This window comes from Schistocerca nitens, chromosome 3 (genome assembly GCF_023898315.1).
Source record: "Schistocerca nitens isolate TAMUIC-IGC-003100 chromosome 3, iqSchNite1.1, whole genome shotgun sequence".
Lineage (NCBI taxonomy): Eukaryota > Metazoa > Arthropoda > Insecta > Orthoptera > Acrididae > Schistocerca > Schistocerca nitens.
Genome location: NC_064616.1, coordinates 533,846,570 through 533,990,748, shown reverse-complemented (window position 1 = coordinate 533,990,748; position 144,179 = coordinate 533,846,570).

Genomic DNA, 144,179 nt, shown 5'->3' with positions numbered 1-144,179 from the left:
TGTTACGAGAGATGGACTAACCATTATAAGAGGGGTGGGGTGTCTATTGTTTTCAGTAGGGAAGCGGTAACAGCAGACTGGGTTAGCCACGAGAGGTCAGTGAGTACGAACGTCACTGAATGTCATCTGAGTAACAGGTCAATCAGGGACATTTCAATCCTTCTGAAGCTGCCATAGTCGACTGCTTGTGAAGTGGAAACGCAAAGGAAGAACCACAGTTAAACGAAGATCAGGCTGACGTCATGTACTGAAATACAGAGACTGTCAAGCATTGCGTGGGGTGTTTGCAAATAATCACGTGAAAGCAGCGGAAGGAATAACTCGTGATTTCCAAGGTGCTATAAGCAGTCCATCTAGCACAATGACTGTTCGTATGGAGTTAAGTGAATGGGGTACAATGGCCGAGCAGCTCTACATAAACGCAAAATTTTTGTACTCAGTGCTATGCGACGCTTGAGCTAGTGTAGAAAGGGTCGCCATGGGACAGTGGATGACTGAGAACGTGTGGTTTGGAGCGACAAATCACGCTATAGGACTACCCTGTGGCCATCTAATAGAAGGTGTTTGGTTTGGTGAATGCATGGAGAAGGCTGTCATGTGTAGGGCCAACAGTCAAGTATGACAATGCACCCTGTCACAAAACAGTTTCTGTGAGGCAATGGTGTGTGAACAATAACATTCTTGAAATATACTGGCCTGCCATAGCACCGACCTGAAGCCAATATAGCAGCAATGGGATGAGTTATAACGTCGATTTCGTCCAAGGAGGTCGCTTTTGAGGAATAATGGGCTACTAATTGCACCACAGACGCTCAGACACTCCATAGAAAGTCTCCCCAGCAGAATTCATGGCGTCATCAAGGCGAAGCAGTATTACACCCAATATGAATGCCCAATGATTGGTGTCCGAGCATTTTTGATCAAGCAGTGCATATTCCAGAACCCACTGTATGTTGCGTAGTGGATCTTACATGATACTGAACTTATTTTCTATTTAACTCTCATAGTGATGAAATCAGTCTGTCTGTCTGTTGGCTCTGTAGGTTCCCTATTCGCTTCTGTGTTACTTTAATGCTTTTCCGCTGTTTGCAGCAGAATGGTCCCACAGTCTCCCTCAAATATAGGCTCTCTGAATCTACTCAACTCAATTTCGCGAGAACAACATCCATTTTATTCTTCAAACCTCCTCCCTGCTATACATTCTAAGAGAAAAAGATGCACCATGAAGGATTTATTCCAAAGGGACAGAAATCGATAGATGTGGTGCGTACGTAGACACAAACAAACGAGTGGCATTTCAGAAAAACTGGATGATTTATACAACTAAATGCCATCACTAAATGAGCAAGTCAGTAACGTATTGGTCTACCTCTGTTCCTTAGGCAAGCTGTTATTCGACTTGTCATTGATTGACAGAGTTGTTGGATTCTTCCTGAGGGATAGCGTGCCAGATTGCCTCCAATAGGCCATCTTAGATCGTCAAAATGGATGGACCTGTCCATAACTCTTCGTACATTCACAACTGGGGAGAGATCTGGTGACTGTGCTGGCCAAGGTAGGGCGTGGCAAGCAAGAAGACAAGCATCAGAAATTCTCGACATGTACGGATGAGCATTAACTTGCTGAAATGTACGTCCACGATGGTTTGCCATGAAGGACAACAAAACGGGTCGTAGAACATCGCCGTCGTACCGCATTGCTGCGGGAGTGCCGTGGATGACAACCAAAGAAATCCTGCTATGACATAAATTGGCACCCCAGACGATCACTTCTGACTGTCTGGCCTTTTGGCGGGTGACAATCAAATTGGTATCCAACAGTTGTCCGAGACGTCTCCATACAATTCTTTTCTCGTCATTGGGTCTCTGTTCGAAGCAGGACTCATCATTGAAGACAGTTATACTCTATTCAATGACATTCCAGGCCGGAGACGTGTCTTAAGACGCCCCAGAAAGCGATGGGATACCAATCTGACTGTAGCTCGCCAGATGGCCCGACAACCAGAAATGACTTTCTGAGGTGCCATTTGATTTCATAGTAGGACCCCGTTGGTTGTCATTTGCAGCATTCTTACAGCAATGCGGTACGTCGACAATATTCTACGACCCGTGTTGTTACTCTTCATGGCAAATCATTCTGGGTTTACTATTCAGCAAGAAAATCCCCGCCCGCAGAAGGCGAAAGTTTGTACTTCTTGTCTTCATGCTTGCCAAACCCTACCTTGGCCAGCAAGGTCGCCAGATACCTCCCCAGTTGGGAATGTTTGAAACATTAGGCCATGCCTTCTAACCAGCTCGGGATTCTGACTATATAACGAGCCAGTTAAACAGAATTTGAAATGATTATGGGCTATATATCTACCTGTTTGAAATCAACAGCGAGTCTCTGAATTCTATTTATGCCACCAGCCCTAGTTCATGAGGGTATAAAGCGCTGGAGCAGTACCCCAGAAATGATCGTACTAGAGTTTAGAATTCTATTCCCTTTACAGCTGAACCACAATCCCAAAATTGTTCCAATAAATCTAAGTCTTTCAATTGCCTTTCCCACTCCAGATTTTACAAATGGTTCAAATGGCTCTGAGCACTATGGGACTTAACTTCTGAAGTCATCAGAACCCTAGAACTTAGAACTACTTAAACCTAACTAACCTAAGGACATCACACACATCCATGCCCGAGGCAGGATTCGAACCTGCGACCGTAGCGGTCGCGCGGTTCCAGCCTGTAGCGCCTAGACCCGCTCGGCCACCTCGGCCGGCAGATTTTACAAGTGCGTCAAATTTCATTTCCCTTCTTAGTAGTTTTTGTTGTGGTCTCCCGACCTAGGACTGGTTTGATCCAGCTTTCAAGCTAAGCTAATCTGTGCCAGCTTCTCCATCTCCGAATTACTGCTGCAATATAAATTTGTTTGAACCTGCTTACTGTACTTCTCTCGTGGACTCTTTCTACATTTCTTACCCTCCACACATCCCTACAATACTAAATTGATGATTCCTTGATATCTCACGATGTGTTGCACGAGTCGATCTCTTCATTTAGTTAAGCTATATCACAAATATCCTTTCTTCCCAATTCTGTGCAGTACTCCCTCCTTACTTACACGATACCCATGTAAATTCCAACATTATTCGATAGCATGACATTTCGAAATCTTCTTTCTCTTCTTGTCTGAAATGTTTATCGTCAACATTTCACTTCCCTAAAAGGCTACACCCAAAACAAATACCTTCGGGAAAGACTTCCTAACCCTTTAATGTATACTCGATGTTAACAAACATTATTGTCCAGTGGAATTGTACCTTTTTTTTCACCACCTGACTGAACTATGGTATCTTCTAAAAACTTCCTCTGCCTTCTGCATTGACCTTCTGGAGACTTGATTTCCATCAACAAGGACCCCAGTTCATTGTGGATACCAGGTATATTATAATAATCGTGCTACTGATGACAGGTGGAGTATGCACATGTCTACTGGACACTCCATATAGCAAACTTGTGCCTCTTAAACACCTTTGGAGGCTGCCGCTGTTTGGGTAAAGACATTTCAGTATATTACCATCTGCAATGTTTACCTGCCTCTCGATGACGAAGTATCTCAGAATATATTGTTTGCATTGGTTTCTCAACTCCCCCACCTATCTCAGACTTCGATGATTTCAACGGTCATAACCCTTTGTGGGAAGGAACAATAATCACTGGCCACGGTAAAGACCTCGAACACTTGCTGGCACAATGTGATCTGCCTGTTGAATATTAGTACCCCCACACACTTCAGTGTGGCGCACAGAACTTTCTCGGTAGTTGTGCTTTCTATCTGCAGCCCGTGTATTCTCCCATCCATGCCCTGGAGAGTCCACGATGACCTGTGCGGTAGTATCCACTTCTCGATCTTCCTGTCACTCCCTCAGCCTCACTCCGTTGGATACTTCCCCATATGGGCTCTCAACGGCGCTCGTCGGGGTGCTTTCACCTCTGCTGTTGACGCTGTACCTTGGTGGTCAACTGAAATCGCTGATGCCATAAGAGATCGTAGGCGGTCTCTCCAACGCCATAAGTGGCACCGATCGATGAGGTACATCAACACCTGTAAGCATCTCCATGCCCACGTCCGCTACGTAATAAATCAATAGATGCGAGAATGCTGGGAACGGTATGTTTCAACCGTCGGACCATGTACCTCTCCTTCGCTGGTTTGGGCTAAGATCAGATGTCTCTACAGATATCAGACACCTGAGGGGGATCTAGTATTACATTGGATGGCTTTATCTACTGTGATCCTGATGCTGTGACCCAAAATTTTGCTCTGCGTTATGCTCGAGCGCCAGTGTCGGAAAATTATCAACCTACCTTTCGTGTTCTAAAACAACAGGTGGAACAAAAGCAATTATCTCTTACTATAAGCCACCTGGAGCCAAAAAATACTCCATTCAGCAATCCTGATACAGCCTCACGACTGGACCATATCCGCAAACAGATGATGAAGCACCTACAAGTGGACTGCCAATGTCATATCACTGGCATGTTTAACTACATGTGGAGCGAGGGCGAGTCCCCATCTCAGTGTTTAAAAAGCATAATTTTCGCAGTACTGTAGCTGGGTAAGCACTCCCTAGAGATGGACAGTTATCGCCCAATTAGTATCGCCAATGTTCTCTGTATGTTGCTTGAACGCATGGTGAACTGGCGGCTGTGTTGACTCCTTGGGTCTCAGGGTCTTCTTCCTCCATCCCAGGGTGGTTTTAGCCAAGGCCATACCAGAACTGATAATCTGCTTTACCTAGAGTCTGCCATACCAACAGCTTTTGCCCAACGTCAACATCTTACAGCCGTCTTCTTCGACCTGCAAAAGGCTTATGACATCACACGACGACATCACATCCTTGCTACCTTACACGAATGGAGTCTCTGGGGTCCACTCCCGATTTTTATCCAGAACTTCCTGTCGCACTGTATGTTATGGGTTCGAGTTAGTACTTCCCACAGTATCCCCATACCCAAGAGAATGGGGCCACACAGGCCTCTGTACTGAGTGCCCCTCTCTTTCTAGTAGCCATCAGTGGTCGAACTGTAGCTGTGTGGTCCTCAGTATCAGTCTCCTTGTATGCTGACGACATTTGCCTCTACTATTGCTCCTCTAGTGTGGGTGTCGCTGAACGTTGACTGAAAGGCGCCATACGAAAGGCGTAGGCATGGGAAGTCACCCACGGCTTTCAGTGTTCAGCTGTGAAGACACCCATCATGTACCCCTGTCGATGTCTTACAGTTCAGCCACAATCAGAACTTTACCTCGACGACCGACAAATCAATGTGATGGACGATTATCGCTTTCCAGGATTATGCCTCGATTCTACGTTGACGTTGATTCCTCATCTTCTCCAGCCTACATGAAAGTCCTGGCTGCACCTTAATACACTTTGCTGCCTGAGCAACATCTGGGATGCAGATCGCACTACCCTTCTGCAGCTTTACAAATCTTTGATTAACTCCGCCTTGATTGTGGGAGTCTGGCATATGGTCTTGCATTGCTGCCAGCATTACGAATGCTGGATCTTGTACACCACTATGGGATTTTCCTTGCAACGCGTGTCTCTCGAACTAGCCGTGTAAATAGCTTACTCTGAGAGTCCGCAGTCCCTCCATTGTGGATCAGGTGCCAACAACAGCTCGTTAATTATGCTACCAACATTCACAGTTCCCCTAAGCATCTGAGTTACCTTTCCTTTCCAAACTCAGAAATCCACCTCCCAAAATGGTGCTCAGACCAGGAGTTAATCACAATATGTATATGGTCCCTTCCCTCTGAACTCCAGTTCTTTCCTCTTCCCCCTGTCACTGAGTCCACTCATTTACACCACCATGGTTCATCCCTTTGCCACAGCTACATCTTGACCTACCATAAGGTCCAAATGACTCAGTCTCTCGTGAGGCACTGCGCTATCACCTTTTCTCCATAGTTGATGCATTCAAGGGTTCAAAAGTAGTCTATACCAATGATTCAATGGTTGTTGGTCTAGTGGGCTTTGCTTATAAACCGTGTAGTCTAGGGCGTCTTGTAACGGTTCGCGCGGCTCCCCCTGTCGGAGGTTCGAGTCCTTCTTCAGGCATGGGTATGTGTGTTGTCCTTGGCATAAGTTAGTTTAAGTTAGATTATGTAGTGCGTAAGCCTAGGGATCGATGACCTCAGCAGCTTGGTCCCATAGTCCTAACCACAAATTTCCAAATCTCTTTGCTTATATTCACACAGGACATGATGAACTACGTTCCTTACCAAATGGCTATACTGCTCTTCAGCTTATCTGCTCCTGCACCGGTGGGGTCCTCTCTCATCTCCAGTGATTCCTTGTGCAGTTTTCTAGCTCTCGATCAGTGTTACCCTCACCATCCCTTGGTCATTGTTATCCAGCATTCCCCGCCTTGGTCATTGTTATCCAGCATTCCCTGTATACCCTCGAATAATGTGGATGTTCTGTGACCTTCATCTGGACCTTGGCACATGTTGGGATCCCAGGGAATGAACTCGCTGATAGCCTTACCAAACTGGTTAAAAGTAAACCGACACTTGAAATCGATATTCTAGAAACAGACCTCTGATCGATATTACGCCATAAAGCATTAGGAATCTGGAATATGGAATGAGTCACTCTGACTTCACCAAACGAACTACGAGTGATAAAGGAGATTACAAATCTGTGGAGGTCCTCCATGAAGACCTCTCCATGCAGGCCATTGTCGCGAGTACCCACCTCATTTTTGTTGTGGTTCTCATTTGATGGTGGTCCACATTTTGCCGGACAGTCCCAACCTAGCCATCCTACAGCAGACTCTTAATCTTTGTGACTCCCTATCTGTGGTGTTAGGAGACGATGCCTCATCAGAAGACTTAGTTTTATGTTTTATTTGTGAAGGGGATTTTTACCACTCTCTTTAATGGAGGGCCACTTAACCTTACCGGCCGACTGAGGTGTTGGCAGAACACTCTGTTGCCTCCTCTGCCCTGATGGGGCTTTGGCTGTCTGAGTTTGGTGGTCCAGTCCAATCCTCTCGCTACCGGGCCTTTTACCATTCTTTCCCCTCTTGTGAACTCTGTTCGACTTGCTCATCTTCTGCGTCTCTGTGCCTCTCTTGCTCTGTCCGTGTTGGTAGTCTTTCCTAGCCAACTTCTGAGTGTGTACCTGTGATAGAGAGTGGGGCGGGGCAATGTACGTCCCCTCGTTGCACTCTGCTTTCTGGGGCTATTGTTGCTCCCTAGATGGGGCACCTTGCCTGCCTGTCTTCTTCTGTCTGCCTTTCTTCTTTTTGTCCCTTACCGCACCTTCGTTGATCTTTTGTAGACCTTGGGGTTTTCTTCCGTGTATTTTGAGCGGTAGGCTATCTCAGATATACAGTTATGTAGATCTGTCTGTTAGAAGAAAAGGGACTGATGGTCTAGTAGTTTGGTCCCTTTAATAATCCAGGCAGCCAACAAACCAATCATCTGCTACTTTTATTGTCGCATTCCCTAACCGAATTTCCTCCACATAGCTTGATTTAATTCGACTACTTATCAGGACACTTGCTTTTCTCTTCTTGACGTTCATCTTGGATCCTCCTTGACAGATTCTGTCCATTCCGAACAGCTGCTCCTCCAACTCCTTTGCTGTTTCAGTCAGAATTACAATGTCGTCGGCAAATCTCAAAGTTTTTATTTCTTTTCTCTGAACTTTTACTCCATCTCCAGATATTTCTTGGGTTTACTTTACTGATCGCTCAATGTGGTGATTGAGAAACATCAGGGATACGCTACAACCCAGTCCCACTCACTTCTCAACCACTGCTTCCCTGTCAGGCTCTTCGACTTGTATTATTACCATCTGTTTCCTGTGAAAGTTGTACACTAAATCGCTAAAAGGCATGCATATTCAAATACAAAGATATGTGAGCAAGCAGAATACGGTGCTGCGGTCGGCAATGCCTATATAAGACAACAAGTGTCCGGCGCAGTTCTTAGATGGGTTCCTGCTGCTACAGTGACAAGTTCTCAAGATTATGAAACTTTGTACGTGGTGTTGTAGTCGGCGCAAGAGCGATGGGACACTGCATCTCCGTGGTTGCGATGAAGTGGGGATATTTCCGTCCGACCATTTGACAAGAAGGTGGCAGGGATAAAATACAGGGAGCGAAAGGCTATTTACAATTTGTACAGAATCCAGATGACAGTTATAAGAGTCGATGGGCATGAAAGGGAAGCAGTGGTTGGGGAGGGAGTGAGACAATGATGCAGCCTATCCCCGATGTTATTCAATCTGTATATTGAGCAAGCAGTAAAGGAAACCAAAGGAAATTCGGAGTGGGAATTAAAATCCATGGAGAAGAAATAAAAACTTTGAGGTTCGCCGATGACACTGTGATTCTATCAGAGACAGCAAAGGACCTGGAAGAGCAGCTGAACGGAATGGACACTGTCTTGAAAGGAGGATATAAGATGAACATCAACAAAAGAAAAAGGAGGATAATGGAACGTAGTCGAATTAAAACGGGTGATGCTGCGGGAATTAGATTAGGAAATATGACGGTTAAAGTAGTAAATGAGTTTTGCTATTTGGGAAGCAAAATAACTGATGATGGTCGAAGTAGAGAGGGTATAAAATGTGGACTGGCAATGGCAAGGAAAGCGTTTCTGAAGAAGAGAAATTTGTTAACATCGAATACAGATTTAAGTGTCAGGAAGTCGTTTCTGAAAGTATTTGTATGGAGTATAGCCATGTATGAGAGTGAAACGTGGACGATAAATAGTTTAGAAAGGAATAGAAGCTTTCGAAATGTGGTCTACAGAAGAATGTTGAAGATTAGATGGGTAGATCACATAACTAATGAGGAGGTACTGAACAGAAGTGGAGAGAAGAGAAATTTGTGGCACAACTTCACTAGAAGAAGGGATCGGTTGGTGGGGCATATTCTGAAGCATCAAGGGATACCAATTTAGTATTGGAGGGCAGCGTGGAGGGTAAAAATCATAGAGGGAGACCAAGAGATGAATACACTAAACAGGTTCAAAAGGATTTAGGTTGCAGTACATACTGGGAGATGAAGAAGCTTGCACAGGATAGAGTAGCATGGAGAACTGCATCAAACCATTCTCTGGACTGAAGACTACAACAAGAACTCCGTAAATATCAGGAATCCAGCAAAACATCAAATCTCCGACATCGCTGCGGTCGGTAAAAGGTCCTGCAAGAACGGGAACGACGACGACTGAAAAGAATCGTTCAACGTGACAGAAGTGCAACCCCTCCGCAAATTGCTGCAGATTTCAATGCTGGGCCATCAACAAGTGTCAGCGTGCGAACCTTTCAACGAAAAAGCATCGATATGGGCTTTCGGAGCCGACGGCCCACACGCGTACCCTTTATGATTGCTAGACACAAAGATTTACGGCACGCCCGAGCCCGTCAGCACCGACATTGGACTGTTGATGTCTGGCAAGATGTTGCCTGGTCGGACGAGTCTCGTTTGAAATTATATAGACCGGATGGACGTGTTCAGGTATGGAGACAACCTCGTGAGTCCATGGACCTTTCATGTCAGCAGGGAACTGTTGAAGCTGGTGGAGGCTCTCTAATGTGGGGCGTGTGTAGTTGGAGTGATATGGGACCTCTGTTACGTCTAGATACGACTCTGACAGGTGAATGTCAGAGCAGGACAATGCGACACCCCATACGTCCAGAACTGCTACAGAGTGTCTCCAGGAATACTCTTCTGAGTTTACACACTTCCGTTGGCCACCAAACTCCTCAGAGATGAACATTATTGAGGATATCTGGGATGCCTTGTAACGTGGTGTTCAGAAGAGATATCCATCCCCTCGTACTCTTACGTATTTATGGACAGCCCTGCAGGATTCATGGTGTCATTTCCCTCCAGCACTACTTCAGACATTAGTAGAGTCCATGCCACGTCGTGTTGTGGTACTTCTGCGTGCTCGAGAGAGCCCTACACGATATTAGGCAGGTGTACCAGTTTCTTTGGATCTTCAGCGTATATTATTTTTCGCTCTCTCTATTTTACCGCTACTACCTTCTTAATTCCAAAGAGTGTACTCCAGCCAACTTTGTCAAAAGTTTTCTCTGAGCCTACAATTGATGCAAACGTATATTTGCCTTTCTTCATATTCTACGGTAAGTTGTAGAGTCAGTATTGCCTCGCGTATTTCTCCATTTCTCCAGGACTCAAACTGATCTTAACCGTGATTGGCTTCCGCTCTTCTATAAATGTTTCGTGTCAGTAAGCTGCAGGTATGACTTATGACACTGATAATTCGGTAATATTCATAACTGTGAGCACCTCCTTCCTTTAGAATTGGAATTTCTACACTCTTTTTGAGATCTGATGTTACACCTCCTGTCTCATACATCTTGCATAGCAGGTGGAATAGTGTTGTCATGGCTAGCTGTCCGAAGAATATCTATAGTTCTGCGGGGATGTCGTCCAGGGGCATTGTTTCGACTTAAGTCTTTCAGTGATCTGTCAAATTATTTTGTAGTATCATATCTCCCATCATCTACTCCTTCCTCTCTTTCTATAAATTTTTCTTCGAGTCCTTCCTCTTTCTTAGTCTCTCGGTAGTCTATATATTCCATCCACCTCTCAGTTATCCCTTCTTTGCTTAAAACTGATTTTCTATCTAAGCTATTGATACTTATTCACCTGCTTTTATTTTCTCCAAAGGTCTCTTTAACTTTTTTATAGGCGTTACCCATCGCTCCCGTATTTACGCTTGTCCTCTACTTTCTGTTAATCTCACTTTTTAGACGTATGTATTCCCTTTGGCTTGCATCTTCTGGTGCACTTTTATATTTTCTCCTTTCATCACGTTAACTCAAAATCTCCTGTGACAACCAACTATTTCAACTGGGTCTTTTATTTTTACCTATTTGATCCTCTGCTGCCATCACTGTTTCATCTTGCAAAGCTACCTGTTAGTTTTCTACTTTATTTCTTTCTCCTGCTTAAGTCAAACATCGCCTGCCGGCCGTGGTGGCCGAGCGGTTCTACGAACTACAGTCTGGAACCGTGCGACCACTACGGTCGCAGGTTCGAATCCTGCCTCGGGCATGGATGTGTGTGATGTCCTTAAGTTAGTTAGGTTTAAGTAGTTCTAAGTTCTAGGGGACTGATGACCTCAGAAGTTAAGTCGCATAGTGCCACAGCCATTTGAACCATTTTGAACCAATCATCACCTGATGCTCCTTTGAAACTCTCATCAACTCCTGACAATCTGAATTGATCCATGTTCCGAATCCCTAATTTATTATCTTTTTGCATTATATTCAGTTTTAATCTGCAGATCATAACCAATAAGTTATGGACAGAGTCCACATCTGTTCATGGAGATGTTTTACAGATCAAAATCTGGATCCGAAATCTCTGTCTTACCGTTAGTCAGTCAGTCTGAAAGCTTGCAGTATTTCCAGGCCTCTTCAACGCATGTCACCTGCTTTCGTAATATTGAAGACAAGTTTTGGAGATGATTTCTGTCTTACCGTTAGTCAGTCAGTCTGAAAGCTTGCAGTATTTCCAGGCCTCTTCAACGCATGTCACCTGCTTTCGTAATTTTGAAGACAAGTTTTGGAGATGATTACATTATGCTCTGTGCAAATTCTACTACGTCTTAGTATTACCTCTAAATGAATTTCTTTTCTTGTACCAGTGTTCATTGGCGTAATAAAAGAAATTAATTATACACTTCCTAGATCACAGTTTAGCAGCTTGTGTTTCCTGTAAGCATCTATGTGATGCGATGAGTTCCGTGCTTTTCTCTTACCTTGGAACTGAATATTATCACGTTCTTCCTTTTTGTACTGGGTATTATCTTGCATTTATCCAATTTTTTTAAGAAAAGCATTCATTTCTCCTAGTGGTAGTTTCCTCCACTTTTCGCTGCGTTTTCTACGGCCGTCCAACAACGATACTTACGTGAAGGCAACAGTATCGTCAATGAACGCTATAATAATTACGGTCATAAATCGTTTATTTGTATTGAGAACTTTGTATGACGAAGAGCCTATTTTCTGTAAGGTTTTATGTTCATCATGCATGTTCATCTCCTACATCAAAAGTCTTATGAGGGTGATGCTCTGGTGGTAGGTTTATATCGTGGCATGTTTAAGTAGCAACAACCTAATAATACACATTCCACAAACACGGAATAACCTTCGTGGCTACGGCTTTTTTCCGTGTAAGTAAGTAACATATCTGATATTTTTGATGAGTGGTACATTAGAGTAGTAGGACCACATTTGCCATATGACATCTTCATGATTTTGCCATAAGACTTTTACATGGACGTAGCGCCTACTGTCTACGTAGAGTGGGTCACGACAGCTTAATATACGCATTACATGAACTTTCAAAGTCGTATGGCTGCATCATACAGGAAGTTTAAGTTGTAAGGCATTAGAGCCGAGTCTATCAGAATGAAAAACTTGTCTACGAAACACTTGCAAACTCAGTCACAACAGATTGCATGTTTCAATATTCGATGTCATTTATCGAACAGGGTTTGGGCACATAGTTTCGTGTGAGATTTGGATTTAATAGTGTCTTGTTCCTGTAAACCCAAGCTTTCTTCGTTAAAATATATTTGTACTGGCTTCAGTTGAGCATCTGTCTTTTCTCTATACTCACTGTAACGCTACAAGAAATTTACAGCTAACAGTTCCTACCTCTCTTCATTTGCTTTGATATATCCTAGATGACGCACAGTAACCCGTGTGGTGGCTTCCTGTCGCATTACAGTCAGGTGAAAAAAATGTGTAATCACCTAAAGATATTGCTTTTGAAAATTTCATCACTTATCAAGTGATATTTATCGATTTCTACGTAAAAATTAAGGCATTTTTCCTACTAAAAACCATATTCTATAGTTAAAAGTATCTCTTTCTCAACTATACTAACGAGAACGAATTTTATGTAATCGTTACGATTCGATGTCAGATCGAACACCTTTCAGCCGCCTCTTTTCCAAACTGTCATTTTATTTGGATACCAGGTTCGGCGATTTACTACGTCATCTTCTACATCTACATCTACATCTATACTCCGCGAGCCACCTTACGGTGTGTGGCGGAGGGTACTTATTGTACCACTATCTGATCCCCCCTTCCCTGTTCCATTCACGAATTGTGCGTGGGAAGAACGACTGCTTGTAAGTCTCCGTATTTGCTCTAATTTCTCGGATCTTTTCGTTGTGATCATTACGCGAGATATATGTGGGCGGTAGTAATATGTTCCCATCTCTTCCCGGAATGTGCTCTCTCGTAATTTCGATAATAAACCTCTCTGTATTGCGTAACGCCTTTCTTGAAGTGTCCGCCACTGGAGCTTGTTCAGCATCTCCGTAACGCTCTCGCGCTGACTAAATGTCCCCATGACGAATCGCGCTGCTTTTCGCTGGATCATGTCTATCTCTTCTATTAATCCAACCTGGTAAGGGTCCCATACTGATGAGCAATACTCAAGAATCGGACGAACAAGCGTTTTGTAAGCTACTTCTTTCGTCGATGAGTCACATTTTCTTAGAATTCTTCCTATGAATCTCAACCTGGCGCCTGCTTTTCCCACTATTTGTTTTATGTGATCATTCCACTTCAGATCGCTCCGGATAGTAACTCCTAAGTATTTTACGGTCGTTACCGCTTCCAATGATTTACCACCTATGGCATAATCGTATTGGAATGGATTTCTGCCCCTATGTATGCGCATTATATTACATTTATCTACGTTTAGGGAAAGCTGCCAGCTGTCGCACCATTCATTAATCCTCTGCAGGTCTTCCTGGAGTACGTAAGAGTCTTCTGATGTTGCTACTTTCTTGTAGACAACCGTGTCATCTGCAAATAGCCTCACGGAGCTACCGATGTTGTCAACTAAGTCATTTATGTATATTGTAAACAATAAAGGTCCTATCACGCTTCCTTGCGGTACTCCCGAAATTACCTCTACATCTGCAGATTTTGAACCGTTAAGAATGACATGTTGTGTTCTTTCTTCTAGGAAATCCTGAATCCAATCACAAACCTGGTCCGATATTCCGTAAGCTCGTATTTTTTTCACTAAACGTAAGTGCGGAACCGTATCAAATGCCTTCCTGAAGTCCAGGAATACGGCATCAATCTGCTCGCCAGTGTCTACGGCACTGTGAATTTCTTGGACAAATAGGGCGAGCTGAGTTTCACATGATCTCTGTTTGCGGAATCCATGTTGGTTATGATGAAGGAGATTTGTATTATCTAAGAACGTCATAATACGAGAACATAAAACATGTTCCATTATTCTACAACAGATTGACGTAAGCGAAATAGGCCTATAATTATTCGCATCTGATTTATGACCCTTCTTGAAAATGGGAACGACCTGCGCTTTCTTCCAGTCGCTAGGTACTTTACGTTCTTCCAGAGATCTACGATAAATTGCTGATAGAAAGGGGGCAAGTTCTTTAGCATAATCACTGTAGAATCTTACGGGTATCTCGTCTGGTCCGGATGCTTTTCCGCTACTAAGTGATAGCAGTTGTTTTTCAATTCCGATATCGTTTATTTCAATATTTTCCATTTTGGCGTCCGTGCGACGGCTGAAGTCAGGGACCGTGTTACGATTTTCCGCAGTGAAACAGTTTCGGAACACTGAATTCAGTATTTCTGTCTTTCTTCGGTCGTCCTCTGTTTCGGTGCCATCGTGGTCAACGAGTGACTGAATAGGGGATTTAGATCCGCTTACCGATTTTACATATGACCAAAACATTTTAGGGTTCTTGTTTAGATTGTTTGCCAATGTTTTATGTTCGAATTCGTTGAATGCTTCTCTCATTGCTCTCTTTACGCTCTTTTTCGCTTCGTTCAGCTTTTCCTTATCAGCTATGATTCGACTACTCTTAAACCTATGATGAAGCTTTCTTTGTTTCCGTAGTACCTTTCGTACATGATTGTTATACCACGGTGGATCTTTCCCCTCGCTTTGGACCTTAGTCGGTACGAACTTATCTAAGGCGTACTGGACGATGTTTCTGAATTTTTTCCATTTTTGTTCCACATCCTCTTCCTCAGAAATGAACGTTTGATGGTGGTCACTCAGATATTCTGCGATTTGTGCCCTATCACTCTTGTTAAGCAAATATATTTTCCTTCCTTTCTTGGCATTTCTTATTACACTTGTAGTCATTGATGCAACCACTGACTTATGATCACTGATACCCTCTTCTACATTCACGGAGTCGAAAAGTTCCGGTCTATTTGTTGCTATGAGGTCTAAAACGTTAGCTTCACGAGTTGGTTCTCTAACTATCTGCTCGAAGTAATTCTCGGACAAGGCAGTCAGGATAATGTCACAAGAGTCTCTGTCCCTGGCTCCAGTTCTGATTGTGTGACTATCCCATTCTATACCTGGTAGATTGAAGTCTCCCCCTATTACAATAGTATGATCACGAAACTTCTTCACGACGTTCTGCAGGTTCTCTCTGAGGCGCTCAACTACTACGGTTGCTGATGCAGGTGGTCTATAGAAGCATCCGACTATCATATCTGACCCACCTTTGATACTTAACTTAACCCAGATTATTTCACATTCGCATTCGCTAATAACTTCACTGGATATTATTGAATTCTTTACTGCTATAAATACTCCTCCACCATTGGCGTTTATCCTATCCTTGCGGTATATATTCCATTCTGTGTCTAGGATTTCGTTACTGTTCACTTCCGGTTTTAACCAACTTTCCGTTCCTAATACTATATGCGCACTATTTCCTTCAATAAGCGATACTAATTCAGGAACTTTGCCCTGGATACTCCTGCAGTTTACCAATATTACGTTAACTTTTCCTGTTTTTGGTCTCTGAGGACGGACGTTCTTTATCAACGATGATGATGTTCTCTCTGGTAAGCCGTCAGGTATTTTATCGTTTCGCCCAAGGGGGGGTCCCTCTAACCTAAAAAACCCCCGTGTGCACGCCACACGTACTCTGCTACCCTAGTAGCTGCTTCCGGTGTGTAGTGCACGCCTGACCTGTCTAGGGGGGCCCTACAGTTCTCCACCCAATAACGGAGGTCGATGAATTTGCAACCATTATAGTCGCAGAGTCGTCTGAGCCTCTGGTTTAGACCCTCCACACGGCTCCAAACCAGAGGACCGCGATCGACTCTGGGCACTATGCTGCAGATATTAAGCTCAGCTTGCACTCCGCGTGCGATGCTGGTTGTCTTCACCAAATCAGCCAGCCGCCGGAAGGAACCAAGGATGGCCTCAGAACCCAAGCGGCAGGCGTCATTCGTTCCGACATGTGCTACTATCTGCAGCCGGTCACACCCAGTGCGTTCAATAGCTGCCGGAAGGGCCTCCTCCACATTACGGACGAGACCCCCCGGCAAGCACACCGAGTGCACACTGGCATTCTTCCCCGACCTACCCGCTATTTTCCTGAGGGGCTCCATAACCCGCCTAACGTTGGAGCTCCCTATAACTAATAGGCCCGCCCTCTGTGACTGTCGGGACCTTGCCGGAGAATCGGCCACTGGCCCAACAGGCGAGGCATCCTGTGGTGGCTCGGAAACGATGTCATCACCACTAGGAAGCACCCCGTACCTGTTGGAAAGGGGTAAGGCAGCTGCCACGCGGCCAGATCCCACCTTCGCCTTTCGGCCAGGCACGCGCGAGCCCACCACTGTCCGCCATTCACCCTGGAGTGATGGCTGACCGGTAAGATGCTCACTGCCGGAAGACGCAGCGACATCAGGGGTTCCATGTGATTCCAAGGCCACCGAAGTAGGCATAGGTCTCACCACAGTTGCCCCAACGCCACTACGAGCCGACGCCTGTGCCTCGAGCTCGATGAGCCTATCAGACAAAGCCTCCACCTGCCCCCGAAGAGTGGCCAATTCTCCTTGCGTCCGCTCACAACAACCACAGTCCCTACACATGACTATGTTTACCCTACTCTATACGGTGACAAATTCCCAAGATAATCTTCTGATGAGCTACTCTGATAATCAAGAAACACTCACTGAAATACGAGACGCGAAAACTACGCTAGGTTTTCCCAGAAAAACTATTTAAAAGCTAAGCGCAGCAAATAAGTACAAAATAAATTTCTCTCCTAACGATCATGAACTGTTAGTTTCTATGCAGAGCAGATAAACACAAATAGAATCCCTTCCTTAGTGGAAGGTCGTAAACAAAATGTAAAATAAACGCTTTATACAAACAGTACTCGCTGCTGCTGGTGCTCTCGCTCTGGCTGTCACAAGACAACTGCTGATTCAAGTGACTAGTGGCTAACGGCCGCGAAACAAACAAAAGACGGTTTTTGGGCGCTTTCTGTTCTAAACGATCAAGAAAACACTAAGAAATCTAACACGAAAACTACGTAAAGTTTTATCAAGAACTGTTAGTTACTATGCAGAGCAGATAAACACTAATAGAATCCCTTCCTTAGTGGAAGGTCGTAAACAAAATGCAAAATAAACGCTTTATACAAACAGTACTCGCTGCTGCTGGTGCTCTCGCTCTGGCTGTCACAAGACAACTGCTGATTCAAGTGACTAGTGGCTAACGGCCGCGAAACAAACAAAAGACGGTTTTTGGGCGCTTTCTGTTCTAAACGATCAAGAAAACACTAAGAAATCTAACACGAAAACTACGTAAAGTTTTATCAAGAACTGTTAGTTACTATGCAGAGCAGATAAACACTAATAGAATCCCTTCCTTAGTGGAAGGTCGTAAACAAAATGCAAAATAAACGCTTTATACAAACAGTACTCGCTGCTGCTGGTGCTCTCGCTCTGGCTGTCACAGATCGACGTGCAGAAATATTTCAACCTCGGTACCAGTCAAAATACGGGCCAACATTCAAATACTGGTTTTGTAGATTTCTGCTTGCTACAGCGATCACTTCAATCATTATCTGCCGACTGAGTGGTAAGCATTCAAAACAAATCAGTCAAAAATGAAAAACAAGCGAGGTTGGAAACTTCCTGCACATTGGTCACGGGCCTGAACGTGTCGCAGTAAATCGCCGAAACTGCCAGGCAAATAAAATAACAGTTTGGAAATTAGACGGCTGAAAGGTGCTTGATTTGACATCCTGTACCGAATAGCCGAGTCTCTGAAAAGATGGACCTGTAGATTCCGATACTCTGCGCAAATTTTAGAGTAAGCTATTCCTTCTCTATGACATTAGATAGCAAAATGACGTCTATGATGGTTTGCACCACACCAATCAGAAAACTTCATTTCTATACAGAACAGCGACGATTGCTAGCACCACGTAAAATCAAATACGATGGAGCTCCAAGAGCTGTTGAAACATAGGAGAGAAAGGCGGAAGGAAAGGAACGATGATTTTCGGACATCTTGGTCCTTTTGTGTTCTTTCAATTTAGGGAAAGGAAGAAATTATGCCGCAGAAAGGAAAATTGCTAACCGATAATTAGATTGTCGAGATGAGGAACCCATGTTGACCACTCAGCTGTATGTAAACACAAATCAGATATTTTTCAGAATGCTGAATGTTGAACTTTTATGAGATGTGGATTTTTATGACGACAAGGTATTTGCAGTGATGTAGCAAGGAATTTAAGATGAATACAGCTCTGAAAAAGAAGCAAAACTGTTATTTAACGTAGATGATGTGAAGTGAGTTGATGAGGCAATCAAAGTTGAGTCAGAGCGTAAGTCATACTCTGAGGGAGTACATTGGAATAATAGTAGAACGCTGTGTTATATGTTAAGGGAAAGTTGAGGCGCGAGGTGTATAAATTCATTTTAGTTCTGAAAGAGGTCTGATACTGAAGTATATCATTTCTACAAACGATATAAAAGCCATGGCAAAAATTAATTATGCAAGACAGAAAAATATTAATATCACATCCTGCACCAGATGCTGTCCATACAAAGTTGCGCTCTACCAAAATTACGGTTCGGTAGTTTTGGTACAGTAAATAAATGAGATGGAGTAAATGGAAGGATTACCTGAAATATTGGTAGCCTTGGTAGGGAAAGAAATGTAACTGAATCTGTTGGAGAGAAATTGGGTGTCGACTACTTCTGTTTGCTTTTTCCGTGCTTGTTTGTGTTTTTTTTTTTTTCACATAATTAGAACCGGACATCGTTTACTATTTTACCTTTCTGTATTTTATAACTTTGAAATTTAAATTGCATTTTATGAGTAATAATAATTAGTTGATCCCGTTACTTCTGCTTTCAGGTGGCCACAGCAATTATTTTTGATGCAAGTACAGTTTCCATTCACAAACATAAAAAACTCTGTACAGTTATTGTTGTTATTTTGCACTCAATAGAACAATCATCACGATCAAAGGATCAAAGGCAAGAGTTTCATGTTATTTTTGATAAGTACGAAAGCTGTTTGTGAATAACAGAAACATGTTTTATTTAAGCTCGACAAATTAGTGAGGCGAGGTTTCATACCTCCTTTTGCACTTTCCTAGTTTACTTTTTTGAGGATGTTGCGTTTCCTAGCGCTGTGATAAATATTTATCTCTTTTTTTCTTTTCTGCTACAACACCCCTCTGTTTCACGTTACGAATCAACAATTTTCGGCTAAAACTGAAATTAAACATTAACAATTGCAAATTTACTATAAACAGTGTTTGTTTTTAAGTAAAAGAGAAGAGGATAACTTTGTAGAACAAAAATGTCACGCTGACTACACGATCGTTTACATATAGTCACTCAGTTTCTACGCAGTTCTACAATTTCGGTCTCTAGAGGAATCTAGAAAGATACATATAGAAACAATGCGATGGAAAGGTAACGCTCGATATGTATGCAAGACACCTAACGTGCAGATATCGCTGTTACGTTCTTAACTGACCAAGGCTTCTAACGAAATTACTGTAGTCTACAATTGCTTATGGTAGTCTACGACTGCCTACGGTAGTTTTAAAGTTGTATGTCCATATGATAACGATAGTATCAATGGAAGTTAGTGGAAACGTCACATATCAAATAGAAATGTAAAATCTTGTGAAAAGCTGATAGGATTATCCTAAATTCAAAAGACAGGAAGACGAAAACTTTCAGAGAGAGAAAGAGAGAGAAAGTTTACATTTTTATAAGCACCACAAACTTGTAAACGCAAGAACGGAAGAGAATTTATAATTGTTAGTACTGTGTATACGTCCATGGTTAGTCAAAATGGTTTTGTGCAGAAAGGTTATCTGGAAAAGATACAACACAAGTGAAATCTTCAGTTTGAGAAATATAGGGGAATACATATAAGCATAATGGCATAACTTTATGAAGGGAGCGTGTAGTGATGCAAGATCAGTTTACTTACAGGAATTCGTAATTCAACGTGATGATGTAATATTTTTCGCTGTAATAAAGTGATAGATGAATCAGGTCTGTAACGAGAAGTTCAAAAATGACTCTGAAAGCAAATTATATTGGTGGAAAGCGCAAGTTTTCTGGCAAAAAGTATGAACTGAACAACAGATAAACGGATACAAAGGTGAAATAAGGCAATGTCTACATAAAGACCCTAACTGTTGCGAAATAAGTATTATATTGATTATGGTTTTCCGTACCAGTGAAGAACGATTACATTCTTGATTTCACTTGTCATGTATTAGTTTCTTTCCTTTTCATTTTATTTGTACAATGATATGCTTTCTCCAAGTATATTAAATGCTGTAGCGAAAATATTGCTGAATGAAATCACCGATTGTGTTTCAATTGTGTGGAAAACTGATCCTTGGAGATTTCAGTTTGTCTGCTATCTTACAGAACGTATTTACATTGTACGTTTCATGTTGTTTTCTATCATTGACTTATTAATCTCATGGAAAGTTACCGGCTGATCCTGGCGGAGGTTCGAGTCCTCCCTCGGGCATGGGTGTGTCTGTTTGTCCTTAGGATAATATAGGTTAAGCAGTGTGTAAAGTTAGGGACTGATGATCTTAGCAGTTAAGTCCCATAAGATTTCACACACATTTCAACATTTTTTTTAAACTTACCTGATGTCTGTTTTTCCGGTTGTTGTCTACTCATATATGCGCAATACTGCGTAGGTGCCAGTGTATTCAGTCTCTACAGTATTGCCTGGGTGAAGATATATCTACGTCATACTTGTAAAAACATAACGGGAAACGCGCAATATTAAGTAAATATGGGTCTTTACTTATTTTATACGTAACCCTTAATTAATCTGAGACAGACTATAAGTGAAATTATAAGTGAATAAGGTGTATGTATGTTGAATGACGCTGTAGCATTCTATTTGGGGACCACTGAAACTTAAATGCAACAAAAAGGGTTTGCCACAATTTAGGCAGGATTTAGATGAGAAGCTATGTGGTGTGTGTGTGTGTGTGTGTGTGTCTACGTGTGTGGGTGGGTGTATGCGTGTGTGTTTGAGAGGGGATAGGGGACGTGGAGTAAAGGAGAGAAGTTGGCCTGGCAATGAGACATCAGAAGATGTTTCTGATGAACAGCGCTACTTCAGAAGGGCGCCCAGCTGTCACTGACCATACCGACGAGATGGACAACCGGCGTCAGAGGAAGTAGTGGAAGAGACTGGAAAAATTCACGATTCCAGAGAATACGAATTTTGCAGGTACTAACAACCTAAATATTTCTAAAAATTGCACAATAATGCTTGTTTAGAGGAAACACTGGGCCAATATGTGTGTCTTTCAGCTAAATAAAAGAGACTGCACAACAGAAATGAAAGTTGCTAGGAAATAATTCGAATTGCGAGACAAATATCTGAGCTGGTAAATGAGCATCTACACAACCTTAGCAAATTTTGCGCAACGCAAGGGCACAGTTCCTCCTAGTGTGGGACGCCTCACTCCTGCGCCTGATTTAAGGCCCTTCAATTACTGCTTGGAAGTCATTCGATACCTTGGTTGAGAGAGCCATGACCATCAATTAGAGAGCTACAGCAGGAAAACGCCTGTCAAGGAGTACCTCAGATTGTAAGTAAACACACCTTCACGCCTGATTCTGGGGAATCCTGCCAATGTGGGCACAGTGCCTCCAGTCAAACAACTCACCATTAAAAAGTGACTGGTAAAAGGAAACACATTAAATTAATAGCATTAAATTCTGCCTGCCAGTGCGCATTCTGTCACGGAGTAATAACTAACACTACTGAAAAAGACAATGATTAATTATTAACTAAAACTTTATCAGTACCGAAGTCTTCTGATGCGAACACTTTATTTGCCAAAATCGCAGATATTTGTACAGTGATGACTATTTTCGGCGAAGTGCCTTTTCCAGACCTGAAAATAAAATGGAAGCTACAGGTGATTATTCGACTTTAGCGTGTAACATAAGGTAACAGAGAAACAAGTAAAAGAATTAAACAGCACATTAGTGCAAGCACTAGCGTCTGCAACGACCATGATAGGTACACACTTTGTCATAATTGATAGTAAAGTCAAACGTAACAATGCTCTAAGTTTTCAAAAATGAATAATAGGTGAATAAGTAGAAAAATACCCACAGCCACAAATAAAATACCTCACATTACAAGTAACTATATAACATTCCATGGCGGTTAGCGAAATAAAATCTACATTAAATGTTAAGTCACTGATTGCATGTATATTTAGCCAATATTATGTTAGACAACACGTCCGTGTTAACAGCTGAAGTAATACTGGCTGCCATGCAGCTTGTAAAAATATCTCAGGGTGCTTTAGTCTGGCATAAGGTGGTAGTGTAATTTACTTGAAAACGTTTTAGTATTTAATACAAAACATTACAAAATGTAAAACTATTCAGTGAGAGTACTGCACATTAAGAACACTAGATAGCGAAAAATAACTTTTGGTAGAACGTAGTTTGATAAACCATAGACGTTGCACAAATAATGTGAGATTACAATATTGTTTGTAAGGAGTATTTATTTATCTTTGTTCAATCCGGTTGATTATAGGAATAATACAACGAAAAGTATGTGACAATATTTGACATCATACCAGAAATGTGTGTTACTAATGTTCGCATATTCTAGTTTTGAATCAAAGAAATGGGAAAAACCTATCAACATTAAGAATTGCTTTCATAACGTAAGGTATTAAGAATTACTTTCATAACATATGGTGCTAAACAATCCATTAACTAAAATACGCATATTTAATCTTAGCGACTTTTCACAATGGCTGTCAGGTCCTAGACAAGTACAACCAACCCCAGTAACTTTTACAACATTTTTATGAAGTGCCATAAGGTCAGTGTCACATACCTCTTATGAAATTAGCAATATTCTCTTCATACATTCTAATTATAATGTAGACTTCGAGCAATGTATCACATAGTTCTCATCTTATTATGTCCTAGACACGTGTATCAGATACTTTTCACATGTTCTCATAATAATAATCTAGACCTTGGGTTAGGTTTTATACATTTCCAACTACACCTTACATCTAGTTGTTTCTACACGCTCCAGTTATAGCATAGACCTTGAGATTACTATCACATTTATCTTGTTGTTTTACATCTTCACTTCAAACTACGTACTGAAGTGTCATTTAGAACATCGATAAAAAACTTTATGCTAGTTTTAGGCTACATTTGTGTATTGTAACTTAGAAATGTCAGATGCTTATTCTTTGTACTTTGATAGGTGCCTCTTACGTGAGGAAGACATTTTTACCAGTTTTAATAAATTATTGTCTCTTATTGATGTATTCACGATAGTTAGGAAGTGCTGTAGTCCGTAGCCGGCCGTGAGTCGGAGAGCATTTCTCACGCTGACTGGCTAGGTGACGCAGCGACCATATGTCGCGCGTTGTGGGGTGGGGCTCGGCGCTGGACCGTAGCAACAAGCGCTAGCCTGGGACATATACATGACGGGAAGTACCGCCATCTTGGGGCCAAAGTCACCGATTTTGTTTATTTATATTTAATAATTAAAGTCATTTATGATAACATGAATACTAGAAGGAGCCTCTGGATGTTTAAAACTATTTATCATAATTTTGCCTCGTTAAAATTCACACCCGTTCATTAACAAATGCATAACTTAGTAAGTACGAACTTGATCGGAAATCCACGAACTATGACGAAACTAATAAGAGATACGGATTGCGCTCCAAAGTAGGCAGTCGGCGTTAAGAGCTCTTCCTGTCCTGTTCGATGGTAGCCATGCTCTCAGTTACGAGTAGTTTGTTACATGGGTGTTTCATTATTGATCTAATACGAATAAAAGTGATATTACGGCATTCTGAATGTTAATTTCGAGTAAATAGATACCCCGAAGTTGATCGACAGCAATTTCAGATAATTAGCTTCCACCGACAGAGACGTCCAATGCGCCAATGAAGAATCTGCACGGGACAACATTTACGAGAGCTGCACCTCGCACAGGTAGGAGGAAATCCGACGATACGACCCACTAAGGCGGATCAAGGAAGGTCCGACTTACACTCGCAGATTACGGGTGGAAATGCTGACCAGTCATACTGTACGTCACCACCCTCTACGGACTCGCAGCTAAGCTGAATAATAACAGTATCAGTTTAGAAGCGAGGGGATCTTACAACTTGTAATCTAAATACATCCTTTGATTGTAACCTAGATCTCGGAATAGGTGCCATATGTCACATTCATCCAGCCACGTTAAGATCTTGAAATTGTTTATGCATATGGTTGTCGCTGTGGGTCATAACATATTGAACTACAGAGAAGTAATTTCAGATAATTAACAATGATGACTTCAGCTTTCGCTATTACTCTATGATTAGAACTTGGAAATACAATGTGTATTCTAATTTGGGTGTACACTGGGATATTCTCCGGGAGTTGGTTGTGCTTGGATAGGGGCTGGCAGCCATTGTGAACAGCGTGAACAATGTATGAACATATTTTAAATAATATATTATCTGCACTATATGATATGAAAGGAATTATGAATACCTTATGTCAATGGAACTCAAACTGTTCACCGCGGCGCCTTGATGCGCCGTAAATGACTGCCTGGGGTTTTGTGTCTTTATTTACGTATTTAGTAGCAAAGAAGACAGTTGTGGGAAATTTCATTACTGTTGTCAGCCTGTGTGGACTCAGAGAGATTCCACTTTAGATGTTGGTCAGCCTGTGTAAGCAGCCATAAGCTCGAAGGTGAACTATCGCACGTTGCACTAACAGCAGCAGTGCTTGTGTTTTCACCAAGTTTTTATTGTACTGTGACCTTGTTATCAAACTGATACAGGTGATAAACTGTGGAAAATTTTTTAAACTTGGCAGGTGGAAATAAAAAGTGAGAGCTGGCTGAGAAGAACAAGGAAAGTTGTAATGAAGATAGTAAAAGCGAGGGCAGAAAACACGACTATAGCTACTTCGATTTTGGTTTCATGTGCACTGTTGTGAACACCGAAGAGCGTCCACAGTTCGTTTTGTGTCTGAAACAGGAACGACTTCTGGGGTAGTGCCGCTGTACCGTGGCATAATTTGTATAGAAAAGACTTTTTCATTTTTTCTTTATTGTATTTCAATTCCCCATCGGGGCGAGCTGGCAGCAGCATACGCGCTGCTCTTCAGCCGAAAGACATAGAACAAAACAATAGAAGACATTTAAAAACAGCAAAGGAGAGAATAAGGTGAACATAGATATAAAAAAGGGGGAACATCATGGAAGGCAATAGACAAAAAACGGGGTGACTGTAAAATGGAGATAAAAAACTGTTTAAAAGTAGCACACACAAAAGGCCACACACTGCGACGATTAATAGAACACAAGGCACAGTATGACTGGAGCACAAAGGTATCGACGGATGGCGTAGCACATAGCGTAACACTGACGGCGAATCTCAAGGCAGTACACAATTAAAATCACACCTCTTGACGCACAGGAGAAACAGCACTAAGCACAACACTGATGTGGCACACTGATGATGATCAATACAGAGGATCTGCCAGGCGCAAGGAGATGAGGGAGACCTGAAGAAGGGAGGGAGGGGAAGAGATGGGGAGATGAGCGGGGGGCGCGCTGAAGAGGGCCAGTTAGGGAGGGATGTGGGAAGGAAAGAGGCAAGTATGGGGTGCAGGGTCTCAGGGGAGGGGGGGGATGGAAGAAAATCCGCTCTGGGAGAAGGAGGGAAGAGGAAAAAGGGGGCCCTGGAGAGGGGGGGGGGGACAAGGCCAGATTACAGTTGGAAGGAAGGGTAGATGTCTCAGCGAAGTTCGTCATCTGGGAGGGGGAGGCGTTGGAAATTGCCCTGATGAAGGAGATGGAGGGTGTGGAGGTGGAGAGAGGGAGGGATACAGCGATAGAGGTGCGGCGATGGGTGGGGGGTGGAGAGGAAGGAGGAAACCAGAGGGTGGGGGGGGGATCAAGCCTGCGAAGAATATAAAGGATATGGAGATGTTGGAGGAACAGGAGGAGGCAGGGGAAGGGGATCAGTTCATACAGGAGCCATGTGGGGGAAGGAAGGCGGATACGGAGGGCAAGGTGGAGTGCATGGCATTCAAGGATTTGGAGGGCCTTGTAAAAGCAGGTGGGGGCGGAGATCCAGGCAACGCTGGCATAACAGAGGATAGGACAGATGAGGGATTTGTAGGTGTGGAGGATGGTAGAAGGATGCAATCCCCATGTCTGGCCAGACAGGAGTTTCAGAAGGCGGAGGCGGGAATGGGCTTTCTGCTGGATGGTCTGGAGATGAGGGGTCCAGGTGAGGTGTCGGTCGAGGGTGAGGCCAAGGTATTTCAGGGTGGGGGTGAGCTGGATAGGACGACCATAAAGGGTGAGGTAGAAATCATGGAGGCGAAAGGAGCGAGTGGTGCGGCCTATGATGATTGCCTGGGTTTTGGAGGGATTGAGATGGAGGAACCACTGGTTACACCAAGTGGTGAACTGGTTAAGGTGGGTTTGGAGGGTACGTTGAGACCGTTGAAGGGTAGGATAGAGAGCCAGGAAGGCGGTGTCATCAGCATACTGGGGAAGGTGGACTGGTGGGGGTGGCTTGGGCATATCAGCTGTATACGAGAGATAAAGGAGAGGGGAGAGGACAGAACCCTGGGGGACGCCAGCCGTGGGATAAAAGATACGGGAGTTGGTGTTGTGGAGGGTGACATAGGAAGGACGGTGCGAGAGGAAGGAAGCGACCAGATGGACAAAATTGATAGGCAGGGCGTAGGTTTGGAGTTTAAAGAGGAGACCGGGATGCCATACACGGTCATAGGCATTTTGGAGGTCAAGGGAAACAAAAATGGCGGAGCGACGGGAGTTAAGCTGGAGGGACAGAAGGTGAACAAGGTTGAGGAGTTGGTCTTCAGCAGAGAAGGAGGGTCGGAAGCCACACTGGGTAAGGGGGAGGAGGTGGTGTTGAGCAAGGTGCTGATGGATACGGTGGGAGAGGATGGATTCAGAGACCTTACTGAAGACGGAGGTGAGGCAGATGGGACGATAGGAAGAGGCGGCAGAAGGGGGTTTGTTGGGTTTGAGGAATCAGAGGACGCGGGAGGTCTTCCACAGGTCAGGGTAGAAGCCAGTAGAGAGGACGACATTATAGAGATGGGCGAGGACAGTCAGGAAGGAATAGGGGCTTTCTCGAAGGTGACGGTAGGTGACACAGTCGTGACCAGGGGCTGTGTTGTGTTTGGACCGGACGATAAGTTTAATGTCTTGTGCTGTGATGGGAGTGTTGACGTCAGAGGGGGGCAACTGCCCCAAGTACTGGAGACTAGGAGCAAGTGGAGCGACTGAGGTATCGGCACGTTCCATGACGGTGGGGAAAAGAGAATAATCAAAGTGGGTATCATCGGGGATGGAGAAGACCTCGGAAAGGTGGGAAGCGAAGTGGTTGGCCTTACTGAGGTTGTCAGGAAGGGGGCGATCGTTATGGAGAAGGGGGTAGTGGGGAGCGGAAAGGGAACCAGTAAGACGATGGAAGGCGGACCAGTACTTGGAGGAGTTGATAGGGAGGATGGCGTTGAGTCGTGTGCAGGTCTGGCGCCAGTCTCGGCGTTTCGTTGCTGTAATAAGGTTCCGTACGTGTCGCTGTATTTGCCGGTGGCGTTGGAGTGTATCCCTGTCACGAGTGCACAGGAAGGAGCAATAGAGGCGGCAGGATTCACGGAGGAGGAGGACAGCCCGCGGAGGGAGAGTGGGATGGTGTGGGTGGATGGTTTTAGTAGGAACATGGGCCTCCACAGCGTCAGTAATTACCTTCTGAAGGAAGGACGAGGAGTGGATGATGTCGTCAGGATGGCGATAGGTAAGAGGGTGGCTTTGGACCTGGGTGGAGATGGAGTCCCGGTAGGCACCCCAGTTGGCACGGCGATAGTCATGGACGACCTTGGGAGGGGGTGCAGGGTGCGATGCCGGAGGGGGGTGGTGAGCAGACGTTATGGTGAGAAGGACAAGGAGGTGATCGCTACCTGTGGGGTCAAGGACGGCGACAGCGATACGCCCAAGGAGGTTGGCGGAGGCAATGACAACATCGGGGGTGGTGTCACTTTCGGGTCGGGTGTGCTGGGGAAGGGGAACAAGGTCACCTTGGATTGTGGAGAGGAACTGATGCCACCGCCGAAGGGCAGCTGGAGTGCAGCTATGGATGTTGAGGTCGGCGGCAATCACATAGGTGGAGAAGGTGTGGTCAATGTGTGAGATGAAGTCGTAAGGAAGAGGAGCAGTGGAGCGGACATAGATGGTAGCACAGGTAATGGTGAGGGAGGGGAAGAAGACACTTAGGATAAGGTGTTCAGTGGGGTCATTGAGGAGAGGTTGTGGCCGGACGGGGATATGCTTAAGGTGGCCAATCGCGACTCCACCCTGCGCACGAGGACCAGGAGCGTCGGTGCGGTGGAGGATATAGGGGGAGGTGTGGATAGAATGGTGGGACTGGAGAAGGGTTTCGTTCAAGAGGAAGGTGTCGACCTGGTGGTGGGAGAGGGTGTGCATGAGGAGGTATTTGTCGGAGCTGAAGGAGCGAATATTCTGGAAGAGGATGCGAGACTCGTGCCGCGCCATGACGGGAAGGAGGGGGGGGGGGAAGAGAGGGAAGGGAAGAGACTTAAACTAGGGTGTCGAGGCGGGTGAAGGTGAAGTGGGCTTGGTTCTGGGAGTAAGTGGCGAAGGTGTTCAGGTGGAAAACAGAGCGAGTAGCAAGGGAGATTTGTTGGAAGGTGTGGGGGCGCTGAAAAGGGTGAATGTTTTGGAGTACAACGGTAATGAACCGGATGATGTCCTCGGCCGTGGGGGGTGGACGGATGGAATTGTTGGGATGGACAGGGGGATCGACGGGACGAACTGGGACTGTAAGTTCAGGGCTGGCTGGAGGGGGTTTAGCTTTACACTTGTGGGAGTATGTGGGGTGGGGGCCATTACAGGTATTATAGGAAGGAGGAGCAGCGAGGTTGGGGCAGTTCTTAAGAAAGTGGGAGGCCTTGCAATGGGGACAGGTGGGGGAGTTTTTGCAGTTGGGAGTCAGGTGGTCATTGTACATCAGGCACCGCTGGCAACGGTAGGATTGGGGAGGGGATTTGGAGGATTCAACAGGGTGGCGACGGTGGTATATCAGGGCACCCTGGGTGAGGAGATGGTCTATGGATGGGGCGGACTCAGAGAATACCCGCATGAGGTAGGTGGGACCAGAGGCATTGTGGATACGGCGGGCAGAGCGGATTTCCAAGTCTGGGTGGGAGTTCAGTTCTACCAACACTTCATCCTCTGTGATCATCGGGCTGAGCTTGGTGATCACAGCAGTGTAGGTGGGGGGGCGACGGGGAGGCTGGGGCTGACGAGGAGTGGAAGCGGAAAGGAAGGGTGTCAGAGAGGCGTGGGGGCCGAACATAACTCGTGGGAGTTTTCGCAGGAGGTCTGTGTGAAAGGATGGGGACTGGGACTTGATAAGGACTGAGTCCCTGCGGGGAATGAGTTGGGAGATGGGAGCACCAAGGAAGTACTTTCGTATTTCCTTGGTGAGGGTACGAGCGTCGAGGAACTTAGAATCGGGAGTTGACAGGACAAAGGTGTGGAGGGTGGGGGCCAAGGTATGGGTGGCAGGAGGAGGGGTAGTGTCCATGGTGACGGCAGGGGGAGGGGGAATTGGTGTTGATTTTTTGTGGGAAGTGGTGGGAGCATAGTCGGTAAGGACGCGCTTTTGGGGTTTTTTGGAGACTGGAGGCTGGGAGGAGTGGAGAGGGATGGGGAGGAGAGGGAGGTGGCGGGTGGCAGATCCCTGCGGCATAGTGGAGGCACCAGGAGAAGCAGCTGGTTCAGTGGTGGCGAAGGTGGCTCGGCGCGACGTGATGCGTGCGGGAGATGCAGATGACGAAGCGACGGGGTCGGTGAGAGAGGGGAAGCCAACCACCTGAGGGGCGGCATCAGAGGCGTACGTGAGGGCGGGGGTAGTAGTGGGAGCTGTTGAGGGTGTGGAGGCTGGAGGAAGGGTGTAGAGGTGTGGGTATACAGCAGGGGAGGAGATAGGGGGATGGGTGCGTGGGGGAAGGGAAGGGGAGGTGTAAGGAGGGAGGCCAGGGGCGGCACTCCAGGAAGTGACTGTGGGAGAGGGGGAGGGGGAGGTGTAGATGACGGTGGAGGTGGGAGTACTCATTGCAGACGGACGGCGACGGACAGACGGACGTGCAGCTGCAGGCGGCGGCGGCGGCGATGGTCGGCGGCGAACAGACGGAGGAACAGCAGGCGGCGGCGGCGGCGGCGGCGGTTACGACGACGGCGATGGACAGCGAGCAGGCAGGCGGACGGACGGACGGACGAACAGCGACAGCAGCAAGCGGCGGGCAGACAGACAGACAAACACAATCTTCGAAGACGGAGATTCCACCCTGAGAGTAGCCCAGGCTTTGCAATCTGACGCTTTCGAAAGAGGGGATCCAACCCTCTAGATGATAAGAAAGAAAGAAAGACAAATCTATAAGAATTGCGCATAAAACATTTTTTCCGAGTATGTGTTCTCTGACTTGAATAGGTGCGTGACGCCGCGCGCGCTTTCGTGGTTATTTTATGAAACTTGGAGCCAAGTCCAGATCTGCGCCCATAAGCGCTGCCTAAAAGGCTAGCTAGGCTCTCGATAACTACACGCTCCTTATGGTAGGGGTAGCGCAAATGTTGCTCTGACTGAGCTTTACGTTGGTCCCGTCAGAGAGCAGTAAAGTGCAGAACCTACAGAAGCACGATTCTGCCATATATCGCCAATATGAGAATACACTCGCGGCTCAGATCTCCTCTTAGGCGGTGATAATGATAATGCATTCGTAAGCGCAAATTAATACTGAATTAAATCGAATACAGAAATCGTACACTTTAATATTATTATAAATGGCTCCATTTAATATGAATATGATTATGCTGTTAGATTTTGAATCTAGGAGCCATTATTTCAGTATCTGCATATTTCACAACAGCAGGGATAATGATACGGAACAAAAAAACTAATGCAATCACGACGTGTTGAGCATCTGTTTTTTGTTCTTAACGTTCGTATAATACAGTTCTGTCCAAACATGTTGTAGTTCATTGTGATGTCTGGTAATTAGACGAGTGTAGCCGTGTGCAAAGTGATTTCTTCAAGTGAAATTGACTGTAAAAGTTTAAAACATGTAAAACATGAACCAAGTCAGAATGAAAGTTTCACTCTCCAGCGGAGTGTGCGCTGGTTACTAAAAACGCTACTTAGTGACAGGAGTTTCAGTGAAAACATTCAGATGAAAACTCTGAATCTGCAGCTGCAAATAAGAACTCCACCCCGTAAGTTCAGTACAGAAATTTGCCCAAGAACAAATAGATTTGTGGCCGTGAAGAGAACAGTGCTGGTTTTTTTTTAAGTGGTATTGGCATATGTGGTCCAGATGAAATTACATGTCATGTCACGTCAAAGCGAGTGTCTTTCAGTTCTAGGCAAAACCAACATTCAGCAGAAATCAGGTTCGCAGCATAGACAAACAACTGACAGCCATAATAGACAAGCAGAAAAGAACAGATACTCATTGAATTTAATTGTTAGCTGTATTCGGTTCTGTGGTGCTTTGGAACTGGCTCTAGGGGCCACGATGAATCTGACGCCTCTCAAAATATTGGCGTCTTTTACGAGATAATTCAGTTTAGTGCGGAACTGGACAAAGATCTTCAAGTTTATTTCAGTCAAGCATCAGTGTTAAAGGGCATTTCTAAGACTGTTTAGAACGATGTACTGCCATGCGTGTTGGAAGTGTACCATGAGGAAGTTCATAAAGAAATAACACGTGCCAATTAAGGTGCAATAACCACATATGAAACGCAAGAAGTATTTCATGGATTTCAGTTGGTTATTGTTTTGCGATATATAGTTGAGGGCAAACCCAATCAAAGATTTCGGAGCCGCGCGGGATTAGCCGAACGGTCTTAGGCGCTGCAGTCATGGACTGTGCGGCTGGTCCCGGCGGAGGTTCGAGTCCTCCCTCGGGCATGGGTGTGTGTGTTTGTCCTTAGGATAATTTAGGTTAAGTAGTGTGTAAGCTTAGGGACTGATAACCTTAGCAGTCAAGTCCCATAAGATTTCACACACATTAGAACATTTTTTTAGTTAGGTTTAAGTACTTCTAAGTTCTAGGGGACTGATGACCACAGAGGTTAAGTCCCATAGTGCTCAGAGCCATTTGAACCATTTGGCACTCACGTTGTATCGGACACTGGTAGTCGGCCGCGAACGTAAACAAACGAGAACCTAGCCGGTCGAGGGGAGAAAAGTGGTGCGCGAGGACTAGCCACGCTATTCTCTCACAGGGCTGGCAGCCCACGCCCTTCTTCTGTGCTCCTGCCAAGGCACAACAGAGGCAACTGTCATACGGATCGCTGATCCCATCTGCTATTGTGAGTGTCGTTTTCGAACCCCATGACAGACCAAGATTGGTCTCTGCATTCCTTTCAAAATAAGAAAAGGAAACAAGGAGGAAGCATAACACAAATCAAAGCGAAGTACACAAAGCATCCGGTAATGGCTACAGCGCAACTGGTTGCTGAGGTTAGCGGTGTCGTAAATGTAGTAGTTCATGCGCAGTCTCTACTGGTAAAAGTGTCCGCACATGACGTACGAGCAGTGAAGAATTTCGCCGTTGGTATGTGCACGCTTCCTATCATGTACTCCAGAAATATATGAAGCTATTATAGTGGACAAGAAAACCGCTGTTGTAATAAGGTTTTTTCAGTCAGTGGTATGCCTCAGCGGCCGCTACGGGTTTGAAAGTATAGCCTAGCAAATCAAAGCGTCATTTACAAAGTGTTCATACCAAGGATGTGGTCAAACCAAGAGAATATTTTTCTAGAAACCCGAGACAAATGAAAGAGCAGAAAAAAGCAGGCGAAAACCGAGAATAAACAACCACTTCTAGCGCCATACAATATGGCTTACCGAGTAACAAAGTGTAAGAAAGCCCATACGATTACAGATGAACTAATTTTACGATGTACTGTGGACATTGTGTCCATTATGCTAGATGAGCCAACGAAAAACCAGATTTTTCCCCATTCCTTATCCTGACACTACAATTAGTCGACATATTTACGATGTAGGAGAGAATCTTCATGAAAAAATCATAGAAAAAATTAGAGGGGCGGATCTTGGTTTGCAGCTTGATGAGGCCATGTGTAGCAATAGAGATGCTAGTTTAATTTGCTATGTGCGATTCGTTGATGAAAAAGGAAACGGAATGAAGAAAGACCTTTTGTGTTTGGGAAATAAATGCAGGTACAGCAGGCAAAATTATAATAGAAATAGTGGACAATTTCATGACAGAAAATCAGATTAGCCTGGCTCATTGTGTGGGTGAGTGCACTGATGGCGCACGATCCAAGTTGGGGTTACAGTAGTCTACAAGCACTCATCCGCGGCAAAGCTCCTGGTATTATGGGGGCCCACAGTATCACCCATAGAGAATCATTTGCTTCGCAACATTTGAGTGTTGATCTGAATCAAGTACCACAAATTGTCTTAAATGTGGTCAACGACGTAAAACCCGTCTTCAGGAAGCTAGATTTTTTAGACAAATGTTTCACGATATGGGACTGAACAAACATCGTTTTTTTTTTTTTTTTTTTTTTTTTGCGGCACTCGTCTGATTTCCAGGGGAAATATACTATCGCGCATTCTTTAGTTTGGGCGAGAAGTCTGTTCTCAGCTGGAGAAAGAAAATCATGTAAGTGCAAAGTACTGACTTGCTATTAAAGGTCGCATATTTACATGATATATTTGAGAAGTTAAACTCACAGAATAATTCTCTACAAGGAAGTGAAACTCATTTCATTCAGTTAATTGAAAAAGTTTCGCCCTTCAAAAAGAAGTATCTTTTTTGAAGGGTGAATGAACGACGGAGGAGAAATAGAATACTTTCGATGTTTGCAGCATTTTATAAACAACAATAAGATGGGCCTTATTGCAGATATTTTTTTCAACTATTGAAGGACATTTTCTGAACTTTAGGTTGATTTTGAAAAACTTTGTAGGTTTCAGTGAGTTGAAAATCCCTTTAGGACTAATTATCCTTCTGATTTCAGTACTGCAGAAGAAGAAGAATTGATAGAACTTTCATCACATTCTACACTAACACTGAAGTTGTCATCAATGACATTGCAAACATTTTGGTATTCAGTAAGAAAAGAGTTTCCAAGTTTAAGCAAGAAAGCGCCAAAGGTATTAATTAATTTTGCGTCCTCCTATCTTTGCAGGAGTGGTTTTTCGGCTGTGGCTGTCATTGAAACCAAGTACAGATCAAGAATTTGTGTGGAAAAAGAAATGAGTGTAGAGCTGTACCTCGTTTGCTGCCAAGATGTAACGAGTTCTGTAACAAGAAGCAAGCTGAAGTGTTGCATTTAGGTGAGTACCATGTTATCCATAACTTTTTTAATTAATTATTTCAGTTTCTAGAAGGTTTCCTACAAGGGAGCCACGGGAAGAGCATAGTTGTTCAGGGGAGCTACGAACTCTAAAAGGCTGAAAACTATGGCTTTATGTTATAAAAGCAGTTCTTAATATTCACAGGCTTTCATCACATATTTTATTCTAAACTAGTAGATATAGAAACTATTGACACACATTTCTCACACGATGTCAAATATTGTCACATACTTTTCGGTGTATTATTCCTATAACCTAACAGATTGTACAATGATGTCTAAACACCAACAATATTGTAATCTCATATTATTATTTACGTAACGCTTATGCTTAATCAAACTATGGTCTACCAAAAGTTACATTTTTTCTTTCTAGTGTTCTAAATGTCCAAATCTCTTACATAATGGTTTTACATTTTATAATTTTCTGAGTAAAGTAGTACGTCGTTTATAATTTTGTAAAACTTTTATACTGTTACCTAGCATTTTTATGGTATATACACGTTTGTATGTGCATTACTTTATATAAGATAATTTTTAATGTAAATTACGCTGCCACCTGGGGCCAGACTCAAGCACTTTGAGATATGTGTTTATGCCAGTCAGTCTTCCAACAGCTGTTAACATGGACGTATTATTTAACGCGGTACTGACTAAATGTACTTGCAATCAATGACTTATAGCCTTTGATTTACATTTTTTTCTCTGATTGCCATGAAACGTTATATAGTAATACCTTTATCGAGGTACGTCGGTTATTAATACACCTTGTATTAATTTATTTGTGACTCTGGGAAATGTTCTAAGTATTCATCTGTGTGTTTTTTTTATCTTACAGTAACATTCTCTTCGGTTATAGCAAAGTGTCTACCGATAATGGTAGACGCTACTGCTCGTACTAATGTGGTGTGTAATACTTTTACTTGTTTCCTTAGATCAGGGTTATAAATCGAATTTTCACGTTTAGCTTACATTTTATGCCTTTTCATATTTGAAAATGGTAGTTCAGTTTTGACGAAACTAATCACCACTGCACAAACAATTGTTATCTTGGCAAGTAATCAAATTCAAATAAGAAGAGTCCAACATTTACAATTACAAATGGCCACCTACAAGACTGGCTATATCAGGTAAGCAGAATTTTATTGTTTTACTTTTCATTGTAGTGTACTATGGAAAAATATTAACTGTCTGAATACATTTTATGAATGGTAACTGCAATCAATCATGCTGTGCTCCAAAACAGACCCACAATAGTGTCCGCTAAAACAGCAAAGCCATGAAGGTGAAATGCAACAAAAGTCAAACTGACTCTGAGAACAACGCACTGACGGGAAAAAATCGCAACATCAAAAAACCAGAAATGTACAGTAGTGCAACTTTGGGGATACTTTTGTCCAGGTAACATATTTAAGTGATTAACATTCCAAGATGACAAGTTAATGTAAGCGCGACATAAACCGTTGCAAATGTGAAATGCTGGTACGTTAATAGCCGGTGTAACCGTCAGAATGTCGAATGTAAGCATACAAAGGTGCATGTATTGTGTTGTACAATTGCTAGATTTCAGTTTGTGTTATCGAGCTCCGTGCCTGTGGCACTTGGTCAGTCAATACAGGGGCGAATGAACGTTGTTCGTGGATGACGATGGAGTTGTCATCCGATGGTGTCCCACATGTGCTCGATTTGAGACATATGGTGATCGAGCAAGCCAAGGCAACATGTCGGCGCTGTATAGAGAATGTTCAGTTACAACAGCTGTATGTGGGCGAGCGTTATCCTATTCGAAAACTTCCCCTGAAATGCTGTTCATGAATGGCAGCACAACAGGTCGAATCACCAGACTGACGTACAAACTTGCAGTCTGGGTGCGTGAGATAACCACGAGACTGCTTCTGCTGTCATACGAAATCGCACTCCAGACCATAACTCCAAGTGTGAGTCTAGTGACTCTAGCACGCAGACAAATTGGTTGTAGGCCCTTAAATATCCTCTTTCTAAGCAACACACGGCCATGGCTGGCACCGAAGCAGAACCATTATTCATCGAGCTTACCCTCCAATGGGCTCTAGCCTGATACCACTGAAGTTGCAAATGGTGCTGGTTTGATGACAGTGGAATGCAGGCTACAGGCGTCTGGATCCGAGCTGTTCTTGAAGTAACCGATTTGTAACAGTTTGTTGTGTCGCTGTGGAGCCAACTAACGCTCAGACTGCTGCTGCAGACGCAGTACGATGCTCCAGAGCCATACGCCGACCATGATGGTCCTTCATATCAGTGGTGCCACGTGGCCGTCTGCGGAACATGGATCAATTCAGATTGTCAGGAGTTGTTGAGAGTTTCAAAGGGAGCATCAGGTGATGATTGGTTCTAAATTGTTCAAATGGCTCTGAGCACCATGGGACTTAACTTCTGAGGTCATCAGCCGCCTAGAACTTAGAACTACTTAAACCTATCTAACCTAAGGACATCACACACATCCCTGTCCGAGGTAGGATTCGAACCTGCGACCGTAGCAGCAGCGCGGTTCCGGACTGAAGCGCCTCGAGACGCTCGGCCACATTGGCCGGCACAGGACAGGCAAACAGTTCGCTCGGCCATACAGGATCGTACAACCACGTCACCTACCTTGAGTCACGGGCTTACTTGCAGCAAGATACCTATCGTCAATGACGGAATGGTGACCAGTGTTGCAGCTTCTGAAGGGCGGCAGCAGAGAGTGCAGTAGTGCACCAACCTCAGTACTGCACACAGAAGTGGCACCGCGGACTCCTTTGAGACGAATCCTGGTTCTGTGTATAACATCATGGTTCTGTGTGGAGGCTCCAAGGAGAGAGTGCATTGCCTGATTGCTTTCGTCGTCATCATATGGGCCCAGCACTAGGCGTGATAGTGTGGTGTACCAATCGGGACACAACGTGATCAGCTCTGGGTCGCATTACTTTTCTGACGTGGTATGATCAGTACGTCTCCTACCTCGGTACAGAGGGCGTTCGGTTTTTGCACTAGCCAGCACGTTCTCACACATCATGGGTTGTCGAGAGAATGGCACGCTGCCAGTCACCAGAGACTATGATTAATAAACTCTGCTCACAGAGATGAAGCAGTATGGAATGATGCGTCCGCATCTTACACCCAGACCCAGTTCGACTCGGTGCTCACACGGGTTAAAGCTTTGTTTCTACCAGGGCAGGCAGCTCTGTACACTAAACTTCAAACTGTGTCTTACTCCAACTAACCTATTCATTTTTTCATACTTTCTTCTTACTATACTGTACGCCCCCCCTCCCCCCACCCCCATGAACCATGGACCTTGCCGTTGGTGGGGAGGCTTGCGTGCCTCAGCGATACAGATAGCCGTACCATAGGTGCAACCACAAGAGAGGGGTATCTGTTGAAAGGCCAGACAAACATGTGGTTCCTGAAGAGGGGCAGCAGCCTTTTCAGTAGTTGTAGGGGCAACAGTTTGGATGATTGACTGATCTGGCCTTGTAACACTAACCAAAACGGCCTTGCTGTGCTGGTACTGCGAACGGCTGAAAGCAAGGGGAAACTACAGCCGTAATTTATCCCGAGGGCATGCAGCTTCGGTGTATGGTTAAATGATGACGGCGTCTTCTTGGGTAAAATATTCCGGAGGTAAAATAGTCCCCCCTTCGGATCTCCGAGCGGGGACTACTCAAGAGGACGTCACTATCAGGAGAAAGAAAACTGGCGTTCTACGGATTGGAGAGTGGAATGTCAGATCCCTTAATCGGGCAGGTAGGTTAGAAAAATTTAAAAAGGGAAATGGATAGGTTAAAGTTAGATATAGTGGGAATTAGTGAAGTTCGTTGGCAGGAGGAACAAAACTTTTGGTCAGGAGAATACAGGGTTATAAATACAAAATCAAATAGGGGTAATGCAGGAGTAGGTTTAATAATGAATAAAAAATAGGAGTGCGTGTAAGCTACCACAAAACAGCATAGTGAAAGCATTAATGTGGCCAAGATAGACACGAAGCCCATGCTTACTACAGTAGTACAAGTGTATAAGCCAACTAGCTCTGCAGATGAAGAAATTGATGAAACATATGATGAGATAAAAGAAATTATTCAGGTAGTTAACGGAGACGAAAATTTAATAGTCATGGGTGACTGGAATTCGAGAGTAGTAAAAGGGAGAGAAGAAAACGTAGTAGGTGAATGTGGATTGGGGGTAAGAAATGAAAGAGGAAGCTGTCTGGTGGAATTTTGCACAGAGCATAACTTAATCATAGCTAACACTTGGCTCAAGAATCATAAAAGAAGGTTTACACATGGAAGAATCCTGGAGATACTAGAAGGAATCAGATAGATAATAAAATGGGAAGACAGAGATTTAGGAACCAGCTTTTAAATTGTAAGACATTTCCAGGGGCACATGTGGACTCTGACCACAATCTGTTGGTTATGAAATGTGGACTAAAACTGAAGAAACTGCAAAAAAGTGGGAATTTAAGGAGATGGGACCTGGATAAACTGACTAAACCACAGGTTGTACAGAGTTTCAGGGAGAGCACAAGGGAACAATTGTCACGAATGGTGGAAACAAATACAGTAGAAGAAGAATGGGTAGCTCTGAGGGATGAAGTAGTGAAGGCAGCATAGGACCAAGTAGGTAAAAAGACGAGGGCTAGTAGAAATCCTTGGGTAACAGAAGAAATATTGACTTTAATTGATGAAAGGAGAAAATATAAAAATGCAGTCTATGAAGCAGGCAAAATGGAATACAAACGTCTCACAAATGAGATCGACAGGAAGTGCAAAATGGCTAAGCAGGGATGGCTAGAGGACGAATGTAAGGCTGTAGAGGCTTATCTCACTAGGGGTAAGATAGATACAGCCTACAGGAAAATTAAAGAGACCTTTGGAGAAAAGAGAACCACTTGTATGAACATCAAGAGCTCAGATGGAAACCCAGTTCTAAGCAAAGAAGGGAAAGCAGAAAGGTGGAAGGCGTATATAGAGGGTCTATACAAGGGCGATGTACTTGAGGACAATATTATGGAAATGGAAGAGGATGTAGATGAAGATGAAATGGGAGATACGATACTGCGTGAAGAGTTTGACAGAGCACTCAAAGACCTGAGTCGAAACAAGGCCCCGGGAGTAGACAACATTCCATTAGAACTACTGACGGCCTTGGGAGAGCCAGTCCTGACAAAACTCTACCGTCTGGTGAGCGAGATGTATCAGACAGGCGAAATACCCTCAGACTTCAAGAAGAATATAATAATTTCAATCCCAAAGAAAGCAGTTGTTGACAAATGTGAATATTACCGAACTATCAGTTTAATAAGTCACAGCTGCAAAATACTAACGTGAATTCATGACAAACGAATGGAAAAACTGGTAGAAGCCGACCTCGGGGAAGATCAGTTTGGATTCCGTAGAAATGTTGGAACACGTGAGGCAATACTGACTCTACGACTTATCTTAGAACAAAGATTAAGGAAAGGCAAACCTACGTTTCCAGCATTTATAGACTTAGGGAAAGCTTTTGACAATGTTGACTGGAATAATCTCTTTTAAATTCTGAAGGTGGCAGGGGTAAAATACAGGGAGCGAAAGGCTATTTACAATTTGTACAGAAACAGGATGGCAGTTATATGAGTCGAGGGGCATGAAATGGGAGCAGCTGTTGGGAAGGGAGTGAGACAGGGGTGCAGCCTCTCCCCAATGTTATTGGCTCTGAGCACTATGGGACTTAACATCTGAGGTCATCAGTCCCCTAGAACTTAGAACTACTTAAACCTAACAAACCTAAGGACATCACACACATCCATGCCCAAGGCGACTGTAGCGGTCGCGCGGTTCCAGACTGAAGCGCCTAGAACCCCGATGTTATTCAATCTGTATATTGAGCAAGCAGTAACAGAAACAAAAGAAAAATTCGGAGTAGGTATTAAAATCCTTGGAGAAGAAATAAAAACTTTGAGGTTCGCCGATGACATTGTAATTCTGTCAGAGACAGCAAAGAACTTGGAAGAGCAGTTGAACGGAATGGACAGTGTCTTGAAAGGAGGATTTAAGATAAACATTAACAAAAGCAAAAAAAGAATAATGGAATGTAGTCGAGTTAAGTCTGGTGATGCTGAGGGAATTAGATTAGGAAATGAGACACTTAAAAGTAGTAGATGAGTTTTGCTATTTGGGAAACAAAATAACTGATGATGGTCGAAGCAGAGAGGATATAAAATGTAGACTGGCAAAGGCAAGGAAAGCGTTTCTGAAGAAGAGAAATTTGTTAACATCGAGTATAGATTTAAGTGTCAGGAAGTCGTTTCTGAAAGTATTTGTATGGAGTGTAGCCATGTATGGATGTGAAACATGGACGATAAATAGTTTGGACAAGAAGAGAATAGAAGCTTTCGAAATGTGGTGCTACAAAAGAATGCTGAAGATTAGATGGGTAGATCACGTAACTAATGCGGAGGTACTGAATAGTATTGGGGAGAAGAGGAGTTTGTAGCACAACTTGACAAGAAGAAGGGATCGGTTGGTAGGACATGTTCTGAGGCGTCAAGGGATCACAAATTTAGCATTGGAGAGCAGCGTGGAGGGTAAAAATCGTAGAGGGAGACCAAGAGATGAATACACTAAGCAGATTCAGAAGGATGTAGGTTTCAGTAAGTACTGGGAGATGAAGAAGCTTGCACAAGATAGAGTAGCATGTAGAGCTGCATGAAACCAGTCTCAGGACTGAAGATCACAACAACAACAATACTGTACATGTGGAATAAGTGATTTTCAATGGTCAACAATGTAATTAATGGAGATAATGCTATGTGCTCTATTCACATTGATACTAGTGCATCTAATTATACTGTTTATGATTAATTGCAAGTGCCACACTCAAGTGCAAAATATTTTCTGAATAATCGGTATAATTAACATTTATTAGCTTCCAGTAAAGTATCAACTAATCTTTATTTCAGTGGGGACGGTGAGAACAAATAGCTGCAGTAACTGAGAAGTAGTTATCTGGCGTTTAGAAATGAGACTAGATTTCTAAACACAGTCATAGGCTTTTCGAGCTCGACAAACCACAGAAAATCGGATTCATGTGTATGAAACTCTTTGTCTGAACAAGCCTCGGAAGGCCCAAAGGTTCTAACTGGCCTACATGTCATCCTCAACCGATAAGCATCACTGGATACCGTAATGGAGGGGCATGTGGTCAGCACATCGCTTTCCGAGCCGTTGTCAGTTTTCGTGAGCGGGGCCGCTAGTAATCGATCAAGTAGCTTCTCAGTTTACCTCACAAAGATGAGTGCATCCCACTTGCCAACAGCGCTCGGCAGACCCGGACGGTCACCTGTCCGAGTGGTAGCCTATATGACAGCACTTAACTTCGGTGATCTGGTCCGAGCAGGCACACGGGGGGAGGGGTTTATTAGTGATTGGAAGCTCCAACGTTAGGCGGGTGATGGAGCCCCTTAGGGAAATAGCGGAACAGTCGGGGAAGAAGGCCAGTGTTCACTCTGTCTGCTTGCGGGGGAGGGGGAGGGGTCTCATCCGAGATGTGGTGGAGGCCCTGCCGAGGGCGATAGAGAGCACTGGGTGCACCCGACTGCAAATTGTTGCACATGTCGGCACCAATGACTCCTGCCGTCTGGGTTCAGAGGTCATCCTCAGTTCATACAGGCGGTTGGCGTAGTTGGTGAAGGCGGAAAGCCTTGCGCAGGGGGTGGAATCTGTGCTAACTATTTGTAGTGTCGTTCCCAGGACCGATCGCTCTCCTCTGGTTTGGAGCCGAGTGGAAGGCTTAAACCAGAGGCTCAGACGTTTCTGCGGAGATCTGGGGTTCAAATTCCTCGACCTCCGCTATCGGGTGGAGATATGTAAGGTCCCCCTGAATAGGTCAGGCGTGCACTACACGTAGGAAGCGGCTATAAGGGTAGCGGAGTACGTGTGGAGTGCACATGTGGGTTTTTTAGGTTAGAGAATTCCCTCCCTAGGCCCGACAAGACGCCTCCTGAGACGTGACAAGGTAGTAGTAGGCAAAACGCAACAGGGAATAACAATATTAATGTGGTAATAGTAAACTGTAGGAGCGTCTATAGAAAGGTCCCAGGACTGCACTCATTAATAAACGGTCACATTGCCCACATAGTGCTAGGGACAGAAAGTTGGCTGAAACCAGATGTAAACAGTAATGAAATTCTAAACTCAGATTGGAATGAATACCGCAGAGACAGGCTGAACAGTGAAGGGGGAGACGTATTTATAGCGATCAAAAGTGCACTAGTATCGAAGGAAATTGAAGGAGATCCGAAATGTGATATAATTTGGGTGAAGGTCACGGTTAAAGCAGGCTGAAACATGGTAATTGGATGTCTCTATAGGCCCCCTGGCTCAGTAGCTGTTGTGGCGGAACACCTGAAGGAAAAGTGGGAGAATATTTCGAGTAGATTTCCCCAACATGTTATAGTTATGGGTGGAGATTTTAATTTGCCGGATAGAGACTGGGAGACTCAAACGTTTATAACGGGTGGCAGGGACAAAGAATCCAGTGAAATTTTTTAAACTGCTTTATCTGAAAACTACCTTGAGCAGTTAAATAGAGAACCGACTAGTGGCGATAACATATTAGACCTTCTGGTGACAAACAGACCCGAAATATTTGAAACAGATAACGCAGAACAGGGAATCAGCGATCATAAAGCGGTTACTGCATCGATGATTTCAGCCGTAAATAGAAATATTAAAAGAGGTAGGAAGATTTTTCTCTTTAGCAAAAGTGACAAAAAGCAGATATAAGGGTACTTGACGGCTCAACACAAAAGTTTTATCTCGAGTACAGATAGTGTTGAGGATCAGTGGACAAAGTTAAAAACCATCGTACAATATGCGTTAGATGAGTATGTGCCAAGCAAGATCGTAAGAGATGGAAGAGAGCCACCGTGGTACAACAACCGAGTTAGAAAACTGCTGCGGAAGCAAATGGAACTTCACAGAAAACATAAATATAGCCAAAGCCTTGCAGACAATCAAAAATTACACGAAGCGAAATGTAGTGTGAGGAGGGCTATGCGAGAGGCGTTCAATGAACTCGAAAGTAAAGTTCTATGTACTGACTTGACAGAAAATCCTAAGGAATTTTGGTCTTATGTCAAAGCGGTAGGTGGATCGAAACAAAATGTCCAGACACTCTGTGACCAAAATGGTACTGAAACAGAGGATGACAGACTAAAGGCCGAAATACTAAATGTCTTTTTCCAAAGATGTTTCACAGAGGAAGACTGCACTGTAGTTCCTTCTCTACATTGTCACACAGATAACAAAAGGGTAGATATCGAAATAGACGACAGAGGGATAGAGAAACAATAAAAATCGCTCAAAAGAGGAAAGGCTGCTGGACCTGATGGGGTACCAGTTCAATTTTACACAGAGTACGCGAAGGAAGTTGCCCCCCTTCTTGCAGCGTGTACCGTAGGTCTCTAGAAGAGCGTAGCGTTCCAAAGGATTGGAAAAGATCACAGGTCATCCCCGTTTTCAAGAAGGGACGTCGAACAGATGTGCAGAACTATAGACCTATATCTCTAGCGTCTATCAGTTGTAGAATTTTGGAACACGTATTATGTTCGAGTATAATAACTTTTCTGGAGACTAGAAATCTACTCTAAAGGAATCAGCATGGGTTTCGAAAAAGACGATCGTGTGAAACCCAGCTCGCGCTATTCGTCCACGAGACTCAGAGGGCCATAGACACGGGTTCCCAGGTAGAGGCAGTGTTTCTTGACTTCCGCAAGGCGTTCGATACAGTTCCCCACAGTCGTTTAATGAACAAAGTAACAGCTTATGGACCATCAGACCAGTTGTGTGACTGGATTGACGAGTTCTTAGATAACAGAACACAGGACGTCATTCTCAATGGAGAGAAGTCTTCCGAAGTAAGATTGATTTCAGGTGTGCCGCAGGGGAGTGTCGTAGTACCGTTACTATTCACAATATACATAAATGACCTTGTGGATAACATCAGATGTTCACTGAGGCTTTTTGCAGATGATGCTGTGGTATATTGAGAGGTTGTAACAATGGAAAATTGTACTGAAATGCAGGAGGATCTGCAGCGAATTGACGCATGGTGCAGGGAATGGCAACTGAATCTCAATGTAGACAAGTGTAACGTTCTGCGAATACATAGAAGGAAAGATCCCTTATCATTTAGCTACAATATAGCAGGTCAGCAACTGGAAGCAGTTAATTACATAAATTATCTGGGAGTACGCATTAGGAGTGATTTAAAATGGAATGATCATACAAAGTTGATCGTCGGTAAAGCAGATGCCAGACTGAGATTTATTGGAAGAATCCTAAAGAAATGCAATCCGAAAACACTGCTTGAATACTGCTCACCAGTGTGGGATCCGTACCAGATAGTGTTGAAAGAAGAGATAGAGAAGATCGCACGGAGAGCAGCGCGCTTCGTTACAGGATCATTTAGTAATCGCGAAAGCGTTACGGAGATGATAGATAAACTCCAGTGGAAGACTCTGCAGGAGAGACGCTCAGTAGCTCGGTACGGGCTTTTGTTAAAGTTTCGAGGACATACCTTCACCGAGGAGTCAAGCAGTATATTGCTCCCTCCTACGTATATGTCGCGAAGAGACTATGAGGATAAAATCAGAGAGATTAGAGCCCACACAGATACATACCGACAATCTTTCTTTCCACGAACAATACGAGACTGAAATAGAAGGGAGAACCGATAGAGATACTCAAGGTACCCTCCGCCACACACCGTCAGGTGGCTTGCGGAGTATGGATGTGGATGCAGATGTAGATGTAGATCTGACCAGAACCTTTCTTACCACTGCGGCAAGACTATTAGTTTACATGGATGAAGTTGCTGAGTTATGTGACAGGTAAGGTACATAGATTGGTCATCAAAGAGAAATGAATTAGATAAAGTTAATCTGCTTCATAGGATGGGTAGTTATTGGATGAAACATTCGAGGATGCTTTAAGCGATAGTGGATTTGAAGACCTTATTAAATACCGAAGTTTCCTGCCAAGGTATGAGCTGAAACTGGAGTGTTTATTCCGTTTACGGAAAAGTAGGAGTGTGGAAGTTTTCTACAGCCTATGATAGTAGTCTGCATAAAGGAACCTCCATCTCCTTTCCCAAGGTGGCTTCCATCAACTCCCCCTCCCGGATGATGCCCTCTCTCCCTCCACCTATCCCTCCTACCAACTCTGATCCCCATGCCCCCTCCTTTCCTCCGTCCTTTCCCTGAGCTCCCTCTCCCCCCTTCCATCTTGTTTTCTCCCCACCAAACCTCTCCCTACCTTCCTTCCCCCCTCCCCCCCGAGTCCTTTTGTATTCCCCTCCTCTACCTTCCACACTCCCTGTCACGTCTGCCAGCACCCCCCACCCCTCTTATGGGTCCTCATCCTCCATCGGCTCCTTTCCCGCCTCCCCCCCCCCCCTTGGGTTTTCCTCTCCTTCCCCCTTTTTTATTTTTCCATCATCTGTCCAGATTCCCCCCCCCCCCCACCTGCTCTCGGCTGTGGTATGTCACATTTGCCAACTTTTTAGTGCAGTGTTTCAGTGACTGTTAAGCGTTGTTCGTCTTTCTAGTGTTGCGAACAGAAACCATGCTGTTGCTAGGTGTGAATTTTATATCTTTTGCGAACAGAAACCAGACTGTCGCCATGTTTTTTTAATTGTCTGTCTATTGTTTTACCTGTCTGCTTCGTATGTATTTTATCATCCCTCTGTTCTTTGTTTTACGTTCCACGACTTTTTTTGCCATGTTACTCTTTAAGTCTCCGATTTTATTACCTGTTTTTGTTATTTATTCTCTTCATCTTTTTAACAAAGTCTGTAGGCTGAAGAGCGGCATACTAAGCTGATGCCAGCCCGCCCCCTTCGGGTGGGAATTGAAATTCAATAAAGAAAAAAAAACAAAAAACCTGGAGAGGCAGTTCACGCCGAGCGAGCCCATTGGTGTCATCGTAGCCGCCGCCTCCTCATCCACCGCCGCCAGCGTACCGGAGCCATCCTCGCAGGGCCTCCACTCGTCCTCGGACTCAGGTGACGGCAACGTGGACTTCGCGCCGCTCTTCACGAGACGCCCGGGGCTTGGTTTGGTGAAGTTGTATGGTTACTATAGACAGTTTATGTTTGGAAGAACCTCTGATTTAGTTATTGGTAGGCTTGCAGGATCATTCCTACCTCACAAATATTGTTTTGTAAATTTTGAAGAAAGACTTTAGTTTAAATAAAAACGCTATAACTCACACTCTGAGATTTTCCTATCCTCGGATGGCGGATATATTATTGTGTTTAGCGATGAATAATGGTTCTGCACCGCCCTGAATGACCATTTTCGGCGGGTATGTCTCCCGTCCGGTGCCATTATCTAGGCTATCAAGGACCATTTACAACAGTTGTGAGCCAGCTTTGAGTGATTCAGTTTAATGAATGACTGTACTGTGTATACATCATTTTAAGAAATAAAATGTACTGATCCTGTCAAAATCTAAAAATATGTTTATTTCTTCTATAACCACTCTTGGTCTTCGTCAGAGTATCCTATCCTAAAAACTTCATTTACAACTACACCTAAAACATACAAACAATGCGCTGCTGGAGTCAGAATAGGACCACACCGGCTCAGATAACATTAAAGTCTTGCAGTTGTACTTGTTGCCAAGGGTAATATTTCTGGAATTACGTCGCTGGAAAACATCCTGTCCGTAAATATGGTCGATTACAATACTTCAATGTTGTCCAAGACTGTGTTTTGTTATTCTGCCTCCGCTACTGTATCTGTTGCTGTTGATAAACTGTTCTGTATACTTCCTAGGTTTAGTAGCAGATTAAGTCCTAATGATATGTTATATCACGGTAATGCACTTTGGTATTGAACTAACTTAACTTGGGGTATGTTAGCAAACAGGGTTTCTTTGATAGGTGCACTGACATGCTAGATGAGAAGGTTGTAACCGTTTCCAACCATCAAATGGCTCCTATTTTGTGACTGTCTTACCATGATCTCAATATACTAATGACTGTATACATAAAGAAGAAAATTCAGAACTGGAACGGAAATATGTGTGCATGTTATGCAGATAAATCAAATGGCTCAAATGGCTCTGAGCGCTATCGGACTTAACTTCTGAGGTCGCCTAGAACTTAAAACTACTTAAACATATCTAACCTAAGGACATCACAGACATTCCTGTCCGAGGTAGGATTCGAACCTGCGACCGTTGTAGTCGCGCGGTTCCGGACCGAAGCGCCTAGAACCGCTCGGCCACAACGGCTGCCTTATGCAGATAAAACATATAATCGTTTACATAAACTTTTCGTAAAGTTTGCGCATTGCGTCTTATTGCGAAATGGAACCATAATAACTCGCACAATGTTTCATGAACGTAAAGAAAAAAATCTCTTTCCGGGTAAGCCTTAATAAATTCCATTTCCGTTCCGAATTATTTATCTCTATGCGTCATTAAGGTACGGCTGGCTGCGGTTACAACACGAACTTCATGTATCCCAGTAAAAAGCGCACCTGGTGAGCGGTGCTTTAGTAAACCGGGGATGTTATTAACATACCGCCTGAGCCAATTAAATGCAGACCATGTCAGTTATTTCCTGGTGACCAACAGTAACTATACATTTTCTTCTCTTGCAAGTAAGTGGAAAATGCGAAATGTTGCGGCTGTATTCTTCGCATATTTTTTATGGAAACAGTCGTCGCCTATATTTTTAGGATAGTATTTATTTATTTAAAAAAATCTTCTGTGTGAAATTATTATTATACTTATCTATTATTATATATAAATGTCAAATTATTTCAGTGTTTTCTATACCGTAAACTGTGTCACGAAAGCGTTACTGGGACCGTTCCAGTTGTGTCAAAAAATGACGGAAGAGGAGAAGAGACCGAGACAGAGAGAGAGAGAGAGAGAGAGAGAGAGAGGAGGAAAGGGACGGACGGACGGAAGGAAAGTAGTATGTAATTGTGCAGTGTGGCGAAGCAAGACGCCTGCGATGACCAGTCACGATCGATTTTTGAGACATGGAGCGCGCACACGACGGAGTGCGTTCATACGGGGACGGCCGTAAGCGACACGTTCTCCTTATTGCAAACGAGTCCTAGCTGGTTAAATATTGTGCTACATCACTAAAACCCATATTGCACTGAAAATATCTGCACAACAGTGCAAGTGTCGGCGGTAGTCGCTGTACGTGTTTTCTTGGAAACAAACTAGTTCCTTTCACTCGCAGTATGGGTTACTGAGAACAGTATGTCCATTTTACGCTTCACCCTTAAATAAGCATTCAGTAATGCTTGGTCGTGTCCCGGCTTTGTTTTCCTGGTAATGTTAATTGTACGTTAAGAGTGGTCAAATGTGTGTGAATTCCTAAGGGAACAAATTGCTGAGGTCACCGGTCCCTAGACTTACGAATTACTTAAACTAACTTATGCTAAGAACAACACACACTCCCATGCCAGAGGGAGGACTCGAACCTCCGGCGGGAGGGGACGCACAATGCGTGATATGGCGCCTCAAACCACGTGGCCACTCCGCGCGGCCGTTAAGAGTGATACGTAGGATTATGGATAGGTTTAATGACGAAAAGTTGGCCGACATGCACCTCGTGTATAGGGTTACTTAGCTCTTTGGAAAGGCTACATAACGACGCAATGCTGAACTGGTTCCACCGCGGCGTCAATCTGATTACAATAATTTTGTATCTGAGACTATTTGTGCTACTGTGTGTTTTGTGTTTAACATTTGGGTAATAGCATATTACAGACTTTTTACTGTTATGCAGGTATTTTCGTAAAAAGGTAGGCAATTGTGGTAAAACACAGAATAAATAATAATTACTTTATTAGCCTGTAGCGAGCCAGTGGATACCCGAAACAACTCCTGAAAATGTTCAGTAAAACTTAAAGGTCTACTGTATTAGGTGAAAGATGATTTATGGCTCCGAAATCTGGGTGTATACTATATGCTGTACGAAACTGGAATGTCTTGTGTTGGAACGACTATACAAGCTTCTGAACAAATGTGATCCGAACGCAAGCATTAAACTCGACTGAATCAACTATTGCCGAATAACACCTCACGTGTAAGCATGAAATGAAATATGAAGATGTCAGCCAGGTGAAGATGACGAAATTCCTGGACAGTATCATAAAGAAGACTATTAGAGTATCCGTTATTTTTATTTACAAAGACAAAAGCTCTAAATTAAGTAAAAGATTGGATCTGGTAGTCGGTTTGCTTAAATCAAGTTGGAAAACAAATCAATGCGAACCCCCCCCCCTCCCCCCTCAATCTCTCTCTCTCTCTTCCTCTCACTCGCTTTGTTCATATAAAAATGCTAGTTAATACTTTTTTAGATGAAGGGTACCAGGCCGGCCTTTGTGGCCGAACGGTTCTAGGAGCTTCAGTCATGGATGTGTGTGATGTCTTCAGGTTAGTTAGGTTTAAGTATTTCTTAGTTCTAGGGGACTGATGACCTCATAAGTTAAGTCCCATAGTGCTCAGAGCCATTTGAACCATTTTTGAGGGATACCACTCTACGACTTTTCCTTATAACATGAATTTAGGGTTCCATATCTTAACGGGTTAGAACGGAATCCTTAGAGGATCACTTTATTGTCCTTCTGTCCGTCTGTTCGACTGTTAAGAACTCTTTTACTCAGGAAAGGGTAGACGTATCAAGTTGAAATTTATGTCACGTCCTAAGGCCTATAGTCCCTTGGCGACGTAAAACATATAAGCTTCTACGTCAACGGAATGATATATACGGCTGTTTAAGTCAGAGATATTGGTCCTCTCAAACTTTTACGACATTAAAATTTGTAGTTTACTTTCCATTGACCAAAAATCATGATATTTGGCAAGAAGCAAGCTTTCTCAGTACAAGTAAGGCAAAAAATCCGAAGACTGTTAATCTGTACGTCTTGAGGCCTTGAGGCAAAACACTTTTGTTTTATTTATTTTCTTTCCTAAACTAGTTTCAGTGATAAAATCGCCTTCATCAGTGCGTTTTTCTTTATTCTGAAACAGGCAAAATCAGCAGCGTTACAAATATTAATATACACACATCAAAAAAAGTTTTACATCACCTCGGTTCCGAGAGTTCCGGAACCTGTACAAGAAAATTGGAACAGAGATCAACATAAACATCATTTCCGGCCTTTTTATCGTGCATGAAAACCACACATTGCATGTTGTACCACCATACAGCGAGACCTTCATAGGTGGTGGTCCAGACTGCTGTGCACACCGGTACTCCTCATATCCAATAGCACGTCCTGTTGCACTGATGCACACCTGTATTCATCGTGGCATACTATCCACACATTCATCAAGGCACTGTTGGTCCAGACTGTCCCACTCCTCAATGGCGATTCGGCGTAGATCGCTCAGAGTGGTTGTTGGGTTACGTCGTCCATAAACAGCCCTTTTCAATCCATCCCAGGCATGTTCGATAGGATTCATGTCTGGGAACATGCGAGCCTATCTAGTCGAGCGATGTCGTTATCCTGAAGGAAGTCATTCACAAGATGTGCATGATGGAGGCGCGAATTGTCCTCCAGGAAGACGAATGCCTCGCCAATATGCTGCCGATATGGTTAAACTATCGGTCGGAGGATGTCATTCACGTATGGTACAGTCCTTACGGCGCCTCCCATGACCACAAGCGGCCCCACATAATGACACCCCGAAACAGCAAGGAACCTCCACCTTGCTGCATTCGCTGGACAATGTGTCTAAGGCGTCCAGCCTGACCGGGTTGCCTCGAAACAAGTCTCCAACGATTGTCTGTTTGTGGGCATATGCGGCACTCATCGGTGAAGAGAACGTGATGCCAGTTGTGAGTGGTCCATTCGGCATGTTGTTGGGCCCATCTGTACTGCGCTGCATGGTGTCGCGGTTGCTAAGATGGACCTCGCCACGGACGTTGGGAGTGAAGTTGCGCATCATGGAGCCTATTGCGCACAGTTTCAGTCGCAACACAACGTCCTGTGGCTGCACGAAAAGCATTATTCAACATGGTGGCGTTGCTGTCAGGGTTCCTCCGAGCCATAATCCGTAGGTAGCGGTCATCCACTGCAGTAGTAGTGTTTGGGCGGCCCGAGCGAGTAATGTCGTCGACAGTTCCTGTCTCTCCGTATCTCCACCATTTCCAAACAACATCGCTTTGGTCCACTCCGAGTGAGTAACAATGCGGACGCGATCGAACCGCGGTATTGACCGACTAGGCATGGCTGAACTACGGACAACACGAGCCGTGTACCTCATTTCTGGTGAAATGACTGGAACTGATCGGCTGTCGGACCCTCTCCGCCTAATAGGCGCTGCTCATGCATGGTTGTTTACATCATTAGGCGGGTTTTGTGACATCTCTGAACAGTCAAAAGGACTGTGTCAGTGATACAATATCCACATTCAACATCTATCTTCAGGAGTTCTGCGGGATGATGCAAAACTTTTTTTGATGTGCGTATATGTACTGTTCGGTTCCAAATAAAAGTTAAGCACTGTCAGGCTTTACTATCATTTGTGTGGGTGATCGTCCGGGCTGCCTAGAGCTGTAGGCAAGCGGGGTGCACTGAGCCCTTTTAAAGGTAATTGAGAAGTTACTCGATTAAGAAATAGCGGCTCCGGTCACTAAAACTGACAACGGCCGGGAGAGCGGGGTGCTGACCACATGTCCCTCCATCTCAAAATCCAGTGACGCCTATTCGCGGTCGGTCGCTACCACCGGGCCTTCCGAGGCCTGCTGACTGCTCGAACTGGGAGAGAGTGAGAGAGAAAGAAAAAAAAGTGTGTGTGTGTGTGTGTGTGTCTGAGAGAGAGAGAGAGAGAGAGAGAGAGAGAGAGAGAGAGTTGGTTCCAAATACTGTATTCTGTGAATAGCTTTATAATAGCTTATTGAATCTAGCTCACAGCGTGATTTCTACGTTTGTTACCATTGCTTCCGGCATATTTTCTGTGTTTTGTTGTCGTTTATTCAGCATACAGCATGGCACCTGCAAATGTATCAGCGGCTGTTATTAACAAATATGAAAAAGCGAACTTCGTGTGTGCGTTATTCTGTTCTGTTCTTGAGTCAGTTCTTTTAAAGCCGTAAAGAGTGTCTTGTCACAAAGTCCTGTGTTTCCGTTTATTACGTTTTCCCTTCCACTATAAGCTTTTGAAGGTAATAATTTTCTTCTAATTTCAATATTCAGTGTAAAATGTTGTTGTCTATCTGGCTGTGTAGATCAGTTCCGATATTAGTGTGGTTGTGGTTTTTATTTATTATGTGTACTGCGAAAGTGGAATTTTTTTTTTTTTTTTGAAGAGCAAATCTCCAAGGTCATGCAACGTGTCAGTACATGAAATTACAACATAAAAGTAATAACAGATAAAAATAAATGTTCATGAACCTGAAAAAAGTCATTCCATAAGTTTAAGTAAACGCTATCGGCAATACAATAAGAATCAGCTAAATTTTTCAAGGAACTCCTCGACAGAATAGAAGAAGTGACTCATGAGGAAACTCCTCAGTTTGGATTTGAAAGCGCGTGGATTACTGCTAAGATTTTTGAATTCGAGTGACAGCTTACGGAAAATGGATGCAGCAGTGCACTGCACACCTTTATGCACAAGGGTTAAGGAAGTCCGATCCAAATGCAGGTTTGATTTCTGCCGAGTATTAACCAAGTGAAAGCTGCTTATTCTTGGGAATAAACTAATATTAGTAACAAGAAACAACAAGGAATATACATATTGAGAGGCCAATGTCAAAATAACCAGACTCGTGAACAGAGGTCGACAAGAGGTTCGTGAACTCACACCACTTATTGCCCGAACCGCCCGTTTCTCAGCCCAAAATATCATTTTACAATGGGACGAGTTACCCCAAAATATAATAATATACGACATAAACGAATGAAAATAAGCAAAGTAGACTAATTTTCGTGTCGAACTATCACTCACTTCTGATACCGTTCGAATAGTAAAAATGGCAGGATTAAGTCTTTGAACAAGATCCTGAAAGAGGGCTTTCCACGACAGCTTACTATCCATCTGAACACCCAGAAATATGAATTGTTCAGTTTCAATAATCATATGCCCGTTCTGTGAAATTAAAACGTCAGGTTTTGTTGAATTGTGTGTTAGAAATTGTAAAAACTGAGTCTTACTGTGATTTAGCGTTAGTTTATTTTCTACAAGCCATGAACTTAGGTCATGTACTGCACTATTTGAAACCGAGCCAATTTTGCACACAACATCCTTTACTACCAAGCTAGTGTCATCAGCAAAGCCGTAACAATAGAGGGCATATGATTTATATAAATAAGGAACAGGAGTGGCCCCAACACTCATCCCTGAGACAGCCCCCATTTCACAGTACTCCACTCAGACCCCACATCACAGCCGTTATCAACATTGTGAATAACGACCGTTTGCTGCCTGTTGCTAAAGTAAGAGGTGAACCAATTGTGAGCTACTCCCCGTATTCCGTAATGGTCCAAATTCTGGAGCAATATTTTCTGATCAACACAATCAAATGCCACAGTTAAATCAAAAACTATGCCATGCGTTCGAAACGTTATGTTTAGCCCAAACAGTACCTCACAGAGATTCTAAAACCGAATTGTACGTTTGATAGCAAATCGTGTGATATAAAATGATCAATTGTCCTTACATACACAGCCTTTTCAATAACTTCTGCAAACACTGATGGCATAGAAATAGGTCTAAAATTATCTAAATTATCCTTTTCTCGCTTTTTGTAATGAGGCTTTACTACTGTTCATCTGTAAAGGAGACCGCTTTTAAAACACTAATACGACCTATTCTTGAGTACTGCTCGAGTGTTTGGGATCCCTATCAGTTTGGATTGGGGGAGGACATAGAAGCAATTCAGAGGCGGGCTGCTAAATTTGTTACTGGTAGGTTTGATCATCACGCGAATGTTACGGAAATGCTTCAGGAACTCGGGTGGGAGTCTCTGGAGGAAAGGAGACGTTCTTTTCGTGAATCGCTACTGAGGAAATTTAGAGAACCAGCATTTAAGGCTGACTGCAGTACAATTTTACTGTCGCCAACTTATATTTCGCTGAAAGACCACAAAGATAAGATAAGAGAGATTAGGGCTCGTACAGAGGCATATAGGCAGTCATTTTTCCCTCGTTGTGTTTGGGAGTGGAACAGGGAGAGAAGATGCTAGTTGTGGTACGAGGTACCCCCCGCCATGCACCGTATGGTGAATTGCGGACTATGTATGTAGATGTAGATGTATAAGTAGAGTACTTTAATCGCTCAGAAAACTGACCATTCCTAAAGGAAAAATTACAAATATGGCTAAATACAGGGCTAACATGTGCAACACAGTACTTTAATATGCTGCTGGACACTCCATCATAACCATGAGAGTCCTTAGTCTTCAGTGATTTAATTATTGACTCAATCTCCCTCTTGTCTGTATCACAGAGGAGTATTTCAGACATCAATCTCGGAAAGGCATCTGCCAAGAAAGTTATATGATTTGCTGAAGAAACTATATTTTAATTTAATTCACCAGTAATGCTCAGAAAATGATTGTTTAATACTGTACATATATCTGATTTATTAGTAACAGAAATATTTTTACTGTGAACTGACTTTATATCGCCGAGCTTGTGCTGCTGACCAGACACTTCTTTCACAACTGACCATATGGTTTTAATTTTATCCTGTGAATTAGCTATTCTATTTGCGTACCACATACTCCTTGCCTTCCTAATAACATTTTTGAGCTCCTTACAATACTGTTTGCAATGGGCTACTGTAGCTTGATTGTGACTACTTTTAACATTCTGATATAATTTCCACTTTGTTCTACATGATATCCTTATCCCACTAGTCAGCCATCCGGGCTGCCAATTACTTCTAGTACCTGTTTAAAATGTTCTAATGGAAAGCAGCTCTCAAAGAGCTTGAGAAATGTGTTAAGGAAAGAATTGTATTTACCATCTATGTCATCGGCACTATAAACATCCTGCCACTCTTGTTCCTTGACAAGGTTTGAAAAACTCTCTATTGCTGTTGGATTAACTTTCCTACATAGTTTGTAATTAAATATGGCATTTGTTTGAGTACAAAAGCATTTTAGTGTTAAAATTTTAGCAACATGGTCTGAAAGGCCATTCACACTTTTACTAACAAAATTCCCACCTAGTAATGAAGAATGAATAAAAATATTGTCTATGGCTGTGCTACTGTTCTCCTGCACCCTAGCTGGAAAATATGAATTTAGGAGGTCTACCAACATCATATACAAAATTTATATTGAAGTCACCACATATAACTAGTTTCTGGTACTTCCTACAAAGTGAATCAAGGACCCTCTCTAGCTTGAGCAGAAACGCTCTGAAGTCGGAGTTAGGGGACCTATAGACAACAACAATTAGAAGTTTAGTTCCACTAAATTCAACTACCGCTGCACAACATTCAAATATCTGTTCAGTGCAGTGTCGTGATACGTCTATGGACTCAAATTGAATACTATTTTTTACGTACATAGCCACTACCCCACCCCGCAAGGAACTTCTTGAGAAACAGCCAGCTAATCTGTAGCCTGGTAAATGAAGCCTCCATTTCAGAGTCAACATCTATAAGCAGTTCACTAACCTTATCTCTAACACCTCTTATATTTTGATGAAATATGCTAACCCCTTCTCTACTTTGAAACATTACATCCTCGGAAGGTGAGCCCCTAGTTAGTGGGACTTCCTTTAAGCAGGTATACCTATCAGCTAACTTCAATCTAAAAAAAGGCGCAGCTCTAACACCAACTACTACAGGGATTTTTCCATGAGTGACACCACCACCACCACCCACTACACTGTCACCTATAAGCTTAGCCAGCCTCCCCTTCCCATACCTATTGAGGTGCAGGCCATGTAAAGTGAAACCCGATCTACTGAAAGACCCAACTGGCACCACTGAGATGTGGCCCATGCGCTCTGTCGTCAGCGCCCTCCCCCACCCCACGTTAACGCGCCTAACAGCCGCATTCAGGTGAGGCCGATCATGACTCTGAAATATGTGTGCTGTCAGTCTTTAGAGCTCTCATAAGCTCGGCGTACCTTGTTTCGAAGTTTCAGCCTATTTGCCCTATCTAATGGGCCTGATAGGAACTGCACGTGAATTGCTGTATTCATGGATTACTGAATTTGTCTGAGGTTCTTTTGTCTGATCTTAGCCTTTGTTCAACTATGTTGCTTGCTCTGAATATTATTGGGTTCCATTGCTTTCTCAGTACGTTTCAATTCTATGTGCTGTTTTATTATTGTATGTTAGTGCGTACCATCTCCTTCTTTTCCCTGATGTGGTGTGGCCTGCTGTGTGTGGTTTGTTTGTTCTGCCTCTGTGTTTCCAAATCCTTTGGTTATGCTCATGAGTGGGTGGCCACAATCACTATCTATCAGTTTTACCGTGTTGTTAAGCTTGTGAATGCTGTGTGTTTTGTATTCATTTTCAACAGCCACTGCGAAGTGAATTCTGGGTGTACTGTGCTGGTGATACTGTGTAGTTCTTAAAGAAATTAAATTTCTTCAACAACAAAGTAAAAATGAAAGATAATGATAGTGGTCACCCACTCGCGAGCACAACCAATAAATGTGAAAACACAGAGGCAGAACACACAGACAACACAGCAGACCACACCACATCAGAAAAAAAATGGTACACGCTAAGGAGCGGATAGAGGTATCAAGTTTAAACTTATGTCATACTTAAGTCCACGCTCCCTTGGCGGTATAAATAATATAAGATTCTATGTCATTGCAGTCAAACTACAAGGCCATTTATGTCACATAATCGTGTTTGGTCTCTTGCCAGTATTGATATGGATAACAGGCAAAAATCGTAGAAATTCTAAATTACAGAGATGGACGAACTATCTACATAACATAATTAATTTGCAGGAACCGATGGTGTGCGAAATCTACTCTCACTTATTCAGATTTGTATGGCTTCAATCGCCTTTTGCTCGGTCGAAATTTCCATGAGACCTTTTTATTCAATGGCGGGGCGGAAAACAATCGATAGGTCAGCAAGCAGCGTCTCCAGTTAGTAGTTTTGTTGGGGTCCAAACAGCGAACCCTTGAGGTAGTCAATTCGGGAATGTTGTCGAAATATCATGCAAAGAGATGACAACTCAGTTGCAAACTACGAAACTTCTAGGTTATCAGTACCCCTGAGAATGACTGAAGTTAAAGACACCAAATTAAATGATATTTATGTACCACCAAGGACTACGGATAAACTAAATATTTATTTGCAACCAATTCGATAGTGACCAGAATAGATGAAAATAGAGCAGCAGGCTAGGAATCACTCTTACTTCCGTGTTAATAAAAATAAAGTACTAAAATATTTGAGTAAAATACATTTACAAGACTTCCTGGGAGATTGAAACTGTGTGCCGGGTCAGAAAGCGAAACTGGGAGCTTTTTCTTTGGCGGGAAAGTGCTCTACCGACTGAGCTATCCAAACATGACTGACGACCTGCCTTCACGTCTGTAATCCCACCACCATCTCATGTCCTTCCTTCCAAAGGTCATAGAAGTTCCTGCATACCTTGCGGCATTATTAGATAATTATGTTACGTTATGTTATGTTAACCGGGGGCCTAGAAACGACGGAGAGGCTCCGTCCCCGCCGCAGCTGCAGTGGTCCACAACCCCACGACGACTAAGGCAGTCCACTTCACCCCTTCGCCGCCCCACACGGTACCCAGGGTTATTGTGCGGTTCGGCCCCCGGTGGACCCCCCCAGGGAACATCTCACTCCAGACGAGTGTAACCCCTATGTTTGCGTGGTGTACGCGTACGTGGAGAACTTGTTTGCGCAGCAATCGCCGACATTGTGTAGCTGACGCGGAATAAGGGGAACCAGCCCGCATTTGCCGAGGCAGATGAAAAACCGCGTAAAAACCATCCACAGACTGGCCGGCTCACCGGACCTCGACACAAATCCGCCGGGCGGATTCGTGCCGCGGACCGGCACTCCTTCCCGTCCGGAAAGCCGTGCGTTAGACCGCACGGCCAACCGTTCGGGCTATATAATTATACAATTGAGTAATTTTAGTAACAGATATTGTACGACTATTACCCAGTAGTATAAATGCAGTCTATCCCTGACTACAGTAACGCCGAATGATTTTTTTTTATTATTATTTCGTTTTCATTGACACCACAGTAACAGTGATACCACACAGTGCTGAAACAATTTTTGTTGCATGACGGTGATTGTCTCTGATTAATTATCAGCTCCTCTTTGTGATACATAACTACGAGTTTCTGTAAAAAGTTAGAAGGTGTAGGGCAACACCTGGCCCAAATACACAGCCGGAAAAAAGCACACTCTTTTAGAGGTTCAAATGGCTCTAAGCACTATGGGACTTAACATCTATGGTCATCAGTCACCTAGAACTTAGAACTACTTAAACCTAACTAACCTAATGACATCACACAACACCCAGTCATCACGAGGCAGAGAAAATCCCTGACCCCGCCGGGAATCGAACCCGGGAACCCGGTCGCGGGAAGCGAGAACGCTTCCGCACGACCACGAGCTGCGGACTTTTAGAGGTTCCCAGTTCACTCAAGATATATAGCTGCAACAGTGCATGTAGAGTACTTGAAATGACTACATTTGCATATCAATAGCACAAGTGGTTCTGAGGTAGCAAGTATCTACCTATGCTGAAACACGAGTATTATTACGTGCTGTAGCCTCCACGGGCGGGGAGGGGGGCAATGGAGGCGCTGACTCTGGCATCCAGTCGTTCCAGACGGCTAATACTGTCCTGCGGTACGTTATTCCATGTCTGTTCTACCTATTCACGTAGTCCTGTAGGAGATGTTGTGTGACGAGTAACGCGAGTCACCTCTCGTTCCATTATACCACACATGGGCTGCTTTAGAAACAAGCCTGGAGTTTGTGGTGGACAGGGAAGTTGCTGCGCATCTTGCAGAACAAGTTGAGATTCACAGGCATTGTGTGGGCGAAGATTATCTTGCAGGGACAACACATCACCTTGCTGTTGCAAGAACGGCAAAAGCCGGCCGCGGTGGTCTAGCGGTTCTAGGCGCTCAGTCCGGAACCGCGCGACTGCTACGGTCGCAGGTTCGAATCCTGCCTCGGGCATGGATGTGTGTGATGTCCTTAGGTTAGTTAGGTTTAAGTAGTTCTAAGTTCTAGGGGACTGATGACCACAGATGTTAAGTCCCATAGTGCTCAGAGGCATTTGAACCATTTGAAGAACGGCAAAATAACAGGTCTAACAACATTCTGCATGTACCGAGCACTGGTTAGCGTCCCCCCCCCCTCCCCCCCTCCCAGGAAAACCAAAGGTGAAAGAAAGTTGTAGCTTACCGCACAATAGACCATAAGACCTGTGATGGAGCCAGTGTGTCTTGGACGGATGCACTCTACAAGACAGCGCTCACAAGGTCTACGTCGTACGTGCAAACGACCATCATTTACGTGCAGGCAAGCATCGCTAAAGTCTACGACGCGCCATCCCATCTTACAAGTGATCCTCTGACTGGCCAAGTCGAGCTGTGCACGTCGATGCTGTGACGTGAGTGGAATACCGGCAAGAGGTGTGCGTGCCCATTGTCTCACAGATAATAACCGGCTCGCAATAGTCCGTGTTGAGACGTCTGGGCTCACAAGTCCTCTTATGCGTGCTGTGATAGCTGTACGAACTGCCGATCCTTTAGCGGCCATTTGCCGGCCGCTGTGGACGAGCGGTTCTAGGAGGTTCAGTCCGGAACCGCGCTGCTGCTACGGTCGCAGGTTCGAATCCTGCCTCGGGCATGGATGTGTGTGATGTCCTTAGGTTAGTTAGGTTTAAGTAGTTCTAAGTCTAGGGGACAGATGAAAACCTAAGGACATCACACACATCCATGCCCGAGGCAGGATTCGAACCTGCGACCATAGCGGTCGCGCGGTTCCAGACTGTAGCGCCTAGAACCGCTCGGCCACCCCGGCCGGCGGGACTGATGACCTCAGATGTTAAGTCCCATAGTGCTTAGAGCCATTTTTAGCGGCCGTTTGTGCTTCGTGGACATCCAGAAACTCGTCTATAGGTGTGAGAATGTTCACGTTACCCCGTGGCATGGTTGCCTGGTTGCTTCACACTGTCTTCTGGCTGTGAGTGTTCACTATTAAAGGGTAGACACAGATGGTGTTCTACTAGCTGTCCTACTACGCTCTCTTAGCGGACGACGTCGAAACTATTATCAGCACATTTTGTGTTCCCCTAGTGGCATATACCATCATCGGATCAAAATCGACGTTGTCTTCGATGTGTACTAACTTTTCTTTTCAGCAGTGTGTATTCAAACATAGGCCTTGTGTTCGAGTATAGAACAGGATCTGTCATTTCTGAATTGAACAGACAGTATCAATGCATTCTGTGAGTGACTAGGGTAGCGACATAGTACGTACAGCTAGTTGTGGTTCTAATAGTAATAGTCTTCAAATGGCTCTGAGCACTGTGAGACTTAACATCTGAGGCCACCAGTGCCCTAGACTTAGAACTACTTGAACCTAACTAACGATAAGGACATCACACACATCCATGGCCGAGGCCGGATTCGAACCTGCGACCGTAGCAGCAGCGTGGTTCCGGACTGAAGTGCCTAGAACCGCTCGGCCGCAGCGGCCGGCAATAGTCTTCAGAAGGATAGTTATAACAGCGAGCAACAATACAGAAAATATAGCTACGTACTATTAGCGACGCCTCCTCTGAGCTCTGTATGAAGGGAATGAAATTCCACTTCAGAAGTGTATCTCAGGGGGACGAGGGTCTGGGTAAGGGAACTAGCAGCAACATCATGTCTCCCGAGTAGGTACTAAAACATACTCTGTGGTATTCATGTCGGAGCAGTGTATTCAAGAGTTGTATTACATTACAAGGTAATCACCAATTGCACGAAGATACATCATAAGCATAAAAATATACCAGTTTCTTGCGCAATGAAATCCCCACAAAAGAGCCTGGAGCAAAAATAATTATGCAGAACACTAGCTGCTCAGTGTCTTATTTACACAACCATTTTTTACTAGCGAGTAAACATAACAAGCTCGCTTCAAGTACTGATACTGTCTTAGAAAAGTAATAGCTGCAACTCACACTCAAAGTTGATAGCAACAGTAAATGGAAGTAGGAGGTACACACCACGTACAAAATTCTGTGAAAAGTTAATCCGTAACCACATGAATTAATTAATGGCTGCTACCCTCCATTTATCACCTGCAGTTTGTAAGTAACATGGGATTCCAGTCTCGTAGTCACAGTAGCTCATTCTGAGCTGCGGTATTTGACCCTAAATGTCTTCATATGTTTCTGTGTGCACGGATAATGAATGATTCCATGCTCTACGAGTTGTCAGTGCACGCTGTAGAAACAGTCAAGCATACTAGTACGGTAGGTTTGTACGTTATTAAACGCATCAAAAACGACTGCTCTTGTGAAATATCAATTCGACACACGCCACACGTTTATTAATTTACCATGAGTTTATTTCGTTTTAATAAAAACGTTTTTACATAATGTGGATGACGAAGACCATTGATATGGCGTAAAAGATTACCTTATTTCGTTGCGCGGCGTGAAAGACGCTTCTCGCAGGCGGTTTCCAGTCTGATATCAATGCAGAGTAGGGCTTAACAACTTGCAAATTTTGAGCGAGAGCACTCGCGCCTGCTGACACTCCTACTCGCGAGCAGAGCAACTGCGGCGTGGTGCCGAGCGTGGGTGATGCGCGCGCACCGTTCGGCCGCGACAACACGGGAGGAGCGCCAGTTCTGAAATTTGGGTGGGTCAGCTTTGATAGGCGTGCCGTCTAACAGCAGCAACGGGGAGTCGGCCGTGTGTAACAACGTTAACGTCTTCGCATCTCAATCCTCTGTGCGAGGTATGTTACCTTTTTAGACAGAACGATAGATACGCAAAATGACAGCTGGAAAAAGGCAATGAAGTTCATTTTCATAAATTATCGTCCATGCAAGATGCTGTTGTTAACAAAGACTTTCAACGTCACTCACATATTTTAAAATCCCTTAAGGAAGAATTTGAGCAACGTTTTCAACATCTGACTGTATTAGAAAGTGATTTTGATTTGTTCTTCTCTCCATTTTCAGCGAATTCTGAAGAGAACTGAAATTATTGAAGTGCATTGTGATAAAGAGTACGAAGACAAATGCCAGTACAAGAAAAACATCTTGTAATTTTGTAAACATATCCCTCGGGATAGAGTTCCCCGTTTCCACAAACAGGCGGCTACAATAATATCAGTGTTCGTTTACACGTATGTTTATGAACAATTGTTCTCTGCAATGAAATTCATAAGACGCGCACGAGAAACTCGCTGTGTGGTCGTAAGGTAATTAATCTGCACGCGGCGTCTACAATGCACAAGAAAATAACCGTAGGTCTCTAGAAGAGCGTAGCGTTCCAAAGGATTGGAAAAGGGCACAGGTCATGCCCGTTTTCAAGAAGGGACGTCGAACAGATGTGCAGAACTATAGACCTATATCTCTAACGTCGATTAGTTGCAGAATTTTGGAACACGTATTATGTTCGAGTATAATGACTTTTCTGGAGACTAGAAATCTACTCTGTAGGAATCAGCATGGGTTTCGAAAAAGACGGTCGTGTGAAACCCAGCTCGCGCTATTCGTCCACAAGACTCAGAGGGCCATAGACACGGGTTCCCAGATAGATGCCGTGTTTCTTGACTTCCGTAAGGCGTTCGATACAGTTCCCCACAGTCGTTTAATGAACAAAGTAACAGCATATGGACTATCAGACCAATTGTGTGATTGGATTGAAGAGTTCCTAGATAACAAAACGCAGCATGTCATTCTCAATGGAGAGAAGTCTTCCGAAGTAAGAGTGATTTCAGGTGTGCCACAGGGGAGTGTCATAGGACCGGTGATATTCACAATATACAAAAATGACCTTGTGGATGACATCGGAAGTTCACAGAGACTTTTTGCAGATGATGCTGTGGTGTATCGAGAGATTGTAACAAAGGTACTGAAATGCAGGAGGATCTGCAGCGAATAACGCATGGTGCAGGGAATGGCAATTGAATCTCAATGTAGACAAGTGTAATGTGCTGCGAATACATAGAAAGATAGATCCCTTATCATTTAGCTACAAAATAGCAGGTCAGCAACTGTAAGCAGTAAATTCCATAAATTATCTGGGAATACGCATTAGGAGTAATTTAAAATGGAATGATCATATAAAGTTGATCGTCGGTAAAGCAGATGCCAGACTGAGATTTATTGGAAGAATCCTAAAGAAATGCAATCCGAAAACAAAGGAAGTAGGTTACAGGACGCTTGTTCGCCCACTGCTTGAATACTGCTCACCAGTGTGGGATCCGTACCAGATAGGGTTGATAGAAGAGATAGAGAAGATCCAACGGAGAGCAGCGCGCTTCGTTACATGATCATTTAGTAATCGCGAAAGCGTTACGGTGATGATAGATAAACTCCAGTGGAAGACTCCGTAGGAGAGACGCTCAGTAGCTCGGTACGGGCTTTTGTTAAAGTTTCGAGAACATACCTTCTCCGAAGAGTCAAGCAGTATATTGCTCCCTCCTACGTATATCTCGCGAAGAGACCACGAGGATAAAATCCGACAGATTAGGGCTCACACATAAGCATACCGACAATCATTCTTTCCACGAACAATACGAGACTGGAATAGAAGGGAGAACCGATAGAGGTACTCAGGGTACCCTCCGCCACACACCGTTAGGTGGCTTGCGGAGTATGGATGTGGATGTAGATGTAGATGTATATGTAGATAAAAGCAACTGTTCAGAGGAAAAAATGCAAGAGAACCGATAGTAGCACTCATTAATGACTTAATTTGTGTGTAACAACTCACAAAGTAAATTAAGAAAATAGTAGAACAATATTTTAATAAAACAGATGTGGCACGTGAAAATTTTTGTTTATTGCTATCACTTATAACAATAACATTTAATACAGTGATTTCCAGGCAGTTGGTCGCGGAGTTAAACCGAGTGACTTGAGCCGACTCGACTCTCCCCCCTGCTCCAGCCTGTGCAAATAGTCGTGGTACCGCACACACCGAGCTCCTCCCTCGTGCCCTGCTGCTCACAGCTTCCTCCGCGGGCAGGTTCGTTGTTAATCTCTGATGTAGATCATTCTGACAGCTAAACCGCGGACGGACTGTTGCAGCAGTATGGAATCTGAACCATTCGTAGGTCGCACTGTTCACAGTATTCTTAGTGTGTCTGAGTATTTTAGATAGACAGTGTGTGTGTGTGTGTGTGTGTGTGTGTGTGTGTGTGTGTGCAGTACATGGAGAACAGTGTTTTCGTTAAAATTTGCTCGGGTAGCCGTGCGTCTTACTACGCCGCTTCCGTGATTCGTGCAGGCGAGCCGACTATTGATCGAATGCGCCCGACGTATTACCGACGAAGGCCGATTTGCCGGCCATCCTGGCTGTTGTTTTCAGGTGGTTTGCCACATCGGGCTAGGTGAATACTGGGCTGGTATCCAGGTCCCGCCTCAGTTACATGATTCTACGACACTTTGGAAACCTTCTCACACCTTCACATCTGACGATAGCACTAGAAGCAGACAGATGGCGTACACAAATACCTTCCCGAGGGAAAAGGGGTGGCGAGAAGAGGGGCATCCGACCACCCTCCAGCCTAACATTGCCATATGAAGGTGAACATGCCAACCTCGCGAAGATATGGGATAAGGCCGGGAAAAGAAAGGCCAAGTCTTCCTCAGAAACGTTTCTATTCGTGTTATGTGCACAGCACTGACGTGCGATTTAGAAACCAGCTGCTGGAAAACGACAAAAATTGATATTCATTCTAAATTCGTAAGGAATGTTACTCCACAATACAGTGTTTCAGATGCTACAATGCTACATTAAACAGCTAATTCCTTACTGCCCTTAAACCTACACCTGAAGCATGGTTTGACATGTTAGGAAACACCATTCAAAATGCAATAGAAAGGTAGCCTTCGTGGTAAGCAATAATCCTCACGAAAGTTGCAGTTATCAAATTTGTAGATGTAAGGTGAATAGCTTGTTGCCTGGGGGTTAGGCAGTCCACAGCACAATCATTCACTGTGAACAGACGTCCCGTCTAATTTAGGTATCCTAAGGCTTCAGATAATTAGCATACAGTTCATAAGTCATTACGTGAAAAAAATACTGAACGCGCAAATTACTGTTTGTTGACCACTTCTGGTTAGACACTGCGCATAATGTAATGTAGTCAGTTTATGTTTACTCACATTGTAGTGCCTGAGAAATTGCTGATACACTGCACACTGCGTATCCAGCAAACCAACACAGTTTACAAAAGGACAAGTAGCACGAGAGTGCCTAGAAAGGAGTGAAGGTACTTCTTCCTTTGACAGACTGCCTGTTTAAGAGTATTGTTAGTAGTATCAAGGTCAAATTAGCGAGCTCAAGGGTTCTAGAACAGTCTACATTTTCCGAAACAAGCAACATTCAAGAGACAAGGCGCCTTCAGAGTCACACTGTACCTGTTAGGCGCACATCAACCGTTATACCATACAGTAATGAAGTATATAAAATTGGTTATGCTAACTAGGGCAGACAACTTGCTACAAGTCAGTCTGGACTTTCCTAATGCTGCTTCCCTGACATCCATCTGTGAAAGTACCTTACAATGTGAAACTGCATCTACACAATTACATGTGATATATACCTAACGTTGCTCCGGCACACTGTAGTCGCACATCAAGGCACTACATGAATCTACTGCACACAGGCTGATGGAGTGGTTGAGATACGCCATTAGCTAGAAAGTGTTTGTCTGAAGAGTAGCCTTGTACAGAAGTGAAACGTGTACCATAAATAGTGCAGACAACCAGAAAATATCTGTTGAAATGTGTAGCTACAGAGGAATGTTGAAGATTAGATAGGTAGATTGGATTAATAATGAAGAGCTATTGAATCACACTGGGAAGACAAGAAATTTGTGGCACAACTTGATTAAAGGAGGAATCGGTTGATAGGACATATCCTGGAGCAAGAAGGAATCGTCAATTTGATAACGGAGTTAATTGTGGGGAGGCGGCTAACATTCCATAGGCAGGAAAAAGCTTGACTACAGCAAGCAGGCTATAATGGATGTAGACTGCAACGGCTATGCAGCAAACAGAGCTACACAGAATAGACTGACGGATAAAGTTGCAGCAAACTAGTCTGGATACCACAATAACAAAAAGAAGAGCCTAATTATCTGCATCTGTGGCACAGTATTTACCTAGCTGTAAGCGGATTACGTCTCTAGCGTCTTAAGTGATATCTGTTGGATTAGCCGAGCGGTCTAAGGCGCTGCAGTCATGGACTGTGCGGCTGGTCCCGGCGGAGGTTCGAGTCCTCCCTCTGGCATGGGTGCGTATGTTTGTCCTTAGGATAATTTAGGTTAAGTTGTGTGTAAGCTTAGGTACTGATGACCTTAGCAGTTAAGTCCCATAAGATTTCACACACGTTTGAACATTTGATATCTGTTGCCTAACTTTCATTTCACTTGACAGTACGACAGTACTGCGAGCTACCTACCCCACAGGCAACAACCTGTTCGTTTTACAGCTAAAAAGAGAGATTTACAGGGTGATCGGAAACAATTTGGAAAACAATTGTGAAGAAAAAACTTCGATGCATTCCGCCGTTTCCGTTGTAATAAGCACTGAGGTTAGCGAATCAGGCCGTTGCGCGGGCAATTTCGAGCAGCTCGCCCGGTATAATTAGTGTCAGTTGATCTCATTGTGTAGATCAGGGCCTCTCACACACGGAAAATCGCACGCATGGAAAGCGAGATACAGAGAGTGTTTGCAAGGTGCATCGGTCGAACTCGGCTTAATTTGACTCAACTCGCCTTGCATGATAAAGCCGCCGTAGTACGCCGTAGCTTCCGTATAAAGCAGAATACCAATTTCTATTATGACAATATCTGAGCGAATCAGTGACATTGCTGGCAGTTCGCATGAACAATTGGCAGCCAACACTGGAAACCTTCTAAGTACTCCATCGCACTTGATGAGTACACGGGTATCTACAACACAACCAAGTTAGCCATTTTTTTGCGTGGTTTAGACGACGACCTACAAGTAACGGAAGAGTTCCTGAATACATTTCAATGAAGAACGCTGCTACAGGGGAAGATATTTTAGAAGCAGTCGAAATGGCAACTTCTTGAGTAGGACTCACCTGGAGAAAGCTGTTTTCCACAACCACAGACGAGGCGCCAGCAATGTGCGGTAAAGTAAAAGGTTTTATTGGCATTCTACGGAAGAGGATTAACATGCCAAATTTATCTTCTGTTAATTTTTTTTCACACTAAGAGGCTCTTTGTGCAAAAGCTATCGGTCTTCAAGACGTGACGAATGTAGTAGTGCGTGTCGTGAACTGCGTTGGTTGCCACGGGCTTATTCATCGGCAGTTCAAAGAATTTTTGCTTAATTTGAAAAAGAGAATCCAGATATCCCCTACCACGCTGAGGTAAGCTAGTTGAGCAAAGGAAAATTGATTTCCTGAGTTTTACGACTACGCCACGCCGAGGAGAGAAGATCAATGGATGTCCAGAACAACTTTCGCATGATCCTGATGGGTTGCTGATTTAGATTTTTGTAAGTGATATATAAGGGGAATCCAAATGAAGCCCGGTCGCTAGTGTAAGGTAACGGTAACGATTTTATTAACTCAAAAATGTAGTTATATACAGTACACATATTCAAAAATAGTCGCCAAAACTGTTGGTACATTCATACCACGGCGACACTAGCTGATCGATTCCATCCTTGAAGAAGCTAGCAGGCTGCTGTCGGATCCAGGCCTGGATCCAGTCACACACTCCGTTGTCCGTTGCGAATGGATGTCTGCGAATAGCTTGTTTTAGAGGTCCACACACATGAAAGTCACACGGTGAAAGGCTGGGACTGTACGGTGGATGTTCCAGCGTTTCCCACCGAAATTACAGAAATTTCGTCTTCACCGCATTGGTCGTGTGTGGGCAGGCATTATCACGTAGGAGGATAACGCCATTGGACAACATGGCACGGTGTTTAAACTTGATGGCTCGTCTACGGTCCTGTAAAGCCGCTTGATAACGCTGGGCATTGATGGTTCCCCGGTACAGGAACTCGACAAGCAGTTGGCTCTTGTGGTCAAAAAAGAAGGACATCATGACCTTACCAAAACTGGTATGCACGGCCTTTGATTTCTTTGGAGGTGGTGAAGTCGCACGTTTCCAATGATTGCTCTGACCCTTGCTTACCGGTCCGAAATGGTGACACCATGTTTCGTCACCTGTGACAATACGCGAGAGAAAGCCGTATTCTTCCCCATGATAACGTTGCAGATGACTCGCGCCCCTCAAGGGATCGTTTGCGCCACTCCACAACACTTGAACAACTCAGACTCTACTCACCGTACACAGCCTTCATTCGTCGACACATTGCACGGCCTCCAACTCCCTCCGCCACCAAAAATTGAATCACTCCTCGTTATTCCTGCTTACCCGCCTGCATGTTCGATAGTGGACGATAACTCGTGCGACCACCTTGTCTTCGGCGTGAAACCATACTGGCGCTACGCAACATCAAACGGTGCTCACGCGTCAGTCTCTCTACCATGGCACCACCATATCCGCAGTTACGTGGTGCCATCTTAAGTGTAATGCAAAGGTAGACGCACTGATCAGCTATCATTAGAATGAATCTCACATAAATTTTATCTTTAATGAGATATCATTAGAATGAAACTCATACAAATTTTATCTTTAATGAGGCAACCGGATTTTTGAAAGTGGTTTATTCATTTATACTACATTTTTGTTTGACAGCATCTCTGTTGGAAGGGGCATGCTTTTAAAAAAAGTCGAGGTACTACAATCCTGTAACGTTGCGCGTATTTAGGCGAGTTATTCGTCCACCTAGGCCTGGTATTGAGGAGAGACGAATTTGTTGCACGACTGAATGCTAGCGGGCCCAGGGCTCAGGGCGCGCCACGGCCAGCCGGGTCAGTTGACGGTTTACGAGTCCCGGTACAAAGACTAGCAGCGTCGCCGGAAATAGGAGAAATCCCATTACGGGGTAATTTTGACGGTTGTCACTTGCATGGCCTTTGTGTTGGAGACAATGCTCCAAAACATGGCGGAGCGTCAGACAAGATTGCTTATTACAGCTCTTTGAGAGTCTGTGATAATACACATCAGGTACCGGAGCAAGTCTGAATACATCGGCGATCTCAGATAAATGAGGTGCATCCAATGACACAACAGTATTTCAGTATCTTCAAAACTACAGAAGTTAATATTTCACAATGAATAAATGTTTCTGCAAATTAACCTTTGAATTAACAACTTCTGGTCGCTTCACCCGATTGCAACAAACGGTATTTCAGATGATAGCATTGCACTATAGATGTCATATCTGAAAGCTACATATCTGTATCTATTTCATTTGTTGATTTACGATGCGTTTTATATCTTTTTCATTATGCAAGTGTTTGTCAGAACATCGTATTTCCACATTTCCACAGATAATGAAAAAAGCATGAATACCTCACATATTGTCATACTTGTGTAATTATTTAATGAACAATTTGCTATTTTGCTAGTAAAATGTATAGAAATGTTTATTGCAGATTCTATTAAAAAAACTGTGCTAACTTAAAAGTGTTCAGTCACACGTATTAGTGGTCACCGCAGCTGAAAATAGACGCGAAAGACGCTTCTGTCAAGAAGGCATAAATAATTGTTTAAATAATACTTAATGATAATTGCTGTCATTTAATATGAGCACCCTCTCGCAAGAATTCTATCTTATTTATTTATGAAAAAACCTTTATTTCTAATCATTGTACATGGTTAAAATGTGACCGAATGACTATAACATATCTATTATCTAAATATTATTGTAATATATTAGTTTAGCGTGAAAAGGTGGTCAAGTTGAGTCAAATCATGTCTTGTAACACGTAAGAACGTTGTATCTTTGGCTAGGATGGCCTTCAGCCAATGGAAAAGCAGGCAGTAGCGGAACACTATGGAAGTCAAGTGGAGAATAGGACTTTTTTTGATGGCGATCTCAAGGAAGCTATTAGGGACACTTTAAAATGAGGTCTAGAAGGAGGCAGACCCGCCTGTGGTAACGAGTGGTATTCGACTGAGGAGGTGATTGATGCTGCGCGGTGAACGGCCGCTACCATACCTTAACTTCTGAATGGACTTATAGTTCGAGAGGTCCCAATGTGCTCCAGAGGAGGGCTCTAGCTTTTCCTGCCTGATTTACAGAAATGTGAATAGACAAAGTATGAGTTACTATTCTTTGTATTGCATGTGTTTTTTTATGAATCATCATGTTGAACGCTGCACTGTTTGAGCTGGTGAATATTTCGTTTACTTTGATTGCGAAATGGACTTAGTTTTCCCCTTTTTTCCGATCACTGTTGTCTGAGGGTTTGGCTGCCATTCTCGTAACGGTCTCAGCGTCACTTTACTGCTTTTGATAATGCTATTTTCTGTCTGTATTTTGCCGGCCACTGTGGCCGAGCAGTTCTAGGCGCTTCAGTCCGGAACCGCTCTGCTGCTACGGTCGAAGGTTCGAATCCTGCCTCGGGTATGGATGTGTGTGATGTCCTTAGGTTAGTTAGGCTTAAGTAGTTCTAAGTCTAGGGGACTGATGACCTCAGATGGTAAGTCCCATAGTGCTTAGAGCCTTTTTTGTCTGTATTTTGACTGAATATCGTAGGACCAATTCACGTTCATTTGAGGTGTCCTTTCCTGATTAAACATTACTCAACATGATTCTCTGTCGTCTACATCAATTACAGCTATTGGAATAGAACCCTTGTTATTAAATTTTTCATTTAACGTGTCTTTGTATATCTGTGTATTTTATTAACTCGCAGTTCTAGCCAATATATTGACTAGTGACTATTTGAATGCAGGGTCACAGCTACAGGGTGTTAATTTCAGCGAACTAGCTGTGGGGCATGGAAGCAGACGTGCGCGGCTCGAGTTGTTCTTTTTAAACAGAGCCGTGCACACCCCAAATACCTAAAGTACGGGTAACCACAGGTAGGGACGCAGCTGATTCGCTCGTGTGGAATGCTGTTTCGAAGAGCGACTGCCCTGCAGTTACCGTCCGGTACTGTGACAATCCCTTAAAATCGAGTTTAGCGACCGATTCCAGGTAATGTACCGGTATACTACTAACAACAAAATTAAGAAGATTCTGTTAAATGTGCAACTGTAACTTTACATTAAAAACAATAGTCCAAAAAAGCTGTCTATGACAGCATATCGCCTTTTAGTACTTCAAAGAAAGTTTATACACTACTTTCATATTTTTAACATTTGGTTTTGTTCTTGTAACAGAAAATTACTAACTTGCAACCGACATTTGTTGTGTCTATATAGCTATTTTCGCTATCTGTTGAAAGTGTACGTCCTGATTTAGATTTCGAACTAACCAATATGCAAAACGATGATCAGTGAAAGGATTTATTTTGCAATACCAAAGATTTCCTCGACTTCTTCCAGAATTTGTCGAACAAAGGAATTCCTTTGCTGCATAGAGAGCCAGCGACGAATATTTTTAAGTTTTAGTTCGACATATGTTTTGCCTTGTGCGAAAAGCAGACTGAGATTAAGTATTGCTGATTGTAATTTAAGAAACGCTCTGAGAATCTCTGTTAGCCTATCCCTTGTTCCAGATCTAAGTAGCTTGATTGCAAATAAAAAAAAGGAGAAAATAGAAGACATAATTTTCTGTTGAACCCATATTTAAATTTATTCTCATTATTATTATTATTATTATTATTATTATTAATACTATTATTTAAATCTCTTTTCTCTAGTAATCTTGCCCCACCAAACTAAGCTCTCCGCCAGCTGCAAATATACCTTTGGCAACGGTGAAGAAAACAGAGGTAAAGTTTTGGAAAATGTCGAGACAGGCGTAGCGAGCGAGACAAGCCTAAGGAAAGAGAGAGACAGCGCTACTGCGCAAAGCGAGGGAGTGGGAGTTTTCACCGTACGTCAACACGGCGAAACCGTCTTCTGCAATCTTTACTGCACGATGCGCTGGTGCAAACACCCTGGGTAAGCGATAGCGCAAAAGAATGCTCAGCCTTTGGCTTGGGTTCGATCCTTACTACCGTATGATGTATAATTTTGCATAGCTCTTTTGTTGCTATTAGGAAACCAAACGAAAAAGACGTTTGGGGTCAACGTCTCTGCCTAGCCGCTTTAATTTGCCCGCGAAGACGCCTGATTGGCTAAATTCAAAGTTAACTACCCATCGAAACGGCGCTGCGTATCCAGTTTTTTCTTAACAGTTATTTCTCAGCACAACCTAACCTGCAACATCCTTCAGGCTTTACACGTTATTTCTGACGGCCTTAAATACTCTCTTGACCATTAAAATTAGCAATACCTGTAACGGTAGCAAATAAGGAAATTTTACTTGTTGTGTTGTACGGTAGGACAAGTGCACGATTAAATTTTAACGTGATTTGGGGTAATAATGTGTACGAAACAGCAACCACCTCTGGCAGCAACATTTGTTCTATCAATTCTGGGTATTATGTCGAACTGGGTTTGCATGACTTATAAGATAACTCATTCTATGCTGCTTCAACTATGCTATGGCAAGTTAATCAATCACAGTAGCTATTGTGCTGGCATAAGCTACGACCCCAACGAGTACCTTCACCTCTGTGCCCCATTTCACAACGGATGCACGCATCACACCGCATAAAATATCTTAAACGCAATCAGCCGCGACTAACAAAAGGCCAAGGTCACTACCGGGCTCCCAAAAGAGAATAAATAAATCTAAGTGGCGTGAAAGCAGGTTTTTATTAAAGCTATCGCAAACAGTGTACAATATGCTTGCCAAATTGACTTCAACGCAGCAATATTAGTGTCTTAATTTTGTCTTAATTACGCCAAAACCTCTTGGTCATAAATTGTACCTTACTTTTGAAAAACCAACGCAGATCGAGCTAGGTCATTGGCACAAAACTCTTTTTACCTCGTGACACATATCGATGTGTGATGCTTCATTAGCCAGTCGGTGTGGCCGAGCGGTTCTAGGCGCTTCAGTCTGGAACCGCACGATCGCTACGGTCGCAAGTTCGAATCCTGCCTCGGGCATGGATGTTTGTGATGTCCTTAGGTTAGTTAGGCTTAAGTAGTTCTACGTTCTAGAGGACTGATGACGTCAGATGTTAAATCCCCTAGTGCTTAGAGCCATTTGAACCATTTATGTGATGCTTCATCAGGGAAACTCCCTATTACACCCTGCCCCCTTCCCTCAGATTTAGTGGAAAGATTTCCCAGGGGATATCCCGTTAAAAACTGAATACAGACCAAGCATGAAAACAGGAAGAAAATGTACAAAACTGTGGAAAAAGAAGCAAAATCCAAGCAGTGGACTGTCCAAGCTGAATATGTGCAACACTGAGCGAATGTGAGTAGCAACGGAGTCGTTATGTGGTTACGGTCTTGGACTGCTGAAGGGGATGTCCGTATTCTTTTTTTTTTTTTTTCCTGACAAAATTATGAACTGCCCGTCCGATCACTGACGTTCCTTTTCGCTGTGTTCATAATTCTGTCTGTGTCGTGATGTAATGTCCGTTTCCAAAAACAAGGTATAAGGAATGTATCTGCAGACGATGTACCTCATATTTGTCCTACATAAGTACCACATGTCATGACTCTTGTGGGTTGACTCTTGAATTCCTTTGTTGTATCATAGTACACACCCGTTTATTTGTTGATTTCCTTTCTGTGAGAGGTCTATGTGGCATCTAGCCTGCTCTCATTATTCATCACATTTATTTGCGAAGGTAATATACTATTACCACACAATTCATATTATATAACCAGTATATAGTATGACAACTGCCAAGACAACAGGAGGAAAACAAACAGGTCAGTGATCGGACGGAAAGTTCACAGTTTTGTGAAAAAAAGGGGCACAACGGAGGTTTGGACACGGATCTCTTGAGGTGCAGTCGAACACCGTGATCACACAGCCTCGACGCCGGGATTCCTGCAAGCCGCTGAATGCTGCACATCTTGAGCTTGGACTTTTCGCTGTTTCTATTTTTCTTCTTTGTTTCGCAGCTCGGTACATCTTCTTCCTGTTTTCATTCTTGATCTGTGTTCAGTATTTGACGGGCTATCCACTGAGTCGTTTTACCACTAAATTGAGGAGGTAGCGATGGGAAGTTTCCCTTGTCAGTTCTTCTACAACGGGAGTGGTAGCTGCAAATGGTGAGCGGCACACAAAACCTCCGGCCGAAGGTGACGCATGCCCGTCTGCCGGTCGATTTACATCTACATCTACATATGTGATTCTTTGGCGTCACTCAAATGGAAACCTACTTGTTTTCTACGTCATGTTGATGGCGACATGTCTGATCGCCGAAATACTGTACCCGTTGGACATTATGGACCGGCAGTACACCCGTGGACTGTTCGAGTACATCTACATACATTCTAAGTAAAGCACCATATGGTGCGAGTGGAGTGTACCCTGTGCCACTAGAAGTCACTTACTTTCCTGTTCCACTAGCAAGCGGGGTGAGGGGAGAAACGACTGTCTAAATGCCTCTACATCAGCCCTCATCTTTCTAATGTTACTTTCATCGTCCTTGCCGGCCGCGGTGGCCGTGTGGTTCTCGGCGCTTCAGTCCGGAACCGCGAGACTGCTACGGTCGCAGGTTCGAATCCTGCCTCGGGCATGGATGTGTGTGATGTCCTTAGGTTAGTTAGGCTGAAGTAGTTCTAAGTTCTAGGGGACTTATGACCTCAGATGTTAAGTGCCATAGTGCTCAGAGCCATTTGAACCATTTTTTCATCGTCCTTAAGCGAAATGTACGATTGTGGCAGTAGAATCGTTCTGCAGTCAGCCTCAAATGCCTGTTCTCCAAATTCTCTCAATAGTGCTCCTTCGAAAGGAAAGTTTCCTTCCCCCCAGGGATTTCCATTTGAGTTCCCTAACCAGGTGCACAAAGGAGGCTGAACCATTGTCTCCCTCCCCCCTTCTCTGCTGGAGAGGCAGCATTTCCCACTTAAATACAAAGAGTAATGTTATCTCTACGAATCCTTGGCTGGATTGCTCATGCCTGCCCGCTACTTTCCTCTTCTGCAACAGCACTCGCACTATTTTTGTGCGTTGCCACAGGACCCGGCATTAAACTAGTTGCTAGTTGTCTCATTAGTTTCAGTTGGTGAGAGACCAGGAAAGCATGGAGACCTTGGCAATAGTGGAAACGGGAAACATGCCGCCTTCTGAAACACTATCGACTCTAATTCGTGAGATATGTAACGGGTGCCATCCAAATTATTGTTAACGCTTACAGATGCAATATTGTCTATATCTACATACATACTCCGAAAGCCACCTTACAGTGCGTGGTGGTGGACACCCTGTACCACTACTAAGCTGTTCCACTCGCAGACATACATACTCCGAAAGCCACCTTACAGTGCGTGGTGGTGGACACCCTGTACCACTACTAAGCTGTTCCACTCGCAGACAGAGTGAGGACACACCACTGTCTAAATACCTCCGCTTGATCCCTAATCTTTCTAATCTTATCTTCGTGGTCCTTACGCAAAATGTACATTCGCAGCAGTAGAATCGTTCTACAGTCAGCTTCGAATGCCCGTTCTCTATACTCAGTAGTGTTCCCCGAAAAGAACGTTGGCTTCCCTCCAGGCATTTCCATTATAGTTCCAGAAGCATCACTGTAATACTTGCGTGTTGTTCAAACTTATCGGTTACAAATCTAGCAGCCCGCCTCTGGATTGCTTCGGTGTCCTCCTCCAATCACACCTTGTGTGGATCCCAATCACTCGAGCAGTATTGAAGCATAGGTAGCACTAGCGTCCTATATTAGGTCTCCTTTACAACTGAACCACACTTTGGCAAAAGCCTCCCAACAAACCTAGGTCGACCATTCGCCTCGCCTACCACAATCCCCACACGCTCATTCCATTTCATAACGCTTTGCAACGTTACGACCAGATATGTAAACGTTGTGGCTGTCAAGCAAGGCACCACTAATACTGTATTCGAACATTGCGTGTTTGTTTTCCCTACTCACCAGAATTAACTTAGATTTAGAGCTGGCTGCCATTCATCACAGCAGCTAGAAGTTTTGTCTAAGTCGTCTCCATCCTTCTACAGTCACTCAACGACGACACCTTTCCGTACACCACAGCTTCAACAGCAAACAGCCGGAGATTGCTCCCTACACTCTCCGCCAGATCATTTATGTATGTAAGAAATGACAGTGTTCCTATCACACGTCTCTGGGGCACTCTTGACGATACAGTTGCCTCTAATAAAATCCCGCCTCCGAGGGCAACGTATTCGGTTCTGTTACTTAAGAAGTCTTCGACACACTCACACATCTGGGGACCTATACCATATGCTTCTATCTTCGTTGACAGTCTTCAATGGGGCACCGTGTCATACGCTTTTCGGAAATCCAGAGATACGGAATCTACCTTTTGATCTTCGTCTATAATTTATGGTATATAACGTAAGGAAAGAGCAAGCTCAGTTTCGCACGATCGATGCTTTTTGAAACTGCTGATTCGTGGATAGAAGCTTTTCGGTCTTAAGGAAATTTGCTGTATTAGAACTGAGAATATGTTCAAGAATTCTGCAGAAAAACAATCTTATGAATATTGGCATGTAATTTTGCATGTCCGTTCTTTTACCCTTGTTATACATAGGGGACTTCTTCCAGTCGCTTGCGACAAGGCAACAGATTAGGCATAAATGCAAGCTATGTAAGATTCCAACCCCGTAGAGCACTCTTCGTAAAACCGAATTGGAATTCTATCCAGAGCTGGCGATTTATTTGTTTTCAACTCTCCCTGTTGTTTCTCTACACTAGCGATGCCTGTTACTATGTCGTTCGTACGGGAATCTGTGCGGTGGTCAAATGACGGTATGTTTGTACGATGCTGATGCGTGAACGATTTCCTAAACGGGAAATTTCAAACTTTGTCTTTCCTTTTACAGTGTTCAACTGTCACACCAGGCTGGTCAACGTGTGACTGGATGAAATCCTTATCCGCTTACCTATTTTACATAGGACCATAATTAATTCGTGTTCTCTGCCAGATCTTTTGCTAAGGTCTGATGGTGGTAGTTGTTGTATGCTTCGCGCATAGATCTTTCTATAGATGCACGAATCTCTGCTAAAGTTTGCCTGTCGTGATTTGAGAGTTCATTTTTGAACAGAGAGAGCAACAGTCTTTGTTTCCTCAGCATTTTCTGAATCTCGTTGTTAAACCACGATGGGTCTTTTCCGACCTTAATCGACTCACTGGAAACGTATATCTGCAGAGTACGCTTTGCAATCCATTTCAACTTTGCCCTTAATCAGCAGTCTGACTTGATCACGTAATGCTATCATATTCGTCCCTACTTGCAAAGTGTTCCAAATTGATTAATTAACAGACTGAGGGGTAAACAGAGAATACAACACACAAAGAGAAAGATAATAATTTAAAAATTCGTATACTGAGTATCAGGAGCTTACAAATTGCCGAGAACAACATTGACATCAGATTGAAGCAACAAAGGACTCACTGACAGAAGTGGAATGCAAATCACTGATAAGCACTGAAGGGAGACATACATTTTCTACAGGCTACTAGTAACGAACTGGTGGTCAATGTAGTGTTAACTAGAAGCTAATTTCTGCCTCACCACTGCTGAGATTTCAGAGGAATGACTTCAATATAAATCAGAGAGATGAGTGAGAGAACTGAACAAATGAGAGAGCGGTCGAGTGACAAATGGAGAGAACAAGGGAGGGGCTTGAAAATAGTCAAACATTCTGCATCAGCGAATCACTCTTGGCTATTATATATGAGTGAGAACAGTGCTCAAGGTACATCTGCTGGCATTCCATATATCCTAAAACTACTTCAGAATGCGTGGAACCTATAATTACTGCAATTACTCACAAGTTCCGGAGAGAGGTTTTCCGAATTACAATAAACTTACGACGGTACTTATGGGAAACGTTTGCAGTGCTGTCAGTATTGATAACACTCAGCTAAAGAATATCAATATTGCAAAATGGCCACGATCTCTTCAGTGCTTCTTCATACGAGATACTATGTTAAATGTAGTGTCAAATGTACAGCATATATTTAGCTACTGCTTATTATTGATTGTTGTAAATAGGACAACAGTCAGTCAAAAGAGGTTGTCAGTGATAATTACAGCTCTAGTATATGTCTTCAGTGTTGCGATGATTTATGGAATCTGTTGTGGGCTCTAATGTGAACAATACTGAAGACGAGGTGCATAGCTGTTTGAGACGAAAAACGTTTCACTAACCCGCGATCCTTGTAGGAACTCTTATGACGCTTCCACAAGGATGTGCAACATAAACATAGTAAAATGTAGAGTTCAGGGTGGTAAAGTCGGCTTCAAATGTGACGGAACAGACCATTCCTCAGCCCTGGCTTTGTTGTTGCGTATAGCTTTGGGACATCGCATTTGAGCGAGGGCTTTCTGGTAAAAGTGCCGTCAGTACTCCAACGAACGTAAAATTTTTGAAAATGTAGAACTTCCCTTAACACTTACAGCAGTAATGGGATATGTGTTGACGACAGTAGGAATAAAAATGTTAACAATTGTAATATTAAAAGTATAGTTGACCGCTTATACAAGTGATGAGATAAGCTGTCTCGTTTTTATGGTTGCTGTTCTAATATGTTAGTCAAAAGTGAGATATTTTCACGTATGAAATAATAAATAAATGAAATTAATTTATTGTGCAGCTCGTACACTGGCTCTATATTCTTAGAGCGAAACCATTTCCTCATCCGTAAACACATAAGTAAATTTATTAAATGTAGTTGTACAGACAGTGCAAATATTAATCGGTAATATGATTTCATGAACCCACAAGTGCACTTTCTTATGAAAAAATACTGATCTAGCAATTATTAACAATTTGTATTAAATTTAAACGAAAACAGCAAACCGTATATCCACCAGTTGTTAAGCTTGAACACACCTCCTGCTGCAGCTCTTAGCCAATAACAAAAATGTCAGGGATTATGGCAGATTAGCGCACACACGGTACATTGGCGAGCAGCCAATTTACTTACCACTAATATAGAATATTCATCATGCGCAAAATTATAATCTGACTATTTTATAATCTGAACGTTTATTCGTGTGTGTGTGTGTGTGTGTGTGTGTGTGTTGGTGCGTGTGCTGTTATAAATATTACCCGAAAATTCAAGGAATTTAAAGAAAAAGATTTATTGGGGCAGCACGTAATAATAGTGGTGGCTAATGACAGTTACAGCAACTTATCAGTAGCAGTGTTGCACCTGTTTGCGGAACAAAATAATTTTTTAATATTATTCTGCTGAAATTTGACATTAATTACAAGCATTTAACGATTCATATTACGGATCAGATTACGTTTACACAGACAGTCTCATTGTTTGACACGCTGCTATGGTAAATCATTGTCCTGTGTGATGCATTAAACCGTGGCACCTGCTAATTAATGAAGGCAAAGGGGGACAATGTTTTTCTTAGTTAAAAAACCAATATCATTCACAACCATTTCTTTCGATTTATTGCAAATTAAATATTTTTGAATTATTTAGTTTAAACAGAGAGCGGTTAATGCACAATATGTCCATATGAGGTCTGCTTTCTTAATAGAGCAGGAGGGACCGCGGCGGAATGGACTAACGGGGCAGAACGGTCATGGTGGTTTAATCTCGTCTAGACGTGCTAGAGTTCACTTAGACTGACAAGTGTTTAGCAATTCAGCGTCTATTATGGTTTAATAAAACTGCTACTGTTGTCGCTCCAGTTACGTAGTCTGCCTATAAAAGTGAGAGAATTCGCTGATCTTTTATAGCTAACCAGACGATTTTCAACTAAGATAAATCTGTCGTAGCTTTTTCTTCAAAATCCGCATTTAGTCCAGCTAAATCATCATGGTCTTAGCTATCGTTTACACAGTTAAGTTGGAAATAATTGTTTCTAGTGCTCACTGAATTTTTTGTTAATGGATATGCGTTTGGGGTGGAATGGTCTACTGATATAGTCCGTTCCGCCCCGGTTGCCATTTACTCTTCATTTGACGGATCCCCCGCACGTTTTGCCTTTCTTGTTTACAGATGGTAAGTCACTATGTATGGACAACAGGAAGACAAAATTGGTCCTCGAAAAACACGAATCCATCAATAACTCCACTGAGTTAAGTTTCCCTACTTTCAGTTCAGAACATGTTACAATAATTACTAAGAGTTATATGTGGGTGGAAACGAGTGAGAAGAAGGAGAGGTAAACCCGCTATTCTCACATCATCTCCCTACACGAATACCCACCAAAAGCGGTCAAAAAATCTGTGGAAGGCAAAGAAGCTAAAGAGAACAGAACAAAGAACACGTTGCTAGCTCTAGAAGAGTAGAAGGAACTGAATGGAAAATGAAAACGTCTTCATTCAAAGAAGAGAAAGACAAAAGAAAAATAAACTGAATGTACAGAAAATGAAACATCCGAAGTCGACGAAGATGGGCATGTACGTACTGCAAGGAATTATTAGTACAAATTATTACAAAAAGGAGTCAAATACATGGGTACTCATACATTCAATAACTTACCAGAGCATATCAAAGGTCTTGTAAGTGATAAAGATCGGTTTCAGAGTGAATTAAAGAACCTCCTGTTGGCCAACTCCTTCTACTCTATCGAGCAATATCTTCACAAGGATTATAGCTCATAACTCTGGCTGCATTAGAATTGTACAATATCCATGTACCTGAGTAAAAAAAAAAACTGATTCTTTCCACATCCTAGAATCCTAGAGTCTCCTCTCCAAGGGATCCATGGAAAACGATAAATGTAATGTAATGTTGTACTCCTCTTCATTTGAGGGCTGGATTGCATATGAAAAGTGCACGCAATGGGCTTCTAACTCGTGTGCTGGTATAGATAATGAGGACGATGAAGCCCAGCTTAAGATGTGTCATCAAATAAATAATAACAATAAAAAAACGGGGTTCGCTCCGCCCCATGTACGGGGCGGAACGGACTTAAAGACACTTAATTAGTTTATTGGTATAACAAACGAAATATATAATTTTATATTTTCTTCATTTGTAAATTTTATTACAAAAATGTTAGAATAAACGGTTTCTAATTTTTCCAAATATTGTTTTCATTGTTACTCTAAATTTGTTCCAAACGTTAGGCGGGCCGTTTCATTCCGGTCTCCCGGAAACCTCTTTGAAAATTTCAAAAAAATCAGGTTTAATTTTTTGCTTAAAATGTTCTATTGACTATCTATTTTATTGTAATGTTGATCCCAATTTCACCAGAAATTTCGTTGTCTAGTTATAAGACGATTTGTGAAAAAGTGTCTCCGAAAACCATTCACAGTGAGAACAAAATAGTCGACGTATAATTTTAACGACGGTCTGCAGGCATTATGGAAGTTACGAACGTGCTACAACTTGAAATCGAACCAGCGTGTTACGATATCTCGACAGAAGCGTATGGAAGCGTATCTAGCGAGCAGAGCAGAGGATGAGAGAAGCTGTATCCCAGAGACCCGCAGGACCACCACGGTCGCGAAGAAGTAGGAGGAGGATATCCTTTTATATCTGGCGATTTTACTGTATGGTACAGGTTGCCATGAAAACAGGAATGCTTAACTTAACTACAAAAAATGTAGCTCCAAACTTTGAAACTTTTTTCTCGAAACAGAATTTTAGAAGATGACGAGCAATATACACTGGTGTACACAAATAAAGCGACAAACAGCTGTTTTCCCGTCCTGTATCTAATTCGAATTACAGTCATAGAAACTGTCAATAGATGTCGTTACGATCGTGTTCAGCACGTAAGATGGCATTCCAATCAACAGAAAACCACGTCAGCAATGACGTTAGGGCACCTACCAAGTGGGGTAGAGCTTGCAGTGAGTCCCACATCCACAATCGCTGAGTACACAGTCACAGACAGTGCAGTGTGGCACAAAGAAGACGCCTACAGACTCTCTGCTGTGGAGGGCCATAGGAAGAAAGGAAGCAAAAGAGTCTCCAACTGATGTGGCCCGATGTCTTAATGGGAATCGTTCTGTTGTTTCTCGGATTAGGCGACAGTTTATAGAGACCGAGACTGTATCCCAGAGACCAGGAAAGGGCCGACCACGTGTGACATCGGAAAGAATGGACCGTTATTTGGTTGTAAGGGGGCGACGGTACCGCCTTACTGCTGCACTGCAACTGGCATCTGAGCTCACAGCATTCTCTGGACGTGTTGTATCGAGGCAAACGGTGTACAGAAGGCTTCAGAAGAGTGGCCTTTATTGTTGGAGACCTGCTGTCTGTTTACCTCTGGAGTGTCTTCACAGAAGGGAACGACTAGAGTGGAGCCATCAACATGCCACCTGAACGGCCGAACGGGGAGCCAATTTCCCTTTCACAGATGAGGCCCGATTTGGCCTGGAGAGTGATTCTCAACGGATTCTCGCGGACACGTGGAACACGATTTAGGGATCCAAACTTTGTTGAAAGAGATCGATATCGAGGAGGGTCCCTAATGGTGTGGGCAGGGATTATGTTGACTACTCGAACACCTCTTCACGAAACTGTACAGGTGGATCAGCAAGATTTAACTAGTGTCAGGTACGTGAAGAGACCTTACGATCTCATGTGCGGTTTTTGCAAGGTGCTGTGGACCCAAACTTCGTATTGATGGACGATAATGCTCGACCTCATAGAGCAAGGGTGGTTGATTTTTTTTGGAAACGGAAGATATTGCACGCATGGCGTGGCCTGCTGGCTCTCCTGATGTGAATCCCACAGAGCATGTATGGGATGCAATAGGGAGACGGGTTGCATCACGTCAGCATCCACCAAACATTTTCCAAGATTTGTGAGCAGCTGCGCAGGAAGAATGGGGGTTATTGGCTCAACATGAGATTGATGAAATCATTCACAGGATGTCCCGTCGTTATCAGGCCTGCATTGGTGCGAGAGGTGGTCACACCCCATACTGAGCACATTACCAGTTGTCAGAATGTGTGTGCAAATCCGTTAAGTTGGAAAAAAACGAAAAACATTTTTGTGTACCGGTATAAATGTTGCAGTTGATTACGTTCTGTATTCTTATACTGTTTCTACTTTACAGTCACCTGTTTATACTGTTTAGTGACAAAATAATCTCAACCTTGTCTAATTTCTGTTTGTTGCTTTAATTTTAGACACCAGTGTAATTTGAAAAAGGTGCATACGACTTTTCGATCTGAATTTGAGGCCAACATTCTAAATTGAATTCTTTATCAGCTTATGTAGCCGTTTTTCGATATCTTCAAAAGTGTATTTTCGATGCACATCTTTGTCTCGATTCTGTGGGCGAAGTAAATAACATTTGTTTCAGCACGTCACCATTTTGTTGCAACTCAATGTTTCTCAATTATCATGTGTATGCTGACAGAAAATATACTGAAAATGACTTATACGAAACTATTTCATTGCAGGTCCAATAGCAGGGCTTCAGGAATTCCCGCCGGTGACAAATGACAACGGGTCCTTCAACCTGGTGCAGCGGTTACAGGGAGTGTCCGATGTGGACATAAAAATGATTTCTTAAAGACGAAAGTGTTCGAAATAAAACTGTATCATCAGATTTAGCATCAATTTTTGTTTAACTTAAAAAAATTGCCGTAAATCACCTATTTTTCTTGCGTTCAAAGAGGGCTGCCCCCTTAACAGTCCGTCATAATAGTGCGAGTATCTGCGTTGGCTGCATTTTACCTTGTGGCTGTATTTTAATGATCCATGACGACAATGACGAGTATGCTGACATTCGACGATGTTTACTTTGATGATCACTTCGAATTATTTACCCATACGTTTAGTTAATGTGCCGAGTGTTGCCCTCTTGGTTTTGCTATCGAATTTTCAATATGGCAGCATTCCAGTCTTCAGACATGTACAACGTTAATAATTACCACATAGTTAATTACAGAGCATAATCACATATACACCGCCCCAATACGCAGCACTCACAAAACCGCATTTATCTATTTAGTTACACATATTGTGTAACAGTAAAACTAAATTCCATATTTATGAGTGAAGATCTCCCATAAGCCCCAAAACAGGACACAGAAAAATTACAAATAATGCAGGACTAGAAAATGTGATGTACGGGAGGCAATTTCTCGCTATCATCCACACACAATGACATGCACAAAAATAATCACCACCTGCTCTGGAACGTAGCAATTCGCAACAGCAACGATTGAACAAGCCTCTGGTATGTTTCGTGAGGTATGTGGCGCCATTCACAGGTCACGCAATCCCCGTGAATTACGGCCGTTGTTTTGTGGGCTCAGAGTTGGCGCTGGACAGCGTCCCGTATGTATTACATTTTGTTCAGATTAGGCGAATTTTGTGGCCCAGACATCACCGTAACTTCACTGTCGTGTTCTTCATACCACTGTAGCATGATTCTGGCGTTGTGACAAGGACTGGAATGCTGCTTCAGGATGACATCGCATCGGGGACGGCGGGAAGCATGAAGGGATGCAGGTGGTCCGCACTCCGTAGTTGTCATGGTGCCTTAGATTACTCCCACAGGTGCTATGGAAGACCAGGAAAAATTATCCAATAGCGTACTACTGTCCTTATCGGCGCTCGTCAGAGGCATGGTTTTGTGTTTCGAGCAGCCGTTCAACTTAAGGACGACGTATCCAGACACGGTTATTGAACAAGAAACGTGATTCATTCGTCCAAGTGCCACGTTTACAGTGACCCATGTCCTATCTCGATGATTCCGCGCCTACTGCAAGCGTAACAGACAATGTCGATGGATCGACATGGGAACACTTGGTGGTCGTCTGCTGCTGAGCCTCATGTTCAGCAACGAGCTCTCGACGGTGTGCTGTGAAATTATTGTGACTGCACCAGCATTGTACTCTGTCGTCAGATTTGCCACAAATCCCCGTCTATTCTGCTTTACAAAGCGGACAAGCCTCCGACTTCCTAGTCCTTAGATGCGGCGAGGACGTCAAACGTCTTGCCGCTTACTCGTGGGTTCACGGTCATACAACCACAGTCAATACAGGCACACGAGAGTAGCACACGAACAGCCGACCTGTTTCTGAGATGCACGTTTCCAAGGGCAGGGCCGTAACAATCTTCTCTTTGCCCGTTAGTCTCTGTTCAGGCTTATATACTTCCCGTGCCTTGTCACGTTCCCATACTGCCACCAGGGGGCATTTATTTCCACGAAGGTCAAGGGTAATAATTTTTTGGCTCATACTTGACAATCCGCTATTCAGTGCGTGACAGATGCTACTTCGAAGCACTGTTATCCATACACTGTCCACTGCATTCGTGTATGGGCCGAGTGCAAACTATAGGTACGTCTTTGTATGATGTTCCCTAAGCTCTTCTACATTAGTGTCAAGGTCCACCAGGAAGACTATGATACAATTAAAAAATACAGGTGTTCCAAGCATAGATGTCTATTATCTTGAAAATCCTTTTAGGCTTATGAAATGACGATTGCATTAAGACCCTACGCTGTCGACAGGCGTTGATATACATCAACGGGGACAGTTGAAAATGTGTGCCCCGATTGGGACTCGAACCTGGGATCTCCTGCTTACATGGCAGACGCTCTATGCATCGGAGCCACCGAGAGCACAGATGATAGTGCGACTGCAGGGACGTATCCCTTGCACGCTCCCCGTGAGATTCACATTCCCAACTTAATGTCCACACACTACATTCGTAGTGCCTCTGCTCATTACAGTCATCACTAGCGGCAGACAGTCCTACAGAGTCCGGTAAGAGTTCGGGCAATGCGTGTGCATCCGCACAGAAGAAGAAGGTCAATGGCCGGTTAGCCTTAACTCCGAAAGAACAGATACCATCTTCATTTAGTTTTAGGCTTATTTCCCTTTGAATATCTTCAGTATCTCTGGACTATGCCAACAGCTTTTCCGGTTCTTGATCGCGCATTTATACGGACTTGTTATAAAAAATTTGTTATTATCTGTAATGCAATTTTAATATGGCACCGAATTAATCTTGGAGGGTTTGAAGATGTTGTGTGCTACAGACTATCCAATATATTAAATCCTAAATGAACTACACATCATACACGTTTATTAAAATTTTTATGCACGTAATATATAATGAGGTAGTATTCATGTCACTGGTGAAACAGCGTAGCAAGTTTCGCATAATACGTAGCAATCTAAGTAATTAAGAAAATGGAAGACTTCGAGGGGATTTAAACTGTAGCAATAAGTACAAAGGGTGTAACAGAAACGTACGGCAGGACACATTCTTCACACGTAGACGAAAAAATTACGTTATATGAACGTGGGTCTGGAAAAGTTTTCTCCAACTCAATAGACAATGAAAACACACAGGAATGTAACGTTAGAATCGTGGGAAACAACATGCACTCTTCTTGAGATCTGGTTACGTTGTGCACCACCAGGTTTTCTTTTTCGTTTTTTCGCATGTTCCTATTTCCATGAGACGTATGTCATTGCTTGCTTACAGGTCACATTAAGTGTTCCACCGATCAGTGCGACCGTTGCAAGCACACAGGTTACTACATAGAGCTAATCACAAACTTGGCTCGTGCAATGGCAGTGTCCACAAATGGAGAGATCGGAAATGCCCCTTTGATGTATGAGTTAGCTGGCGGCAATGGCGCTGACACTCAACGTTTGTACCGGGTGAGATTTCCATGACGAAGAAGCTCCGACAGGAAAACATTTGAAGTCATTGATCTTAGACTTAGGGAACTAGGGGCATTTAAGCCAGTTACTCGCGATCAGGGGAGCCTAGAAGGACGAGGGAAACGCAACGACAGGCGGTAGTTGACGACGACCTAAGTGTCAGTAGAAGTCATGTAGCTGCAAAACTGAATGTTGACCACATGACTGTCTGGCAAACTGTTAACGAGAGCTACTGCAACCATACTATTTAAAGCGTGTGCAGACATTATCAGCAAGTGATTTTCCTTAACGGGCACTCTTACGCCTATCGTTTATCCATCAAAGTGTCATCCCTAATTTTAATGCAACGGTGCTGTTCACGGATGAGGCGTCGTTTCAACAAGATCAGATTGTAAATTTTCACAGTCGGCATGTACGCGCAGACGTCAATCCTCACGCAGCTGTTAAAGTAAGTCATCAAAAAAGATTTTCTGGCAATGTTTGGGCCGGCATTGTTAGTGATTGTCTCGTAGGACCTCACTGACAAAATTATTAAAATATAGAGAATGTCCTTCCTGATCTGTTAGAAGATGTGTCTTTAGCTGTGCGACAAAACATGTACTTCACACACGATGGAGCACCTCCTCCTTTTAGTCTTAATATTTGTCGGCTTGTAAATAACAGATTCGGTGACGGATGGGTAGGTTGGGACAGACCATTTGCCAGGCCTCGACGCTCTCCGGACCTACGACCACTGGACTTTAATTTGTGGGGGCATTCGAAGGTTCTTGTATATGGAATCCCAGTGGAAGATTTACAGAGTCACCGTGCTCGTGTTATGGAAGACTGCGAAATCATATGCACTACTTCAGGGATACATCAGCGTATCCGTGATTCACTACGACGGTGGGTTGATGCATGTATTTATGCCCACGGAGAGCACATTGAACTTCTGCTGTGAGGAAGAGTTGCATGTGATATGCTGGTGCGTTCTGTTCCTGTGTGTTCTCCTTGATTAATGAATAATGAGTTGGAGAAAACAACCTGGAACATGGAAACAAAGCTTTTCTAGACCCGTGTTCATTAACATAATTTCTTCTTCTACGTACGAGGAATGTGTCCTGCAACTTGTAGCGTATATTTTATTACACTCTTCATAGGTACAACCGACCACGTGGCTGAGCACCACTTCAAAACGGAACCGAATACATTCGATACAACTTCAGAGCACTAGCATATGATATTCCAAAAGTAAGAGATCTAATCTTAGCCTGGTCATGATAAGGATAAAATAAATTTTTGCACACAGTCTCTTCTAGTGAATCACGTGCTAGCGCTATCAATCTTGAGGTAAACTGCCATAAATAAAATAAAAGACAGGTGTGCAAGATATAGTACCCTACTCGGTTCTTGCACTGTGTAGTTATTGCCATAATTTAGAAATCATGAAAGTCCTTTCTTTTCTTAAATAGTCAGACTGCTGCACATTATGTGTAATTTCGTTTCTGTTTGAACCATGGTAGGATTGTGAAGCACCATCAGCTGAAATGTGCATCAGAAAATTTCAGTAAATATTTATGCTGTATATTTCATTTAACTGTGTTATTTAGTCCCCATTAATCTCAGCCGGCCGCGGTGGCCGTGCGGTTCTGGCGCTGCAGTCCGGAACCGCGGGACTGCTACGGTCGCAGGTTCGAATCCTGCCTCGGGCATGGGTGTGTGTGATGTCCTTAGGTTTAAGTAGTTCTAAGTCCTAGGGGACTTATGACCTATGATGTTGAGTCCCATAGTGCTCAGAGCCATTTGAACCATTTTGAGCCATTAATCTCATTGTTATACAGCCCTGCTCGAATTTCACGGTAAATAGTTGGGAATTGTGGCTTGGGTATAATAAGCTGCAAATGGAGTAAAACTTATTGTACTCGTTGTTGACAGACATCCTTCAGTGTTACCTGGATTTTCTACAAATGGTAAAGATATTGTTCACTGAGAACACTCCTCATTCAATCATGACACCAGCCATAAACTTCGTACTGGCGAAACATCTTCATCAAAGATCACTGTTATAACTGAGCTTGGACGGCTAGCATCCATTTTGGACACTTTATACTGGAGATAAACGCAGAACAGTTGAGACAACATTCAGGAGCCCGACAATACGAACAGAAAATTCCTAAAACCTAACTTTCTAGAAACTAAAACTTCAGTTACATAACCAGGCAGAACACAAGTACCATAATTTAAGCTCCTCAGCAGTACACACCATTGATGAGTATACTGAAAAATGTAACAGATAAATACCCTACTTTAACACACGCACGCGCACGCACGCACACACGCGCACACACACACACACACACACACACACACACACACACACACACACACACATGCGCGCGCGCGCACACACACGATTAGCAGTTTGCCATTACTAATAACGTTGCCAAATACAAGCAATATAATGGTCATTTCAGTACTTGCGTACTGGTACATGTCGTAATCCTGTCTAGAAAGTTACTGCACTGTTGCACAACACAAGTTACCCAATTTTACCGAGAAAAAAGAGCGCTGGAGCAATACGTATACAGGGACACTATTAGGTGCGGTCCACGCAGTCATCTTACACTTCAGGCCTAACAGGACACTAAACACAATCCGAAGATACTTTGACGACGCGGTTCTCAGACGTTGCCGGTCCACGACAGAAAAATTATACATCTTTGTACAGAAGCTCCTGCTTGAGAAATATCCATTTTGTCTTCTTGCACAACGTACTACGCTTTGTAGGGATTATGTTATACAGGTAGCTGCCACAGCATCAGTTACGCCGTTGATTTCAAGACGAAGAATGTAGACGTCGTGGAAATCGTAAGTTATCACTTTGGACTGCAAAAAAACAAGAACGAAATCGAACTTGGTTATTTACTGAAATTCTATACTTCACATTTCTGTGACTGCAGAAGGATGATAGGCTCTAATGGAACTTGCGACTTCAGAGGACTGTTATCTGCACACCCTTGCTACCAGTGTGGAAACAATTGCTACATTGAGCACACATAAAGAAAACTTTCAGTTCTTCCAAGGTGGCTGACACAACTACTGAGTGACAGAACTGAGTAAAAGTTCACATCATTTATTACTGAATAAAGTATGTACAGTACTTGCTTCTCTTTTGAAGAGCATCGACGTTAGGTACAGCATTCCAGTAGTAATCACATTGTATCAACCCATGACCAGTTTAGTTTAAACTTCCATGAAATTAAGTTCTTTCACACAGTGATGAGCTGATGGGCTAGCTAGTGGTCGTCGAAGCCAGGTGGAAGCTAGGCATTCGTCATACTAACTGGCAGTTCATCTGCTCGAGAAGTCGACCTGGTGACTTTCCACTTGAACTCCAACTAACCCTACACTTCCCTCTCCTGTCATCGGGCCGAGGAGCCCCTAAACCTGGCGGGTGGAACGATACTGAGCAACGCTTTTATTACCACCACGTGACAGGCGCCGCAAAGTAGCGCGGAGATGGCGGCTCCCTCTGCACGCACTATCGGAAGCAAAGCGACACCTCGCGGCTTAACGCCTGCTGCTCAGGCAACCCCGCTGACTCTCCTGTTCCGCGTAGAGTATCTGTGCCCCGTAGGTACATCAGCAACAAAGTTTGGTTGCTTTCTGTATTGATGCTCTGTGGTACCGAATCCTTGGATAATCCTCAGTAGTTCCAAAGCATATTCTTAGTTCACAACAGGCTTGCAGTTTCATATGACAAATGTATTGGATATATTCTTCTTCTTCTTCTGCTTTTACGGCCTCATTGGACCACTTCAGTCAATCATTTCTGGTCATCTTCTTTGGTATTTTCCCCTTCCGAGTGGCCCAGTACCTCTTCATTCGTTCCGATGCTTTTCGTCGTTCCTCATCTGTAAATACCCTTTTCATTGTATGTCGTTTGTCAATTTTTGGTTTAAATCTTATTTCTGTGTCCCTCAACTTCTTTAAATTTGGCGTTTTGTTCTGCAAATCATCCAGGGTTATTTCCAGTTCTTCCATATCCTCTCTTATTTCCTTAAGCCATCCTCCTTGTTGTTTCAACTTCCAGAGTTTCTCAATAATTTTCCTTGATAATCTGGTTTCTGGTGTCCTCAGAATGTGACCACAAAAAGAGATCCTTTTCTTTCGTATAGTATCAGTGATGGGCTCCAGTTCTCTGTATACCACTTCATTTGGAACTATCCGCCATTGCCCAGCTTTTTGATATTTCTTATTTATGCATGTTCTAGCAATTCTTCTCTCTACTTTTAAAATTTTGTCAATTCTGTTTTTCTGGGTGACTTTAAAAAGAGTTTCACTTCCGTATGTAACCTCTGGTTGAACCACCGTCTTGTAATGTTTTAATTTTGTTTTAATTGATAGACATTTTTTATTGTACGTAGACCACGTTAGTTTTTGAGCTTTTATCATTTTATTAGTTCTTGCTCGCCATGCAGGTTTCTCGTCCAATTTATGTGTTATAATTTCACCCAGGTATTTAAATTGTTTCACTATTTTAATTTCCCTATTATTCACTGTGATGTGATCTATTACAAGTGGATCCGTTACCATTATTTCAGTCTTTTCAAATGATATTTGGAGTCCTAATTTTTGTGCTATATTTTGTAAGCTTGTTATTTGTTTCGTGGCTTCCTGAATATTATTAGCTAGTAATGCTAGGTCATCAGCAAATCCCAAGCAATTTAGGTTTATTTTATCTTTCTTAGTTCCAATTTTAATATTCATAGGATTTTCCTTGTACCATTCTCTCATTACATATTCAAGAGCACAATTGAATAGCAATGGTGATAAACAATCTCCCTGTCTCAACCCTGTTTTAATCGTAAATGGTTCAGATATTTCTCCTCTAAATTTTACTTTGGATTTGGTGTTTGTTAAGGTTAACTGTATCATTTTTATTAATTTAGGATGAAGTCCAAAATTCCTTAATATTTTCATCATTGAAGATCTATGGATGCAATCATACGCCTTTTTGAAATCTACAAAGGTTATGACTAGTTGTTTTTGCCTTCTTTTGTAGACATCCATAACTAACTTCAGGGTGATTATCTGTTCTGGGCAGCTTCTCCAGGATCTAAATCCTCCTTGATATTCTCCCAGTTCCAGTTCTAGTTGATCTTTACAGCGGTTGTATAGTATTCTTGACATGATCTTATACGTGCAGTCCAAAAGGGAAATTCCTCTATAGTTGTCTGGATTTGATTTTTCTCCTTTCTTATGTAATGGATGTATTATAGCAGTAGTCCAATTTTCTGGTAATTTCTCTTCATTCCAGATTTTTACTATGCATTTGTGTAATGCTATCTTTACTGGTTCTGCTGCATATATATATTGGATATATATATATATATATATATATATATATATATATATATATATATATATATATATATAAAAATCAAACCAACACTTTTCATTTATTGTAATGTTGTTGTACCAAAAACCGGCGGAAGGTTCAGTTGACATGAAAAAATAACAGGTATCTAATCCTGTACACCACACACTCGTCCCAACGTAATGACGAAAGATATATCTTGCTACAGAGTAGTACCTTGTTTAAGTTCTTCACGGGTATGCTGCTGGATATGATCGTCTTCACAGCACGATACTGATGCGATCTATCTGGCCGCCATCTTCAGGTGCGATCGCTGAATACACAATCACGCCGGAAATTTACGGAATTACAGAGTAGCTTCTTGTTAACTTCTATCTACAAGAAACTTGAACTGCATTGGAAACCGTTTCATGGCTCGTTACGCTGTGTAGGGAAAGTTATTACATTATCATGGAGATTAATTTTACTGTATAACAAAGCAAGTCTAAATACGGATAAAAGATAAGTTTCATCTTCGCGTTGCGATAGTATTGTATTTGATGCATTCACAAAAACACAGGAAGGTCACATATTGACTTCATGTAACGAACGACGTCATGCTGTTCATCAATGTTATATTCATCCATCTTCCGAAGAAATCTTATGATTGTTGCAGTAGTATACCTACTGTGTAATGTAACCAACGTCTCAAATCTAGAGGCTAAAATCTTTTAATCTACATGTATATATGTGTTTTTAATTGATTTTACTTGTGTACTATACAATTGATAAGATCACTATATCATTTTCGATAACTGTACTTCACTGAAACTGTGTAAAACAGTTACATGTATTGACTCAAGAATATTCCAGGTGCTCTAATCGCCGTTATGCTAAATGCAGACTTAAGATACGTAGCGGGTTTCCGAGAGAGCCACAAATGTGTGAGCACAGTGAAAATTTCTCGCCTGCCAATAAAAGACTGTCCGTCGGACAAAATAGCTCATTCGGCTCAATGTGTGTTGTTTAACGTTGTTCGGGTGAATGTATTCTAGACTAGAAGTGAGATCCTGGAAAGTGTATGGCTGGCACAACTCTTCATTGACTAAACGTGTTTTCGAGTCAGAAATTTTCTTACGTTGCATGTGGTAATTGGTTGGAGTCAAAGGGCGTCATATCTAGTGGGTAGAATGGATGTTCCATGACTTCATACTTACCACTTTCACCAAGTGAATCATCTCTATAAAAACCTTTTTTTCCCTTGAGAAATTTGACGATATTCTTGCCTATATTTTTACATTTAATGGTTCCAGAAGACTATTGCTAGTTATTAGTTAGCACTCTGTAATGCGACTAATAAGATTTTATCACTTTTATGTATCAGAAGTTCTTAGCCGCAATATTTCCAGCAGATGAAATCAGCTTCGCATATTTTGGTTCACGGCAACGTGCTTCCCCAAACTCTTCTGATTGAAGTGTCATTTAAATTTGGACTGCAACTTTAAAGAGTTGAAATTAAAAGAGCATAATGTTTACGTAATTTTACTACTTCACTAATTTAGAACAATTTGAATATGAGATATACTGTGAAATTTTTGTAGGCACACGCTTCCTTTGTGTCGTTTGAGAAGCTTTATGAACAAAGCTATTGAGGAGGTCACGTTAACACTTGACTATCGTTGTTGCGCAACATGTATCGCAATTTGAAAATGATCAGTAACAATCTCTGAGGCAGGTAAAGAATTTTTTACCTTCCTTTCGCAAGGATTTCAAATTTCTATCAGAATAATTCTTATTTATTAACAACCATGGATATGTCTATCTAAAACGGTAGGTACGAACAGATTTGCGAACACCGAATCGCTGACAAACAGAATGAATCTCACAATAAAATACTACAATTACTCGACGCTAATAGGTTAGCAGTGTGAGAGACGAAAGGTAGGAAGGGTAAAATGGTATTTTAATGCGTTCATCTGAAAAACGAACAAAACATAACTGGGCAAGTTTGATGAATTACACCAGTAGATAAAAAGTTGTGAGACGATGCATAACTTTTTTTCGGAGGAAATAGTTTTATAACTACATAGATATGGTGAGTTCCCGCATAATAATGAAATTCCTGCCATATGATCATATGACTGAAGGAACAAAGGGAAAATTATGATAAACTGCACTAGATATAAAGCGAGTTAATTTGCAAAAGATAAGTTATAGTGAAAAATTACAGTTAAAATGTCTCCACTTACCTCAGCAGTGTATCTCTTTACACTACCATTTACAGTGACGACAACTCGGTATTCATTTAGTGAGGCATTAGTGGTGAGTGACATTGTCATAATGGAAATAAATATATGTGGAACCCAGTACATGTTGTGGTGACATGTATCATATTGAAATAAGTATTAAAACTTGAAGAATTGTATGAGCAATACATAATAACTTAGCAATGTTAGTAATGCTGTATGCTCTACTATGTGAAGTTGTATTTAGGCTAACAGTAATTAAATCACCCGAATATCAAGAGGCATGGCCATATATAGCAGTATGAGAAGTTAGGGAAGGGACTTAAAGATTTAAATTTTTTCGAGTTTTACGAGAACAATGCAAATCTTACGTCAGGAAAACCACATTCAAAGGACTAGTGCGGCCTATTCTCAAGAATTGATCCCCTGTATGGGGGTTCTTACCTACGAAACCTAACCGAAGTCATCGGAGGAATTCAGATACGAGCTCTTAGGATCGTAAGGGCAAGAATCATCAGAACTAGGTAACAGGCCAGATTATATTGATATTCCGTCTACCACCACTGCGGTTATTCCTACAACTGCCCATACCGACTGGTAGAGGAAGACAGCCCTCTAGTCCCACAAATCACACCCTTAGCTTATCGGTAAGATCGAAGACATACTTTGCCACAGAGTACTTTCTTGACAGTCAGTGATTTCTTACGACCTCAATCGATAGTGATAATATTCAATATGTCTCAGAGAGAGAGAGAGAGAGAGAGAGAGAGAGAGAGAGAGAGAGAGAGACAGACAGACCGACAGACATACTTATAGATAAAACAATTTTTCTATATAGTTTTCTACATTCATTCGAGACGGCGTTCTCAACTCGCACAATACTCGTATTTCGGCAGACGAAATTTCGCATGCCTAACTCAGTTTTCGCAATTACGTTCTTCCTATTATATTCTGTTTACACAGGCTCATCAGGGAATGTGACTGCAAAACGACAGAGCTCCAGCTCAGTTTAATGTAGACGTGCGGCACCACCAAGACGCCACATATGCTAATCGAAGGATTGATCGAGATGGATCGTTTCATAGAACCAACTTCGGCACCAAGTGTTACACCACTTTTCCACATTTGTGCGGTAGCATCAAGACTGTGGTATAGACTACTCCTGCAACGTTAGAGGAGGAAATTATTGAATAGATCCACTGGGACTGAAATGGTGAGCGTACAACTGTATTTATCTTGTCTGTGTCAATTCCTACACTGCCGATGTACACTCTCCAGTCACGTTGTAGGTAAAAATTTTGAACCTCCGCCTATAATTTACTGCATGAATTAATGCTCTCGTTGGGGTTCTTAACGAAATTCTGGACGAAACCCATCATCATAGCCGAACTGTATTAAAGCATCGGTGCCTACAGTGCCCAGATCATGAATTTCTGTACATGCGATCGCCATCCTCTATACATACTAAGCGTTCAAAAAGCCCCGACTATTTATCCCACTTATACAGATGGCTAATGCGTTGCGAACTGTTTATAATACCAAACACAAGCCAAAGGAACTTTGATGTCACCGTTCTCAAACTGTGATGCCCTACGGCACAGAAACTACTCATTACTGAACAGATGTTCCTGCTTGAAAAATTATCAGTTTGCCATACCGCGTTCTCTGTGTATTTTCTATGTTTGCTAGTCTTTATGTAGCATGTACATCATTCTTCCAAAAGATTCCGAGTCGCATTGTGTACATCATCCGTCGAAAAGGCCCCGAGACGGATTTTATGGCGCACAAGTGACGTCAGCGCAGTAATTACGGTGACAGATTGAACTAACAACTGACGAGATTTCGACCTGTCAGTTATGAGCAGGCAGTGCCAATTAGTGGATGTACATACGCGTGTCAACATCGTTGTGTCACAAATCACAGTGAAGCAACATCTCTAAATGTAGTGTACAAAATATTCTCCAGAATTTTTTGCAAAGTATGTTCCATACACCTTCGCTCCATAGCGAAAACAGTGATGCGCCGACGCCCGCTGCGGTTTTGTTTAAATTTAAAAGCGGATAGTTCTTTTCTGGGAAAATCATCACAGATGATAAGACTTGGTGTTATCAGTACGAACCTACCGCAAAACGACGAAGTGCAGAAATTCACTTGAAGAGTCAACGCTTTGGCATTATAACCGACATTCAAGCCAAGGTGACGCACAGTTTGACCAACATCGCACAGAAGAACTTTTCTGACAGTTGATTTTATGAGCGTTTCTGTGCGTTATACTTAAATGACAGACTGTATACTGGGTGGTTTTAATTAAATTGACCATGCTTCTAGTGCTACAGTGTGGACGATATACATCGCAGGACGCTGAAACATCGTAGGTATGTTAACTAATTATTGCGCTCGCCAAGTATGCTGAAAAAATAATGGTTCCACTTTCTGCCACCAGGTGAAAATATGTGATCTGTGAGAATGCGGTATGAATACCCGAAAAGGGAGGAGCGATTAGTGACGTGATAACGGTGGTTCAGGCACGTTTATTAGGATATGGTCATAATTTACAACATATGTTCAGTATGGCCTCCAGACGCAGCAAAATGCTGCCTACGTAACACGGCATGGTCTACAGTTGTTCAAACGGGGGACAAGTATGGAGGCTCCACGAGAGCGTTCTATAGCAACATCATCAGATTACAGCATGCCGGCGTCCCCTGGAAACTTTATCAACAACGGTAACGGCTAATCCTTCCACCACCGGGAACCTTGGGGGAAGGTAACAAACAGGCACTTATCAGAGCCAATCCTGACGATTGTAAGCCTACACGTCGAGGGAATTAGAAATAACAAACAAGACGTCTTATCGGAACTCTGCCAGACTCATAAATGGGATGAGTTATGCATCCAAGAAACCCACAGAGCGGCAGAAGCAAAAACACCTGAAATACAAGGGATGCGACTAGCTGTGGAAGCACCACATCCTAAACGCAGTAGTGCCTTATTCGTTAGAGGTGAGATGACTGTGACTTCTGTCGGAAAATCTACAGCCAATGATATCGAAATACTAACATTTGAAATTGGAAACTTTACAGTAACATCCGTGTATAAATCTCCAGGAAAAAAAAATTTCTTTGACCCCGCCAAAAAACTTCACAAACCAAAACACCAAATTAACTGTAGGAGATTTTAACTGCAACAGCACGAGTTGCAGATGTACTGAAACAGACGAGAAGGGACACCTGTTGGAGGAATATACAGAAACAAGAAACCTCAGTGTCCTCCATGATCCAAACCTTCCCCCATCCTTCTCAAGTAAAATATGGAAACGTGGATATGACCCCGACAACCAGCTCAAATTTAAAAGACTGCTGTACTAAAGTAGTATATCAACCTGTACCTCGAACACAGCATAGACCAATAGGGATACAGGTGTATACTGCAGTCAAGACCACTACAGTACCGTTTCGCAGAAGATTTAATTTTAAAATGGCCAATTGGGAAACTTTCGCAGAGAAACTGGATAAAGCCATAGCAAACCTCGCCCCAACCCCAGGGAACTACCAGACATTTGTGCGAATGCTTCAGAGAATCTCCAGACAACATATACCACGAGGCTGCCGACAGCAGCACATCCCAGGTGTCTCACATGATTCCAGGCACCTCCTAGCCAACTACGAGGAATAATACCAAAATGAACCCTTTAATCAAGAAACAATAGCATGTGGTATGACTTCGATCGAAACGCTAAGTGAAGCTCGACAAAATAGATGGATGGAGTCCCTGGAGAGGATGGATATGACAGATAGCAGCAAAATAGCCTGAAATCTCACTAAAAAACTTGACGGAGACCCAAATGGCCTCAAACAGTCTGCCGCGGTAACACCTAATCAAGTGGCTCATCAACTGCTCCTGAATGTAAAGACTAATACAAAACAACAGAAAGTGTGACTGTGGCGCTGTGCAGGATATGGAGCATCTGCTCACCTGTGCAAACTGCCCTTATAGGTGCCGACGATTTATGGCTGGACAAGAAAGAAGCCTTGGACGTGGCCCTATACTGGACTGAAAAATTGTGACCTGGTTTCCGGACACGAAAAAGTAAGTAAAGTAAGTTGTTCAAACCATATCCGGTATAATCAGGCCGTTATGTGGTCATATGCTATCCCTCATATTAGAAAGAATACTTATACCTTCATCATAGACACGATCTTTCAGATATCCCCACAACCAGAAGTCACGTGGAGTTAAGTCGGGTGATCTGGAAGGCCATTCATCCTCAAATTGCATAGAGATGATGCGGTCGTTACCGGACGTTTCTCGAGGCAAATCTTTCTCCCGACAAGCGACGTCTGGTGTCGCCCCATCTTGCAGAAAAATTGTGGTGTGGACACAGTTGCGTTCTTTCAAAGCTGGAATCAAGTGTTGCACAAAAAGTTGCTTATAGTGTGTGGATTTCACTGCACACCTGACATGTCTGCGAAGTGTCATCTCCTCAAAGGAAAACGGACCTCTAACGAGGGATCTTGTGAAATCACACCACAAGGTTACATATGCAGAGTGCAGTGGATGTTCCTGCACAACATATGGCGGAGTAGAACTCCATAGGCGACAGTTCTGTGCATTCACGGCACTTTGCGGAGTATAATGTGGCTCGTCAGTCCAAAGAGTATTCCCCGGCCACATCCATTTCCATGAGTGTCAAAAGAGGAAGGGCAAAGTCACGGCAGTGTAGCCCACCTTAGGGCTTAGTTTTGTCCATATCTGAATCTTGTAGGGATACTAGCGTAAAACGCGTAGCAAAATCTTTTGAACTATTGACCAGAGACAGACATTTCCAGAATTTGAGGCATGTGCTGCACGATCGGCTATAACTACAGCAACTTCATTAACAACTGTCATGGGTATGGCCGCCTTCTTCTCCCTGTTGCACCACCTAATTCACCTGTTTATTCACATTTTTTGATCATTTTCTTTAGCCCATTTATTGACATGGGGTCTCTCTGCAGCGGTTTCTGCTGCGTTATTCCTATAAAGCTGCGCTGCTATTGATGCTGTTCTGATAAAACAACTTTGGCAACACTCCACGGTATTTCTTTTCATACGGAAAACTTCAACCTGCACCAACAGTCACTTCACAACAGAAATCAACACGTGTCGTCATGTGACAAACAGCATTTGCGCCATATTTTCACCTAGTGGCAGAATGGGAACTATTACTTTTTTCGGCATACTTCACGAGCGCGCCCATTAATGAACATACCTACAATGATTCAGCGACCTGAGATTTATGCAGCCCGCAGTACAGCACTGGGAACGCCGACAGTTTCATTATAACCAACCGGCAGAAGCGTTAAAACCACCATCTTAACTTTTCTCTACGTTTTCCAGTCTCGGAAACGTTTGCACTGTTGGGTACGGTACAGTCCTCTTTAATTTTTTTATAGCTTAGGGAATAAACTAAAGTCTGTGTACCTGTTTGTAGCATATGCTTTACACCAAGTCCTATGATACATCACTTGGATTTTTTTTAGCATGTTCTCAGTATGTGGCAGCATCTACTTGAAAAAAACCTGTTTACTGCAGTGTCAGCATGGCTTCCAGAAATAAAGGTGATTTCTATTTGTTTTTCGTAACTGCGAACTAGAATGTGTTTAGAATATGCTGCAATATTTGAATATATCCTACACTACTGACTATGTGACTGCTAGATTCTACAGTGAGCTATACTTTCACTTTCCAGTCGGACTGCCTTCACAATTTTCAGCTGTTACATACTGAGTTTTCTGAGAGTTGCACATGTTTTAGCTATTTTCTAACATAAACAGTATTCAGTTTGAACATTTCCAACAATTTTGGTGAATCATACCAAATTTTTATATGTAGTACTGTAGTGTTATTTCGTTCCAGAACAATACGTTGTCCACTTTATAAACTTCTCATTCATAAAGTATAAGCCCAGGATTGACGAGGCAACACGCCGCATTCATAGTCATGGTCACGTCATGAAAAACTCAAGGAATTTATGTAAGATACCAGAGACTGTGTCGATTTCAGCGCTGAAGTGACGATGTTAGTGCTGTCAGTCCTGTTGAGAAGTATAAAATTGGGCGAACTTCTAAAAATTACTATACTGTCCAGTAATAACTCCCAAAACTTCAATAATCATTGATAATTAGTTCTTAACTAAAATTAATTCAAAGTTGTGTACTTCACAAAACACAAAAGAAGTGTACACGTCAAATAAATAGGTGGCCGTACAACCCGAGATGGGGCCCTCCTGCCAATTTTCATTTTCATTTCATTTCACTAGAGAATCAATGAGCCACAACTAGAATCAGTCACATCATGTTAATATTTGGAAGGGCCGCACAGGATCAGTTGCATGTGAAGGAAACTGCGTATTACTTTCCATTGGTGGAATAGAGGGACATTAAAATTTATTGACAGTAAAATGGCATACAAAACACTGCAATTGGTCATATTTGAATACTGCTCAATTATATGGGCTCATTATCATGTAGGACAAACAGGAGACATCGAGTGTAAGTTAAGAAGAGGAATCCCCCATAGTCGCTCTCTGACCACTGTCGAAATTTGTCATGGCGAAAGAAGGGTGAAAATAAAGGAACATCTATGACGGAGTTCCCTTACGTTATCAGCCGAGACTGCGGTAACGTTTCCAAAAGTTTCCTACTCATCGTCTTCAAGCGAAGTGTCAGGTTCATATTCATAGTGTGTCTTTATAGCCGCTGGAGCGCAGGCTCCTCTGCCTCATCTGCAACGGCTCTGCCAATTGCGCGCCTCCGGAAGGGATTTCGTGGGCGGTGGTGACGGGGAACTCGCGGTGCGCTAGAGGCTCCGGGCGTCGCGTCCTGGCGTTCCTGTCTATGCCATCTGCTACCTTCGTCGCCTTCACATCAAAGCGCTCTCGGTATATTCTTGTAATCACCTCATCCCATGCGGAGCTCAGCTGGAAACCGCTATCCCGGTTGAGAAGAGCATCATTGACGTATATCTCCACTGCCTCTTTGATGTTCGAGTCCCAGAACTCCTTCGCCCGGCACAGTACCTTAGTCTGTTTAAAGCTAAACATATGACCATCGTTGAGGTTGTGCTTTGCGACTGCAAATTTGTCCGTCTGACCGAGGAAGACGCTTCTCACATGTTCTGAGCGGCGCTCCGAAATACACGGTTGCATCTGACCAATATTTTGCTTTCCACTTTCGCAAGTGATGCTATAAATCTCAGGTGTCCGTAGTCATAATTTGTCTTTCATTCAGTCGAGCACTATTTTTATTTTATCCCATGAACGGAAAATAGTTATGGTGTTATTTTTCTCCAAAACCCTGGAAAACTTGGCCGTGGGTGGTCCAGTATACGGAAGGAGCTCCATACACACCGTGTCTTCTTCCGGGTCATCTTCTTTCTTCTTCTTGTTCGGGTGGAGAGCGCGTCTTATCTGTGCCTCCTAGTACCCGTCTCTGGGGAAGCTTTCCCTCAATGGGTAACCTACCCTTGTAGCATATGTCTTGTCCTCAGGTGGTGAGCACGGATTTACGTTGTGTTGGATGGTGGCAGCTACTGGCTTTGAGGTACAGGTACGTGTTCAACTTTTTTCTGTAAACAGAGTGTCCCAGCGTGGCATCAGTTTTCTTCTGTATAAAGATATCGAGGAAAGGTAGGCATCCGTTTCTTTCTAACTCCATAAGGAACTTTATAATGTCCTGTACGCTATTAAGGTACTCAAGAAATCCTAGCAGGTTTTCTTCACCATGCGGCCACACCACGAACGTCTCGTCCTCATACCAGTAGAAAGTCTTCGGCTTCAAGTGCAAGGTTTCAAGAACCATTTCCTCTATGTGCTCTATATAAAGGTTTGCGATGCTTGGCGCTAAGGGGATCCCATGGCGACTGCGTCCAACCGTTAGTAGAACTTTCCACCCCATCTCAAGTAGGTAGTATTGAGCTATTACGGATTAGATGCCAACACTCAGTAGTTTTCGATAAAATTACGGTTCAACTTTCGACTACATCAGTCCACTCGCGCATCGTAAAACCACGTTAGATAGTAGCGCAGTGGCTATGAGCACAGTTCCGAAATTTCGCTCGCTGTGTTGAAAGCCATCCTTACATTTTATTTTTCTTTACCTGTTGCGGAATTATGCCACATCAATTAATTTTGTGACATCATAAAATACAACAGAATCATTGATAAAAGAAATAAGTATTTCAAATCCTTTCAAAGACAGATAGTATCATAACAGGTCTCATACAATCTTATATAATTAACACCAGTATTCCAATTTTTGCTTCGATTTATTCTCTTATGCCTCAAGAGAACCAGTGCACTCACAAAAATATTCAAAGCATAAAAATTCGCAACACCATGAGAAACGTGTGACGGCACATGTACCACGTCACGTTTTCTGTGAATATCATTAGGGAAACAATTTCGCTATAAACAACGCATGTCGAAGCATTTTCTCGAACCGTGGAGCCTACAATTGATTGTGGACGAAGGTGTGTATTTTAATTGCATCGTTTCTGTTTGTGATTCCATTTCACTGTGAGATGAGAGATGGCCTCTTCTGTAATCGGTGATGGTAATTCTTCTTCGCCTGTCAGTAAAAGTATACTTCGCAGGGTGTACATAACAGCATACACGTTGGTAGAATTCCTTTAAATGAACATGTCAGTACTCCAATTTCATAGATAAGGAGCCCATCATAGGGTTCGTTTTGCACACCCCACGAATCAATAATGTACAGAAACAGCACCATTTTTACGTAAGGTCGCAAAACGTTTTCCAGAACATGATGATAGGTTTCTTTTGTGAGCTTTCCATATATTTTGCCTATAGCGTGCACGTCCTGATGTTCCATTCGTTGATGTACGTCTGATGGACTCGAGGACCAAATTTATTGTTAACATCTTGGAGACAAACGAAAACTGTTGGTAGCAGTTTCGTGGAAGTTATTAATTTGTGTCAATAATGATGATAAAATCTACGTTGAATAAGATTCGAAATCTTTATTTCTTTTACCATTAATTCCATTGTATTTTACGATCTCATGAAAAATTCTGATGTCACATACTTTCATGTCGATAAACGAAAATAGACTTGAGATTATATTTGGACACAGGGACGAATATTCCAAAACTGTGCTCTTAGCCACTGCAATACCAACGCACTTGGTTTGTAATACGCGAGTTGTCTCATTAAATAGCGTCTAAATATTAACCGTCATTTTCTCGGAAGCTATTGCGTGTTGGCACCTGAGTCAAAATAGGTGTCCTTTTATTTTCATGCTTCTATCACCCTGCCAAGTCCCGATCGTGTCAGAGAGCGACCTGTGGCGTGTTCCCCTTTAACATGATCGATGCGAATGTTTACAGATTTGTTTGACTGGTGAGAGGACGCAAAGGGAACGTAGAGAAAACTGACAAAAAGGCATCAAAGTAATACGACGAATATTTCGCAACAAAATGCTCTGGAAAGTCAAAGAAGCTCCATTCAGGGTAGAAACTGCAAATATTCTTCAGTTTCTTATGTATCTACACCATACAGATCGTGTTTAAAATAAAGAAAATAACAACTTACAGAAAGGCGTAAAAACGGTCATTCTACCCATACTCCGTCCCTGAATGGAAAGGCAAGAACTCTTAACATACAATACAGTAAGAAGTGTACTTTTCGATGCATTTCGCAGTCATTCGCTGATAATATATACAGGTTTATTTCTTTGTAGCCTCTCAGCATCGGGTGCATGCTTCTATCACCCCCTTAGGGCAAACCGATGTTATGCCGTCATAGGCAAATTTTGATCCCCAATGGCTTCCCTGATGACGGAATACTGATAGCCTCTCAGCATCGGGTGCATGCTTCTATCACCCCCTATGGGCAAACCGATGTTATGCCGTCATAGGCAAATTTTGATCCCCAATGGCTTCCATGATGACGGAATACTGATAGCCTCCGCAGCAGACACTCGGATCATGTACCCATGCTGCCTGCTGTTGATCGTCGACTGAGGGTGGAATTTGCACGTCGTTACTGCAACTGGATGCCCAGTGAATGGCGACAAATGGTTTAAATGGCTCTAAGCACTATGGGACTTAACATCTGAGGTCATCAGTCCCCTAGAACTTAGAACTAATTAAACCTAACTAACCTACGGACATTCACACATTCATGCCCGAGGCAGGATTCGAACCTGCGACCGTAGCAGCAGCACGGTTCCGGACTGAAGTGCCTAGAACCGCTTGGCCACAGCGGCCGGCGAATGGCGAAAGGTGGCCTTTCCAGATGAATAATGTTTTGTGCTCCATCGAACAGATGGTCGTTGGCGTGTACGGCGTGAAACGTCTGAAAGCTAACATCCTGCAACAACTTTCGGAATGGGCCGGGCCGGAGGGTATTTCTCTGGTGATGTCGTCATTCTGGAAGACACAGTGAGTCAACATAACTATGCATTTAACCTTGGGGCTATGTCCATCCCTACATGTAGTTTGTTTGGCGTCGGCACTATAGGATCTATCAGCAGGAGGTTGCAACGTGTCCCACAGCTCGCACTGTACGTGCTTACTTCGAAGAGCACCTGGATGAGTTACGTTAATCCCCTAGGCACCAAACTCTCTGGACGTAGACCCAGTAGAGAACCTGTTGGACTCTCTCGATTCGGCTGTACGTGCTATGGATCCTCAACAGAGAAATCATATCCCCGTCGGTACCTTTCGGGACGTCATTGACTCCCTTTCCTTACGTCTCGCAGCGGTCCGCAGTGCGAAAAGTGGTTATTCATGCTTTTGGCAGGTCGTCACATTAATCTCACTGGACAGTATATTTTAGTGAACGTAATTTTCAACTATTTTGTATCCCTAAGTCCTAACTTCGTCGTGCTCGCAAAGTGCATAGAGATACAACGAGTTCACCTTCCAAGCCATTCATTGCGCAACATATGCATGCTTATTACTCCTAAACAGGTTGCCTCCACTGCATTTTCACCTGGAGCTACCTCTCACCACACACACCCTTACTGTTGGTCTCGTACCTACTCTCCTGCCCTTGAAACTAAGTTATGCCCTTTCTAATCACTAGTACACATTTGCAGTTCAAAAATTTTTTGTTGAGGTAACATTATTTTCAATAATATTTTAATTGCTTGAAGAGCGATGTCGTTTTAGTTTATAACCTGAAATGTGTAATTCATAACTTCAAATAAGTAATACTGGCCGCAGAACGTATTTCTTACAGTTCCCTGTAGGTGTCAGCACCTACCGGTCACATCAGCCTCACATGGCATTTCCAATACATTACTTGGGAGAACCGAAGATAAATGATTTTTATGAAATCGAATGACTCCTGCGTAGTAAACGTTTTCCGTAATAACGGATTTTGTGAAAACGCAGTTTATTATCATTTTCATTTATTCTAACATCTATCTGCTTCTGTAGTATAATACCTTCCATTCCCATTTCGCCTTTCATAATAAAGACATATCCAATGGAAATTTTAATTACTCTGTCTAAATCTATAATTCCTCTCACCTACTCGTAGGTTAGAGGGCACAGTACACTTATGAAAATTCGGCACATATTCAGATTTTGTAGTGTTCATAGTTGGTTTTTGATTAAGCTCAGAGCTCATAAGTTCACACAAGGTGTAAGGTGGATTAATGATACATTGGCATCAGATTTCACCACAATCCTACCCAACGCCACCGCGGGCGTATTACAGTATGGGAAGCTATCCACACGCACTGCTAACGACATTCCATCCCCTCTTTTGACTTCAGTTCGATGGAGGTCAGAACCGTGACACCCAGCACTGAAATGACGCAGTTTTCTTATGGGCGGCCGAGGAAAACATTTCAGACACACCCCTATTCAGAATCAACACGAAAAGGCCTTAGGGAGTGGTGTAAAGGGGATCAATGAAATCACCCCTTTACTAGAGACGTTGATTCCCACACATTTTGTGGCCGAGCGGTTCTAAGCGCTACAGTCCGGAACCGCGCGACCGCTAGGGTCGCAGGTTCGTATCCTGCCTCGGGCATGGATATGTGTGACGTCCTTAAGTTAGTTAGGTTTAAGTATTTCTATGTACTAGGGGGCTGATGACCTCAGAAATTAAGTCCCATAGTGCTCAGAGCCATTCGAACCATTTTTGAACAAGTCAATGTTTCCTGACTTGAGAGGCAACACATAAATGACAAGACAAGACAAGATAAGATAAGATCTAACGGCAAGACGATGAACTGAAAATTTCACTTGATAACGGTGGTACTGTGGTGTGACCGACTATAGTTCCAGGTTTAAAGCGTAACATAAGGAGCGATCAAAGAGTTTCCGTTTTAAAGCGTTACTGCAGCGTATACGAGCAGCACTCACCTGCATAGCCAACCTAAGCGACGCTAGACTACGAAGTGTTGTCGTTACTGACCATTTCAGTGTGTACTTCACTTACGCATTATTGACCAACTCATCGGTCCAGTTATTTTAGATAACCCTGTTAACTGAGTATGGTATCTTGATTTCCTTGAAAATGTGTTACCGGATTACTTGGAAGATATTCCTTTGCCAACACGACGTCGTATGTTCTTCCGGCTCGACGGAGCTCCTACACATTCAGTATGGCCAGTAACACAGTTCTTCAATGAAAGGTATCCTGAGCATTGGATCGGCCGCCGTGGAGTCATCTTTGGCCAACGCGGTCAACCGATCTTACGCCCTGAGATTACTGTTTGTGAGGCTGGCTCAAGAGCGAAGTATACAAGCGCGAAGTTGACACAAAAGAGGAATTTCTCGCTTATATTTTACATGTATGCCCTCAAGTAAAGGACTGTACGAATGAGCTCAGTTTAGCAACACAGTAGCTGTCTACAAAGAGCTGCAAAATGCATTGCAGTTGACGGTAGACTTTGGGACGTCTTTTGTGAGGAAATGGACACAGTTAAACTCAACATTTGATCACAATGTTCCATTTATTATCATCCACATTTGTCCGTTACCCATTGTTTTCGTTAGTTCGCTCGGAAACTGTTAAGAACAAGAGATATATTCATATGACGTTTGTTCTTCAGAATCATTAATACTATCGCCCCTCAAAGCACGTGCATATCGTCCAGACCCGCCGTGTATAAGCACCGAAATGCATGCAAGTGTTTACTTTGACACTGGTGTCTTTCCGACGTGCCTGCGGTAAATGCACAAACGTGGACTATGACGACGTTATTACTGAATGCGTCCAAAGAGGACCATTATGCTGTTACCCTTTCCATGGCTGCCTGAGGACAAACACCAATAGACCTCTACTGCAGAATAAAGAATGCGTGTGGGGCAGCATGTGTATCGAAATCCAACTGTGATAAGGGGTGCTGCAGGTTCATGATCAAACATGTCTCTACATCGCAAATGTCGTAACGTAGAAGTTACAACGACACAAGTGCGAGGCACTCGGGCACCCACCCTATTATCTTATCTCACCCACGCGACTATCACGGCTTTAGTCCCTTAAAAAGACGTTGAACGGTCGGCGACATCTGTAGCAGGCCATTACGCGCTTCTTCAAGCAGAAGGACACGCTGTTTTACGAAACGGGCATTTCACATACGTCGGAGGGATGTTTGCCTTAGTGCTCCCGGAGATTTTAGCTCACTGGCATACCGATTCTGCACCGTACGGCCTTCTAATGGAAATTTTTTGATCGCCCTTATACATATAGCTATCTCCCTTTATCAGTGGCAATCAGCCAGTTAGCTGCTGCTCGAATCTATAGCGCTGGGCACTAAAATTTTAACCGCAGGAAAGATAGAAAAAATAATCAGATTTCATCTATTGTGCGTATGTAACATAGTAGGACAAATAAATGATATAATCTGCAGGTTATTTGAGGGTATACAGGATGCGAAATTTTGTAGGCAGAGTTGTCATTTCTGACTTCTATAACGGCTTTATCCGGCTGGGCGTCGAGTCTAAATGACGTTGGATGACAGGTAAGGGGACATCATTCCTTCGTGCTGCAACTCTACGCCAGAGCACATCAGTTGGGGCGTTCCAGTCTCTCGAGAATCAAATCCCAGATATGTGCAATGCTTTCGAGATCTGTGGAAGGTGCTGTTCAGGACAAAAGTCGCACACCTGCTGTATGCTGGGGTGTATGACGATGACAGTGCAGTCTGCCAACATTACCCTTGAAGCCAACATACAAGGGTATGTTCACTGTGTTGCTCTTCACAGAACCGGAACGCGTTTGAAGAAAACATCTATCTGAATTTTTGTCTTGCTCATACTCTTATTCCACTGCCAGGAGTAAAATACGTAGGTCCTCGAAGGCCCTAGATTTTCAGGTTCGCCGAGATCCTGCATGGCGTGGAGTAACACTGTCCGGAACCCTTAGATTCCATATTCGCAATATAGAAACTGAATCCCAACTATGCCAGCAGCACTGCGGCTGAACAATAAGCTGCAATTTCTACGGGCCGCGCTCCCATAGTTGTCCGAATCCGACCAGTGCTAGAATGTATTTCTACCTCTCGCACGATGTATAACAGTATCTTATAATAAACAAAAAACACTGAAATGTGATTTCTGAATGCGAAACCGTCTGCGTAATCTTTCCTTATTTACATAATAAATATGGCGTTGTCTACTTCGTGCAGATATGCTGAATTTCTATGACTTGCAAAGACAGTGGTTGGTCAAAACAATGAGATTTCGGCGAGAAACGTGTACCTGAACATAAGAGAAGATGCTAGCCAAGCTTACAGGTAGCGCCGTTGTATTTTACCAGGTTCGGTGCTTGGACAATGTTTTCAATATGTTGCAAGTGTCGGTCGCAGTGACAAGAGTCTTCTTTGTAGCTGTGAGTGCATTATGTTGGTGTTAAGTGAATTCTAAAGTGAGGAAATTGTTAGTGTTGGTACAGTGGGTGTTCCCGTAACCAACGTGGCCGTAGTGTTTGGCATTCGGAGAAGCACCGTATCGAATATTCCTATTGTGTACGAATATTGTGGAAGATATTGATTGCTAAGTAGTACAATTCATTGGGAGCCAATTCTGCATGATCGCCAGCCTCATAGATGGAAGTATATCTCTGTCGAGTGGAGAAGATTGATACTGCATACTGGGAAATTTGAGAAACATCATCGGCTTAGTCACAACGCGGATGATAGTGTTTGTTGCGTGACCGTTAAAGACTCTCGTTGAAGAGGACCGAGACGAAAAATAAGAAGACGACAACTGCAAAAGACACTGCAGAATTGAATGTCGCACTCGCTAACCCGGTTAGCACCAAACCAACACGAATGGAACTCCAGAAAAACGGAATAGCAAGTCAAACTGGAATTCAAGCTACGCATGAATGATGCCAATAACCCTAACAGGGAAACAGTGTGTCTAAACCCTGAAACCGGGACTGCGAAGCAATGGAAGAAAGTATTTTGTTTGTATAAGGCTTCTTTCACACTGTTTCCAAACTCTGGCCGAGTTTACGTCCCACCAGTGGGCGTTCGGTGGGGGTTCGTTGCTGCTTTGGGCTGCCATATCGTGATATTCCATGAGTACCGTGTGTATTCTGCAAGCTCGCCATACTGCCAAGGGTTATGCGGCAATATTGACTGATCAGGTCCATCCAATGGTAATATTATTGTTCCTCATTAGTGATGTTGTGTTCTAACACGACAGGTTCTCTGTTCACAGAGCTCGCATCGTCCAGGACTGGTTTTGTCAGCACGAGGATGCATTATCACATCTCCCGTGGCCACCGCATGCACCAGATTTCAGTATTATTGAGCATTTGTGGTCATCGTCGGAGAGAAGGATGCGTGATCGCTATCTATCTCCATCATCGTTTCCTGAACTTGCCACTATGTTGCAGGAGGAATGGTATGAGATTCCCTTTAAAACCCATACAGGACCTGCAGTTATCCATTTACAGACGACTGGACACTGCTTTGAATGGAAACGGGTTCCCTAAACGTAATGTGTCTAGCTTCTGGTGGTTCCATATATTTGTATACCACCTGTAGAAGCATACAGTACACTCTATGCGAGGGTGAGATTTGCTGCATGGTGTGTTTCTGGGGTTGAAATTTTAATGGCAAGCACTTGAAATTCCTACAAAGCACTAAGCGCTTCCTCAGCTAGGTTAAACGAAATTTGCGTTATATGGCCAGCATTGGAGATTTCCATAGCGAGTTTCTAACTTATTGTGTAGTGGCGTAAAAGTTGAAGTGACAGCATTGTCAGTAACTGGGACGAAAGACCCAAATATGACCACTGTGCCAAATCACCCACGCCTCTTCTCTGTTCTGAAAGCAAAATTCACACCATTTTTTTACTTCATATGGCCATCTTAGAACTTTGAAGCTCTACTTTAGACGGCGTTAGCACAGAGCTTCTTATCAGTGACACACAAGACTGTAAGGCGGTGGAGTTCTTTTAACCACGTTCATCACTTGATTTTATCTTGCTTCTTCGTTGGGAATGACGCAGTTTAAAAGAGATTTTAATAGAGGAACAAACAGAATTATGTTCCGCACCAAATTATGAGACCGCATGGCGTGCTGTTGACAATTAAGAAATGGGAAAGCTGACAGCTGAGAAAACAGACAACTCGATACTACGTTATAAGAAGTAGGGAAAGTGACGTAACTTAGCGGAAAGGAAGCCAGTCGCAAAAAGAAACGGTACTGACAGGAGGTTTAGAATCAAAGCTTGAAAACTACTACACTGATATGGGCAAAAATATTTGCATTACTCGATAAGAATTAACGTAATGGACTTTCCAGCTAGCTACGATCTATAAGCAACAATAAATAGTCTTAGCCGAAAGAAACTGGCGCTTTATATTTGTAGAAGAAGCCAAACGTTTCAGAGTGAAGTCCTCAGTGTCTTTAAAGGACTACAGTTTTAGAGTTCACATTACATTTTTTTTTTTTTTTACAGTTACTACTTTATATCTAAAACTTCACCTATTGAGTAAAAGGAGTTGTCATTCGTAAATTATTTTAATCTGTTTTTAAATGTTGGTTGGCTATCTCTCAGATGCTATTTGGCAAATGACCAAAGATTTTTTATGGCAGCATAATTCATCCCTTTCTGCGCCAAAGTCAGAATAGTGAAGATCATCCTCTCTTATAGTGTTGAAGCTCTGCACTTCGCTGTTAATTTTTAACTGGGATGCGTTATTGATAATAAATTTCACAAGTGAATCTATGTACTTACTATTAAAAACAGTCTTGATCACAATTTATTTACTAAATAAATTGTGATCAAGACTGTTTTTAATAGTAAATATTTGTAACATATTGATCACTGTCACTCCCATAATGTATTGAAACGCAATGAATATATGTATTGTGAAGGTAATGTGAATATCACGAGTTCCTCAAATAAATGTCAGCAAGGTGATCTTGGGTGGGCTCCTGCCATTATTCTGATACGCGCTTTCGTGCAATGAATTCTTTTTCCCTTAATGATGGATTACCCCAAAATGTGATGCCATATGAAAGCAGTGAATGAAAATAGGCATAATGGGCTAATTTATAGCTATGTTTATCACCAAGCTTCGCAATAACCCCGACAGCATAAGTAGCTGAACCTAACTGTTTCTGCAGGTCATCAATGTGTTTCCTCCAAATCAATTTCTCATCAATGCACACATTCAGAAATTATTAATATTTTGCCTTAGCAACAGACAGCTGATCAAAGTCTATATTTATCAATGGTGTTATGCTATTTACTCTACATAACTGTATGTACTGTGTTTCCACAAAACTTAATGAGAGTCCATTTGCAGAGAACCACTTAATGACTTTCTGAAAGACATTATTTAGAGTTTCCTCATCTGATGCTTATTTTTTGATAAGACTAATAATATTTGTATCATCAGCAAAAAGAACTAGCTTTGCGCCTTTATGAATATGGAGAGGCAAGTGATTAATATATATTAAGAACAATAAGGGACCCAAGACTAAACCCTGTGGGACACCATTCTTGATACCTCCCCAGTTAGAGGACTCGGCTGATTTTTGCAGACTGAATGTAGTATTAATTTCGACCTCCTGCATTCTTCCTGTTCAATATGAACTAAACCATTTGTGCACTGTTCCACTCATACCGCAATACTTAAGCTTATCTAGAAGAATTTCATGATTCACACAGTCAAAAGCCTTTGATAGATCACAAAATATCTCAATGGGTGATGTTCTGTTACTCAGAGCATTTAATATTTGATCAGTGAATCAATCCTTCCTGAAAACCAAATTGACATTTTATTAGTACGTCATTTTTATGAATATGAGATACTACTCTCCAATAAATTGATTTTTCAAGAATTTTTGATAAAGTTGTGAGACGTGAGACTAGGTGGTAGTTGTTAGCATCAGACTTATCCCCTTTTTTATGCAGTGGCTTAAATGTATTATTGTCTATCTTTAAAATGCTCTGTTTCAGTGGGCTACTACATGTGTGACTGAGAATCCAATTTATCGGTTGGGTACAACCTTCTAGTACTCTGTTGGAAGTGCCATCAATTCCATGTGAGCTTTTACTTTTGAGTGAATCTATTATTTTCCTAACTTCAGTAGGAGAGGTGTGCTGAATTTCAATTTTATCAAATTGCGTAGGTATTGCCTCTTCCACATAATGTCTTGCATTTCTAATGAGTAGCTGGATCCTACTTTCTCTACATCACTTAAAAATGATTATTAAAAATGTTTTCTACTTCTGACTTTTTGTTAGCTAACTTTTCATTGTGTTTGATAGAAATAGCCTACCTGTGCACTTGGTTGCACTGACTACAATTTAAAAATATTTCAAATTCCTTTAATTTTATACCATCTCAGACATAATTCACATACTGCTGGACTTCTTAATAACCTTTCTTAATACAGTGCTGTAATTTTTATAATGTTTCACTATTTCTTTATCATTACTCCTTCTAGCTACAATACACATCTCGATTTTCTGTTTACAAGATGTTTTTATCCGTTTAGTAAGTCATGGCTTTTTAGATGGTTTATTACAATTATATTTCAGTGTTTTCTTAGGGAAACGTTTCAAATATACTCACAAAAGTATAATGAAATAGATTAAATTGTAAATTAGTTCAAAAATGGTTCAAATGGCTCTGAGTACTATGGGACTCAACTGCTGTGGTCATAAGTCCCCTAGAACTTAGAACTACTTAAACCTAACTAACCTAAGGACAGCACACAACACCCAGCCATCACGAGGCAGAGAAAATCCCTGACCCCGCCGGGAATCGAACCGAGGAACCCGGGCGTGGGAAGCGAGAACGCTACCGCACGACCACGAGATGCGGGCTTTGTAAATTAGAATCAAGTTTCCTGTGCATCTCATCCCAGTCTAACAGTTTCAATTTTTCCCAAACATTTTCAATTCTTAAATCGTTAACTGAACGCACTATTTTGGAGGACTGTTTCGCATTACTGTAAGGAGCTATGTCACATACCGTAACTAGCTGTGCATCACGAGCAGAACCAACATTATTAAGAGGAAAAGTTTCTATTTGATTAAATTTATCTTGGGATGTATAAAAACATTATCAAAAATGGTTCAAATGGCTCTGAGCACTATGCGACTCAACTCCTGAGGTCATCAGTCACCTAGAACTTAAAACTAATTAAACCTAACTAACCTAAGGACATCACACACATCCATGCCCGAGGCAGGATTCGAACCTACGAGCGTAGCGGTCGCTCAGCAACAGACTGTAGCGCCTAGAACCGCACGGCCACTCCTCCCGGCGTAAAAACATTATCAATCAGTGTGCTGCTCTCCTGTACCACCGAAGCAGAAAAATCAACAACTGCTGTCAAACTGGGAGAACCAAGTAATACTTCAAGGTCAAGCTTTCTATCGGACTCTTTCAGAAAATCTACTCTGAAATCTCCACAAACAATAATTTGCTTCCCTCCGTCTGACAGATGGCACAACAAAGAATCCTAGCTTTTCTAAAATAGCCGAAAATTTCCCAATGGGGACATATATGTGGCTTCAGTTACAAAATATCATTGTTTAGTGTAAGCTCACACGCACATGCTTCTATATGTTGCTCTACACATTTTTTTTAATTTCTAATTTTTTCACACTATAACAGATGTTAACATATATGCCAACTCCTTCTCTATCCATAGCGTCTCTAAATATATGTTCCAAAGTTTATATCTACCTACATTTAACTTTTCCATATCTGTGACTATATGATGTTCAGACAGGCATAGTACATCTGTTCCATCATAAGTGGATAAGTCTTCTAAACAAACAAGAAGCTCATCTACTTTGTTTTTTAATCCTCTGATACTTTGAAGCAATATACCAACATTATTTTTCACTGCACTTTTATGAGAATCTTGTGACATTTTTCACTGTAATTTTATGGAAGTCTTGTGAAATTTTAACATATCTAGTACCCGCCTGTCTGAGCTTCTCATTAAGCTTAATTTCATTCAATATTTAAACATTGGACATTGATCTTAGCCTAAAAACGAGGTACTCCTACGAGTTTCAGTATCCCCCCCCACCCCTTAAAGATTTTGCTATCATCTCAGCCAATTTACCCTTACCTGTCCTACTGAAATGCAGGCCATGTCTTGTGGAATCATACCAACCAATACCATCAACAGGAACCAGACCTATGCCTGACTAAGTAACTGTTTGAAGGAGGTGATCTAGCTCCATATTGATCCACCTGACAGAGCTGTTCAATTGAGGCCAATCATACAATATGCAATCAGCGGTCAAGCCTTCATTTGCATGGTTCGTTCCAGATGCGATTTTTACCAGGTCACATTCAGTATTGTAGCCCTGGTTCGTGTCAATAGTATTTCCCGCTCCACCCGCTACCACAACATGATCCCGCTTTGTAAAACCCTTGTAGAATAATCCTACATCCTCTATCACTTGGCTAAGACGTGCACTGGACTTGAAAAAAACTTGTGGCCTGGTACCTGTCAACAAATTTGTCCTGAAATATCTGGCCCTCACCTCTTCCGTGGCTACTACCTAACATCAGAACTTTTCTCCTACTTTCTACTTTTTTTGGAACTGTTGGTTTGCTTGTGAGAGTCTGCTGAGTGCTGACTACACTTACATCTACCTGAGCCTCTTCGTTAGTTAACTGAGGTAGCAAGGCAAATTTACTGTGTGTGCCAATGATGAAACTGTCAGATACTGTTCTCTTTCTGTGGCTCTGTTCCTTGGTACCTTTTCCCACGTGTCTTCATCCTTCTACGTCCTTATCCTCATGAGTTCCTCTATAGCACTATCCAGGTCAGCCTTAAGGGCTCTGATCTTCCATTTCTGTTCATCTACGTATTTTCCTATTCATAGAACATACTCTGCAATATCATGGAAGAGATCCATTTACTTCCCCAATTCCCATGCCACTAGATTCCCCCCAGTGTAACCATCTGTCACAACAACTACATAGAATCCCTGAAGTAACATTCCTCGGCAACTTATACAATATTTTTACAAAATTTATCCAGGCAATAAAGGTAATGTTCTATTCACTACAGATCACAAGAGTCACTAAAGTTATGTGGAACACTAATATACGCGTATACTCTGAATATAGTAACGTAATGCACTTAAACTAACGTTAAAACTCAAAACTTGTGTACCACAAAAATGCGCCTAAGCTCGCATTTGAGCGATATGAAATTTACACGTCTTGAAAGGAGATAAAAGATAGAACTTAAAACCTTTAATTCCCCAAATAGATACGGCACTACTGCACTGAAGAGCCAAACAAACTAGTACACCTGCCTAATGTCATGTACGGCCCCCGCGACCACGCAGAAGTGCCGCAACACGACGTGGCATGGACTCGACTAATGTCTGAAGTTGTCCTGGAGGGAACTGACACCATGAATCCCTTGGAATTGCCCATAAACCCGTAAGAGTACAAGGGGGTGGACATCTCTTCTGAACAGTATGTTGCAAAGCATCCCAGATATGCTCAATAATGTTCATGTCTGTGGAGTTTGGTGGCCAGCGAAAGTGTTTAAACTCAGAAAACTCTTCCTGGTGCCACTCTGTAGCAATTTCGGGCGTTTGGGGTGTCGCACTGTCCTGTTCCGTCAGAATGCACAATGGATATGAATGGATGCAAATTATCAGACAGGATGCTTACGTACGTCTCACCTTTCACAGTCATATATAGACGCACCAGTGGTCCCATATCACTCCAACTGCACACGCCCCACACCATTACAGAGCCTCCGCCAGCTTGAACAGTCTCCTGCTGACATGCAGGATCCGTGGATTCATGAGGTGGTCTCCGTACCCGTACACGTCGATCTGCTCGATACAATTTGAAACGAGACTCGTCCGACCAGGAAACATGTTTCCAGTCATCAGATGTCAAATCTCGGTTTTGACGAGCTCAGGCGAGGCGTAAACCTTTGTGTCGTGCAATGGTCAATGGTACACGAGTGGGCCTTCAGCTCTGAAAGCCCATGTCGATGAAGTTTCGTTGAATGGTTCGCACGCTGACACTTGTCTGTGGCCCAGCGCTAAAACCTGCAGCAATGTGAGTTACACTTCTGTCACATTGAACGATTCTCTTCGGTCATCGTTGGTCCCGTTCTTGCAGGATCTTTTTCCGGCCCCAGCAATATCGGAGATTTGATGTTTTAATTGATTCCTGATATTCACGTTGCACTCGTGAAACGGTCGTACGAGAAACTCCCCACTTAATCGCTATCTCAGAGATGGTGTGCCTCATCGCTAGTGCGCCGACTATAATACCATGTTCAAAGTCACTTAAATCTTGAGAAACTGCCTTTTTAGCAGCAGTAATCGATATAACAACTGCTACAGACACTAGTTGTCTTATATAGACGTTGCCTACCGCAGCGCTGTAATCTGCCTGTTTACATATCTCTGTATTTGAATATGCATGGTTATACCAGTTTCTTTGGCGCTAGAGTGTAAATATATGTGTAATGAAAATAACCGAAATTCTTCATTTAATACTTATGCAAACGTCTTAAATTTGTATGCAAACCTACACCTAAATTATACAGAAACCGACCCTTGGGTTATGTTTGGTTTGTTCGAGAAATACTTTGAAACGAGTGAAAACATCAATATGAACTAGACCCTAATTAACTTCCTTACAGCGTAATATTAATTAATTGACAGTTACTATAGAGTTAACGACTTATCTTCACGAGCTTGATATTCAAGTGTGGGTGGTCTGCGCCAGGGGTCACTGAATAATGTGTGATTTTTCCCCCTGATTTTTCTGAAATGCAGATCTCCATTTCACAAGTTTGCGCTGGCTGAGATGGGAAAACTCAGTATATTAGTCAACTGCATGACGGTTTGTAGGGAAGCAGCCTACTCACGCCATATATAATTCATAAGCTTTCCAGTGTGCCAGCCTAGTCCGCTCTAACTAGGATGTTTAGATTTAGGTAGAATGGGGATACGCTATAATAACACAGAAGTGACAAGTTTCCAAAAGGTAGCTATAAAATTGTAGCTGTAGCGTTTCTCCAAAGGGCAAGTTCAGAGCTCATCTATTGCGTGCAGAGCAACTAAAATAATACTCTCGCCAAAAGTATTTAACCTAGTCACATTAGAATTTTATTACAGATACTTACCTGTGTGTTGATATCACAATTAAATTCAGAGCTTCATTCGCCTTCAGCGAATGAAGCAATTAATTATTTAGTAACTTTAAGTGGTGTTCTGCTAGCCACGGCGGCTAGACAGGAAGGCAAATGTTGTAGGCTGCGCCTTCGGCAGTCTGCACCGCGGCTATATAAATAAGAGCTCTGCTAGCTACAGTCAGGATCCAGTTCTCTTCTAGATTCGTATCAGCGAGCACTCCGTATCGGAAACCGCATTGCATCTATGCAGTTGCAAGGAACAGCCTTGGATGCCGTATTATGTATCTCGGTATGAACATAACGATGAGTTGGCATTGTGGTAAAGTGTTAATTGCGAAATGACCTCAGTGGTTTATTGTTTGCTTATGTCGTATTTTCACGTGCCGCCGCAGAACAGACCTTCTATCATTACTAGCGTGGCATTTGATGAGTATTAACACCAAATTTTGGCGAGCATTCACTTCGAACATTTACATCGATAACGATTATTGAATAGTTTCGTTATCTAGGGATAATAGGATCCAAGCAATACACTCTGGACAGCTCTGATAGTACAATAGCTCATAGTAGCATTGCTTGGGTAAACATTTGTCTGAGACTTTACGCTTTATCGTTTTCAGAATATAGTGAAAATTGTTATAGTAAACTGCATTTTCTATGAATCCCAGACATAAGCCTAAATCCTCGGCGTAATGAACTTCAATGTTCAATAACTTTATTTCTCCATCAGAGTGAGCACAGTGAACTTTAATTACAGGCATCACGTTTCTGCTAATCACTTTCTGGTTGCCAACATTGTATTTAGAGAACCTGTGTTGAGAACGGCAACAATAGACAAAATTTTCCACCCACCGCCCCACAGGTTGTACGTCAATATGAACACTCCCTGCTCATCCCTCCTTCTAACCTCCATCCTCCCACCATCACGCTCCATAATCATTTTTCTCCATTATGAAGAGGCATGAACCTTAATAACAGGGCTTCCCTTCCATAAATTATAGGTTTTCATCAGTCAAGAACAGAGACAACCTGTTCTGTTAGTGGCTCAAACATTTTGTCTCCATTGTGGGCTTTCAGTCGATGATCAAGCTATTTTGATTTTAAACGATCACCATTGTTGTACCAGAAATTTGTAAATAATGAAATCTGTGAAGGAAAATTGCATAATATTTGTTTGGTTTACACCAAAAACTACTCACGAACTGCTGTCGTTTGTTCCTCATTTAGATGAACGCTTTCTAAAATTCCAATTTTCTGTTTTTTCAAACTCAGTCCAAGAAAAAGGTCCGAAGAGAAATGATTCCCGCAAACGGAACTAGTATAAATATTTGAAACATTTTGTGTTTTTCCAGTTTCACCTGAAGCCAAAGGCGGAAGAAATAGGAAAATAATTCTTTACATAGGTGATAAGTGGGTCACACATCACATCCTATGAGAATTTCTACGTAACATACTTAAGCAGTTGGCCACGTGGTCCACAGATCATTTGGACGCTTCTTTCATAGAAAGGATGTGGAACTTGTCACTTTACAGGGTATGTGTAATAATCTAGTGTTAAAATTACTGAAGATACATATTTTTAGTCCTACTCATGCAACTAAATTCATAAACTTTTTTTATTTCTACAGGTTATCCGTTTTTAATCAGTGATTTGTCCATGGAGTAGAATTATTTGTCCAGGATAAATGATTTTAGGTTAAATTTAAAACTTACTTTGTTACCTGTCAATCATTTTGTTACTGAGTAAACCCATAAAACATTTAGCTGCTGCATATAGGGCCCCTTTCTGAGTCATGACAGCATTAGTTATGGGTAATGAATGTGATGTTTCTCTTTAATGTTGCAGATACGGACATCACTGTGCTTCTCAAATTGTGACGCGGTGAATTTCGTTTGTGATGCTGCAATTTAACTTACTAACTTCTTGATGAGGTACCTACATGATGACTACGGGTGAACGCCACATATTATTCTTGCTGCTCGCTTTTGTGTAGTCAGTACTTTCTTTTTAAGTGAAGAGTTATCCTAGAAAATTACTCCATAACATATTATTGAGTGAAAATCTGTAAAATATGTCAGGAGCTTGATTCGTTCGTTTCCAACACTTGCAACTATATGAAGAGCAAAAGTAGCTGAACTTAACTGTTTGAGAAGGTGACAGTCAGTAATACGTTTCTTCCTGTTCAAGTTGTCATAACTAGGTAAACCCAAAAATTTAGAATATTCTGCCCTATTTATTGACATGTGTTAGTGTGCTGCTTCAGTTGATGGTATGTGCTGTACAGAACTGAATTTAGTGTGTTTTCTCAAAGTAAAGGGCGAGTCCATTTTCAGAGAACCAATAAGTTTTTTTTTTTTTTTTTTTTTTCAAACGATATTAACAACATCATCTGTTACCTTCTCTCTGATAGGATTGATTATAACACTAGTATCATCTGTGTAAAGTACCAATTCTAATTGTTGAATATTAAGTGGAAAGTCATTCACAACATATAAGAAATAGGAATGGACACAAAATTGAGCCCTGTGATATTCCCTTTGAGATTTCTTCCCAATGACTAAAATTTTCTACCTTTCCAACACTGTTTGAATGATTCAGCACAACTGTTCGTACTTTGTTTGTTAAGTATGATTCAAACCAAATGCGTGTATAGCCATCAGTGCCACAAAACTTCAGTTGTTTCTGTAAATGTAACGTGATCTACACAATCAAGTGGCTTCAGAGACCACAAAAAAGAAAATCAGGCGGCATTTCATTATTCACTACTTCTAATATTTGGTGTGTATGTGTGTGTGTGTGTGTGTGTGTGTGTGTGTGTGTATGTGTGTGTGTGTCTCTCTCTCTGTGTGTGTGTGTGTGTGTGTGTGTGTGTGTGTGTAAATAATATTTTCTGGCGAGCAACCATTCTGGAGTTCAATGTGTAATATGCTACATAAACTGTTTCTAATTAAATGTGGGATTGTTCTCGAGTACATTACTATTTGAAATATTTGGAGAAAGGTGTCAGAAAGGAAACTGGACTTTAATTATTTTAAGACTTTCTTGTCCCCTTTCTTACAGAGAGGTTTAACAGTTTCATATTTTAATCTGGCTAGAAAAATTTCCTCCGCCAGTGATGCGTGACATATATCGCTAAGGACATTACTTATTAATGTAGAGAAACTTTCCAGCATTCTGTTTGAAATTCTACCAGCCCTGTGTGAGCTTTTGTTTTATAGAATTTTTATAACTCTGTTAATTTCAGCGAAAGATGTTACTTGTAGTTACTTAAAATTTTGTGGAATGATCTTTTTGGTATATTCTCTTGCTTCTTCAACAGAACCATTTAACTCTATTGTTGCTGCTATATTTAGAAAGGGATAGTTAAAAGAACTTTCAGCTTGTGAATTATCGATCACAGCATTTTCATTTAGTTTAATTGTTACGGTATGGTGACTGGCTGTCTTGTCTCCAGTTTCACAATACCCTTTAGAGTTCTAATCTTATTTTCTTCATTGTTTACGTCTGTCAATACGTGCATACTTCTGGACTTTTTGATGACTTTCCTTAAGGTTGGTTGGTTTGTGGGATTTAAAGGGACCGGACTGCGTTGGTCATCGGTCCCTTTCCTTAAGGTACTACAGTATTTCTTGTGGTCGGCATATAACGTTGGATCTTAACGTATTGTGGCTTTTATATAAATTTACCTCTTCCTCTTACATGAGATTTTAATTCACTTAATTATCCATGGCTTACTTGTTTTTAGATGGATTTTATGGATAACTATCTGGGAAAGATATTCTCAAATATTGACACAAATTCACTACGGGATACACTGAATTTGCCATTAGCAGCTCTGTCCACATATACGTTATCCCATACAACCTATTTTAACTTATTCTTATATATCTTTACCTCGTTCCTGTTAATAAGCCTCACTTATTTATATGAATCTGCCTCAGGGGTGTAAGGTGATATGTCATTTATTTACATTGATTGCGCATCATGATCAGATATTCAATTAACAACTGGGTACATATTAATTGTTTCAGCCTCAGTTCTGTCCATAAATGTGTTATTTTTCATGGTCCTGCTATCTCGCTGCCCATCATCTAGAAAATTAACTACTTAAATTAGATATAAAAAGGCAATTAACGATTGTAGTTCATTTTTCCTGTCTGTATCTTTTACGAAATCTACACTGAAAATTCCGCAAACTACTAACAGTTTCTTGTTGTCTGACAGGTGGCTCAATGGTGCTTTAGAATTATCATAAATAGCTGAAAGTTTCCTGGAGGTGTCTGCAGACTGTTACTATTACCAGAGAAGTATTCCGCAGTAATGACTCACAAGTTCTGGTATACACAAAAACTGCGTGTTGTAATATTTCCGACTTCGAGTGAAACTATTACATATTCTGCAACTCTTCCTCTTTCCATGTTTCCTCTACATGAAAATGATGCTAGCCGATAATACCTGCTATTTAACCTTTATATACAACTTCTATGCAAATTAGAACCTTATGCAGCCTACGATGGGGTACAGTGGAAAGATAGTGGACCCCGAAGAATCCACCAATAGAGCTCTAGTTGATATATAGTTGCGGGGGTCATTCGGGGCGTATTTTGGAACAAAGTTGGGAGGGAGTTAAGAGATGGTGGAGGATAGCTATGTTCAGAATGAACGCAATGGAGATGCCAGAAATAAATAGCAAGTAAGACTGACGGCGTATCCAGAAATGAGTATATTTAGTCTCCGGTCAGGCAGAAAACTTAAAAGTTGGTGTAAGATGAAATTAGCGACGTAAATATATGAGAATTTCATACTCAAGAAAGTCATCTTCAGAGTTTCAGGAGTTCTGAGATGCGACTAATTGAGAGATGATTTCAATTAACGCTGTATAGCAATAACGAATAATAAACAGTAGAGAAGATTTTAAATTCATGGTCGTGCATTTTGTGTAAACTTGCTCTTTAAATCTACTTATTCGACCTGGTAAAACAGTTACGCACACTCAGTTTGGCCTTTAGAATAAGTGGAAAATTAGGAGACATTCAGAACCGTAAATAATGTTACGTAGAAATAGGAATCGATTAAAAATTCCGAGAGCAAGGACGTCGACAAGCAGTACCACTTGACACAGCCATTAGGGGAATGGCAGGCAGAGTGGTCAGGCCAAGCTATTCCTGCTTTTTAAGCCGAGTAGCAAAAGTCGGAAATGCATAGAAATGAGAGATCATAATCGACAGCTACTGAAGTATCATAATGAATTACTTAATCACTTTACGATCAAATTAAGTACTTTAAACAATTCAACTTTCACAAAGCGGCAAAATAAGAGGGCAAAGTGGCCACATAGTTATAAACTGTTTTAATAAAGAACTAGATACATTTTATTGTGAAACATGATTCCAATTAAGTTATCTACACTTTTCACAAATAAAAGTCAAACTGTGTTCCTTATCTCTTGTACGGAGTTCGTGGGCCTAGAGACAGCACATCTGGCACTTAATCGACTGCTGTTCTGGCCTCTGCCTTCATCGTTGTCAAAATGAGCTCATGTAGGGTTGGGTTCCCTGCTCTTCACAACGACTATCTTCTCTTCCGCTGCTTTCTGTTTCTCCTTCTTTTTATTTTCTTTTTCATATCTTTCTTTATTTGCCGCTTCGAAGCCACTCTTATAAGGACTTTCTGTAAGTATCGTCGCGAAGCCCTTCTTTCGGCTGCTTTTACGTTTTCCCCTACAAAAAGTTATGGAGTTGCCAGATCCCACTGCCGAGATAGCCACTGTGCCCACATTTACGACATTACAGAAAATCTGTTTTCACTCCGATAGCATGACTGGACTTTCGATAACAAAAGTACGATTACAGAGTCAAGATGTGACATTCTCAAAACAATTTCGTGAAAAAGACGGAAGTCACATTTCTTTTCCATAATAAATACACGACCTGACCGTTTACCTTATCAGGGTAACTTAAATCAATAAAAATTACTATAATTCCCAGGATCGGAACAGCAAACAGGTTAGACTTCATGGAGTGACTGGGCCCTCCAGGGAGTGTAAGTGAAGGCGTTTGTCCCGCAATGCTAGCACCTCATAATCCCGGGGAACCGAATAGCCAGTTTACCCGCCATGGTCACTTTGCCCGGCTCTTCCCCATACACGAAAGTATAGATGATTGTGAACCGCCTGCCGCAGTAGAGCGCACTGCCATTTACACATATATTGAATGATCTCGGAAATTCCAATATTTCATAAACAAGAAAGTTCAGGAGACTTCAAGAACTCATAAATATTAATGCATAGATAACTGCAGGCAGTAGAGATCAAACCGTGACCCGAACAGCACCACGCAGCGACTTTAGCCATTAAACCTTGGCGGACGATACTCAGCATTCGGCATTGCTTCACATCTTCGCAAAAAAGCCGTCTGTTGTTTCGGTCCGCACTACAACTTACTGGACCTGAGACTAGTCAGTGGTCTTTCGTATGGTGGCGCTTCTAGATCCCCACGTCCTGATCGTGTTGGCATATCGCAATCGTCACTGTGACATTCAAACGGTGTTACCTCCATCGATATATCTCCATTGTCGGGCAGGTCTCCATGTACGTTTCTACTACTTACCGCCGTCGATAAGTTCCAATATTGGGTAGGTCTTCATGTAATGGAAGTTCCTATCATCGATCTACCCATCAGGACTACGGGAGGGTTTCATACGAAGGGCATGGAAGACGTATCTGCGATTTTGAGTCCTAGGAAGTAAAGTCGTCATTTTCGAAATCGTAGGGGATGTCTTTCAAGCGACGTGAGGCAGGACAAGCTAGCGCCATAAGAATCTTTCTAATAGTCCAACCTTCCAGTGCGAGACAGTTTAATAGGTCTACCGGTCAGTTTTCGGCATTTTAACTTTCACGGTTCTTATGCTACGTGCCATTACGTGAGCCAGCTACCTTGTATCTTCATCTCTGGTAATTACTTGTTTGATTTAATAATCCTGAGCATTGTAATGTTGCAACGGAAACCTAGAATTCATTAGTGTTTCAACTTCACGATCGTGGATAAGTAAAAATATTATGAAATCTGTACGGTCTTACATTTTTTAGTTGTATGCTAATTGTACGGCATGTATCATGAACATACATTGGAATTATATCCAGCGACATCGTATGTACACGTTGTGTGCGACCAACAGACTGCGGGTGATAGGCAGTTATTATCCTGTGGATAAAGATGCATCACTAAATTATTTATAACATCGTCCTAGACATTGAAAAGTTTTGAAAATCGAAGATCATTTACACACGATGCTCAGTGCTTAAAAATGATGTCTCAAATGATTTTTAAGTCTCAGTTGATCTGATGATGGAGCATCGTGAAAGCATTGCAATACCGTTATCGAATGACGGGAAAGCATTCCAATCCTATTGGGTCAAAGTTTCTTTTGTTGCATCGCGACGCAGCAGACAGGTGGCTGTCTTAGGAAAAAGACTCCGTCTGAAGATTGCCGCAGGATACCTTACTACTAGGTGTTTTTGCACAAAAAGATGTATTTAACACGCTAACATTGCGCAAGTCACCGCCTGGGGCTTCTGAAAGGAGAAGGTGTGACACTATTAGAGTACTACCAGGAACGTTTAGTTGCTGGTACGCGGAAAAACTGGAGTAATGATGTCTTAGTTGCTCAACGGTCAGGCCTCAAACCCCGATTTAGAGGGCAAAACCACGACTATTTCGGAAACGATAGCGGACCAGCCATGCGTATGCAGGGTGAATCTCCTAAATCGTGCACCAAAACTAATACGGAAATGAAAAGTGGTATTCATTTGGGTTTTTACAGAATGGATTCATAGTCAGGGGCTCGTAATGTTGCGAATAGATAGATGGAAATAATACTTAGAAAGTGTACTTTTGTGCAAATACACACTTTTTAAAATGTAAAAATACCCTTTTACATTAACAAAATACAAGCAGGGTAAAACAGAACCTCAGTGGTGTTTGTTACAGAATTCTAGTGCGAGTCGATTACGAGATATCATATTGTGAAAAGTTCCGAACAGACACTTGGACAAGACCTGTGGTAGCACTCACTGCAGAGCAGCACAGGTGCATACACTTGTTATGTGGATTCTGACCAGTTACGAGACAGCTGACCATCACAGGTTGTGATAAAACTGACCACCGGCAGCCCAATACATGCTGCCAGACTGGTACGTAGCGGCTGCAACACATATGCTAGCGCCGGCCGTAGTGGCCGTGCGGTTAAAGGCGCTGCAGTCTGGAACCGCGAGACCGCTACGGTCGCAGGTTCGAATCCTGCCTCGGGCATGGATGTTTGTGATGTCCTAGGTTAGTTAGGTTTAACTAGTTCTAAGTTCTAGGGGACTAATGACCTCAGCAGTTGAGTCCCATAGTGCTCAGAGCCATTTTGAACCATTTTTGAACATATGCTAGCATTTGACCTCTGGTACGTAGCGGCTGCAACACATATGATAGCATTTCACCGGAGATGTCCAAGCACAGTGCAGTAGTACGTCGTTGCATATCATCGAGTGTAGCTGGTATTTCCTTGTAGACAGCGTCTTTCAGTTTTCCTAATAGAAAAAAGTCTACAGCGGTCAAATCCAGTAAACGATCCGGTCAAGTTACAGGTCCTCTGAGCAGAATACAGCGATTTTTAAACAATTCGTGAAGAGATGCTGTAGTACGTCGTGCAGTAATGGGCTGGACAGCCATCATGTTTGTACCACAGGTTCAAATGGTTCAAATGGCTCTGAGCACTATGGGGCAACCTAACTAACCCAAGGACATCACGCACATCCATGCCCGAGGCAGGATTCGAACCTGCGACCGTAGCGGTCACGTGGTTCCAGACTGAAGCGCCTAGAACCGCACGGCCACACCGGCCGGCACCACAGGTTCCTCCTAGTCTGTAGAGGAATGTCTTTTAGCATTCGAGAAATATGGTGTGTTAGGAGGTTGCGATACTTGAGCGCGTCCAATGTTCCGTCTATGAAAAAAGGGCCTATGAGCTGATGGTTACCTAACCCACACCATAAATTTACACTCCACGGACGCCGACGTTCCACCTGGAGAAACCAACGGGGCTTGGCAACAGGCCAGTAGAGCATGTTTCAGTGGTTTACCTGACCATGATAGGTAAATATGGCCTCATCATTCAACAAGATACATGATACATCCGCAGTATCTTGTCTTAATGCCCACGTACAGAAATTAACACGATTCTCATAATCGTTCTCATGCAGCTCATGATGTAAAGAGATGTAATAGGGATGGAACCTATGTCGATGGAAAATACGTAGGACACTTCCCTGACTCATGCCACTTCCTCGCGTGATTGCGCGGAGGCTAACGTGCGGATCAACTGCAACAGTAGCAAGAACTTTAATTTCCTGTTCTTCTGTCGTCATTTATTTCTTTATGTAGTCGCTTGTTTCCTTCTGCTACGTTGTCTGAGAGTTACACTACAGATTTCACGTAACTGGTTGAAAAAGTTGACAATGAATTGCCAAGATGGTTAACGTCTATTGGGATATCTTTCCACATACACCGAACAGTATAGAACTGCATTCTCCCTACACTCTCCATACATCTTGAGCATGTCGGCTTTTTCTGCAATGGTAAATCCCGCCGTCCACTCACAACATACTTCTCACTCTGTCATACACTAGCAAATCGCAGTGCAGTCAAGGAACGCACAAGCACGCTGTAAGCAAACATAGCAACATCGTACCAAACTAAGCATTATGAATGGCACAAACAAGTGTGGAAACTTTCCAAAATACGATATATCGTAAACGACTGTCGCTATAATCCTGCAACAAACACCACTGACAGTCTAGTTTACACTTCTTTTAGTTTTTTTTTAAATGGAACAATACCTATTGACATTAACAAAGTGTATGTTTGCTCAAAAATACACTTCATAAGCATTATTACAATCTGCTGATTGGCTAAAAATACGAGCTCCTGGCTACAAAACCATTCTGCGAAAACCGCACATCAATGGCAATTTCAATTTCCGCAATATTTGTGTTGCAGATTTTAGGTGATTAACCCTATATATCGACACCAGGTTCTCTCACGACCTACTGCTTGGACTGTCGCACACTAACTGACTAGCAAGTCGCACTGCACTCAACGAACACAAACTACGCAAGTTGAATGGCACAAAGAAGTGGTGATGAGGAAACTTTTCAAAAGCTAAACAGCACCCTGTAGAGTCCTGCAACAAGTGTCACTGGCATTTTGATTTACATTACTTTTAATTTGTTATTGTAAACAGGCATTGTTCCATTTAAAAAAGCGTCTGTTTTACACAAAAATACACTTTATAAATATTATTACAATTTGTTTATTGGTTAACAACATGAAACCTGACTAGCAGTTTCGTTTCCATTTCCACAATATGTCCGGTGCCAGTTTTAGGTGATTTACCCTGTATACTGCGAAATTTAGACGTGCTGTGTCAGTCATCACGAGCCATGAGGGGAAGTCCGCGCCACTCTGAAACCCAAGTTGAGTCAGCAAGCTGCACTGTCATATTGTCAGCACTAGCTGCAGGCAGTTGCCCGTGCTATGTCTCAACGCAGCCGACTTAGTAGCTTCCCACCGGTGGGCCACCTGCTGGGTGAATATCTGCTATTGCCCGCCTACCCTGGTGGACCGCGGCTGGACCCAGGCCTTCTAGCCGCCCAGCCATCAATACCCTGAGCGGGCGAAAACTGCCACTGTTGATCGCTCGCCGTGGGAAAACGCCACGTGCTGTCTGTACGACGGGCTGTTGCTGACAACAGCATGCTTCCGCCGGCCGAGGTCATCCCGCAACACTGAAGGCACTGATCGCCTTCTAATACCATCACCTCTGTATACTTTATTTTGGAATAAAAAGATTACTTGACAATACTGTTTTCATGATGGATCGTCCGACAGCAACAGAACCGCATTACTGCCACCCCGCCAATAGTGGTGACCTGGTGCCTCACTATCCATTACAGCGGTCACCCACACTGGCCAGTAAACTTTTATAGAATGTTCCACTTATTAATCTGTATTTTCTTCTGACATATTTTTCCTTCTCTATGGATTCTACGGTTCTCATTAATGCTAGATCTTCCCTTTGTTCCACTGTCAAGTTCAATGGTGTAGTACGGTCTGGGATAAACCGTAGCTATAATGATCCTCCAAGTCAAGGTTTCTCAGCCTTTGATGCTTGAGATCTACTACATGCAATGTTGTTCATTTAAAGAACTACTGACTTAAAAATTCATAATGGCTTCAGTACAAAACAGCCTAGCGCCTATTAAAACCATTTTAATTACACAAATAATATAGAAGATAATTTTCTCTCCATCAAAAGTTGGAGACCTACTACTCTATTTTCATGATTCTACACCAGTGAAAAAATTCAAATATACTTCATCATAAATTATGACAAAAGATTAGTGACATACTTGGCTTAGCTTATCGTTGGTAAGTTTATCATAATCTAATGCGTAATTTGTCTGAGCCAACCATAAATGGTCTGAAAGATGAGGATCAGTAAGTTTATTTCTGCACTTGCGTTTAACAGCGTTTATCATTGAAAAAACTGTCTCACATAAATAAGTTGCTCCAAAACCGGAAAAACGTATGATTTCACTTTTACAAAGTTAGGGTACATTATTACCCTCACTAGTATCCGAAAGCTATCTTCACTGTATTCTGACTTTAAAGAAACGTCATTGCGAAAATCCAATTATTTCCTCTCAAGTTCATTCTCACTAGAAGAGAAAAGAGTAGTCATTTTACTTGAAATATCTTCCACGGCCAATTTTTGGAAAGGCAGAGTTATGAAAGCTAGAATATGTTCCAGCACCTTGACATTTAGACATCGGTTTTCAAGCTCTGTCTTCAGAACTGTCACCTGTTGGCTGTTTATGCAGCTTCTTCATCCCATAATGTTTGTTGATCCGACAGTTCTGACTGCATTTGAGGAAAGTGTTTCACGTTCATTTCCTGTAACTGTGTGACCGAAAGTTTAGGTTTAGGTTTTTGTATGAAACACTTTATAAAATACATGTGTTATGACTGTTTTGTATTTTTCCTGGAAGTTCATTACCTAACTCTTTGAGTTTAACTGTAATATCAGTTACCAATGCCAGATCCAAAAGCCAGCTCAAATTACGCAGTTGTGAGTAATCTTCCTCTCTTTGAAACATACAAGATTTTATCTATGTAAAAGTTTTCTAAATCTGTTTGGAACCCTACCTCTACTCAGCCATCGAACTTTGGTGTGCAATAACACGTCTCCCTACTGCCTAGCCACTTCTTCTAATAGCACTCCAAACATTCTTCTCAATACTGGTTGTGAGCAAATTGAATTCACGATTTTGTGACAATACATGCTTCTCAATACTGATTGTAAGCAAACTGAATTCATGATTTTCTCAAAATACTCATTGCGAGTGCCGTTTTCAAAATATGTCCACAAATCACGGTGCACGAAACAATTATACTTAAAGATAGGCGCGAAAGATTCATCGTTCCCACACAAGGTAACAAATCCCTTCTGTTTGCCTACCATGCAAGGCACTCCGTCAATAGCAATAGATTCAAGTTTCAGAATAAGCAAATTATATTCCGAAAGGAAGAATGTGAATGTATTGCAGAAATTTTTTCCTCTTGTAATGTCTTCCAAGATTAAAACTGTAAGCAAGACATCTTTTACACTGAAATACCAATTTTACAAAAATCGTAACTTGAGGTGAATCGACTCCATCTTTTGATTCGTCTAATTGCATTTAGAAACACAAGCAGAAATGCAAATCTGTTACCAGCTGACATTTTATATTTTCCGCAACTAATAACACTTCTCTTGTTATAGCAGACGTTGACCGAGGCATGTCTCTGACGGCTGATATTATGTCTGCCATGTTTTCAAATGCGGAAAACAGGAACGCACTAGCTGCGAGAAAGCACGCCTTAACAACTGAGCCATCGTCAAATGATTTTGCACATTTCATCAGTACTTCTACTACACGAAATAATGCTATGTTTGATGTAAGACTTTTTCGTAAAGGCCTAACAAAAACGACAGCTATGACTGCAGTTTATGCTAAGATTAGAACATTTCTTCCTTCTCAGGTTACTACCAACAGCTGCTGATTCGAAGTGTTTGTGAACTGTCCTAAAATAACGTTTAATATTTCTCCTTTTAGGTATGGCTAAAGTAGCTTTACGTGTCAAACACATACAACTATTTTTATGTATTGTAATTGAAAACTGTTCTTCCTACTCACAATGGAAGCGATATGTTTTCCTTTGTGTAGCTGCACTCATTTTTGACAAACACGTTACTAAGTGAGAACTATAGCTTGGTGCAAGGGCTCCGTAGTTCTGATCGATAGCACTCGACAGCAATGGGGAGATATCACGCCGAAGTTGCTTGGGGATATTCGTTGTCATCTGTACAGCATACTATTCGTCGATGTTGACTGAGGCGTGCTGTCGCAGTGGTGCGTTTTTTTTTTGCGCAATTTTGATCGCGATTGTTTTCAAAATGAGTGATGAAGCGGGTGTTTGATATGGCAGTACAAACAAAACTCTCAGTTTCGGTAACACAAAGTATTTAACTATTCATTACCCCCGTCGTGCAAATTGTTGTTTCGTGGTAGCTCGCCTACTGGAAGTGAAGCTTCCCCCCCCCCCCCCCCCACCACCACCACACACACCAGCACCTCATCGCAAAGCAAAACCTGAGTGGCCACCCCCCCCCCCCCGCCCCCCTCACCACAGCGCCCCCTAAAAACACGCGCCAATTTACTGTTCGTGAGTACCTCACCATGCAGGAGGAAAGTCTGTTGCTTGGCGTTAACGTTAAAGGCGGTAAAATGCAGACGGAAACGAAAGAGACGGACCCAGTACTGTCAGATTTACGTACTACAAATACAGTGTGAAACAGTCAACGCAAACAAACTGATATTTTGCAAAAACAACTCATTGAAATAGATATCGGACAAAGATTATGAAAGATCGGACATAAAGCCACGTTGATCGACCGGTCGGTCGCGATCGACGGGTTGAGCACCCCTGCTGCAAGCGATTTCGCGAAAGACAGACAGCACCCTTGTGTTTGCGTCCGTTTTTGAATACCACTATGATGCCGAATTCTTGATGTTTAGGTGCCATCTCGCCAGTCGTCTTGATGCATTCTTCAGTCTTGTCAGCCAGCTCAGACTGGTGGTCTGTCACATCAGTGAATAGTTGGCCATGTAAATGTTGCCGGTACTTGTTGGCTACCCAAACAGCAAGACACGTTATTTGAGTCACACAGCAATATTTATAGGATTTAGAGATTACTGTGGAGGTGTAAGCAGTCAGTCTTTCAGTGCCTTCCTGGATTTGCACTACAACTGCTAGCACAAATGTGTGGTTCCGTCTCGGCATTCCTCTCGAAGTCCCAGAACTGCTGAAGAAGTCAATGACCCTTTATGGATACAGAAAGATCTGTCGTGCTCCCAGCTTCAACAAAAATTATATGGTCTCTACAACAGTTCTCGTAGTGCCGTGACATGTAGCTGAAAATCTTTGTGAAGGGTCTGTAGTAAAAGCACATTCCAAGGTAGCTCCCACTTCACACATGTGCTGAGATATTGGGGAAAAATTGTGTTTCTTACTTTACCTGGAGCAGAAAGGACTCTGTTCCCATTAAGTAGCATAATTAACCGCCCTAGATTTTTATTTCTCTGGCGATGAACAGCCACATTCTCCAGGTAGCAAAGACATGACGAAGGAGGTTGTCCATCATTCATTCACTGTTGGTTAGAGCGTTCCCAGGGCAAACAGCGTAAATGACAAGTTACAGACTCCAGCAGATAGTATGAAATTAGTCTTTTCCTGATCAGCCTCGATTTTCCAGTAGTCAAATCAATCTGCATATCCATATTGAGGAAATGCTTCATTTTGTTCCAAAACTCTCTATGTAAATGTGTATTTATCCGGTTTTTTTCTTTTTTCCTTGCTGAGATCCTGTAATTGACGCACAAGCTGGATGAGGACCACAAAGCAGGACTATGGACTTTTTGACAGTTGGGTGTTGTCATTTCAAACTATCTTCTCCAGTTCCTTCTGAACTATCCGTCCTACAGTTTGAGACACCTTGCATTAACACTGACTGATCGTGCGTTGATCCCCAGTGTTGTTTCGTATGGGTTGTCCGGTGTACCCTGTTTTTTCTCAAAACTTATCCCCATTGTGAGAAAGAAGGACCACAGTCGTCGATGTTACCTCTCGGTCTAGTCGGCACCTGCTGGTGGCTGTACAGCATATTCCTTTGATGGGTGGTCTTAAATGTTACAGTAGCATTACTCTACATCTATGGCACTGAGATGACCTACCTGCCGGCTGCAGTGGCCGAGCGGTTCTAGGCGCTTCAGTCCGGAACCGCGCTCCTGCTACGGTCGCAGGTTCGGATCATGCCCCGGGCATGGATGGGTGTGATTTCTTTAGGTTAGTTAGGTTTAGTAGTTCTAGGTCTAGGGGACTGATGACCTCAGATGTTAAGTCCCATAGTGCTTAGAGCCATTTGAACCATTTGTCTGACCTACCTGGAATCGTTCGGCTATACCTATACACATACGCTTGAGGTGTGTTGTAGTTGTTCATGGGATGACTCAGAGGTCTCCTTGGTTACTTGCGAAGGTTATGATCATCGCTGATATATTAAATTTTTTAGTGAGACTGAGCACCATTTTGCACTAGGCATAGTGTAACCCAACGTCCATATTTCAAGCTATAGTTCGTCTTGGTAATGACACCAGAATAAGTGTGTCTTCAAAGGTAGAAAATCGCCCAGGGAAATTCTTGTTGCATGGGCGTGTACAAGTAGCCTTGTCCATCTGGAGCTTCGGTGTTCTGCTGTCTCCAATCTCTTGTAATTTGTGCAAGAAGTTTCATCATACGATAACAGGGCGACTGCAAGATGTAAAACAACAAATTCAAAGGGCTGTGTTCTATGATTGATCATTCTCCTCACAACTCATGTTCCCGTCGCCTGAACTTAATTTCCAATTTCAACCTTCCGCACAACAGTCTCTGTACTCTCAGAATATACTTCTCACCTGCTGGCCATAAGCATCCGGAAACACAGAAAATGAGCCCTCCAGATGACAAGTGTCCGGGCAGAATGGTCGTCGATGAAGACCTCGATGTTACTTCCAGACATCTTGGCAACTGCCGTTCATGGAGGATTTTCATCTGCAGCAACCTTACCTTAGTTTTCCTGATTTCATTGACAGGGCGACCTGATAATACTTCTGAGCTGCGAAGGAGATCAGAACGGTAAAGCGGCGGTTTTTGTTCTGGCGTAACCACAAGTGCCGGAACGAAGGTGAAGAACGGAATAGAAGAGCAGGCGGTGAAACGGCGTCGGCCAATTGTGCGCTGATTAGGACCGCACCACGACAGGAGCGGCCTCTGCAAGAGGAGAGTATAAGCGCCGCTCCTGCCAGCCTCGGCCGCCCAGTATCAGCTCAGTATTCACAGAGTATTAGGACAGTATACTGACAGGCCTAGCAGAGAGCGCTACGATGGCAGTTATTAGTAACTCACAAGCTGTGTGTCAAACTTGCATGAACATTGTACATAGCAAATGACTCGGATTTATGTCGCATATCGCCCATCGCTTGCGACACCATTGTAAAACCAAAGTTAAGTGTTGCCAATCTGCTTTGTTGAAATAAAACTACTTGCGTTATTTGCTTGAATTGTTGTATAGCATTCCGAGAACGTAGCATCCCTTAGGCACCCTATACGAGACGAGTGGGCAGGACCCCACATTTGGCGATGAGTATCCGCTGACCCCAGTGCCCGACGGCCACGATTTTTTTTATGTGCTGGCGCCTTAATTCTCTTTTGTCTTTACGTTGCAGGGGCGCTAATATGTTTTAATAGTTTCTTGTCGTTTTTGCTAATTCGTGTTTTCAGGTGAGCGTTACAGAAATTTTCTTTGCTTGTGTTCTTATTTTCTTGCTTGCCTTGTTTGTTTTTTGCCTTTGTCTCTTCCAAAACGCCCAGGCCCCCTGTCCCGCCCCCTTATCAGGAGCCACAGCCGCAGGCGTTAGACGCCACATAGCTAATACAGATGATTCTGCATCTACATCTACATACATACTCCGCAATCCACCATACGGTGCGTGGCGTAGGGTACCTCGTACCACAACTAGCATCTTCTCCCCCTGTTCCACTCCCAAACAGAACGAGGGAAAAATGACTGCCTATATGCCTATGTACGAGCTCCAATCTCTCTTATCTTATCTTTGTGGTCTTTCCGCAAAATGTAAGTTGGCGGCAGTAAAATTGTACTGCAGTCAGTCTCAAATGATGCTTCTCTAAATTTCCTCAGTAGCGATTCACGAAGAACGCCTCCTTTCCTCTAGAGACTCCCACACGAGTTCCTGAAGCATTTCCGTAACACTCGCGTGATGATCAAACCTACCAGTAACAATTCTACCAGCCCGCCTCTGAATTGCTTCTTTTCCTCCCTCAATCCGACCTGATAGGGATCCCAAACGCTCGAGCAGTACTCAAGAATAGGTCGTATTAGTGTTTTATAAGCAGTCTCCTTTACAGATGAACCACATCTTCCCAAAATTCTACCAATGAACCGAAGACGACTATCCGCCTTCCCCACAACTGCCATTACATGCTTGTCCCACTTCATATCGCTCTGCAATGTTACGCCCAAATATTTAATCGACTTGACTGTGTCAAGCGCTACGCTACTAATAGAGAATTTAAACATTACAGGATTCTTTTTCCTATTCATCTGCATTAATTTACAGTTATCTATATTTAGAGTTAGCTGCCATTCTTTACACGAATCACAAATCATGTCCAAGGCATCTTGTATCCTCCTACAGTCACTCAACGACGACACCTTCCCGTACACCATAGCATCATCAGCAAACAGCCGCACATTGCTATCCATCCTATCCATAAGATCATTTATGTTGACAGAAAACAACAGCGGGCCTACCACACTTCCCTGGGGCACTCCAGATGATAGCCTTACCTCCGATGAACACTCACCATCGAGGACAAGGTACTGGGTTCTAGTACTTAAGAAGTCTTCGAGCCACTCACATACTTGGGAATCAATCCCATGTCCTCGTACCTTAGTTAGGAGTCTGCAGTGGGGTACCGAGTCAAACGCTTTCCGGAAGTCAAGGAATATGGCATTCGTCTGATACCCTTCATCCATGGTTCGCAAGATATGTGAAAAAAAGGCAAATTGCGTTTCGCAGAAGCAATGCTTTCTAAAGCCGTGCTGATGCACGGACAGAAACTTCTCTTTCTCAAGGAAATTCATTATATCTGAACTGAGAACATGTTCGAGAATCCTGCAACAAACTGATGTTAAGGATATTGGTCTGTAATTTTGAGCATCCGTCCTTCTACCCTTCTTATATACAGGCGTCACCTGCGCTTTTTTCCAGTTGCTCGGGACTTTACGTTGGGCAAGAGATTCGCGATAAATGCAAGCTAAGTAAGGAGCCAATGCAGTAGAGTACTCCCTGTAAAACCGAATTGGAATCCCATCAGGACCTGGCGATTTATTTATTTTCAACCCATTCAGCTACTTCACAACCCAAGGGGTGTCTATCACTATGTCCTCCACACGGGAATCTGTACGAGACTCAAACGGCGGTATGTTTGTACGATCGTCCTGCGTGAAAGATTTCTCAAATGCTAAATTTAAAATTTCAGCTTTCGTTTTGCTGTCTTCCGTTGCCAGGCCAGACTGATCAGTGAGTGACTGGATGGAAGCCTTCGACCCGCTTACCGATTTTACGCAAGACCAGAATTTCTTTGGGTTTTCAGCGAGAACTTTTGCTAAGGTATGACGGTGGCAGTGGTTGAATGCTTCACGCATCACTCCTTTTACAGCAGCACGAATCTCTACTAACTTTTGCCTGTCCTCATTCTCCCGATCTTTCTTGTACCGCGAGTGCAACTGCCTTTGCTTCCTGAGCATTCTCCGAATTGCGCTGTTAAACCACGGTGGGTCTTTTCCGTCCGTAACCCACTTTTTCGGCACATACTTGTCCAATGCGTGATTTACAATTTGCCCATAATTCTTCCACGTCCATCGCACCGGAAGTAAATGAAGTCAATTCATTTACTAAGTGGGATGCTAACAACGGGTTATCTGCTCATTCTTGTAAGAATACTCTCCTAGCCTTCTTGACCGACTTTTTAACTTTCGTAACCTTAGTCGTAATGACAACATCATGATCACTAATCCCTGTCCCAACACTGACACCGTCGATGAGGTCTGGTCTGTTAGTGACTACCAGATCTAAAATATTTCAGTTCCAGAGGCAGAAGATTTCTGCAATACTTTAACACAGTGCAACAGCTGGTAGCCAACGCTGCGCGGCTGGCGGAACAAGCGCCACCTACAGCAACAGCTACTGCTCTACCGCCTTTTAGACAGTTTTGTGAACCCAAAGAGGATTGGCTCGAGTGGTTGTCCCAGTTCGGAGCCCACGTCATCGCCCACAATGTACCAGGTACGGTAAAACTTCCCTATCTATTATCCTTTGGTTACATTAAACCTCCGTTGAAAACTTCGTCTTGTTGCAACAACACTGTGTTCTAGGCGGTGGAATTCCAACACCAGAAAAATCCTCTGTTCTAAGGAATAAACCATGTTGTCTACAGCACACTTGCACGTTGTGAACAGCACACGCTTACAGCAGAAAGACGACGTACAGAATGGCGCACCCACAGACTGCGTTGTCTTCTATATCTTTCACATCACTTGCAGCGCCATCTGTTGTTGAAAATTGTAACTACTGTAATTTCGAAAGTTTGTCTGCCTGAAAATGTACTGTTGTCCCAAGCATATTTCTATCGCTGCTCGTTTAGTTTTTATTGCCGTTTCAAATATACCGGTCACTTTTTGAAACACCCTGTACTATATCAGTACGATTCCGGCTCCTTGTGGGCTCATACATTTGAGCAGCCAGCTGTTTGCCAGGTTGAGTCCCTTGCTTGTGATCGCCCATTCCGCACCGGCGGCTGCGCTAGCCACGCCGAATAAACAACGTTCCACTCTGCATAAGCAGTTCGCTAAACAGGCCGGTACACAGGCGAACAGAATTAAGCCTTACCCTAGGTGTTATTCACGGTACAAACACCAAGACTGCCCCTCCTGACAAGCTCAGCGTTACGCTTGTGGTAGGAAAGGACATGAACAATCCGTATGTTTGCAACAGAACAGACATAATAATTTGGCCCACTCATAAAAATTCTCGCCACAAGGCCCAAGTCATTAATGCAGTACATTCGTATCTGCAACAGGCAAGCGTGCAGTTTCTTCAGTGATACGTCAGTAAAACAAACTTTTTGTTAATTTACTTAATTGTGAGAAATGTGGGAAATTTCAGTTTGACATGGGTGCATCTGTGACATTGCTAAACTGTTTCTACATATGAACTGTTATGTTCCCCATGCCTGTCTAAAACAAGCACGCAACTGGTGGCTTATAATGGGCATGGCATTTCCACTCTCGGAACATGTACTTTGCCTGCCATTTATCGCTCGCCTACACGAACACTGACTTTTACAGAGCTAAAATCATATCAGCTAGTGATTGAGCCAGTCCACTGGTTTTGCTCCCCAAACCTTCAGGTCGCATTCGCCTTTGTGTTGACTTTAAGTCTACAGTCAACCCACAAACTGTCATACTTATACATTGCCACGCCCAGAGGATCTCATGGACAGATTAGGCGCTGGAGGCTACTTTTCTAAAATTGATTTGCGCGACGCATATCTTTAAATACCACCAGATGAAGTATCTCAAAAAGTGGGTGTAGTAAATACTCTTTGCGCTTGTTTAAATATTTGCGTTTGCCTTTTGGCAATGCTTCCACACCAACCATTTTCCAACGGTATTTGGAACAGCTGACTGCACAGGTGCCAAACTGTTCAAACTATTTGAACGGTATTGTCGCAGCAGATCGTACAACTGAAGACCATATTGCAAATTTACATGCTTTGTTTAGGGTGTTATTTGATGCAGGACTAAAGTGTAGACTGGACCAGTACGACTTTTTTAAACCTGAGTTACAGTATCTTGGTCATGTCATAAACCGTCAAGGTGTACATCCGCTTCAGTCGCATTTGTTAGCCATATGAGATTTGCCAGTTCCCTGCAATGTCACAGAATTGCAATCAGTCTTAGAGAAAATGAACCATTATGTTCGGTTCATGCCGACTGCTGCGCAAGTAGCGGCTCCGTTGCATAGCCTCCGTCTCATGAATTTCCCCTTTGTTTGCCAAGTAGCTTTTCAAAAACTTAAAGATGTATTGCTCAGTGATCGATGCTTAGTTCACTTTGATCCTGACAAGCCAGTTGTATTGCAAGTTGACTCATACAGCAAGTTTCCCTTTGCAGTGCCCATGAACTCGATATCGTCACGTAGCACAATTCAGGTGTTGTCATCTATTTTTTGCTTAGAAGGTTTACCTGAAGTAATAGTGTCGGACAACGGCCCTCAGTTCACGTCAAATGAATTTCAAACATTCTGTGAACGCAATGGTATACAGCATCTAACTACTGCACCATTCCACCCACAGTCAAGCAGAGAAGCGGAACGTTTTATCCTTCAAGTACCAGATGGTCAAACTTCACTTCACACACACCAGGGACCAAACATTACCACTGTTTCTCGTTCGCACCCACGAGATGGACCATCTATATCTACATCTACATTTATACTCCGCAAGCCACCCAACGGTGTGTGGCGGAGGGCACTTTACGTGCCACTGTCATTACCTCCCTTCTCTGTTCCAGTCGCGTATGGTTCGCGGGAAGAACGACTGTCGGAAAGCCTCTGTGCGCGCTCGAATCTCTCTAATTTTACATTCGTGATCTCCTCGGGAGGTATAAGTAGGGGGAAGCAATATATTCGATACCTCAACCAGAAACGCACCCTCTCGAAACCTGGCGAGTAAGCTACACTGCGATGCAGAGCGCCTCTCTTGCAGAGTCTGCAACTTGAGTGTGCTAAACATCTCCGTAACGCTATCACGGTTACCAAATAACCCTGTCACGAAACGCGCCGCTCTTCTTTGGATCTTCTCTATCTCCTCCGTCAACCCGATCTGGTACCGATCCCACACTGATGAGCAATACTCAAGTATAGGTCGAACGAGTGTTTTGTAAGCCACCTCCTTTGTTGATGGACTACATTTTCTAAGGACTCTCCCAATGAATCTCAACCTGGTACCCGCCTTACCAACTATTAATTTTATGTGATCATTCCACTTCAAATAATTCCGCACGCATACTCCCAGATATTTTACAGAAGTAACTGCTACCAGTGTTTGTTCCGCTATCATATAATCATACAATAAAGGATCCTTCTTTCTATTTATTCCCAATACATTACATTTGCCTATGTTAAGGGTCAGTTGCCACTCCCTGCACCAAGTGCCTATCCGTTGCAGATCTTCCTGCATTTCGCTACAATTTTCTAATGCTGCAACTTCTCTGTATACTACAGCATCATCCGCGAAAAGCCGCATGGAACTTCCGACACCATCTACTAAGTCATTTATATATATTGTGAAAAGTAGTGGTCCCATAACACTCCCCTGTGGCACGCCAGAGGTTACTTTAACGTCTGTAGACGTCTCTCCATTGATAACAACATGCTGTGTTCTGTTTGCTAAAAACTATTCAATACAGCCACACAACTGGTCTGATAATCCGTAGGTTCTTACTTTGTTTATCAGGCGACAGTGCGGAACTGTATCGAAAGCCTTCCGGAAGTCAAGGAAAATAGCATCTACCTGGTAGCCTATATCTAATATTTTCGGGGTCTCATGAACAAATAAAGCGAGTTGGGTCTCACACGATCGCTGTTTCCGGAATCCATGTTGATTCCTACAGAGTAGGTTCTGGGTTTCCAAAAACGACATGATACTCGAGCAAAAAACATGTTCTAAAATTCTACAACAGATCGACGTCAGAGATATAGGTCTATAGTTTTGCGCATCTGCTCGACGACCCTTCTTGAAGACTGGGACTACCTGTGCTCTTTTCCAATCATGTGGAACCTTCCGTTCCTCTAGAGACTTGCGGTACACGGCTGTTAGAAGGGGGCAAGTTCTTTCGCGTACTCTGTGTCGAATTGGTATCCCGTCAGGTCCAGTGGACTTTCCTCTGTTGAGTGATTCCAGTTGCTTTTCTGTCCCTTGGACACTTATTTCGATGTCAGCCATTTTTTCGTTTGTGCGAGGATTTAGAGAAGGAACTGCAGTGCGGTCTTCCTCAGTGAAACAGCTTTCGAAAAAGGTGTTTAGTATTTCAGCTTTACACGTGTCATCCTCTGTTTCAATGCCATCATCATCCCGGAGTGTCTGGATATGCTCTTTCGAGCCACTTACTGATTTAACGTAAGACCAGAACTTCCTAGGATTTTCTGTCAAGTCGGTACATAGAATTTTACTTTCGAATTCACTGAACGCTTCACGCACGGCCCTCCTTACGCTAACTTTGACATCGTTTAGCTTCTGTTTGTCTGAGAGGTTTTGGCTGCGTTTAAACTTGGAGTGAAGCTCTCTTTGCTTTCGCAGTAGTTTCCTAACTTTGTTGTTGAACCACGGTGGGTTTTTCCCGTCCCTCACAGTTTTACTCGGCACGTACCTGTCTAAAACGCATTTTACGATGGCCTTGAACTTTTTCCATAAACACTCAACATTGTCAGTCTCGGAACAGAAATTTTCGTTTTGATCTGTTAGGTAGTCTGAAATCTGCCTTCTATTACTCTTGCTAAACAGATAAACCTTCCTCCCTTTTTTTATATTCCTATTAAATTCCATATTCAGGGATGCTGCAACGGCCTTATGATAACTGATTCCCTGTTCTGCACTTACAGAGTCGAAAAATTCGGGTCTGTTTGTTATCAGTAGGTCTAAGATGTTATCTCTACAAGTCGGTTCTCTGTTTAATTGCTCGAGGTAATTTTCAGATAGTGCACTCAGTATAATGTCACTCGATGCTCTGTCCCTATCACCCGTCCTAAACATCTGAGTGTCCCAGTCTATATCTGGTAAATTAAAATCTCCACCTAAGACTATAACATGCTGAGAAAATTTATGTGAAATGTATTCCAATTTGTCTCTCAGTTGTTCTGCCACTAATGCTGCTGAGTCGGGAGGTCGGTAAAAGGAGCCAATTATTAACCTAGCTCGGTTGTTGAGTGTAACCTCCACCCATAATAATTCACAGGAACTATCCACTTCTACTTCACTACAGGATAAACTAATACTAACAGCGACAAACACGCCACCACCGATTGCATGCAATCTATCCTTTCTAAACACCGTCTGTGCCTTTGTAAAAATTTCGGCAAAATTTATCTTTGGCTTCAGCCAGCTTTATGTACCTATAACGATTTCAGCTTCGGTGCTTTCTATCAGCACTTGAAGTTCCGGTACTTTACCAATGCAGCTTCGACAGTTTACAATTACAATACCGATTGCTGCTTGGTCCCCGCATGTCCTGACTTTACCCCGCACCCTTTGAGGCTGTTGCCCTTTCTGTACTTGCCCGAGGCCATCTAACCTAAAAAATCGCCCAGTCCACGCCACACAACCCCTGCTACCCGTGTAGCCGCTTGCTGCGTGTAGTGGACTCCTGACCTATCCAGCGGAACCCGAAACCTCACCACACTATGGCGCAAGTCGAGGAATCTGCAGCCGGCGGAACTGCTTCACGGCCGCCGCCATCGGTCACTGCTCCACCTGCTCCACCCTCCTCAGCATCCGGCCCCGCAGGAAGGCCGCAAGTATCGCTTCGCGCCGCATAATATCTTTTACAGGGTTTTTAGCCGCAGTAGACGGTCAGTCGGAGGCGAGATCGTCCGTCGACTTGGCGCTTGTATGTATCTTCTTTCAGGTCCAGATGGCTTGCTGCACCGCCATCAAAATCAACTTAGCCTCTGTCATGTACACGATGATCCTTCAGTCTCTATTCCCTCAGATTCACGGACCCAGAGGGCAGTGCAGCCACAGCAGCCGCCAGAGGGTGTCAACACGACACCGCAGGACGACCTCATGGAGACGGAGCCTTTGACTTCTACGCCTCCTCTCGTCCTACCGATGGAGCGGGACCCACCCACAACACAGCAATCGCCGCCTTCTTCATCTGGTTCATGGCAGCAGGAGGTGG